Source organism: Aythya fuligula, chromosome 2 (genome assembly GCF_009819795.1).
Source record: "Aythya fuligula isolate bAytFul2 chromosome 2, bAytFul2.pri, whole genome shotgun sequence".
Lineage (NCBI taxonomy): Eukaryota > Metazoa > Chordata > Aves > Anseriformes > Anatidae > Aythya > Aythya fuligula.
In genome coordinates, this window is record NC_045560.1 from 23,671,559 (window position 1) to 23,793,454 (window position 121,896).

At 37.9% G+C, this 121,896-nt stretch overlaps 3 protein-coding genes across 3 annotated transcripts; all 3 read left to right on the forward strand.

The window, feature by feature from the left end:
- Window positions 1-46,726: 46,726 nt before the first annotated feature.
- STEAP1 (STEAP family member 1) lies at window positions 46,727-53,754 on the forward strand. Its single transcript, XM_032182665.1, has 4 exons — window positions 46,727-46,819; window positions 49,058-49,570; window positions 51,638-51,802; window positions 53,497-53,754. Exons 1-4 carry the CDS (start codon window positions 46,727-46,729, stop codon window positions 53,752-53,754), a joined length of 1,029 nt encoding a protein of 342 aa, XP_032038556.1.
- Window positions 53,755-65,864: 12,110 nt separating this feature from the next.
- On the forward strand, window positions 65,865-79,816 carry STEAP2 (STEAP2 metalloreductase). The gene is made up of 5 exons (XM_032182882.1): window positions 65,865-65,983; window positions 70,178-70,702; window positions 72,409-72,936; window positions 73,963-74,127; window positions 78,899-79,816. Exons 2-5 carry the CDS (start codon window positions 70,211-70,213, stop codon window positions 79,181-79,183), a joined length of 1,470 nt encoding a protein of 489 aa, XP_032038773.1. The 5' UTR covers window positions 65,865-65,983; window positions 70,178-70,210; the 3' UTR covers window positions 79,184-79,816.
- Window positions 79,817-90,087: 10,271 nt separating this feature from the next.
- On the forward strand, window positions 90,088-118,835 carry CFAP69 (cilia and flagella associated protein 69). Its single transcript, XM_032182088.1, has 24 exons — window positions 90,088-90,228; window positions 90,416-90,472; window positions 91,835-91,900; window positions 92,937-93,046; window positions 94,978-95,054; window positions 96,398-96,496; window positions 99,381-99,530; window positions 99,655-99,832; window positions 100,848-100,971; window positions 102,937-102,985; window positions 103,106-103,227; window positions 103,708-103,924; window positions 104,799-104,963; window positions 106,166-106,284; window positions 106,786-106,904; window positions 108,004-108,085; window positions 109,036-109,228; window positions 109,825-109,962; window positions 111,028-111,067; window positions 112,252-112,336; window positions 113,379-113,573; window positions 114,214-114,300; window positions 115,208-115,312; window positions 117,377-118,835. The coding sequence occupies exons 1-24, from the start codon at window positions 90,088-90,090 to the stop codon at window positions 117,551-117,553; spliced, it is 2,895 nt and encodes a 964-aa protein (XP_032037979.1). The 3' UTR covers window positions 117,554-118,835.
- The last annotated feature ends 3,061 nt before the right edge of the window (window positions 118,836-121,896 follow it).

Genomic DNA, 121,896 nt, shown 5'->3' on the forward strand with positions numbered 1-121,896 from the left:
TCTTCAACCTAGCAAATCTGACAGAACAGAAATGTGAAAAGGAAATAGAAACTAATGAAGGAATATTTACTGCTTCCCCAGGAATTCACTTTTCCCAGATTCATTTTCCTTTTCACTTAAGCAAAATTTCCATTCCTACCATTGCCTCTTATTTCTGGAGAGGCTGAAGTACTCACAGATCTAATTTAACTTCATTCAGTCTGTAACCAGATTTTTTTCCACATATTAATGGGTGGCATTAAAGTATGTGATACCCACCAAAGGCACCTGTCCATAGCTGATAACTAGCTGAGGGTGCACTCGATCCCCTCATCCAGATCATCGATAAAGATATTAAAGAGGACCGGCCCCAGTACCAAGCCCTGGGGAACGCCACTAGTGACTGGTCTCCAACTGTATTTGACTCCATTCACCACGACTCTTTGGACCCGGCTATCCAGACAGTTTACAGATGTCTTCTGCATCATAGGAAATGTGAACTCAGGTCTGGGGATCTTTCTACCCCACATGCATGTCTATGCATAGTTCTTCAGTTCCATTTTGAGAGTTCAGCAATTACCTGGATTGACACACAAAAAACTCTCACCAGGTTTTCACATTTTTGACTGTCAAACTGCCTGTGATCATGCTGTCTGCAGAGGTTGTAAGACATTTCAGCACAAGACATGCATTTTATTTTCATGCATGACAAAATGACCTGTACTGGGGCAGCTGAAAAAATATGTGTAACACTTCTTGAGCTCCACTGAGTTCACAATAAACTATGAAATTTGTATGGAGGTAGCTGGAAAAAATATCTTTAACATCTCAGGTGAGGAGTGCGGATGGTCTTTCACACCTGTCCACATCAGTTACTCATTTTTGAAAAGCTAGTGCCATTTAAGACACTACAATAGGCAATGTGTATTAAGCAACCGTATCTAACGGGAAAACTACCCAAACAGTAGATAAATATCTCCTGCTGTTTCTATTTCAGCTTGGGAAGATTCCTTGTTTTCAACAACTTTTCTTTTTCTTCATTCCACATATACTAGCTAAAATTAACTGTGCTACTAGAGCAACATTTTCCATGGCAGATCTCAAGTGCCATGCCTTGACAGTGGCCATTAGATTTCATTGGTTGAGGTACTGTTCAGAGCCCACACACGCAATGCAAGGGCTGTAAAACCCAGCTGAAATCTATCCTGCAAACAGGAAAGGAGAGTTGGCATTTAAATGTCTCTGGACTTCAAGAGTAGTTTCTCCACTCAGTGGCTATTAAATCAACTTGAATAACAATGGAAGTAGAATTAAATATTTAAGATTATTACATTCACTATAGTTTATATCATTTCATATTTGCTTCTAAAATCATTGCTCTACAGTTTCCTTACTACCTGGTTGGCAAAAACAAAACACATGATTCAATTTAATAAAAACTGGATTTGCTTTAGAAAAAAAAAAAAAAAAAGAGAGAGAGAGAGAGAGAGAAAGGTACTAATCTTCTTAAGGGGCCAGAGTCTCCAGCATATTAAAATAAGCGGTGCATGTCTGCAAATTCAAGCAAGGTAAGGGCAAACATTTCTATTGCACATTTCTTTAAAAAAAAAAGAAGGAGCACTGAATCAATAAATCACTGAAAAGATTATTATTTTGTACAAGCTGAAGGTCAGTGCGGGTCATTCCCACTAAAGCAAACAGAGCTTGTTAATTTAATCCAGCAGATTTGGCAGGGAAACCAAACAGGAATTTAATCAGCAGCAGAAGGTGGTGAACATCTCTGAAAATTGAATAATCATTGTGCCAGACAGTAAACATCATTATGGAAGGAAAAAAAAAAAAAAAAAAAAAAAAAAAAAAAAAAAAAAAAAAGGGAAAAAAGGAAAGAACAAAAGTGTCCCCTTTTCATGCTGTTCATTAACTTCTTCAAACAGGTAATAAATGATTTAAACCAACTGCCTCTGGAAAACAAAAACAACACATATAAGAGCAGCCGGTCAATAGTTTAGCACTGCATTTATGATGATTTTAAACTCTTCCTTCTCCTGCATTGTAACTTTTTCTAAAAGCTGCCTCATGATACCTCATGAAGTAACACTGCTTTTGGTCTAGGAAAGGGATTCATTTATGTTTTCAGCTTTTTCCCATCCAAAGAAAGACAAAAATCAAGTGCTTTAAAATATGTTTTCCTGTATTTTGCAAGAATTGCCCAAAATGAGATACAGAGATCAGAAACTATTCAGCATAGCATATGCTATTATTTCATTTGTTTGGGATTTAGATTATATTTCCTTTAAGTACAATACTGTATTTGGAACTGTGCTATCAGCATTTTATTTCAAATATGAAGCTCTTCTACAACAAAATGTTGCTTTTTATTAGTCATTCTGTTTCTACCTATAACTAATTAAATATCTTTCTTCCCCATGTATTTATTATATAGTCATACTGTAAGAGGATAAATTCTGCCCTTTATAAGCAGAAATTCAGATAAGCTGATATAAAATAGTTCACGTCTTCCACTGACATAAGACTTAATCCCTGTGGTTTACAAAGAAAATTCATAAAAGTAAATCTATATTCTAAATTAAAATAAATCCTTTGTTGAAGTCTCTCATATGATCCTGCACCCAGCAGAATTATGTTAATCTGTAGAGACACAGTAGTTAAATTTCAGACTTCTGCAAATATAAAGAGAAAAAAAAATATATATATGAAAGGTTTTTGAGACAATCTTCTATTTATAATGGAAAATTCAGTAGTTCAGTATTCACAGCATTTATGTTAATACATTAATATCCATGGAAAAGAATTGTTTCTCCATTAAGTGACATTTCAGAATTTGCTTAATATTCACTATCTCCAAATTTTCAGCAATCTTTGATCAAAGTCTTAATCTTAGTGTTTCTGGGAAAGTGGATATTTTTTGATTCTAAAAACTAGAAAGTCTGCTTTCCATTACATTGTGAGATCAGCAACCTTTAGGGCCTTGTCCTTAAAAAAAAAAAAAAAAAATGTATCCACCAAACTTTTCCTGTATTGAGGAGAAACTTGACACTCAAAATATGCAGTTTTCCACCTCAGTTAAAATGAATGTGAGACTAGTAAAAGAAATAAGAGATTTGTATCAACTATTTTACATTTACATTGATAGGGTAGGGAAACATGAATTACAAATGGATTCTGCTGGCCTGCCTGATCTGACACTTCTTCCAACAAACACAGTTTAAAAGGAAGCCAGGCAAATCCAATTTGGAGGTTAAAAATTCCCAGCACTTCCTTAACTGAGTGCTTATTTTCATTTGAATAACAGAAATAGTTATGCTTCTAGTGACAAGAAATAAAACATGCTGAAATCATCTTTGATGATGCTCAAGGTATAAATCACTGTTTTCATCTGAAACAACTGAAAGCACTACAAGTATCTTTCTATTTCACAAAAGAAAAAAGATTTCTGTTCAACCCATTGGAAGAATACAACCAGCATGTAGTATACAATACTACTAACATATTGAAGAATGCAGAGACAAATTTCAAGGCATAATTTATAATTAATAAATTTCAAGGCAAGAAGTACCTCCATCTCTTTAATAAATTCACTTGTGGGAACCAAACCTAGCATATTGCTCTCTTTTTTTTCTTTGTCTAAGGGTGCTAAGAGAACAAACTGGGGGAATTCCAGCATTTCATAGAGGTAATGAATGTTTCTGAGGTGTTATATTGTAAATACATTGTTTGCTTATATTTTTTTCATGCTGTAGTCCACAAAGAGCCTGAAGCAGATCCACTGCTAGTGAAGTGCAGAGAGGACCATATCATAAGTAGGAAACATTTCAAAGATACCATCTGTCAGAGTGGATATATAAGTACATTTGAAGTGTACCTCCTCAATAGATCCACTTGCCACAATCTTGCTGTCACATCTGACGAAGGTTTTGGAGCATTTTGGGCTGTTAAAGTGGTCCAGTGTACAAGATCGAGCAAGGCAGTAGCAAAACCTGTAAACTGTGGATGGTGGGGATCGAGTGCACTCTCAGTAAGTTCGCAGATGACACCAAGTTAGGTGCGTGTGTCAATCTGCTCGAGGGTAGGAAGGCTCTGCAGGAGGATCTGGATAGGCTGGACTGATGGGCTGAGGTTAGCTGTATGAAGTTCAACAAGGCCAAGTGCCGGGTCCTGCACCTGGGGCGCAATAACCCCAAGCAGAGCTACAGGCTGGGAGATGAGTGGTTGGAAAGCTGCCTGGCGGAGAAGGACCTGGGAGTATTGGTGGATAGTCGGCTGAATATGAGCCAGCAGTGTGCTCAGGCGTCCAAGAAAGCCAACAGCATCCTGGCTTGCATAAGAAGCAGTGTGGCCAGCAGGGCTAGGGAAGTGATCGTCCCCCTGTACTCAGCTCTGGTGAGGCCGCACCTTGAGTAGTTGTAGTGGGTTTACGTGGCAAGGTTTTGGTAGCAGGGAGCCATAGGGGTGGTTTCTGTGAGAAAGATCTAGAAGCTGCCCCATGTTTCGGAAGGGCCCCGTTGTTTTCCAGATCCGAGCCAATAAGCGATGTTGTTTTGCGCCTCTGTGAGAGCATATTTAAGACAGGGAAAAAACGCTGCGCCACACAGCAGCCGGGAGAGTCAAGGGAGTGGGAGAACAGCCTTGCACCAAGGTCAGTGTAGAAGGAGGGGGAGAGGTGCTCCAGGCGCCGGAGCAGAAGTCCCCTGCGGCCTGTGGTGAGGACCATGGTGAAGCAGGATGTCCCCCTGCAGCCCATGGAGTACCACGGTGGAGCAGGGTTCCACGCTGCAGCCCGTGGAGGAGACCACGGTGGAGCAGGTGGCCCTGCACCGACGGAGGCTGCCGCCTGTGGAAGGCCCCTGCCGGAGCAGATTCCGGGCCGGACCTGTAGCCCGTGGAGAGGAGCCCACGCAGGAGCAGGTGATCTGGCAGGAGCTGCTGCCCGTAGGGGAGCCAGGTTGGAGCAGTTTTCTCCTGAGGGATGGACCCCGTGGTACGGACCCATATCTGGAGCAGTTCTGGAAGAGCTGCTGCCTGTGGGAAGCCCACGCCGGATCAGTTCATCAAGGACTGCATCCCGTGGGTGGGACCCCACAGCACAGGGGACGAGAGTGACCGAGAAGGAGCGGCAGAGAAGAAGTGCTGTAGACTGACCATAACCCCCATTCCCCGTTCCCCTGCGCCGCTCGGGGGGAGGAGGTGGAAAAGGGTGGATGGGGGGGGAAGGTGCTTTTGTTTTTTTTTTTCCCTTTGTTTTCTCACTTCTCTCGCTTGTTAGTTGTAGGCAATAAATCTTACTATCTCCTTATGCCGAGTCTGTTTTGCCCGTTACAATAATTATTGCATGATTTTCTCGTCCTTATCTCAATCCTTGAGCCCTTTTCACATATTTTCTCCTCATTCCTCTTTGAGGAGGGGGAGTGAGAGAGCGGCTGTGGTGGAGCTCGGCTGCCCACTCGAGCGGAACCACGACAGTAGTGTGTTCAGTTTTGGGCCCCTTGCTACAAGAAGGACATCGAGGTGCTCGAGCAAGTCCAGAGAAGGGCGATGAAGCTGGTGAGGGGTCTGGAGAACAAGTCCTATTAGGAGCGGCTGAGGGAGCTGGGTTTGTTCAGCCTGGAGAAAAGGAGGCTTAGGGGCTACCTTAACGCTCTTTATAAGTACATTAAAGGAAGCTGTAGCAAGATGGGTGTTGGTCTATTCTCCCATGTGCCTGATGACAGGACGAGGGGGAATGGGCTAAAGTTGTGCCAGGGGTGTTTTAGGTTGGATATTAGGAAGAACTTCTTTACTGAGAAGGTTGTGAGGCATTGGAATGGGCTGCCCAGGGAAGTGGTTGAGTCACCATCCCTGGAGGTCTTTAAAAGACGTATAGATGTTGAACTTAGCGATATGGTTTAGTGGAGGACTTGTTAGTGTTAGATCAGAGGTTGGACTCGATGATCTTGAGGTCTCTTCCAACCTAGACAATTCTGTGATTCTGTGATGTCAGGTCTTCAGCACCAACTGTATTGCCCTGCAGATTCATTCTTACTGTCACTAGACCTGTAGACAGAGATATAGCCAAACTGCCATGATCTCTCTGGAATGGACTTGGACAGTAATCAGTGTTTTCCTCTGTAGATTCTGAAATGAACTGGCAGTGGTTGTTTTGGGCAAAGAGCATTTCAATCACTGAGGATGGATATATTTTATTTACCATAGTTATTTCTCCAGTGTAAATATGATGTTAGAAAATTGTTATTTTCTAAAGAAAAAAAAAAAAAACATATATATATATATATATGTATCAGATTTCATTGGAAACTGTAATTTGATACAATGTTCTGTTCGCAGCTTCTCCTGAGCAGTGGTAATTGAGTTAGACCTTTCCATTACAAAATGCAAAGGCAACTGCAAACTTAGCTCCAAGAGTATCTCCTGTTAGTTATAACAGTTTAAGAACTATGGCATTGCAAAAAACAGTATCTGTCAGGGTGGATGGCATATCACTAGTCATTTTCAGCTCTCTCTCTATATAAATATTTGTCAATTCAGTCTTACACTTCACTCTATTTGCTGATAAAACCTTCAGGGTAAAAAAAGAATACTTCAAATTTTCAATAAAAGTTTTGACTTAGACTTACAAGACAGTGCATAAGGTTATTTCCTAATCATTCAGATGTAAAGCAGAACAGCAAGATGCAATGTTTGCAGAATTTATAAATGTTTTATGTTTCAACTGATTTTATTTTTTAAGATATGATTGTGCCCACATATCTTTGCCATAGGAAACTATTTTAGAAAGTTCAGTCCATTGGCTCAGTTTCACAAAACTCCAAAGCTAGATTTTGTTCCTGAAGTAAAATATTGAAAAAAAAAAATAAAAATAAAAATAAAAATAAAAATAAAAATAAAAATAAAAATAAAAATAAAAATAATAATAATAATAATAATAATAATAATGCTAACTTTTAAAACTATTTTAGAGATAAATGATTCATATCTGATGAGCTGTGAAAAACTGGAAAGTTACAAAGGAAAAAAGGGAGTGTAATAAATTTAACAGAAATGCCACATGCTTCTTTTTTAATGATGCAGATATTTTAATCCTAGAACAAGTGTCTGCAAGATTCCAAATGTTGGCTGAGAAACAAAAAACTGGTAATTATTTTGCTTTTAAAAGAACAAGTTTCATCCTTCAATAGATCTTTTTAAAAGAAAGCATCTGAATACCAATAGATTATAGATTTTTAAAAATACTCTGATCATAGAAACATTTCAGAGTTGGGGATCACAGCCCATGAAATGATCATTTCATTTTATTTTGTGGATTACAGTTCTTTTAGAACATTCTAAGCCTTTATGTATTCTATACCAATATATTTTGCTGAAAACTTCTAAGGCTTTGCACATAAAAATACATCGAACAGCATAGCAAAAGGTTAGCTCAGGTACAACATATAAGCATGGCTGTGTGAATTTCTACTTGCTTCATGACTTGGAAAGAATGCTTTCAGAGAATCCACCAGTTCTGAGCCTTTCCTATTTGTTTTCTGAAAAGATAATGATATACTGATTTTTGTACATACTACTTACAGCAGAGCGAAAAGAAAAATCTATGCAATTGATTATATTTCTATTTTGTGAAACCACGAAAAACTATAGAGGAAAAATGAATTGATTGCCCTTTATCCTTCTTTGATGAAATGGTAAGGGGTGGTGTGGTATCCTGCTTCAAATTCCTAGCAGATACAGAAGAGCAATATCCTTTCTCAGAACTGGGATCTTAGAGAGTGAAAAATCCAGACAGATTAATTTTGGCTTCATTAATTTAGAGCATTGAAAAGTTTGCCAGGATATCATACAGTGCAGAGAATTACAAGGAGAATGCCCCAGATTTCAGAAGGATTGCAAGTTGAATTTTCAGCCATCATTTTGAAGATTATGCATATTCTGATGAAGAACCTGTTTAAATACATTGAAAGAATTATGTTATCCAGGCGATGTGGTACATACAGCTTTTGAGAAAGGATTAGCCTGAGGAGAGGACCTGTCCTGACAGCTTTAATAATGTCAGCATAAACAGGGGCAAGTCAAGGAATATCTTTTCCATAGACCCTTAACTTTTTTTTTTTTTTTTCAGATTCTATTTGAATTTTTCCTAGAAGTCTAAGTACAAAGGCAGTAAAAGTTGATCAATATAGCATCTTGCTCCATAGATGGAAATTTAAAGGAGTTTTCAGTGTGGCCAGTTGCTGGGGTCTTTGGAGCACTGCGGTGTGCCCTCTTGCTATCTCTGAGGTCCTTTGTTCTTACTTTCTTCAATACTGAATATAAAAATTTACTAACAAAAAGAAATCAAGAACCTTGAAAAAGCAAAGTCAAGCGCACATGTGAAAATAAATAACAAGAAAAAGTCTCATGGAAGTGGACCCAAGAGAACAGAGAACAAATGTCTTGTTAATCTCTGGTAATACAACTAAACCTACTGAAGACAGGCAAGCACTTGCAAGGTACTTTTTTCAAGTTGCTATAATGAGTTATAATGAGTAGTTGTTTCCAAAGGTTTAGACAGACTCATCCTACTAAGGTGAGATAACACAACCTATGTGTCCTATCTAAACTACAGAGCAAGCTAGAGCAATGCCTACCTGCCCTGATCTCATATCTCAGTGGCTGATAAAGTCAAATCTGTTTCTATCCAAAGAACAACTATGAAGTACTGGCATCATCTGGCCTTTCATGAGGGATTGCTCATTCTCTAATTTTGTCTATAGGCTGAATCATGTGAATAAAAATGCAGCCTTACAATGGTTTGAAAAAGATTTTAGCTTCTCACCGAAGGTAGTGTTGAAGTACAGATAAGTGTTCTGCGTGGAAGTCCAATTAGAACAATACACTATTTTGATTTTGCATATATTTTTAGATGTTGTACACACTACTAAATTCTATTTAATCCCAAATGTGAAAAGCATTAATTAAATAAGAAATATATTAAATTAACACATATTTCTGATATTATTTCTTAGTCTTTTATGGTAGAATGAGCATTTTGCTGAATTAATATACTTTGTTAATAGCAGTATTTCAGAGATATATATGTAAAGATTTAATTATTTATTTGAAGTAGCTAGGTGAAAAGGGCAGTTATGGTAATAATATTATTAAAAGGGCTGTACTAATCTTGTGGATAGTGTTTCCTTTTTCCCTTTAGAAGTTAAACAAAATACAGGATTGTTTCAAGAGCTGGGCAAAATTATTTTCAAGTTGTGAAATACACTTCTCAATCTTACTTATTTTATCTCTTTGAATGAAACTTTGACCGAGAACCTGCTCGAGCAAACCCATGCCTATAAAAGGGAGGTCTTCCCACAACTACCTCCCAGTGCTACCAGCAGGATTCACAAATGGTACACAGGGATTTGTCAAGATTAGTGTGTGCCTCTGTATGAGCTTCTCCTTTCAATGCACAAGAAAGAAATTGGGATAGAAGGTACTATCTTACTCCTACACATGCCACATCCAGTGAAGCTGCAGTATCAATCTTTAATATAACTTGGCCATGTAGAAACTACTGCTGAAATGGCAGTATTGAGTGACAGAAATTTTACACTTGACAAACTTTGGCCCCATTTTACTGGAAGAAAAATGGCTATAAACTGCATAGAAGGGAACAAGAATGATAATATATATGTTGCAAATATATATATATATATATTCACTGGTCATGTTTAATCCAACTGACTCCTAGTCTCCTTGGGAGAAGTATTATGTACAGCTTTTATGTTTCAATACCTATGTTTTATTAGAAATATTTGCACTATAATGGAAATAAAATAGAAGAAAATAGCAACTGTGAACATATGAATGAGAAAAAACTGAGTCACCAAAGAATTGGAAATTATGAAGAAAGCCTGGAAAAAAATGGAAGGAGGTCACTGCTTATTGTACAGTGTAAGTGAAGATATTTATGAAAATAAGCATCCCTATGAAAAGCATTTACCTCCCAGTCGTTGTCCTGAGCTGTACCTATATGAAAAGCAAACATCTACTGAACACAATCTTTGGAGATTAATGTACATCCACTCTTGCCTGCTATACCTTTGGGCCCTGGATCCTCCAGGGTGCTTTACTCTGGTGTCCTTCATAACACAGCCAACAAAAAGGTTGCCTTTCTTGTCATAACTTTTCTTTAATTTTTAGTTGCTTTCCTGTGTTATTCCTTTGATTAATAATTTTAAATGACCAGTCACCATTTGCTAGGGTAGGCAACCAGCTCATTTAACCAACTGTTAACATGCTGATTCATCTTCTCATTTTCTACTCAGTTTACTGTCATATCCAATATTTAATGAAGCTCAGCATTTCCTGATAGATAGCTTTTCAATTTTCTTTCAACTTAACAAGCAGCACTTCAAAGCCTTCCTTTGAACCTGAAGAGGTGGCTACACCCAAACCTTTTTGCATATCTTAGAAGACACCTATAAAACGCTTTCATTGCAGAAGGTTTTCTTCTTTGCTTGTGCTGTGAACAAGCTTTCTCTCTGTCTATCGTCTGTTATATTAATTGTGCTCCCTATCTTTTTCTGAAGAGTTGTTTATTTCAGGCTTAATTTATCTACTTATTTAATTTACACCTGTGGCATATGCAATTATGACTATATTTGTGATCCTAGATCTTTTGGTGGCTATTTTTGTACTTGGTTCAGATACAGTGTGGACAGCTGGAAATGCTTATACATGACATCTCTTTCTGAAGTTTAGTTGCTTCATCCTTCTCATTTAAAGTAAGTTATCCCAATAGCAAGAAGCTATGACAGTCTATGGATATGGGTATGTGTTATGAAAATAACTTGAAATGTTCTGAATAGATCCAGGCTCCTATTTTATAGAAGAAGTCTACATGTAAGTGTAAAACACACATCCAGTGTGCTTTAAAGAAAAGAGTGATCCAGTTTTCTGTACCACCTGCACAGTTTAGATATGTCAGCACTGGAAGGAGTTTCTGTTTCTGAAGAACAATTTCACAGATATGCCTAACCAGGGAGATGATGTCAGATGGAGCACTCTCTCTAGTGTTTTCTACCAGCTGTCTTCAACAACTCCACATGTGCTGTTTTATAAATCCAATAATAAAAAATATCATCCATTTATAAATCATAAATCCTCATTTCATATGGAAGCAACATAAGCACTTTAAGAGGCTTTTGAATTCCGTTTCGGCATCCATACATCTGACTTTGGAGCTTGGAAACACTGGGTGTCACAACCCACATGTGTCTTCCTGTGGCTTTACTTATTGAGTGCTTATTGAATACTAAAGGAAGTAAACTGAAACTGAAAACTGAAGTGAAGTCAACATCCTGAATGACACTGAAATTATGTCCACTTAGCTACATGATTTTAGTAACAGATTAGCAGTAGATATACTTATCTCAATCCACTTGAATTATAAGTGGATTTCATTTAAGAAGACAGGAAAAAAATCCACAACACTAGTTTAGATCTTGCAAGGACATATTTTAATGCTATGTAATTTCTTTAAATTGTTTAATGAGTAACATAGAACCTAAACATTTTCTGGTCTAGTTCAAAATTCACATGTTCAGTTTAGCTTTCCCCCTAAGGCTTCTCACACATATCAGTACTGCCATGTACCACATCCAAAACAGCATAAGCAAAAGAAAACAATATCCCTGTAAAAGAATCAAGCTATTTCTTTTACAAATGAGGAAGGATTATTTGAAATAATGCAGAGTCTGAAGAAAAAAAGAAAATGTAGTGTGTTTTTCATATCTGGGAAGCAATCATTATTACTGGTATCTTAGATTAGGAAACACCTTTACTATGTGTTAATTTAGAACACAGCATCCATGTGCTTATACAGTTATCTCCTTGCTCATTATTTTAACATCGCTCACTGTTGTGTCTCTCTAAATGTCTCCTGGACTTTGAATAAAGTCAATTTCCTATGAAAGCATTTTCATTATGATATAACTGTGATAAGATCCTAGCATGCTGTAGATTATCATATACTGGGTTTCATAATTTCTTCTGCCATAACTTATCATATTTGTGAATATTCTCTTTCATTTCAATTTAAATTTTCTCATCCAATTCCAATGTAAAACATCCTTATTATTTCAAAAACCCTATTATATGTTTTCTAACACACAGTTCATGAATGACAACTGAAGGATAAAAATATGATATGATAATCTTATACTGTTATTCTCTATGATTTCATTGGGCCTACAACTTCTCTACAACTTTCTTTTTAATTATAGTCCATGCTTCTTGCAAATTGCTAAGTACATGATAATGCCAAATTTTCCTGATCTAAAGGAACCCTTTTGCATTTTTCTCTGCCCAACTAGATTCAAATCTATATATATCCCTGGGGCCTGATCACATTCTTCGTTCTTCAATGACACATTCCCTTTATGACCTCTCTTTTCTTTGATGTAACTCTTAGGAACAGCCTAGTTTCATGCAGCCATAATTAAAATCTCAGATCCTCTTTTAAGATGTCCTTTGGCAAACTACTTACAATTGCCTACTTTTTCTTCACAAGATTTTTTCTTTTCTCACTTTCTTCCCTTAGTACTTCCCTCATTCCTTTCTCCCTCTTCAACATTTGCCAATGCTGGTCTAATCACTTCTTCTTGTTAGAAGTATACTCATCATTTGATTTTAGAACTTTGCCCAAGATTCAATCTGATCTGTCAGTCCCCATCTCTCATAAGAAAATTGAAAGCCTTTTCATATGCATGAAGTTTATTAATTGATATACCTTTTTATATTAAAAATTAGATTAGATTAAAAGTTTGATTCTTGTTTAACTAGAGGCATTTAAAAGTTTTGTTATCAAAAAGTTACAAGGTATATGACAATACTGTGAAGCTGAGGCAAGATTTCTAAGAGCTGAGATCTTGAATGTTTTTGTTCTTGATTTTTAAAGGCTGCAGGACTTAGATGGCCATCACACAATCCTATTCAAAAACTGATAATCTTGCTGTGGCAGACAGAATTCTTTAATTACTCATCTGTGTGGAGACCTTCAAACATGTAAAATTGAACACAGAAACTAACTAAAGATCTGGAAGGCAAATGCAAAAGACAGCCCAGATTTAGTGTTCAGCGATTACTATAGTGATACCTTTGCACTTCACAAGTGTTGAAACAGTACAAGCACAAATATTGCCTTCTGTCAGAACAGAAAACACATTTGATATATGAACATATCAAAGATAGGCTGTCAGGTGGAGCTATATTGCAGAAGAAAAAATAAAACATACAAACAAATAGATTTCAGCTGTGGGAAGAAGTCCACTTCTGTATCAGAGTTTCTGTGCTTTTGTCTGTCAGTTTTTACGCTACATTAATTTTCTGTTACTGTTCTACTATTATTGAATGAACTCCTCAGAGAAAAGCAAGGCAGAACCGTGAGAGTATAATGCTGTGGGCCTAATTTTGTTAAGTTAAAGCTCTCTAATATTACTAAGATAACCTGAAGCAGAAAGACTGATGAGTCCACAGGGCACCACATATATAAATGGCAGAAGCCCTCATTGCCCTTCAAAACAAGGTTTTATTCCCATTCCATTCCCAGCATCATACAAAGATGGCAAAAACATGCAGTTGATGGTTGTGGATAGGCACAGATGAAGTATATCCATAAAAGCCATGTTATCTGCTTTTCAGGCTTTAAATGCCCAGATTTCCCAGCTCCTTGCTCTCCTCCACAACACAGGGAATAGATATCTTTAAAACAGCCCCTTCCTGTGCTGTTGGAGTAAGTCCTTTCATACCTGCTGGGATGGTGTGCGCACACCTAGCAGGTTTCTTCTGTGAAAGAAACAACCTCTTTGATTCAGTATTCATGGCCATTGCTCTTATTTTTATCTGGATTTCACTAGAGTCTATTATAAGGGATAGAGGAAGACAAGAAAAAATGACCCAAAGGGATATGTAATTTTTAGAAAGGTGGAATAAAGGGCTTCTCCACCATGACTTGGGAAAAAGCTGAGGCATTTCTAAGTTCTGAAATACTGACCTTGTTGCTGTGGAAACTTCCTCAACAGTGCATATAATTATTTCACTACCTGGGCTGAAATTTAGGAACCTTTTATGAGTGAACTGTATAAGAAGAGACTACATAATAGGGGTAAAAAAAAAAAAAATGTATTTCTAGAGAAGATTATTTTCTTTTTGCTTAGCAGACCAATGACACATCAACAAAAAAGAGTGATGGTATGCATAGAAACTTGAGAGCATGTGAAAGAGCATGTAGCAGTAACTATAACATAGTGAATTAGAGCTGTTGGAGCTGTTCTTGGTTTTGAAGTGGGGAAGGAAGCTGAAAAGACTGAGAACTATAACCTGAAATGGCCTGGAAACTAAAGTTTTCAGAAGACAGCAGGTGGCATGAGAGAGACTGAAAGTAACTGGCTGACAATTTGGAAGGAGAAAACACAAAGCTGATTCAGTGTTAAATAGATTTTAAGTGTTTTGAATTGCCTAGATATGAAATGCGTAGATTATTTCAATTCATGATAAAGTTGTGCAATATAGATGAAAACCCTTTTCTTGTCCATTGTCATTGACTTACATCTATCTTCTTTGTGCAGGTTTGCCTAACTCTGCCCATTTTACCTCTTAGGCTGGAAAAACACACATGTGTGAAGACTGCCTTTGGTAGCCATCAGTGAAGGAGTAACTTGCATCTTGGATCTTGTTTGATCTCAGACCTGTTCTTCCCTCAGAGTTAAATCTACTGTTGATTAGATGATGTTTTTCTCTGCTTTTTGCCGTAGATGCTAACTTGCTGATAAATGCTATAATAAAGAATAAACTGTTCAAAACAAACAAGATTTATTTGTTTACAGGAAACCCACAAACAGAGACATTAAAACTATGGTCTAAACCATTTTGCCTTACTTGAATTTCATCTTTCTTTGTAGTTTGCAGCTGGTTGTGTGTGTGTCTGTCATTTGTACAGCTGTTGTGATTCTCTGGTCAGTTCAAATGGAATTTATTCAAATAGCAGTAAACACTGACTTTGAACTTCCTTTACATATTTTACATAATCCTGGGAAAACTATTGCATCCATATTATCTAATCATCACCAAATCTACAAAAAGGAACTTTGTCTCCACAAGGACAACAGGTTCATCTTAAGATCCAGAAAAGAAAAAATTACATTTGAAACTAAGATTTGCATAAAAATAGCTTCAAGAATACCAAGCTTAAAATTTTCTGACACTTACTTCAGGTTCCTCTAAATCTTAGACCCAGTTAGAACTCACCAGCATGTCCTCTACTTTCTTAGTGTTTCTGACTAAAAGACACTCCTGGGCTCTGCCAGGAATATTAGTTGAAAACATACTGGAATTAAGATTTCAATTTCTAACTCATTTACAAAATACTTTGTGGGCCTGCAGGCCAAAAAATTTCTTCAGCTTCCATTACGTGTTAACCAAAGCTACTTATGATGCGAGGAAATGGCCTCAAATTCCCCAGGGGACATTTAGACTGGAAATTAAGAAGAATTCCTTCACGGAAAGGGCAGTTAGGCATTGGAACAGGCTGCCCAGGGAAGTGGTAGAGTCGCCATTTCTGGAGGTATTTACAAGATGTGTGGATATGGTTCAGTGGTGTACATGTAGTGTTAAGCTGATGGTTGGGTTTGAAGATTTTATGGGTCTTCTCCAACCTAAATGATTTGATGATTCTATGAAAACATATTTTTTATCCTAATGGATAAAGTATTTGTGATATATTTCAAAAATAGTGGGTTCATATTCTACGTTAGTCACATTTTTATTAAATATACATGTATATGTGCCTGTATTTATTTTTCTCAGTGTCAAAAGCTTGTCAACATTTCCATTTATCATTTATTAAACATTTTCAGCCTTCCTCTGTTTTAATATTTTCTTTACATTAAAGCAAAAAAATTGTATTGATGCAATAAAAAAGTATTAAACAAGAGAACATATGAAAATATTCTCTGAGTGATTGGATGCCCATATATTAAACACATCATTCCCTACACAATACAAAATCATCATCAATACAAAACATGCTGAAACAGACCAAAAAAAAAAAAGGGGGGGGGGGGGGGGAATAAAGCCAGAAATTAAAGTTTGCAGACTGAAGAATTGGGAAAGAAAATAAAGAAAAGGACAAGAGGCATGTGGATTTAACTCCAGCTGTTTTCCTAAGTCTCCCACTATGAAATTTAACCATTTAACTGATTCAAAGAGACTAAGACTCCTTAGCAATTGTTATTAATTCATTATTGCTCTTTTTCACATCCCATAGCCACAAAAAGCTTAATAACTACCTGCTCAAAGCTGTATAGGGACACCATTCATTAAGGTCAACAAGCCGTATTATTATACCAGTATCTTTGAAAGATAGGGCACAAACAGAAACCTACATAATATTTCTTCCTCTACACTTCCAACATTATTCATCCGGTTAAGCTTTTATTTCATAAGGCCTCTGAAGTGGCCAATGAATTAAAAGATTATTTCTATTAAAACTAAATATGATATATATGACAGTCAAAGATTGTTCCTTTAGTCTCATACATTGCTCTTTTTCTTTCTGAGTGAATCAAATATGTTATCCCAATTCTCATTACATTTTTTAACTGTGTGTGTCTGTGTGTACACATGCATGTGTAGTAGCATAGTGATGTATGTCTATTATATAATCAGTGTGTGTATATATATACATATATAAATTTTTATAACATCTTTGAAATTTATATGTAAATAAGTTTATAATACTTTTATCTGTGAACTTCAGTTTTTCAGTGGAATCTAATACTATGCAGCTGGCAGTCTGTATACATAGTATCATTTTCAGTAAGGAGAGGATTTGGTTATTTCAATGGCATAAATATTTGGGGGCCTTATTCTGATGCGTTATATCTAAATATATCACCTTATTTCAGTACATGTTAGACTTCTTGTCAGCTCAAGATAGGTGGAATCCAGGCCTCAGTTACTAAATTAGATATTTCTGGAGGTGTATATATACCACATGTGTGGCAGTCAGTCTTTTCTCCATCTTTCTCTTCAATTTTTAACTTGACCTGGAACCTCCACATGAGATGAAGCTTAAACCAAAGCTGGTGTACTAATCTGGCCTTTACCTGACAGGCTGAGTGGTACTCTAACATTAAAAGTCCAGATCCACAGCACACATAACAAGACTCAAGCATATAGGCATTGCACTTGTGATAGAAAGCGAGCATTATATGGCGTGGCTTATTGTAAATACATGTATGTCATGATATTACTACAAACTTAGAACCCCTGTACTGTCAGGCAGGCAGATAAGGGTAAGAACGCTGAATCTCCCTGGGTACTCACAAACTCAGTAGAAACACTCTTTTCCATTCTTCTTTCCTCAAAGAATCTGAGAAGACAACCTTTCATTACCCAATCCTCAGTTAATGCTTGGTGTAGTAATGGCAGTTATTTAGCTATTTACATTTCTTAGCATAATCACCTCAGATATTTCATTGTCATTGGTTAAACCTAGAATTTGTATTTTTTCTAGCCCAAAACAAAGAATTTTCTGCAAGATTTACACAAATATTATGTACATGGTTTTCAATGAATTCTCATAATTTGGAAATAAGTCCTCATGGGTTTTAGAACTACCTCATCCTCTGCATACAACTTTTTGTTCATTTGTTTCATGTGTGATATAATTGATAGAATACAGCAGTTGCATTGCCCTGTGTTGGCGTTACTAGCACTGCTAGGGGTATATTGAAGAGCAACAAGGATTGTTCCTCTTTAATGAGAATGATTCTGAAATCTAAGTATTTATTATTTCCCTTAATGAGGAGTTAGTATAGTCCAATTAAATCTGATTCTTACAGTGGGCACTGAATCCCTTTCCTTCAAGGGTTGGAAAAAATTATCCCAAACAATCCTATCCTTTTTCAGTGTCTAGCAGCAACACTATAAACATCCCTTCAAGGACTATTACAATTATATTTATGAGTTGTCTGCCTCTTGCCAAGATTGAATAAATCTGCCCTGATTTACGTGTCTAATTAGAGTAATAAGAGGTTTGGGTTTCTACAGTTTACAAGCCAAAGGCTCTGGTGAGAACCTTTGTGTCACAATAGATCAAGTAAATTGAGCAGTAATTTGTGCCATTCGCAGGTACCTTCCAAACTTCTGTAATAAGGGTTCTTCAACTTTCTTAATTGTTCCAACTCTGTAGTAAATTCTGGTTTTGCTTACCAAACTCTCTTTGTCTTTGGAGGACTGGCATGCACAATTTTTAACTTTAGACAATGGGTTGATTGTTTGTATTAGCTCCCACTCAGCATTTGTATTTTTGCCAAAATCATTCTTCATTTAATTTATTTATCTTTTCTTTTCTAAAAATGCCATGCTTCAAGAAGAGGAGTTTCACAAAATCTGTGCCTATCTACAAAGTAAGGCTAAATGATTTGAATTTATGGAGACATCCATGAACAATTCAAAGACTGCACATATTTCGTAAGTTATGGTTGCAAAGAGACTGAATTAAAGGCTTTTCCTTAAGGGTGATAGGGCGGGAGGGGGGTTACAAAACAAAGGTTAAAAGTCACTGTCAAACTGAGCTGTGACTTAGGCATCATGACAAGACAAAACCCCAAACAGTTTTATTTGAGGATATGAGCAACATAGCTAATGTAGCTTGGCTCTACTCTAATCCAATTGATTTTAATGTCGAGTAGACCAATTGAAAAAGTCTTGAAGGAACTCTCTGCATTCTGTATATTTACTGGTGAGATAACTCCATGTCCTCCTGCCTTTAGGAGGGTTGTTCACTGGACCATCTTCTCTAATTAGTAGTCTGCACTTGTAGCCTACCAGAAAAGTACCCACGTATCTTAAAAACATGACTTTCTGTGCAGATTGTCCCAGGGCAGCTGTTTCACCTAGATTATTTTTACTTTCAAAGAGATTATAAAATTCTCTGTGTCACAAATTCTCTGTGTCACCCAGACTCCCCCTAATGGAAGTATTTTTTAAGGTTAAAACAGCATAAAAGTTAGTTTATGAAAGTAGAGGTCAAACAATTTACTATAAACTTGCAAACTGGGTTGCAAAGAGCAAATAAATTTAAAAATGTATCTCTACATTTTAATGGCAAAATGGTTTCTCCTAAGGTGATGTAGAAATAAGTCACCAAAAATTCCTGTTGCAAAAGCTAAGGGTGCAGAATTCATCAAATTACTCCATCTGCTGGGTAATTCCCTCCAATCCTGGATGATTTCTCTTAGGCTGTGTATTCCTGTTCCTTTTTAATGCAAATGAAACATTCAAAGCTTGATCAGTGTCCTTTCAAAGCAAATGAAATATTCAGGGTTTTCCTTTGATATTCAAAGTATTTCCTGGAATCATGACTCTTTCTTTTCTCTCTCCATTTCCAGTTTAAGACGACCTTTATATTGCAATTTTAACATATTCTTCCTTCCACAGAAGGCACAAGACAAATGTTTAACGCTTTCTTGACTTTGCTAGCTTTCCTATGTTGTACCTCATAAAAATTTAAATTATACAATAATTTGGCAAGCTTGTGATTTCTGGTGTGTTGTTGGTGTTCTCTGGAGACCATTCCTGACACATTAGAAATAAAGATTTCTTGTTCTCTAACAAAGTTCTCAGACTTTGTGGCTGCCTTCATACCCTACACACACCCTAACATATGTTAGGGTGCTTCATACATCCTAACCCTCCTACTAGTCTTTTGTGAATCCTACATTTGTCTGCTTTAAACAAGAAGCAGTAGCAACTCTAGCTTCTTCATTAGCATCTTCTTGTATCTTGTGTTCATACTCATACTTTCACTATTCATTTAAGGTTGGCCCATTAAAAAAAAAAAAAAAAAAAAAAAAAAAAAAAACAAACTTTTTTTCTGGATTTGTCTACAGGTAAAATATTTTCTGTACAGCCTCCTTTCCATCATGTTTTCCACATCTTTTTCTGAATATCACCACTGACTCCAAATGCATCCCTGTTCTTCCAGTTTTTAATTAACTCTTGGAGGTGGCATTTCATACCCAAATGTTCCTCTGAGGATCCTATATTAGGATAATTGTCATCCTGTGGAATATGCATCCACTCATCTTCATTGTCTGTTCTCTGCATTAAGTTGCCTTCAGTTGTATCCTGAGAAGTGTCATCATTCTTTCTGGCCCATGTATGCAAAGAAGTCAGCAATCCTTCCTCCAGAGTCCTCTCCAACTGGGCCACGCTCTCTCTGGTTATTGGGTTTATTGCTGGGAGCCTGTCTGTTAATCTTTTTCCATAGGCTAACCCTGATCCTCTTTTATCTTTCATAATTATCTATGTATCAGCAGGAGCTGAAAGTAGGAAATGTCTCACATCCTCAGCTACCAAATCACTTTCTCAGTCATGACACAGCTCCAAAATACAGACAGCAAACAAATCACACATACATGGATTCACTCTCTACTTAGGAACAAAAGATTTCTCTGCTTGCATCCAGAGCACTTTCCAGGGAAGCAAACTCTTTCTCTTTTTCTCATATTCCACTCTTTTCTGCACAATAAACCATGAGTAAACTCCCAGAAATATGAACACTGTCCTACTAATAAAGAATCTTTTGGAGATATACTCACCTTGTTTAACAGAAGTTACACTTCAGCACAGACTCAACACACTGTGAACTTACTGGCATTGAGACAATCCATTATGGCTCATCAGTATGTCTGCATTTAACCTGATTAAGCTTCTGTTTTATTCATGATTTTGAGTTAATGCATATATAAATAAACATATACTGTTAAAGAGTCGATTGAGAAACCTGGAAAGTAGAATTTTTCAAATTAAATAATCACGTGTTTTGTTTTGTGGGGTGGGGGATTGTTATTGTTTTGTTTTTTTTATTTTTATTAAAGTCATCCATTATTGAATCAATTCCCTATAGTAAAAACCTACTGGCATTGTATTAGCTTACATGTGAATTCCTTGGGATAAACTACACCTCTGGTACCTCAGTTATGTCAACTGAAGTACTGTCAAAGTGTCCTTCAACTGTTTTCCTACATGCACGTCTACTTCCTTTCAGAAGAAACCACAGCACTAAGAACTAGGAGCTGGAGGGTAAAAGGAGGGGTAGAACTCAAGAGACAAACAGTGACTATTCAGGTTTCGATCTATCATGAAACCCAGAAGCAGCCAGAATGCAATCAGAATCAGAATTTTTGCAGGTCTGTGCATGTTCTACTGGAAAAGTAAAATGCAATAAGAAAAATATTTGCAGTCTTGAATCAGAATTCAGCAAGGTAATGAGCAGAATTTTCATTCTGGAAGTTCTAACTGATCAAGAAAGACAACAACTGCTAACTGCAGGCACATAAGCAAACTGCTGACAGTTATCTGCTTCACTAATAAAATAGCAGAGCATTACATTAAATGCACTTGGCTTGAGACAGCATAAAGAATCATCTTGATGAACATGTAGGTTTTCTAGACATTAAATTACACAAACTACTTTAGAGTTTACTCTTAACTCCACCCTGACTTAACCAGTCAGCAGCGGTGGTCTGTTCAACCAAGCAAGATATCAGATGTGATATTTCTGTGCTGCTTTTGCATGCAGGCTTTGAAAAGGTTCCCTTTTCAAAGCATGCTTGCTGTGGCTTTACTAAAGATGTCCCCAACTAAGAATCACTGTACCTTTCTGTGGGTTTTGTCAGACAGACCAGGTTCAAAATGCCATAGAGACAAGTGATCCAGCACACTGGTAAGGTGTAGCCCTCAACTTCACAAGCATCCCTTATCAGTGTATGACATTATGGGGTTGAAGCCAACATACACGTATGCAAGATCTGGCTCAATGTTTCCCTGCAGAGACCCAAGCTGTGGATCACACCTTCAGGGAGGAAAAAAAGGAAGAGCATGGAGAAGAAACTGGATCAATGTCTCCCTGTCAGCCCACACAGAATGAGTTAAAACTGCTCTCACAGTTTGCAGGCCACAGAGAAGAGTGAGACTGTCATATACATTGCCTTGGAATGAATATCCTCAGCACACAGCTACAGTAGAACAACAAAATAGAATTTATATATGTTAGCACAAGCTTGAGTTAGTATAGCTCAAGGACTCAAGCAGATAAAAGTTCCTAATGGTTATGAGTGATGGGCAAGACTTTTCAGGAAAAGACATTCCAACATTTCCATGCACCAAAGAAGGGATTGAGGAAAATATTACAGGAAAGGAATGTGGGAAACTGAGAAGACAGAAGAAGCATAGGGGAGATCCAGTGATGGCAATTACATAGGAATTTGATGCATTGCCTTCCACACTCTAATCTGGATAGGTGGTAGCATTTACTTTTTCCATTACAACCAGTCTACTGCATTTCAGGCATATATCAACCACTTGCTGAATTCTTACTGTAAGACTCAATGTTCTGTGTAGTTCCTCATGCAAAATTCTGCAGAAATAATCTCTGCAAGAAAACAAACCAATAGACTGATACTAAATTCACATGATAATACCCTAGGATCCCTTTGGAACTCTAATGAGAAGTATGAAATAATACATAGAAAAGGGTTGTATATGAAGAACATGTTAAAAATAAAGACAATACCATATGAACTCTTCATTGCAATCACTATCATAATCATCTCTAATAAAAAGTCTGGCAGACCAGTTGAAGAAGATATTTAACTGAGGTACAAAATTCTCTTTTCAGTTTTTTAAATTTTTATTTTTATTTTGTGAATTTACAGAATTGACCAAATACACCATTAATAAGACAAAAGAAAATAATGCCTCTTTTTAGCCTAGAAGCAGATGAGTGTTTTCATTATTTACTTACTTTAGGCATAGCAAAAAGCTGCCATTGATACTTAATGCTTGCCATGCTTGGGAACCTGAAACTTAAAAGCTTCAAGTTTGCATGTGCACAAAAATGCCTGTACTTATGTATTACCCAAGTTTCTCATACATGTATATACATCCTCATACATTTCTGACCCAAAAAACTTTGCTCAGAAGAAAACCAAGTAGTTTCCATGTGAGTGAGACATTATGTATTCCTGGAAAAGTCAGCATCTTTGACCTTGTGATGTGATTGTCTTCCGAGTGCGCGACACTGCTATGTCTGTGCGTCACCAGTCCATCTGTCCATGACTAGAGGGGAGGATTCAAGCAGTTCAGCCTAAATGAGAGTCTTATTCCATCCGTGTGAACTCATCAGTTAACTCAGTCAAACAAAGCCAGACTCAGTAATGATAGTCATTGGGAAGAAGATCATTGGAGATCTTCAGACAGAAGGTAGCTATGGAGGGCCTACAAACTAAAAACTTTCTCGTCTCACACCTTCATCTGACACAGAAGCAGAGGCATCTCACATCAACCTGGAGGCAGGGCAACACAGTCTGAGTGGAAGGAGATTTGGTACTCAGCAGAAGAGGTGTGAAAGAATGCAAGTTCAGCTTGTTGTAGTTAGCACAAAGTGAGTGGAGCAGCCCAGTGGCCTTTCTGTCTTGTCTGAACTGGTTTGCCCGCTTGGGCCTACTTTGTGTTTTCCAAATACTGTCTTCCCATCAGCACAGTATCAATCATCATGCAATTACCAAATAGTGTAACTAATCTTCTGACAGCAAATTACCAGTTTCTGTAAAAAGCTGCTCTCCAGGTACCAAAGTTCACTGCAGAAGTAAAAGACCTTCAGAGCTACAGCGTGATAAAGGATGATAGTACTTGTATAATTTTCCAATTTCCTTTTAGGTAGAATCCTTTAACTACACCTTTCCCTAGTGCAGTCCTTTAATCTAAAATTGATTTCCTCACCAAAAAAGTGGCCTAATTGCATAAAAGGTTCCTTAGTGCAATGAACAATTAGTAGCATTCAGTGTAAGTGTTTCAGTCTCAAAACAGCAGATGTCAACAGTCTTGTGATTTCAAATATCTGTATCTATGACACCACCTGTGAACTAAAAAGAGCTTGGTTTATGTTAGTCTTAACAACTAACAAGAGCATGGTTTATATTTTGAGCCATATGCATTTGAAAAGAACACATTACTTCCCTCTTACAAGTTATGTTCTTTTTGCTTTATTCCTTACCATCACTTCCCACACAGTAAGAAGCAAAAAAGTTTTCAATAGGAAGAAAGGTAAAGCCTGCTTTAGGCTCTCAGCAGGAAGTCTTACACCAAACATATAAAAAAGGGACATAAGAAATTGGACAAAAGTGCTCAGTAACTGTTTAAAGCAGTGTTAAATGTTATTAAAATTGGAATGTTTTGGGGGAAGAAGAAAAAAAAAAAAAAAAAAAAACTCCTTTTGGCAAGGAGGAATCCAGCTAAGATAAGCTTTGTATGAAAATACCTTCTTATCATTAAATGTTTGTAATTGGCGGCTCTAAACTATACTTTCTTTATTCCCTCTTCCCCCCACACCCCACATGTTGTTTTCTTGGTTATGAAATTATTGGAAGCTAATTTTATTTTTGTCCTCTGATAATGTACAAGAATTACTGTGAAACTAATGTGAACATACTGTGAGTTTAATGTGCATCTCTCACTGTTATTAGACAGTGCTGCAGGGCAGGCCTGCTTTGGTATACTGGATGGGTATGTTTTATTATGTAACAAACACAGCTAACACTGATAACAGATTTAGATGAATATCTAATTTAAGAATAGGATAGACTTCAGTAAATATTTTTCTATCTGCAGGGGAAAGTAGAAAACATTTGCTATATACCATTAGAGGGAAATAAACAGAATGAGCTAAGGAGAATGACCTGAAAAGAGGTGTATTTGGTACAAAACTGGACAAGCTAAGGCATTAGTCCTTTGCATAACAGGAGAAATACACAGAGATAAAACATATTATCCAAAGATTTATTCAAATTAACCATTACCCAAAGATTCTCCATGCCCCACTTTGAAACTCTGACACTGATAGCATTACCATCCCCTATCTGGGCTCCAGCTATGTCATAAAAGCTACATTTAGTTTGCAGATTCTCTGTGCTTTCAAGCTCCCAGTCCCAGGCATAATTTACAATACAGCCAAACTCCTTATCAGGACTAGATGCAGGCATGCAGCTAGTCAACCCGCAGCACTGCAGTTTTCCCAGAGGAGAAATCCAGGCATGCTGGACGAATGGACTTTATCAGCTAAGCATAAAGGCAGACAGTGCTGGTTCTTGACATTACTGATGCTGATACCGTGTGTGTGGCAGTAAGGAAATTTTTGTCCTCAGACCAAGTTGTGACATATTCTAAGGAAGGATGTGTCTGAAATGCTAACAAAACTCTTAGCGTAAAGTGTAGTATTACTCTAATGCTAATGGGAGCTTCTAAATGTTTTGAGAATCAGGATACTCATATGGGATTTAAAGAACCATGCTTTAGATTACTAAGCTTGAAATATTTATACTGATATAAATGGAACTAAAAGGGCTGTGCTTCTTGAGTAAGATTAAGGCAATATGTAGCTGGATGCCCAGCTCCCAAAGACATTTATTAAAGTTTGGGCACCAGACTCCTTCTGTCATTTCAGGTTATATATATGAATCGCCCATAAAGTAGCACTAAAAATATCATGGATTGTTTTCATTTTCCCAAAACAGATTTTATGAATTTTCCTCATTTAACTTATTCTTTCCACTACAAGAAATTCCTTCCCTCTCCATTCAAATGTAAAATATTTATCAATTTTGTCCACACAGATCATTTTGTCCTTTTTGTTGTTGTTGTTAGTTCAGAGCACTCAACTTCAGTTTCCAGTGCTTACCAAAGCAGATCAAGCCTTACAAGGCAGAAAAGAAGGCAGAAGTCAAAATAGGACCCAGTCTCATGAGAGAGCTACAGCTATCTCACAGGTAGGCCCACCACCAGGTATTCCTGGAGCTGGATTCCTGGAATCCAGGATTTCTGTTCCAATGGGAACAAAGCTGTGCTGACTATGAACCAGCTGTGGGCTTCTTCCACAGCCACCTCAATCCACCTTAATTTACACCTCCCAGATAACTATTTACCTGGCACCTCTACTGTAACTGACTAACACCCCAAAAAAAAAAAAAAAAAAAAAAAAAAGGAGTTAAGTATAACAGTGATATCCAACTTCTTCTTCCATGGACAACCATTTACATCTTTGTAAAAAAAATGAAGATTCTTGTACAGGGTTCTCACGGTACCATGTCATGTCCAACCATATAAGAATCAGGCTAAATCTGGAGAATCCTTTTTTTTTTTTTTTTTTTTTTTTTTTACTTTTACTGACCACTACTTTATTTGCTCCTTCCTTGTTTGTATCCATGGTCACTGTAGCTGTTTCTTTACTAAACTTTTCTAAGACAAATTTTTGATGTCTTATAGATCAACAGTTATCCATGGATCACAAGCTGTGAAAAGCAGACATTGGGATAAACTAAGCTAACTTTCATGGCATATATTATCCCTAGTTTCTGCAATACATTCAGGAGAAAATGCAGTGAAAAATACAGAGACATTGAAAAAGTTTTATAGGAATTTGACCTTATCAAAGAGCTAGTGCCAGAAACACAGCCTGAGTGCTCCAGCAATGATATTTAAAGATATGTGTGTGCACACTTCAAATTTGTATTCCTCTGTGCAAATAAGGAACAATTTAAGAACAAAAAAATTACACTAAACCCTCCCTAACCTGAGGGAGAAGCTATCTTTTTAATTCATGTTTTTTATAGGGCATAACTAGAGTATTTAGCTACAGTCACAACTAATAAGAATAACACATGAACATACGTTTTAAAGTCAAAAATCCATTCCTGGGGAAGAAGAGTGCAATGTCATCTATGTTATGTAACTGGATAACCATTCAGCAGCCACAGCTGAAGAAAGGCCATAACTCATGTATCCACGGACCCATTAGTGAACCAAACATCCCTGCAGACCACAGGGAACAGAGCTCAGCGGATGAAGATTTCACAATGGTTTGTAGAATTCCAATGCTGTCTTACCCCTTTGTTTCACCAGTGACTCCCCAACAGAGCTAGAATAGGCAGAACAAGAGGAGGGCTGTTTAGACATGTAGAGTATGAACTGAATGATGGATGAGCAGTGCCTCGGGTGTTTCCACCCAGATAGGAAGAGCCATCCTAACCCTCTGTGATCTATTCTCTGAGCAGCAGGAGACTAGATCAAGGCAAAGCCATTCTTTTCCTGTCTTACACAAAGCTCACACACTAGTCAATAGCAGGCTTTTATCAAGCAATAAGTTACTACACTAAGTCAAATTCCTGTTGGAGTTTTTACATTAACATGCAGCCTAACTGGTAACTTTTTTAACAATAATGCTCTTAAACCTTAGGTGAATGCTATTTTTCTTTTTACATGTTTACTATTCAAATATAGGATGGTATATTTTATGTGTCTTCACTGCCACCTTTTGGCCAAATTTTTTTCCAATTGCTTTTCTTTTTTTATTATTATTTATTTTATTATTTTTTTTAAAGTAATGCATAAATAACAAAAAGAAACAAGCCAAAAGTGCATCCAGAGTAAGAGAATGTGCAAGAAGGTACAAACACAACTTTTCAGTATCAACACTTTCATAGCCTAAAAGAAGAAAAACAAACAAATTTGAAAAAGGTCAAATGAAAAAAATATATATATTTTATCCTAAATTCAGTTATAGAAATGTTCACTGCTGTTGATTCACAACCCTCCCAAGGTACTGTGGCTGAATACAGATTTATAAAGCCTTCTCAATATGCTGACTTCAGAGCAGAGTTTTTTTCTCTCCACAGATAATGCCTCCCACTAAATACCTGTTTTCTTTTGATAGCTAGCTGCTATTTCATCATTATTAGAATTCATGTTTGTTCTGTTAATGCACAGCAACATCCCGTTTCAGGATGATGAATGCTAGGTATTACTTAAATAAATGCAACTTTATAATAAATTATTGTTAGCTCTCTATTAATGTAAAGTTTATACAGCAACAGCACTTAAAACACAACTGAAGAAGACTTCAGTGTATGTGTACGTATAGTAAAGTAAGTATTCATGACCAAAATATTTACTGTTCCAAAGAAGAAGAATACTGTTCTTACATGTATTGATTCCTCAAGTAACCTGTATTAGTCTTCAGCATTGAGAAGACTCAGAGACACGGAGCTGGCAGTCAGCTTCTTCTCTCCTTGCCTCCTCTAGTCTTAGGAGGGGGAAAGGCTGAGAGAAGGAACGGCTGTCCCCATCTACTTTGGCATTTCCACCTAATGAATGGTTCTTGAGAGAGCAGCTCTGACTGGTATTTTTTAAATCATTTTCAGGCTGTTCTAACACATGTTGCATGGGACTGAGCATCAGAAACTACTAATCCCTAACAGACTTTTCTCACAGTCACCACCCAAGTCATCCTCTATCCCCAGAAGACATAACAGGAAATCTGCTTCCAAGTGAAGCTATTTTGCATTCTAATAGAACGGAAGGAAAGAAAAAAAAATGCAAGAGAGATGAACGTTATTTTAGTTTGTACCTCCATAAAAGATTTTTTTACAAGTGCCTATCCCATAGTCTCACAAATAGTATCGGGACCTAGAATGTGCCTGCTCATTTATTAAGGGCTTAACTCTTCATTTATTGAATAAAATATAAGACAGAGAGGAAGAAGCATCACTACTTTCTGGTTGCCACAGAGTGCTTGAACAAATTGAAATCAGTATAAGCCCAAAGCACCCAGGGCAGGGGTAATCCATCTCCACTAGACTGGGTAAGATGAAGGAACATGTGGCACAGAAGCATGTCAGTCTTTAGAAAGAATACATGCAAGTAACAGATGCATTTGTATTTTGGTGCTACAGAAAAAAAAAATACTTAATACAGAAAAAATAAAGTCTCAGGCTTAAAGGCTAGCACATCCTGAGGCTAGCAAGCAGAGCAATTCCTACCACCCTATTTGCAATTAATGATGTCCATTATTTTCACAGACATTGGGACCACCATCCTTATGGTAAAGAGGGATAAGCAGAGACACAGAGCATGACAACGCTTCTTAGAGTCACCCACTAGCTGTCAAAAGTGTCCAAGAAGGAAATCATCAGAGTCCTGCTCCAGAATGCTCTCCTCCAGTCCACCTTGGCTCTCGCACCAACCATCCAGTGGCTCCTCTGGGAATGCTCCCTCAGGACATGTCCCACCGTGTGCAGTGTACTGGCTTAGAGGACAGGCACACTGCTGAGTAAAATGATATTCTGAAGTAGTTTGGAAGTACTTTTGTGTTAGGTTCTGTGCTTGCACAGTATGCCTTCTCTGTATAAACAAGGAGAGCACCATGGCAGATATCACTCTGAAATCTTTCTTCAGCATTAGCAATGACTTTAAAAACTGCTCTGGGACTTGTCAAAAGTCCTGATGGGCAGAACATGCTGTCACCTGTCATTAACTGGCACCTGCCATAAATCAGCACTTTTCAGCCCCACAATAACTTGGTGGACCTCTGTTTGTTGTAGATGTATGAAGTAAACAGGCATTGTGAAAGCAATCAAAGAATAAAAAATTAAATTAAATATCCTCCATGAAAACATTGTTTCCTTTAGTGCTTATTTCACCTTGCTGCCTCCTTCATGGCAAGTGTGTCTCCATTATGGACTATTTAATTACACAGACTTCATTGCTTAATTCTCAGTGTTTATTACTTCAGAATGGCCTTTCATATAAGTGTCTAATACTGTTTCGTGTCACCCTATTAGTTTATAGGGAGATACATTTTTTCACTGTGTTTTTATTCTTGCTGGACATCACTTCACCCACTTCTGTAATTAAAACAGATTTACTCATTCTATAAAGACCATAACTGACACAACATTTTGATTCCAATTTGTTGTTAGGAGTAATAGTTGTGTTAATGCTCAGACGTAGAGTCTTGTTACAACTCTAGCTCAACAAGTTATCGAACAACAGCTGAGTTACGGTCATTTTACCTGTGCCTGTTCTTAGTGCACAGCAGATGCAATATATTGTAGCTTAACACAAACTGCAGACAAACAACATAAAGAGATGTTTCCTTGTCTCAGTATCTCAGTATTTGAGACCCTACAGCATAATTGTTCTGCCTAACTTAGATACCAGTAGTAAAAGGCTAGTTCCCCTGGCCTCCCCATATCACCTGCTGAGGGAAAAAAAAAAAAAAGGGAAAAAGGGCTTCTCCATGGAGCAAGTCAGGCACCCGGTATTATTCTCTGAAGGTGCCCTCAGTAGTGACTACATGGGGAGAAAAATAACTCCAGGCTTCCAGCTTGGGTGCCTCAGTGGGGCATCACCCAGGCAGTGTGCCTTTGGTAATCGCAGCTACATCCGTCCATAACACCCAGCCTCAGAGGAAAGCAAGCGTTAAGTCTGACTTTGACCTTTACTTTTGAAATTTTGGTGTAAGAGCTTCTCACAAAGGACCAGATACAAAGACTGTTGAAGTCAGTGGAAAAATATCTTCCCTTGACCTCAATGATGTTTTGATAGGGCTTTCACCCCCAAAGAAAACATGTGCTATTTCAGTGTAAAATGGATTGCTTAAATGGTAACACAACCCCTCGGTTCCTGTGAAACTTAATCATAAGAAGACCTTCTCAAGAAAAGGAACATGTTCCATCACAGTCCGCCTGTGTGAAGCAGGGACAGCTGACTTCTTAAATCACTTTCTTAATGAAAGCCTGGCTGCTGCATGCTTCAGGGTCTTAGATCCGTGTTGGAATGTGGGCACACCACTGGCATTGTGGCTAATTTAGTAATGATGCTAGGAGTGGAGAAAAAACAACTTGCCAGGGAACCAAAACTAAGTACATAGAACACTGGGTATTTGTTGTTTTTTGTTGTTGTTTTTTTTTCTCATCCAGAGCTTTCCTTTATCTTATGAGAGTTGGAATTCATGCATTGTTGTTTTTCATTTGTTTGTGTTTTTTTTTTCAGAATGAAAGAACCCACAGCTAAATTTCAGTTTCTCTCAGACAAAACAAAGCAGATGAATTAGAACAATGAAAACCATTTCTTCAGTTGATTTTTGTCTTAACAAAAAATTCCATCTTCTAATAAATTGATGATCTTCAGACCACATAAGATAGCCAAGAATAGGGAAATAAAAATAAAAAAATAGAAGAGTAAAAGATGTTATGCAGAAATAGAGTAATTTATGGTTTCCAAAGTATGCTCTTTGGGAGAGGGAAGGTTGTCACAGGGAAACAGCTGTCTACATGAAGAAAAGGCAACATATGGGAAAAGAAAGGAAAAGGGGAAAATACACAGGAAGCTGTTGTTTTTTTCATTGAATCACAATATAGCCTTATGAGTTTTAGACAGATAGACGGACTAGAGGAGAAGTGCTGTGTGTTGCTGCATTCATAAACACACCTACAAGCATACTCACACAGTTTCAGCTACTCAAGGGCAGCAACAGCCACTAAAATGTTCAGGATCTGAGAATGAAAACAGAGGTGGCCAGCATGACATTAAGGGAAGATTGCATTTCTCTGGAGAGTTTTGCCATTTGCCCATACTATCAAATCTTGAAAGCTTTTCTAGCAGAAAAAAAAAAAAAAAAAAAGGCTTGGTAGTATGCAGATTAATATCCCTCCTGTGGATTAAACTATAAAGTGCTGCTATTCAAGGGTGAAAGTAAGACTAAGGATATTTTTATACAAAATTTAAAGGAACACAGCAGTGAGCTCTTTCAGCATGGAATATTCCAGTACCTTATACACAAATGAAATTGTCTGAAGATATTTCCATCAAGAATACACTACAGAATGATGTTCTGCTGTGATGCTAAATAAGGAAAATTTTCAGCAAAAATAACACAACACTAGTGTCAAGCAGATATGATGCTGAATCAAGTCCACAAAGACAGAATTAGCCAGTCCTACAAATAATTTTCAAATTATTAAGTTAAATTTAAACAGAAGCCAAGTTATATCTCTGCCACAATGCAGTCTCATTTATTCTAAATTGCATGCACTACTGTATACCAAACAGCTTCAGAATTTCATTTCATATTTCTGCTTCTATAATATAACTCCATTTTAGAGCAGGAAGGAAGACTTGTATCAGGACATACTACTTATTTTTCTCTTATACAATTTCTACCCATTTTCCTCCTTAGAATTGTATGTATATTTAGTACTACAACAGTATTTGACTCATTTATGAAAATTCTTGCAATATCCTGATACTCTGTGTAAACTTGTATTTGAAATTAATGTATTACCAAGATAATTTCTTTCATCACCATTTTACTTTGCTCTACTGATCTGTGAAATGTGTTGCTGCACTTCTCTTCCTTCGAAAGGCATTATAAAAAAGACTGACCTGACATTTTTCCTAGAATTAAGAATAGCTATGTATGTTTTATACAAATTAACTCTGCACAAACATATAAAGGCACCATTTGTGTGGCTTTTCTTACCGCCAAGTACTAACTGTAGGGCAAATCTCCTTATGAATAAAACCAGCGTTGGGAAAAAAAAAATCTATTATTTTTTTTTATGATTTTGCCAGCACCTTTACTGAAATGTAAGCAATCCTTTCAACTATTTTTATACCAGAGACTTTTGGATAATATAGAAATGCATGTACTGAGTTATTTTTTAAATCAGATAGACAGGAGAAATGAAGAAAATCAAGATTTCCAATTTCTGACACCATAAAATAGTTTTTGTGAATCCAAGAAGTTAAGGAACACTCTAGGCCATAAAACACAAAGAATATTAAATTGCAGCTTTTGAAAGTACTTTGTTCTAACTCTCCCTTTTAAGTTGTGTTTTGCGAGTGTAGATAAGCACAGGTTGTCAGGATTTATGTTTCATTGAAAGCTCTAACTATATAACAGGTGGCAGTTGGTAGAACTGGGAACCATTTAGTCATAAGTCAACCAAAAAAGGGGCTTCTTACAGACAAAGATAAGAGGTTTATGGTTTTCCAGACTAATTTATTAAATTACATTCATTAAATACTTCTATAGCAGTGTTTTAGGCAAAGTCATCAAAGATGTTAAGGCATCCTTAAGCATACCAGCATAGTTAAATTTCTTAGTTATACAATGCACCACAGCATCTAAATAGATATATGCCCTGCAGAATGGGATTCACAAAGCTCCAGACAGTTGTTTTAGGCAATAAGAAGAAGCACTTGCAAGCCTATGTGATTTCTTAAGTGATACTGAAAGATTAATAATAACACTCAGCCCTTTGTAGATCACCTAATAACATTTAGGAGCACAGATTCATTCTTTGAAGTCTCTTTTTTCATGAACTGTTGACTAAGGAAGTCAGGGCAATATCGTCAGCTGACGCCAATTAGGAGTAAAAAAACATCACACATCATGGTTTATGCCAAAGCCAGGACTGCTACAGATCCATACTGACAATCAGGGAACTGTAATAATAAATCACTTTAAGAAAAGCTCGTTTCCTTAGCTTTGCTGCTCTTTAAGGATGTTCAGAACAAGTTTCTCTGCAATACTTCATCTTCAGATACTGTTCTGAAAAGAGATAGGAGAAGAGACAAAAGCAATCTCTCTACTATCTAAGTAGTTTAAACATCTGGCTCGACTGTCATTGCTTTGTGGATATATTTCCAAGCTTTCATTTTGTAGCCTGCAACAATTTAGTCCGTGTCAATGTCTGTCTTTGTTTTCACTGCACTCTCCCTGCCTCCAATTTCACTGATATCTCAAGTAGAATTGACAGAGGCTGAGTTCTCACAGGGACATTAATGGTTAGCCACCTTAGGTCAACAGCCCTAGTAAAACAAGCGTGCTAAAGAAAGTGACAAAACAGCAGGAAAGCAGACCTCTACTCTCAACTTCAAGTAAAGGCAATAAACAAACAAAAAATTACCTAAAAGTAGATCTCTGAGTACACTTACTACAGTATGGATTTAGAGTTCTCATCAAACCCTTGTGCACCTCATTCAACCTCTGTATTCAAGCTAGGGCACTTTTGAGTCCAATTGCTGAAACCATCCACAGTCATCAGGGTCACAAATCACTGTGGGGTTTTATTTCAGTCTTTTTACAATTGATGCACATTCTCAATCACTTTGGGCTGACTAAAAGCAAGTCAGAATAATTTTTCTTATGTTTGCCTGGAATTTCCTGGCAACAGTTTGTGCCTGTTGCCTCTCCCTGTTACTGAGAAAGGTCTAGCTCCTCTTTCTTTACTCCCTCCCATCAGGTTTTGTACATACAGATGATATATCCTCACGTTCTCTTCTCCACACTAAGCAGTCCATCTCCTATCCTTTAATCATCTTTGTCACCCTTTGCTGAACTCATTCAAGTATGTCAATGTTTCTCTTGTACTGGGGAGCCCAGAACAGTACACAGCATAGGTGTGGAGCGCCAAGGAAAGGGGTCACCTCCCTCAACTGGCCTGCAAAGCTCTGCTTACTGCAGCCCAGAAGACCATAGCTATTCTTTGTTGCCAGGGTGTTTGGTGACTCAGTGTTCCTTTGGTGTCCACCAGGACCCCAGGACCTTTTCTGCCAAGCTGCTTCCCAACTGGTTGGCCCTCCACCTGTCTTTCCTCTGCTGAACTTCATGAGACTCCTGTTGGCCCATTTCTCCAGCCTGCTGTGGTAGCACAACCATCTGCCACATCAACCACTCACCCCGTTTCATGCCACTTGCAAAACTCACTTCTCACTGGATGGTTCCTGGATGAAAGCTTATAGTTTTTCCCTTGAGCCTTTGAAAAGTTAGAGCTTGGTGTTCTTGCTGTGTCTGAGCTCCCTGTCACTGTTCCAGTTCTGCCTAGTTTGCTGCTCCATTTCTTCCCTGAATCCCTGCTCTGGGCCTGTTTCTACTTCCAGAGATGACCAGTGGCCCAAGAAGCAGCAAAAAGTCTGAACAAGGATCTAAACTCTTGGATTATTTCTTATTAATAATTTCTTATTATTTCAATGAACTTCAGCTATCCACTGTTATTTATAGTGTGCAGTTAGCCACAGCATATAACTGGTGCTTCTGGACAATGGGAACATCTTAATTTTGACTTTTTATAGTATTTTTGGACAGTTGTAATCTTAAGCTAGAATTCTAGTTTTGAACAAAAGATCTTTTTCTTCATAAGTAGTAAAGCTGTATGGATTTTAAAATATGCTTTCTCTAAGACCTTATAATTGGTATAAAATGTCAATATTAGCACTTATATTTTGAAAATAATTCCATCTCTGGCAAAATGTTCAACTAAACAAGCTCTAATTAGCACAATTATTTCCATATTGAAGTCATATGTCTAATTGTGTTGTCAGTCTTTGTATGCAAGCAACAGTCAACCATAGCAGTCAACCATAATGACTGTATTAATGTAATAGTCCCCCACAAAAAATAAAAATAAAATGCCCAAAATCTGAAGGCACATAGCTTTGGAGCATTTATGGCTTTATTCATATTAATTCTTTTCTTATTTAAAGTGACAATTAAATTATTTAAATAATTTAAAATGTGTTAGCAGATTCTATTACCAATTTATTTAGATTGTATCAAATTTATAACAACTGTCTGATAAATTTCAGTGCTTTTTTTTAAGTACCTCAGTACTCTTAGCTTAGTGCTTGAAGAATTTCTAGCATCTGCTCACTTCTCAAAGACATCTCAACAACCAAGAAATGCTTTATAAGTACTGACAAAATTAATTCTCATCCCTCAAATCTGTCTTTAATATTAGTAAGCTGTTGTTATTACAATGACATACAGCAGCTGAACTGTTATCAGCAAAATGGAGAGTTATCACCACAGCCTGACATCCTAATCATCATTGTCTCATTAACTTCCTAAAACTGACTTCAGCTCTGCTTCTTCCATATTTGCTTGCATCATTCCTCTCCTATTTTTTCAAATGGGAAACCTACATTGTACACTGCAGAGAAAGTGTTAGTATTTGTGGTTTGTGTTTGCATAGCATCTAAGACTCCAGACCATGCTAGGGTTCGTAGGCACTGTGGTAATAGGCAAAAAAAAAATGATGACTAAATGCAAGGTACAATGTCAAAAAACACCTTATGCACTGTAAGGATTTTAAATGATATGGGAAGCAGGAAGGCCTTCTGAGAAATTCCTGAGGCAGAAGGCCTGGGAAAGGACACAACTGTGGGAAGTGTTTTGACAGATCCTCCAGTGTTTTGACTATATATATAGTATATATATATATATATTCCTTTTTAACAATTAGAGGTATTAAATACCCATATATAGCACAGCAGAAAATCTACCACAGCTATTACATAATCAGGCTTAAACAAAATGGTTTCCTATAGAACAAACTAGGAACATAAACATAAAAGAACTCCTGAAGATGAAGAACTCCTAAAGACAAGTCAGAAGCCCACCTACATATCCAGTATTCTGTCTTTGCTCAGTAATCCTTCCCTCATGGGGCCCACTCCTCCTCCTCTATCCTTTACATTTTACATGCTTGAAGTTCTACAACTTCTTCGATAAACTATGTATAAATTACTGCTATTTTTATTATCACAAGTTTCATTCTTCTGAGCATTTTAAGGCAGTCAGCTCTATACTTCAGAGGCATGTGTGCAGTGAAATCATGAAATCATCAAACCACAATCAGAGGAGTATCATAACTGCTTCAAGGGATAACAGTACAATTCTGCATGTTATATAATTAAAAGTAACTAACAGTGAGAAAGGCAAGCATTACTTGAGAGTATAAGTCTAAACACAAAGGATGGCACTATGCCTGATTCAATCAAATTTTATTTTTAAATACCAAACAAATTCTCCTGCATTGCTTCCAAGAAATGATATACATTATCAGAAAGAAATTCTGACAGTGTTGCTTTGGCAAAGTAGGAATGGAAGTGCCTTTCATACTTGTCTGTAATTTATATACTTGAAAACCAGAATGGAATCTCTTTTACAGGGAATGGAAAAAGAAAAAAAAAAAAAAAAGAAAAAGAAAAAAAAAGAAAAAAAAGAAAAAAAAAACTGCTATTGTCCTCTACCTTGAGTTGTTTTTCAACTCATTTAATTGAACTTTAACTGAAAAAGTCATGTGGTCTTTACTTGTACTTTCAACAGTGTCTAAAAGTATCACTGTTAAAAATTATTTGGTCCATGTGGTTCTATTGATTTCTCATCATTTAAGACAAGTAGTACATGCTTTTGTTTATTCCACATGTTGGACTGGATTGAACAACCCTCTCAAACAATCTTGAGCCTCTAGGTTTTTTCACTGTATTTCTTTTCTTTAGCTTTCTGTAACTTGGCATTGATGACTTAAATACTCTAAGGGAATTCAAGTATTTCAAGTAGTTTGAGAGCCACTTCTTTGAAACAGAATTTGTGTAATAAATCCAGGCCAAGTAAGACATTTGTTTGATTTTAACAATGTTACTCACTAAGAACAGCTGGTCCTTCGCTTCACATTCATTCACCAGGGGATATAGCAGTTGCCTGCTTATCTGATCTCTTTCCACCATATTCCCCTGGATAAAGGAAATTATTAAATGACAATAAACCAAATCTGTTGTCTTATGTCCCTGTTCTCAGATGGCCTTATCCTACAAGGAACAAGCATTCTGGTGCAGATGAACACTGCCACGTGCAACTGCCAGTCAGAATATGAACAGAGGGCACTTACCACTTCTATTCCCAACTCAGCTCTATCCTATCTGGGACTCAATACTGCCATTTCTCATACTGGAATTTTCAAAATCAGATTAGATTAGAATGCATTTCAAAATTAATTTTCGAAGTATTTCAAAATTGTTGAAGTTCACACATGGTTCTTCGTACTGCATATTTTTTTAATTTCTCTTTCACAGATTGGTGGGCTTGGGAATTCTGAACAAGAGTCTTCTTGTTGGCATTTCACACGTCCTCCTTGCCAAAAAAATTAATGCAGTTTAGTTTTGTGTGAATCCCACTTAATTTCTTTTGGCTAGGGCAAATCCTTCTGGACTTTTACAAAACACAATTTCTCTGGAACTGCAAAAATATATGGAAAGAGGCACTCACGTGAGTATTTTTCTCACTGCTTCTAAATGGAGTCTTTATTTCTCTGTGTTATACAGACCACCCTATAGACCTTTTTTTTTTTTTTTTTTTTTTTTTTTGCTTTATATCACTTTATTTTTATTTTATATCAAGTAATTCCAGAACTCTCTAGGTTCTGGAATTTACATACGTTATATAATACAACTGAAAAAAAAAAAAGGGGGGGGGGGGCAAAAAATGGCGTACTTCACTTTTCCTCAGAGAACAGATCTCGACAGCATAACTACCCATCATTGCCTTCTCATCCCTCATTCACTTACTTGAAATCCAATGAGTCTTTTCAGACGCCTAACTTCTCACTTCATCCATTCTCTGTTAGATCATAGCAACTCTTACACTTGGACTTGTCAAGATGTACTTGACAACAAGAGCAGACTTGTGGAATATTAAAATGTGTAGACACAAATGTAAAAAACAAACAAAACAAACAAACAAAAAAAAACAAACAAAAAAAAAAACAAAAACAAAAAAAAAAAACAGAAGATGTGTAAAATTTAGAATAACTCATGCTCAAGCAAATGTATGTCTCTCATTGATACCAGTAATGCTGTTCCTTTTGACCTGAGCACTTACCCAGTGATCGGAGCCACAGAAATTGATTCCAATTAGGGGAAACAGTAATATTTATGTATTTCTTTGTTGTGTTTATTTAACAAGAAGTTAACCGCCCTGGAGACAACAGAAATTAAGCAGTAGGAACAATTTGCTCTCCAATACTAGCTCGTCTTCAGACAGGTCTCTGCCTTGAAGAATTGATCTTAGCTTCTCCTTTGGACTATGCTACAAGTGCAGCTTTAAATCTGGACTCCCAATTTAACTGCTCCCAGCCACCCACCACTTCTATTGGCAGTGCCTGTGACAGACAGAGCTAAACAGAATATGCATCCTCACCTTGGCAGCCTGGCTCATTAAAGTACACTGAAATCAGAGCTGTTTACAGTGCTCAACTACAATTTGTGGCAGCAACAGAGGAGATTTATGTTCCTGCTCAGCAGAATCTGAAGGTGGTGCCTTGCACAGAAGAGTGAGGCTGAGAAAAGCAAAGTTTCCAGCTGCACCCAGAGGATCTGTCTGCAACTACTGACTGCACTTCTTTGCTGCCTACTTGGATCCTTGGTGTTTTCCCCGCTACTCTTGTAACTTTCCTGACCCTGTGCTAGCTGGAAGGAAACCAGAACTATATGGCGTAGATGATAGTAGCAATACTTGTTTAGGACTCTTCACTCACCTAGTTTTGACCTTATTTCAGTTGTCAGCAAAGCAAGAGAGATTTGTGTTTCCTGGATGTGTGAAGATGAGAAGACAGCTTCGGTGATGTTATCAGATTGTGCAATGGTACAATACCCCCCATCACTTCTATCCATTGTCTCAAGAGTCCAGAAATGGTATAATCCTGAGAGTTGGGGGGGGGGGGGGGGGAAGAAAAAAAAAGTTTCAAAAAACAAATTATTTAAATGGAGTTTCTCCACATTACCAAAATCCAAACCACACTGTAACTTTTCTGCTTCATCTCAGTTTCTGTCTGATCACCTAAGAGGGCATTTCCCAGTGATTCTCCAAGGAATTACTGGTTTTGTAAAATCTCTTTATTAGGATATTGCTAACCAACCTGTGTAATAGGCAACTCCTTTTTCACTGTATCTAAACAGAAAATAAATAAAGAAAGAAATAAATATAAATACTAGGTGTTTCTTCCTTTGTCTTTCACAATACTTTAATTTAAATTCATTTTTTTTCCAGAGTGAGAAGCAGAAAAATAGACTGAATCTATTGAATCTTGGCTGCATCTACTTATGAAGTACTGGGATACAGTCTTCGGGAAAACTTAGGAATGGTGGTTGTAAAGGACTTCTGGAAGTCTATAGTCCCCTGTCCCACGCAAAGTAAGACCCCTGCCAACATCAGATCAAGCCCTGGGCTGCACTAGGAAGAACACTGCCAACTGGACAAGATAAGCAACCCTTCCTCTTTCCTTAGCACCTTTGAGACTCACCTGCAGTCCTGTCCTGGGCTCCCCACTAGAAGTGAGACATGGACATATTGGGTTGACTTCAGCCCTGGGCCATGAAGACAATTAAGGGACTGGAGCATCTGGCATATGCTCCAGGAGCATAGGGAGCTTAGGGAGCTGGGACTATTCAGACAGGAGAAAAGAAGGCTCTAGTGCACTTTTAACAATACATATAAGTATCTGAGGAGGGAGGGGATTGAAGATGATAGAGCCAGACTCTTCTCAGTTGTGCCCAAGCAAAGGACTAGAAGCAATGGGCACAAACTGAAATACAGGAAGTTCCATTTAAACATAAGAAAAGGCTTATTTACTCTGACAGTGATCAAATACTTGAGTAAGTTGCCCAGAAAGGTTGTGGAGCCTCAGTCTTTGGAGATATTCAAAAAACAACCAACAAGGCCCTGAGTGACATGCTCAGGTTAACACTGATTTGGGCTGGAGAGTGAAGGCAGTGGATGAGATGATCGCTGAGGTCCCCTCCAGCCGTAATGATTCAGTGGCTCTGTGAATCCAGCTATCACTCTGCATAGCAAGATTTTGAAAATTTCCACAATTCTACAATCCTTCTGGATTTTCACTATTCCTATGGTGAAGAATTTTTTCCTAATATTAATATTAACATCAATATTCAAGCTGCAATGTATGGTCCCGGACAGTTGTTATACTCCCTGGTGCTACCAACAAGAGTTGGGTTTCATCACCCTTACTCTCCTCCTCCTAAGTGTTTGAGGGCTCTTACTACACCTCCCCTTACCCCACCCCTCACTTGACTAAACACGTCAAGTTCCCCCGGGGTCTCTCCTCAAAGACCATGTGCCGTCAGTTCCTCACCACCTTAGTAACCCTCCCCAGTGCCATCCTGGAAACCCAGCCATTGTTTCAACGATTTAACCACTTGCACTTGGTTAAATTACAGGGAAAGGTTTTCACCCTTCTACACCATTTCCCCCTATGCGGCATCATTTCTGAGTCACCCAAGGGCACACTAGAGTCATCGTGCTGACAGTAATAGTTATACTTAGCTTAGTCAACAAGTTCAGAGCAAGACTTTTTCGTTAGTATGATTATACATAGGCCTGTGTGTTACTGGAAGCCGACACCACTTTTCCAACCATTTGGCAAGTTGTTCTGAGAGCTTCTAGTCTAAAGAGCAGTTGCATATGCAGAGGATTTGCCCTGACCACAGATTTCTCCCTGTATAAACCGTGTATAAACATAAAATGTCCTCCATATTAACCACTGCTAGACAATCATGCCAATGATGCAGTCATTGTTTTTCCTTCAGGAAATGCAATCTGCCATTCGCTCATGTCAACATCATCCACAGACCCTGTTCATAATGAAGAAAAATAAAACTAAACACTAAACACAGAGTGGCTAGTACAGAGCCACCAGAGTGTTTTTCACCTCCAGAAATACGCTCTCACACTTTAGCAACCACAGAAACGTCACTGTTTCTCACCCAGCTCATGCAAGTTAAGGAATACTGACGCTCCTTCTACATGTTTGGAGCTAGCCAAACCTGTACAGGTCTAATTGCCTTTCTGTCAGTAAAATCTCCCCTGTTCTGCATGTGCCAAGAAATAATAAATCATTTTGAATCAACTCCCAGTTCCCATAGGGTTTTCAACCTCACAACTCTTACACAACTCTTGCATACTATCTGCCCAAAGCTGTCAGCATGCAGAGGTATCGTTTGGATGTAACAGTCTGCCGTGCCGTTTGCTTTCTAGTAACCCCTCTAATACAGGTGGTACTTTGCATACCTGAAAGTAATGCCTTAGAGTAGGCATGAAAGCAAAGTTTTCCCTGGCATTTAATCTACTTCCACTTTGTCAGCACCCACATGAAATGAGTTTTCCATTTTTACTCACACACAGGCACCTTACCGAGCTCAGGATGCAGAGACTACAGTGGTTGCCTGGCCAGAGATACTGGGAGTGTCTGGGCAGAGCAGCTTACTAGGCACTTAGTTAATGGCATCGTTCATTTTGGCTGGCTTTTTGTCCCATCTTCTGAGACTGTTTATTCAGGAGCTTACCTTTTGCGCGTTTTATGAAAACACTTAGGATATCCAGATGCTAAAATATCTCTTGAGCTACCTTTTGGTTTATAAGTGTAATCCCCATAAAACTTACACCACTGACTTCTCACGAGAAGCCAGAGTCACTTGTTGAGTTCGCTGGGAACAAGACGAAGCTTTCAGCCCCCCAGCCCGTTTCTCCTGCACTCAGCTGCTGCCCGCGCCCGCCCCCGTGCTCCCACCGCTAGATGTCACCCTGCTGATGCTGTTCACTATGTTATGCTGGGAGCTAAAACTACCCAAAAACCGGCCGTGAAAAAAAAAAAAAAAAAAAAAAAAAAAAGGAGCCGAGAAGAAAATCAAACGGCGCTTTTAGAAAGTGAGAGCACACGAAAGCGAGCGATCGCGGAAAAAAAAAAAAAAAAAAAAAAAAAAAAAAAGTTTTGGGAAGCACGTGGAAAATAACCATCATACAAAGCACAAATACTCCACTGAAAGCAACTACAAAGACAAATCAAAAGTTAAGGTTTTGCTTTAACACAGGAGAGGCGATTATTCTGTCTCCTCTTTCCTGCCAGATGCAGCGTGCAGCTGAAGACTGTGTCCATTTAACACAGGAGCAGGAGAAACAAAAATACATTCCCGAGATAAAACAAGGAGTTGGAATTTGGCATCGCTGCTGCGAAGCCATCCTGAGCAAGAGGCAATGAGCTCTGCCTGAAGAAATGAAAACATTTCTGGGGCAGACTGGCCACGTTTTCTGCGACGTCAGAAAGCCACCAAGTGTTGAAATATCCTCGAGCACGGAGCTTTCGCGAGGCAATGAGCCCACGCTGCCCTGTGACAAAACCGCCTTGTCAGAGCCGGCAGCACAGGAAAAAAAAAGGTACGAGACGGTGGTACCTGAAGAATAAATGTATTTATTTTCTTTTTAAAGTGAGGCTTGCTCGCGTTAGCAGCAGGGTTCAATACAGCCCTTTGTCTGGCTGGGGAAGCAGCAGGGCAGGGAGAAGGGATGAGGAGAAGGTTCCCGCTCAGGGGTGTGAGGGGCGGCGAGCGGTGCCTTTGCTCCCTTCCCTCTCTCTCCTTCCTCCTCCCGGGCGGGGAGGGCGCAGGTGAAGGCGCCCTTTGTCCAGGCGAGGCCCCAGCGGGCTCCGCGGGCCGGGCCGGGCCAGGCGGGCAGCCCTGAGGCGAGCTCCGACCCTGAGGCGAGCCCTGGCGCTCAGGTGCCCGCCGGGCCGGGGGGAGCGCGATGGACGCGGAAGGCGGGGCCGGGCGGGGAGGGGAGGGGAGATGGAGCCGGCGGCCGGGCCCCCCCTTCCCCCGCCGCTCCCCTCAGCTCCTGCCGGCCGCTGCGGGGCTGACCCGAGGCCGCCCGCCCCGGCGCGGCCGCGCAGGGCTCTCCCCGTCCTAACCCAGCCGAGCCGAGCCGAGCCGGGGCTCCCGGGGAAGCCCCGCGCCGCCGCCCGGGCACAAGAAGGCGCCGCTGCCGGCGGGCTGAGGTGGGTGAGCCCCGGGGCGGCGGGCGGGCTGTGGCCGGGGTCTGGCGCCCTGCTCCGCTCCGCTTCGCCCCGGGACGGGACGGGACGGGACGGGACGGGACGGGACGAGCTCACCTGGGCCGGCCCCGGCAGCGCTGATGGCGGGGCCCCGAGCCGGGCTCGTCTGCCCCCCGCGCGGCTTGGCCGAGGAGGGCACGGAGCGGGGCTCGCCGGCCCCGGTCCCCGCAGGGGTCTCCGCAGAGCTCGGGCGGGCTCCCGACGAGCCGGGACAGCAGGGTGAGGGGTGGGCGGCCAGCTCGGCTCTCTCGGGTGCCTCCACAGCACCTTAAAATTGAGGCGATTGCCCCAAACGCTCTCACCCGGTCGTTCTTCGATGGTGCCAGAGGAGTGGGGATGCTGCCACCGTCCCGCGCCTGCTCCATCACCCCAGTGTTGTGATCTTAGCCTGTTTATTTTAGCCATTTTTTCTTTATTCAGTGAGCCAGCTCTGAAAACCCTTACTCAGGCAAGCCTCCCATTGACTTCGGAAGACGTTTTGGCAGAGTCAGGTCTGCCCGGTTTGGATCTCTGTCGGCTCAGCGCTGTAATGAGCCTGTTTGCTTCTCCCAAACTGCACTACACCCAGCGCTGGAAACTTGGCCTTCCGCAGCTGGAGATCCTCCATCCTCACTCGCAGCCAGCTGCGCTGCTGCCTTCTGGAGAGGGAGGCATGGGCGCGGAGGATGGATGGACGTGCCTGGGTTCTGTCTCTCACGGGACTTTCTTCAGACATATTGCAGACAGAGGCACGCTGTAAAGGACTCTGTTATGATAATTCGCAAGGCACTGTATAACAGAATTACAAGTGCCTTGTATGTAGGCTATTACTGCGCTTTGTTATCAGCTGTATCAAAGAAGTAACTTTTATCTCAGATATCAGAGTTATCTGGTTTGGCACCTACTCTTCCTTGCATGCAGTCGCAGGGCTGTAACCCATATTTCACTGTTAGAGTATATGCATTCATTCACACACAATTTCTTTTATTTATTTATTTTTTTTCCTGTCACATAAAGCATTAGGAGTGTATTAAACATTGTTTCCCCAAATCAGCTTTTAGGATCAGTAAGTGACATCCCAGCTCATGATTTTTTTCACGTCACTATACTATTTACTACAAAGTCATCAACCCAAGCCTCTAATTAGAAGCTATTACTGGACTCTTCATTTCTAAATTAAGACTGATATTAACATAAGGGTCAGGTGAGTTAAGCATTTCCACGCAGAGCTCCTCAATCAAAAATATGCTTTCGGACCTCCAAGATAGTGTGGCAGCCAGAGGAGGACAGTTCAGAAGAGGCAGGGATCACTGTGTAAGCTCCTGTAGGCTGGTGATGTTAACAGATGAAAGCTCAATTGAGGTAGGTAAAGAAAAAAATAAAATAGGAGCAAATATATGTGAGCCATCATCTGTTTTAATAATTTTAAAAAGTTGATCTCATCATCCAAAAAAAGTAAAAAGTCAGTCTAAGACTTCTTCACATCCTTTTTTTTTTTTTTTATTTCCACATGCACACTTCAAATTTTAAAAATCAGAGGGTAGGCCTCAAAAACTGTGTGATTGCCCTTGATATTCTGAGTTCTTTTAAAAATAGGTCTGGAAATCACTCTGTTCCTTTTTTTCCATGTAAGTACATTAGACCAAGGTCTGTTTGTAAACTATTCTTTGTCATTGTAGCAGCTAGAGATACAATATATCAAAACATAGAATTTGTAACTAATTCTGGGAGTGGCAGAGCTGAAGTTTTATGAGGATAGCATGAAACACCAGGTCTAGCCCTAGCGAAAAAAAAAAAATTGCCTTCAGCAGTAGGATATAAAAGCAGCTAATGGCATAGGAAAGGGTTAATAGCCTGACCTTCAGAGGGAAGCTCTTATTGACCCTACTCTGCAACACTTGGCCAAAAGGTTATGCCCAAAGGGAGAGCTTGTTAGCAGGAGGGGAAAAAAGTCAAAAGAGAAATACTTAGGAAAATACTTGGGCTTCAGGAGGCTGGTGGCTTGGCAAAAAGCAAATGTTTGTACCAGATAGCACAAGACAGTGTGGATTCATCCACTGAAGCACAACAAAAATAGGTACAACTGATACAATTTCACAAAAGTTTTACAGATATAAAAGAATCTCTATTTAGCAAAGTAGTTTCATGTCTAGTAATCCAGCTGCTCGGTAGGTTCCTGGAGGAGCTAACTAGTCACAGCCGTACAGGTGGTCACAGAGCTACGCTGCGGCAGGGCAGCCTGACCTTCCAGTGCCTTGGCGCTAGCACATCGCTTCGAGCAGTGTGTAACTGTACTGTGCCTATCAGAAGTCCACCTTGAAGGGTAACCCCCTGCAGTTATTTTACAGCCCTCTCAAGACTTCAGGGTTAGGATCCTGAGAAAGAAATATCCCTTCTCTTCATCTTTGTTTTCTGGCCTCTGATTTCTTCTAGTCCTTAACAGCTAAGAACCATTTTTGCTTCCTCTTGTATTGATAAATATAGACAGAGTACCTTGGAATAGAATGAGCAAAGCTCCAACTGGAGTTTCCTGACAATCTTGAGGGGAGAATACACCTCTAAAGCCACAGGATGACTGTCAGGTAGACCAAGCCTGAAAATCTGAATCGTAAAACCTAAAAAGTATTAGGAACTGCAGATTTGCATGGGTTTCTTATATCAGTAAGTCCAGTCTCTTGCTAGGATAGACACAGGATAGACACATTAAAGCTTTTTGTAAACCTAACAAAAATCCATCTTCATAACATTTTAACTGTTATTCCTATTCAAAAACTGTTTCAAACTCTGTTGTTCTATTTTTAAAACTTTCAGCCTGATTTAAGTCCTTCATTCCAGTAGCAACATGGGCATTTAGCTTAAATATTGCTTTTCATAGGTGATTTTGTTCTGTTGATTTATCTGCTCTCTTAGTCTCCACTTCACTTTAAATAACTATAAAAAAAAAAAAAAAAAAAGAGCTCTTCTGTTCTCAGAGGACAGACTTTCTTTTCCCTAGATTATCACAGCTTCTCTGGCAAACGGGTGGAGGAGGGGGAAGAAAACATTTTGAGGGAAAATAGGCCTCAAAGTTCCAGTAGGGCATTTCAAAACCTGTTTTACATCCTGTGTTTGTTTTGCAGGGAGTTTCTGCAATGGAGAAGAGGGAAGGCGATAGTCATACCATTGATCAGAATGCAGGTCAGAGCATCGTGCCGAGGAGAAATAGAGGAAACCTTAGCAACTTGGTAATGTTTCTGTAAAAGAGCAGCTCATACGTCACACAGAATATTGCAGACTTTATTTGATTTTGTCCAAACGTACTGTGTTTCCATAACACTGGCATATCATCAATGCTTCTGAAGTCTTCTCTCAATATTGACATGGAGAGATAAAAAGATAAGGAGCAACTCATTCAATTTAATCGCATTCCATGCTAAAAAAAAAAAAATACACAAGATTTGTTAAGAAAAAAACACATAGTAATAGTTATATGATGTTAATTGTTAGTTGCATTCTACCAGCTGAACAAAACTCTATAGAAATAATTTGTGATTTTTGAACAGGAATGTAAAGCTTATCCTGGGTAGAGTCTTTATTGTTGCCACTTTGCATTTAGTAAGTTTTGCACACCACACAAAAAAGGCCGGGAGAAATCCATTTCATCAGTATTTGCCTCTGCAACACCTGATGCACAGAAGTTCAAGCCACAACTTGCTGTTCAGTTGTGACCTCAGTCTGTGGAATACTGCATTAGGCTTTACAAACTGTCTCAAACAGGAATCTTTAGGTGAAACTGGGTTCAGAGGTGAATTTCAGTTTATGTAATTTATACTCATACCTGATTCTGCAATGCATAAAAACTACACTCTACTTCTCCTCACAGACTAGAGAACAGAAGTTACCTAGGCTATACCTTCACTGGTACATTGCAAAGATACATTTTTATTAATACATCAGCATGTATTAGCTATTCAACTATAAAATCACAATAAAGAGCATGCCCTTGAATTTTACTGTGAGGCACTGCAAGCAAGTCAGTCAGACATGTGGAAACAGGCTAGCTTTGTCTCCATTTAGGATTTTATGGCAAGATAGCAGTGTATGTTTGTTATTTCTCTGTTAAAAGAAAGCAAAGCACGCAAAACACCTGTGTATTACTGAAGCTAAATACAAGGCTTACACCTGCTTATGCTTGCATTATTTACAAGTATTTACAAGAATTGACCCCTTAACCAGCTTCAATATAATATTTGATTCTGAAGAATAAAGACAGATCATATTGCTGAAATAAGCAGATCTCCTGTATCCTAGCAGATTTGATCATCTTGAAGGTATTTTCCAACCCTGATGATTGTATGGTTCTGTGACTGCCAACTTACAGCTTTCTACTAGTACTTGTCTTCCTCAAGCCTCACAGTGCCATGTCACTTTCTGGAGACCTGGACACATGCAAGTTTAGCCATTCTAAAGCTGAGCCGTTGCTGCATTAGTTCAGATTTAATTTGCATTTCACTGGATTATTAAAGGGGTGGCACGTTAATTTCTGAATGTTTCAAATTCTTAGCTCCCCACCCCTAGACAGCTGTCTGCTGCATCAACTGCAATTTCCTGCTGTTGGTGCACATATTTTCATTTTGTACTTATGTTGATCATATACCTTGTCCCCAAACTGTAAGTTTGGGACAATCTTTTAATACATTATCTCAATGTAAAACAGTTTATAACATTATACTAAAATTTTGTCCTAGCTTAGCTTCTTCTTAAGTCTGTGATAATTCTGCCAAGGTCTTCTGTGAGACTAGAATCAAACCATGACTATTTGGCAGTAAAAATTCAGCTTTTTAAACTGAAGTGCCTCAATTTCACAAGTTTTTATAAAAGTTAAGAGGATGCTATTACATTTAGGGAGGATGGGAATAAAAGCATTGGAATTTGAGATGGAGTTGACAGATGCACAGCTGGTCTAATATGCTGGATCCCAAATATTTCTATTTACATCCTTATTCCCCCAGTTAAGTGTCATGAAAATAGCAGTGACTGAATGAAATACTGTAGTGTCATGTCTCTGGATTCTGTTGTTGTGCATATTATTTGGGTTACATTATTAAGTCTCTAGCTGAAATTGGAAATCTTGAAATCTGGAGTGCCTACCATAAAAAGTTGTAATGATGCTTTGCAAAATGTAATCTTCCCTTGTGGTGTAGTTAACTTCCTGGAATGAAAATCTATTTTGAAATCACCATGGATGATGAATGAAGAATGAGAAATCTACAGTAAAATTGCCTTGCTCAACTACTAACTATGCTGTTTGAAATATTGTATTTTCAATCTACCTTGTCTTTAATAGTATGCATGTGTTTTGTTTTTTTGTTTTGTTTTGTTTGTATATGGTTTCAGTGCTGCACAATATAAAAGCCATGATGGCAAATAGTGTGAATACTGGGGTTTGATCTCACTTTACATTTCCTTTCTGTCTTTTCCAGAATGTGGATATGCAAGTTACCAATCCACCAGAAGTAGCTGCACTTTTTAATTTACATCAAGCACACCATTTTGGTGAGTTTGAACACTCTTCAGAACAGCACTGCAAGCAGGAGCTGTTCCCCAAGTGGCACTTACCAATGAAGATAGCATCTGCAATCTCATTATTAACATTTATTTACACTTCTCTAAGAGATGTCATATATCCTTTTGTAACAAGAAATGAAAATGTTTTCTATAAAATTCCAATCCTTGTCATAAACAAAGTTTTACCAGTGGTTTCAATTACACTTTTAGCACTGGTATATTTACCAGGAATACTAGCGGCTGGTTTCCAGCTGTACTTTGGCACCAAGTACAAAAGGTTTCCCCAGTGGCTGGATAGATGGATGTTGTCAAGAAAACAATTTGGACTTCTCAGTTTCTTCTTCGCTACAATGCACGCCTGCTATAGCCTGTGCTATCCAATGAGAAGATCATACAGATACAAGCTGCTCAACTGGGCATTCCAGCAGGTATGATGGGCTCACAAATACCAACATTTCAGTGTTGAGAGAATCCTTGTGTTGTACATCCAGACAAATCTGGTTAGGGAGGAAGGTGTTTTTATTGCCTTTGCTTTTGAAACAGCTCCTCACTGCTAAGCGATAGAGCAGGGCCTACTTGTTAAAGCGTTTTATAGGGAGTCAAGAGTCAACACAGCTGTGCCAGTGTGTATTCAGTAAGCCACTTTCTTCATCTGGGAATTCTTAGCTCTGTGTAAAATACCCATAATTATAATTGCTTCACAGGTACGTTTAAGTCTTTGGAACACTTAGTTTAATGTGGATTGATTTATTTGCATCAGTGGAATCTAACTGTCTCCAGAAACTGCTGCACACATCTTTTTAAGACATCATCTGTGTAAAGCGAATTGCCAGCAATGAAGGAGAACTGAACTAAATTACAATAATTTATATATGCCACAGACTAAACTTGTGAACACTGATGGCTACACAGTTTGGCTGGTGCACACTAACTTGTTAAAACAATTCGGTTTATTTCAGTTTATATTGCTCATGCTTCCAAATCATGAGCAATAATTGGTTTGCAAAGCTGTCTAAGGTCTTCTGTGACTAGAGAGTTTCTAGCACATGTGTATCACCTTGGGTAGTATTCCAGCATAAGGAATATTCCAATATAAGGTGTAGAGTGCAAAGGTACAATTTTAATATCCTTAAAGTCTAATATAAGGTTTTATTGCAAGCAGAGTAGGGTGTTACTGGCTTCTTAAGAATTCTGTCATCAGTCAAACTACCTGATGAAAACTTTGAAGATCAGCCTTACTGGTAATCTGACTTAAGTGGTTTACCAGAAATTTCTGTGAGATTCCAGTTCTTAAGTGAAGGTGAAGAAATTATCATATCTGGAGCATATTACACTATGGTGATCCCTAACAGCATCAAGGAACTATTGCAAGTAGTCATAAACAGGACAAGCTTTGACATCAGTTTTTTTATTTTCATCCATATCAACCATTGTATTCAGTGCAGCTGAATGCACCGAGTCATTAAAAAAAAAAAAAAAAAAAAAAAAAAAGGCTATTCTGGCAGGATAACATGGCTAAGAATGCCTGCTAATCTGGATCCCTAAAATAGTGCTGTAAATATATTTCCTTGTGTTATAATCTCCTACATACAGTATTTTGCCATGAATGGAGGATTGTTTTTTTGTCTGTTTGTATTTGTCAGAGTAAGGTTTCTCCTGCTGTGAGGGCAGGCTAATAGGTCTCAGAACTAGTCGGTTCTGGGCCAAGACACTGATGCAATCTGTAAATTCTTCTCACGTAAAGCCTACCTTAGCTCTACAGATACTAGTAGAGACTTTTTCATCACAATTAAACAGCAGTTACACTTAGAGACATTCAAACAAACAAAAATACTATGTTTCTTATCTTATTTCTCAATTATTATTGTGAAAATAACTGTTTCACGTAAATGGCTGTGTGCCAGAAAGCCAGCTGTAGCCTGGGCTGCATGAAAAGAAGGATGACCAGCAGGGCAAGGGAGGTACTTCTCCCTCTCTGCTCCCTTGAGACCCACCTGGAGTACTGCATCCAGTTTTGGGGTCCCCAGTACAAGAATGATGTGGACTTCTTAGAGCAGAAAATAATCAGAGGGCTGGAGCCCTTCTCCTGTACAGAAAGGTTGAGAAAGTTGGAGTTTTTCAGCCTGGAGAAGAGAAGGCTCCAGGCAGACTTTATTGTGGCCTTTCCATATATAAAGGGAGCTTACAAGAAAGATGGAGGAAGACTTTTTTACCAGAGTCTCTACTGACAGAACAAGGGCAATGGTTTTAAACTGAAAGGAGGTAGATTTTGATTGAATATAAGGAAGACTTTTTTTTTTTACAGTGGGGTTGGTGAAACACTAGAACAAGTTGTCCATAGAAGTCGTGGATGCCTCTTCATTGGAAGTGTTCAAGGCCAGGTTGAATGGGGCTTTCAGCAACCTGATCTAGTGAAAGACATCACTACCCATGGCTGGGGATTTGGACTAGATGGTCTTTAAAGGTCCCTTCCAACCCTATGATTCTTCTGGCAGGTCAAACAAAAAAAAGAAAATGCTTGGATTGAACACGATGTTTGGAGAATGGAGATTTATGTGTCCCTAGGAATTCTGGGACTTGCTTTGCTGGCTTTATTGGCAATAACCTCAATCCCATCTGTCAATCATTCTTTGACCTGGAGAGAGTTCCACTACATTCAGGTACACATAAACATCATCACTGCATGTCATTATTCATTTTTAGGACTGTATGTTATCAGCTAACATCATTCCTAGTTAAAAATACTAAATATAGAGTCATTAATGAAACCAATGTAAAAGTTTATTCAGCACCCTTTGTTAACTGTTCTGCAAAAAATATTCATTTCATTTGTTATTTTGGGAGAAGAAAAGGTTGTCATGTTCAGGGAATAAAGTGGAAAGAAAGATAGCTCCAAAATGACCAGCAGCAGTTGTTCCTTCAGAAACTATTCTGAGGTCTAAGACCTCTGGCTCTGAAAGCATTTCAGTTACCTTCTGGGCTTTTTATGTTCCAGGAAAGCCTTGTGTCCTGCTGAACTGGGAGTAGGTGGTACTGAACCAGATGAGAGTGTTGGCATACAACATGGATTTCCATTACAAAATGATCATTGCCTGTTGCTCCCTTGGAGCCATTTTGGCTATTCTGTACTGCCTGAGCAATACCAAGTGGCTGGCAGGTCCAGAAGCCTCCTGCCTTCTGGAATGCAGAGGTTTTCCATATGCAGTGTCACTAGCCTCACAGCCCACTCCAAAAAGCTGTATTCTGAGAAGGGGATGTCTTAGAACAGACACATAATCAAATCCAGCCAGTCATGAGTTCTGCTATAAATGTGCTTGTTTGTTCACCTAGTACCTGTTTTGCTCTTAGCGTCCTGTATCATGCACAGTAATAATCAGGGGTGGTTCTGCTGGCATCAGTATGATCACACTGTGTTAAGCAAGTGTTGAGCTGGGTCTCTGAACACCAAAATCTGAAAATTCAATGACCTACTGAGCACCTGTCATTTGAGAACTTGTTATGAATTTGAAAAGTAGGTATGAAACATGTATTTCTTGACAATTAGTGATTTGGGAATCTGTTCATTCTATGAAGTACATCAGTTGTAAGAAAAGTTTGTCAGCTCTACAGAGACTGTATGAACAGGTGTAGGAGGGAGTCTGCTAGTGCTTTTGCTCATAATTACTTTCATATTAAGCTATCATGGTGGAGAAATCCAGAAGAGTAATGCTAACATATTGGATTAGTTTTATAAAAAAATAGCTTTTATACTAATTATATCCTGTAGATTTACCACTTAGAAAGGCACTTTACACTGATGAGTAATTCCATTTTTGTAATAAAAGCAATATTTTTATGTACACAGGAAACAAAATTTGTAGTAACTCTTGCATAACTTTTCATTTTCTCCTTAATCTCAAATCCTAAACCAGATTTATCATAGTACTAGATTTACTAGAGTTACTGACTTTAACTGACCTTAAAAATTCCCTTTGCAAACAGTTGATTAAACCATTTATAAGTCTGCTTTTGAACTCATAATAATTTATCACAGAAGATATGGTAATTTAGGATACAGGTGACATCTACAAACTGAGATATTGAGAACTGACACAGTTTGGGGAATCTGTGATCTGTTAGTCCACTATCGTATCAATAGGAGAAAAATGTGCCTTATCTTTTCTGGTGACATAGAAAGGTAGAGCTGGATTCTTGAATTACAAGTTTTTAATTTTAATTCAAAGCTAATGTTTTCTTTTCTTTCACTTACATGCGTTGTTTGAGGCCTTTTCTTATTTCCATTTTTCCTTAAAAGAGTAATCTTTTTACCAAGGTTTAAAAAATAAATAACTTACTGTTATCTTTCTCTTTTCAGAGCAAGATGGGATATGTAGCTCTGCTGCTATGCACAGTTCACGCACTGGTGTTTGCTTGGAATAAGTGGGTTGATGTTAACCAATTTATCTGGTACACACCTCCTTCATTTATGGTAGCAGTTTTTCTTCCTATTGTAGTCCTGCTCTGTAAATGCATACTGCTCCTCCCATGTTTCAGGAAGAGGATAAAAAAGATCAGATGTGGTTGGGAAGCCAACACACAAACCAATCAAACCAGCATGACTTCCAGGCTGTAGATCACATATGGACATTTCCTGTCTGCTGTATGTAAATATGCTCAAGTCCACAAAATGTTCACTTGTGAGTTCTGTTTTCATGTTTTTCTTAGATGTTACTTGTTTACTTTTCATTTCAGCTGCAAAGGTATGGGATGCTTGATGCAACTGGGACCTTTGCTGAGACAGAAATTGAAAACATTCATTTTACACTTTAATCTATTTGGTGTTCTGATATTTGATCGTTTCTTTCTTCTGACTCATTGCTCTTAAAACACCAGTACTTCATCACCTCAATCGTAATTCTTTCTTTGGCAAAAGCAATCATAAATCATCGGTCCAGATGACCACAGAAAGTAAATAAATCATTACACCACAGAATCCAGGAATGCTTTCTGCATCCCACAGACATGTTTGTTCCCTGGTTAAATCTCAGTGTTATGAAGGGAGAACAACTTGAATATTTATTATCCTGTCCCCCCTTATCCCCTGCATCCTACATTTCACTCTGCGGAATGGGGACCTTAGCACAGAAGTCACACAAAAAGTGTGTTGCGTTCCCACCACATATTGAATTCAGACAATCAAGCAAGCAGAATTCCAGGGAACTTTGCAAGGCAAATCTCTCCTGAGGCTTAGGCACAGTCTAAAATAAGAGATTTTAGACTCAGATCTACATTTTATACAGGACTAGGTGTGTCTGTTTATTTAGAACCATAAAACATTTTCCTTTTTTTTTTCCATGAACACATTCTTTTGTTTCTGATGCTGGAAATTTTCCATGCTTTTGACCCAAGCCTGCTGCCGCTGACATGTGCTAATCTTTATTAACACAAATTATTCCAGTGGGATAGCTCACACGTCAGGTAAATGTGTTTTACTGTTTACCCCAGGGCCAGTACAATTGTGTGACTAGAAGAAAAACATTAAAAATAGGCATTTGAACCTTGGCATTGATTTGGTGAGATTTTCATGTAAAATCACTTCTGAATATATTTGCTTTTACTAAAATTTTAGTATAAGCTGATGAAGCTTCACTTTCTTTGTGTTACATAGGTCTGTCTGAAAGTCTTAAATGAATAATTCATTTATTAGCATCTATTTTTAAATATGTTATGCAGTAGTTAATATATTCACCCAGCAGCAGAAACATTTCTGCCAGTTTCCCTGTGTGAGCTGACTAGGACATGGACTGATGGTGCCAGCTATTGCTGGGATCACCCAAATGAGAATTGTAACTGGTAATGGCTCTGGTATTAAACAAACAGGAAAACAATGGTTACATAAAAATATACGTAACACATGGTGCTAATGATTCTGCAGCTAATAATCCTGTTGTACATTTGAGGGCTTGGAGCACTGAGCATAATTAACAAATTAAATAGCTACAGAGATGCTACATTTTGTATTTTTCTGGTTATAACTCCAATTATTGCAACTTAAAAGTTGTCTTTGTGTTTTGCACTTGATGTAGTACTGTGAATATAAGTGGGGACACGGTGGCCTGCGTAATATAGACTGAAGAGACGTGAGTGACATTGTGTATCAAATCAGTAATGCGTGACAGACGTAAGCACTAAAACACAGAAAGCCAGTCTGGAAAGTGAACTTAAGAATTTTCTAAAATAACAGAAAACATGTGGTTGTCAATACATGAGCATTTATATTTCTGTAGAGGAAATAGATAAAATTAATTAGAAGTCATGTTAGGGATTGTCCTGGTTTTAACTCTGGCCCAGCTGAAACCAGAGCAGATAGGACTTACCAAAAGCTTACCTGGAATATTAACTGCACTTTGTTGTCAGGAGTCATAAAAACTTTAATAAAGTATTTTTTTTTCTAGTGGAACTGGTTAAGAAAAGTCTTATGATAAAGAAATCAAATTGTCCATTAGCTACTCAAAACGTATGCTCAAATATACTACTTAGGACAAAGATGAGATTTAAAATACTCCAAGCAAGCCCAGCATGCATCCATTGAAGAGATTAATATTTGGTTTTATCAAAACATGTTAAATTTTGCTCTTCAGAATCAGCTCTGCTGCTCCCTTACTAAGAAAATCTGGAGAACTGAATTCAATCTCCAGTTTTGCTAAATTCTGGTCACATAGTTGAATTCATCATTTACAACTGGTCATAGAAGCCAGCCCTTTGCCACAGGGAAATATAAACAGCTTCAAGGTTAACAAGGTTTGTGACACAGAGAACAGAACCCTTGATAACTGAAAACTGAAAAGAGGTGAATGAAGACACTCCTTGGAATAAGCCATTCAAAGCTAGTCCTACGGCATGTGTAAAATAAAATCTCAAGTAGGAGCAAGGTTTTCTGTGCAACAGCCAGCCTTTTCTTTATAAAGCACTGTTGAATGCTTAGAGCCAGAATTTGAGACCTCATATCAAGTCTCTTCCCTGCTTTGTAAGTCTTTAGTAAACTACTTCACCTTTAAGTAACTCACTTCCCAATCTGTAGTACTGGAGTAGTATTCCTCTGCAAGACATTGCAACAGCATGTTCAAGCTTTTAAGGCATTCAGATGCAATAGTGAGGGAGGAGGGTCAGGTAAGGGGTGTAAAGAGCTGCAGAAGAATATGCTATTAACAGTAGTTTATTTCTCCCTTTGTCATAGGTATGATTTAGTTCAACACTAATTACAATGAATGCATATGTACCTTTTAATTTATGTTTATACAGCTATTTCAAAATTCAGTGTATTAATATGTCTGTATACTACTATAATATAGAAAAAAATGTGTCTGCCAATTTTAGGCACTTATTTGTATAACACTGATTATTTTTATAAAATTATGTATCACTAAATGCTTAATTGTATATATACTGTGTCTGCCATTGTGTAATATCCATCCAGACCTGTATAAGGGTAAAAAGGCATGACAAAACCTAGAAGAGCTGCTGACATGAACATTTAAACAGCTTTAGTCAAGGGGGACCTTTCTCCCCATGCTAGCTGAAAATCCTGGATTTTCCAAAGGAGAGAAGACATAGATGTGAAAAACAAAATGGACATTTTCATAGAGAGATGTAATGAAAAGAAATTTGGATAGATCTTTTAACTGACAGGCCATGTATTCTAGCATTTGGAGGAGATTCTTGAGAAGGAACAGAAAGCTGAATTAGTTGTGGAATGCTTTGGAAAGAGACCTGTGATCCCTGAAAATGCTGATTAAAGATCAGGAAAAGATCAAGAATGGTGAAGACATAGAGGAGAGGAAAGTAATGTAGCCATATTCTTTGGTAAGAATCCATCACTCTAGTGTAAGGGATTTTGCAATGCCTTTACAAAGGTTACAATGTACTTCCTTAATTAAGTCAGAGATACAGAATTGAAACTGGAGAGAGAACTCTCGAACTGTTGAAGGGACTTCACGAATTTCATGACCTACCTGAGATAGCGAGATCCCAGAATACTATTCTCAAGAAGTGGTACCAATGATGAATGCCCAGGAAGCCAGAATCAGGCTGTGCTGGCTATGGTTTAATGTCAATTCCTGTTGACAGCAGCCTTTACTGTAAGCTGTAAAGGCCATACTTCTCAATTATCTCAGTTCTTCTAACAAAAGTGTGTAAAGCTGTACACAAAAGTGTGTAAGTCCAGGGAGTTTGATCCAGTTAAAAAGTAATGATTCATCCAGAGCCATGTACTGCTCTGATTGACCTGACAGGTGTGTGCATATGCCAGCATGAAGGACAGGAAGAGAGATCACAGAATCACAGAATATCCTGGATTGGAAGGGACCCACAAGGATCATGGAGTCCAACCTCTGCCTCCACACAGGACCATCCAAAAAACAGACAATATGTCTGAGAACATTGTCCAAACATTTCTTGAATTCCATCAGGCTTATTGCCATGACCACTGCCCTGGGGAGTCTGTCCCAGTGCCCAACCACTCCCTGGGTGAAGATTTTAGTTCAAAGTCGTTTAAACTGCACAGTAGTAAGTGCTTCTAAAATTCAAAGCTTAAATCCCATTCTCCTAGCAAGACTGTTTCATCACTTCGCCTGTTTGTCAGGTTCTTAGTTTTCCATGAATCAGTAGGCAAAAATGTGTTCTAGAAATTATCACCAAAACCCCAAACAGACTACATGACTGTCAACTGTGTGGCTTCATCTGTGAAATGATGATCTCATGTCTTCCTCTCTTTTCTGCTACATCCACAGTTTCTACTATTGTCCCCTGATTCCAGGAAATTTTGTGTTAACCATTTCTGAAATTCAGTCTAACTACTTTTAAACCGATTTTCTTAAAATGAGATAAAAAGAATTGTTTAAAAGAACACAACAAAGACCGATTTTTGAAAACATGCTGAATCCACCCTTGGAGAATGTAGCCTGCTGTAATCACTTTGTCTGTCAGCAACTGATCATTGTCACCGACTTTTTTTCAGTAATGCCAGGATTTCTTGATCCTATCAGCACCTTCTGTTGCCGATGGTAAAATAATTTATTTTGGTGAGAACCTCCTTAATGATATCTCATTGAATTCAGATCAAATTTTGCATCATTGCTTGAAATTTGCAACAGATTGAAAATAATATTTAAGTGGGTGTGGTTGAGATAATTTACTAAGTATGCCTAATAAGTTTTCAGAGATTCTCAAATGAAAATATAAAACCAGTCAGTGAACCAAATTATCAATTTACAAAACAGACTACAGCTACTTCCAATAAAGATGATGCAACAGAAGATAGCATTGTTTGTCTTTTTTTTTTTGTTTCTTTCTTTCTTTTTACATGGTTTCATCTTTGTAGCAAGAAAGTGTATTAGTGAGGTAAATATGCTATGTCCTTGACTTGGTTAAAGATGTGTGGTGCCTCTATGGCTGGTAGAATATTACTACTGCTACTACTGATGGAGATATTTGGTCCTTAAATTTTATCTGTGGGACTCACTATTAAAAAAAAAAAAAAGAAGTGTGGCAATTGTGGGGTCTTTTGAACTGGACAGACAATCGTAGTCATGTAGCTTTTCTATACACGCATACACTGTTTCATTGGATATACTCTACTGGAAAAGAATTTTCCATCTGAATACCTCGTTATTTGAAAATCAGTAAAAAAGTTGATTTCTGGACTTGAAGAATGGCCACATAATATTTCTCCAATTTGTCCTCTGCCTTTTTGTCCAGTCCTGTCACTCATATATTGGATAGCATTTCTCTCTTGTCTGTCCACTTGTGTTTGTGCATGTATCAGGATAACTTCTGACCAGCTTATCTCATTCATTCAAAAGTATTCTAGGTGTTCTAACAGGAAATCTATATCTGGGGGGCAAGGGAAGGAGAAAAAAAAAAAAAAAAAAAAAAAAAGGAAAAAGAAAAAAAATAAAAAAAAAAAAAGAAAAAAAAAAGAAACCTGAGTGGAAAGAAAACGAGCCCCTTGCAAGGCACCTCAGGCATCCCTGTAACAGATCAGAGGTCTAGCAATTCTTTGACAAGACCCATAATTAAAATAGCAACAGCTTCCTCTTGTACCTGCCTAATTTCCAATGGAGTTAGCACATTCATGATATAAACATCCTAAATTATTTATTCCCAAATAATTAATGACAGAGAAAAGGGTATTCAGGGGCAGAGGAAAGCTGGGACTATGGAACTATGCTAGGTGTTAACATGAGATGGGACAGGACAACTGGAGATCCCATTATGAAATTAAAAGGACGCCAAGGAAAAGAGACATTGCAAGCTCGCAGATTTTCTTATGAAAGGAAAGAGTGAAGGAGCCCAATGGATGTTAAAGGGAAAAAACAGGTCGATGGGGGAATTCAATGAACGCAGCAACATCAATATAGTAGGGAATTGAAATCCCTAGTACAGGAGATGGGTAAAATAAGGGACAAAACAAAGACAGACAGCACAGCATCTGAAGAGCCTGAAGGGAATCCATGAAACAGAGGGGATGAGAGGTTTACCCACATGAAGCTGAAGAGTGGAATATGTGGTATGTAGCATAACACTTAACAATACCTCTTAACACCCTTTTCCCTCTGTTCTCTTAATCTTGTTCCTCCCTGATTCACCTTGATCCCTCCCTTACTCCACCTTTGTTCCTTTTCTAAAGCATCCCATAAGAAGTCTTGCACATTCTCACAATCCCCTTAAAACAGCCCATAATAAGTTTCATACGATTCTTTTCCCTTTGCATCTCAGGTGATCAAGGTGTGGAGCAGCTGCTTTACAGGATGAGACTAAAAAGGCAGAGGCATTTCAAATGGGATGGGAGATTGCAGAAGATCAAGGTTTGCAAACTAACGAAGAGAGTGGATAAGATAAAGAGAGAACTGTTTTTCACCAAGCCCTGGACTAGGGAGGATTCAGTGAAACCAGTAGGATATTAGTTTACAACTGCCTAAGACCACGCATCTTTGTACAGCAGGTAGAGAACCCCTGCAGCCTGCTACCACAGGGGGCTGTGGAGGCAAACAGCATCAACAGGTTCAAAAGGGACTTAAACTCAGAGACAACAGCCCCTAAAAAGACACTAAAAGGACTTTGCAGGCATGTACCCTATGGCATCACTAATACAAATGAGGATTTGGGGGAAGAGCATGAGACAGAGTGGTGAGGCTTGCACGCCCACCTTAAATAGCATTCTCTTTTGCCACACTTGTACATGTACTCATGGGTTAGATAGGCCATCAGTCTAACCAAGTAGTGTGTCTTATGTTCCTTTACTTCAAGAGGAAATCTCTCAGACTGATACACTGCTCTAATTTGGTATGATTGGAAAACAAGTATGTTGGGAATGAGAACTTAAGTCTTGACTGAAAAGCTGTTGCTTTGATCTTGCAAAGAACTGCTTAACTTTCAGGCTCTGCGGCAACTCACTGACCACGGTTCATTTCTGTGGAATTAACTACATAAATTTTCACAGGACTGGGAACAGAATTAGTATTTCATTGTTCTGTAAAGATACAGGTTTTCTCCCCACAGTGCTGAGCTGCAATTGAATTATCATGGTTTGAGTTTCATTTTTCCAAGGAATATTTTACACCGATGGCATGGTTCCATTCAGGGAAAAAACATATTCAAAATAAAATAACTGAACACCTAGCCTAGGACAATGTACATAATGTAATGTAATAAAGTAATGAAGATGTTAATAAACATAAACATTTAACATGTTAAATGTTATATTTCTACTTTTTCACATCTATTATGCTACATACTATGCAGTGATCTTAATTCTTTTTAATTTTTCTTCCAATCCCATGCAAAACCTGTGGTCTGCAGCGTTATGAAGGAAATTTGACCTCAAATAGCTGCAATCCCAAACTGTTTGTAACACAAACACTAGTCTTAAACTGTCAGACAGTGGTCAAGCCACAATGTAACTTGTGCTTCCCTCAGCTGGTTTGATATTCAGGCAAAGATATAATGTTTTTTTAAATGAGTTTTTCAATTTTTTCAATATCTATATCTTCATTAAGAAGAACACACCTCTATTCTTGGTTATCTAGTCAACTTACAGAAAATTTTGCTCAGGATTTAATTGTTTACATTCTAAAAATAATCTGTTTTACCCCTGGCTTTGGGTCCAACAATTAATTGCAGACAGAAGATCACATTTTTAGAACCTACTGTCCCACTTTGAAGTAGCTTTTTAAGATGAATAGCCATGAACCAAGAAGATAGATTTTGATCTTCTATAACTTGCACCACAAAGCAAAGGTGTTTCAAAAGTTATAGGGAGATGTGGAAAGGTCATACAAGACCTTGTGCTCATACAAAGCCAAAGAACAAAGCTAAAGCCAAAGAAGCCAAAGGTCCTGAAACTCCTTAGCTGTGCCTCAACAATGGCTATGGAAAACCATAGTCAGAGAAAGCTAGGAGAGGTTTCCTTCCTTCAGCTTCTTTCTGGTGCATACTATTTATCTGCCAGGTCATAAAAACAATATCAGAAACAATACTCTCTGTTACTTGGATTGCCACAGAAATGAAACTATAGGTCTGAATCTTCTCTGTTTTGGGGTAGTGGTGGGGTGTTGAGTATCTGTCCTCTGTTTTGAACAAATCACCTTTAACTTGTGCTTCCTATTGGGAAGAAGGAGACACTCTGTCTTGATTCACATGACATGCTAAGGATTCTCAATTTTGGCATATTAAATGTGTTTTCTCAATTTTGGCTTATTAAATGTGTTTTATAAGGGGTTTCTTTCTTTCTTTTTTTTTCTTCTTTCTTTCCATCTTTCTCTCTCTCTTTTTTTTTTTTGTCTTTTCTTTTTTCTTTCATTTTTTTTCTTTTAATTCTTTTTCTCCTCCTTTTGTCTCCTCTCGAGTTGTCTCATCTCCTCGTCTCCTCTCCTCTCCATCAAAAGAATATCTAAATGGTTTTTTTTTATTTATTTGACTATGTCTTTCTGTCCTTGCCTTTGACTACTGAAGCTCAGATCCTATATAGTCTGAAAGAAGCACCGATACCTGCAGAGTTAGTGAAAAGGGGACATCACAAGTGAAATCCAAAGAGTGAAGGCAAGAGATTTCAGTAGAGGTACTTACCATTATTTTTTCTTATTTGTTTAGCTAGTGGTTAATTTTTTTTAAAGAGTATCTTTATTAAATACTAATAATACTACTACTAATTAATAATAATAATAATATTTCAAGTACATTTCAAGACATTCAAAAATCAGAAAAATGCAAAGAACAAAACAATATTTCTACCAAAAAAAATTAATAATAAGCTACAATTTTCTAAATTTCTCAGATCCATGTTGTATTTACAAAGAATGGTTAAGAGGTACAAGTTTTATTTTTAAAATAATTGTAGGCTGCCATAAGAAAAAAAAATAGTTGGCCTGAATGTTCCTGGCTGGGAAATACTGTATTTTTCTGCTCAGGTACAAAATTAGCTGTGTTAAGGGTAGTATGCCAGAAATGATTGTATTTGGGTTTGTTGCCCCGATAGGAAGCAAATTTCTGTGTGTTTGTTTTCACTCATTTTCCACAGGAAAATCCCTGGGGCTTTGCTTTCCCTTTGCCAAGAGGAAGAACCAGAATATCTGTTTCCATTTGCAAACTGGAAACTCCTTTGTTTTTTATGTTCCATCCCTTAAAGGAAGAAATAATAATGCTTCCCTGGACTTCCCTAAAGAAAGTAAAGCACCTGCTAAAAGAAAATAGTCTCTTTTTTTTTTTTTTTTCAATTGATTGTTTAAGACAGGCCTTCAACAAGGCACCTAAGAATTACATTGTCTCTAGAGCTTTGTATATAATTTGAGAGAAAGTTATTCAACTCAATTTCATAATCTCACTGAAGATACACATTCCATCTTTGCAGTGAGTTTTACGTGTATAAAAGGCCTGTATATACCTGGCCCTCATACTAAACTCAGTGTGAAATGGGGACTTCTTTTTGCTTCTCCTGTTTGAATGGATCAATTACACAGCGACAGAATGGAGATGGGAGTTGTTTTGCTATCAATTTAAACAAGGATATTCAAACTGTAAAACCTTTAAAACGTGCAAAGAAAACATAGGATCAAGTGAAGCCATCCAAACTGACTTAATTTTTAACTTACTGCAAGTTTTAGGCATTGGAATTATGTTTAGATGATTTAGATGGTTTAGATGTTGAACTTAGTGATATGGTTTAGTGGAGGACTTGTTAGTGTTAGGTCAGAGGTTGGACTCGATGATCTTGAGCTCTCTTCCAACCTCGACAATTCTGTGATTCTGTGATTCTGTGATTCTGTGATAATGTAATAGGTATCAAGTTAGTGGTATCTGTTTAGTAGGCTGGTAAATGAACAAAACTCAAAAGTTTCCTCCTTTTCCGCTATGCACAGAAGCTAAAGCTAGACAGGCTGGCACACAGTGGAAAGATCACATAAAAAAAAAAAAAAAAAAAAAAAAAGGAAAACAAAATAAAGATTTGTGGATTAACTATGCAAAAGTGAAAGGTACAGTGGCCCAAGGACATTAGGCCCACTCTTAGTTTTCCTTGTCATAGAATCATAATATCTTCTGAGTTGGAAGAGATACATGAGGATCATCCAGCCCAACTCCTGACTCCACACAAGACAACCTATGTGTTAAACCATGTATCTGAGAGCATTGCCCATACACCTACAAGTGTCATCCAAACGTTTCTTGAACACCAACAGGTTTGGGGCCATGACCACTTCTCTGGGAAGCCTACTCCTTCCTCTCAGAGAAGATCTTTTTCCTAATATTCAATCTGAACCTCCCCTAATGCAGCTTCAAGTCATTCCCTTTCATCCTATATGATTCTGTAAAGAACCATTACTCATTACAAGAAAAAGGAAGTGGATATGCATATCAACATTAACAAACAAAACAAAACAATGTACTTCACAATTTTATGACTAACACTGATTTTGAATAAAGTTCACTCATTCTAGTAACATGTAGAAACAACTACAGAGTATTGGTGGGAAATGTCACTGAATGACATCACTGGGAACAGTGGTGTGTTAGGCATGAAGGATTAGAGTCTGAACTGGCACACTGTGTACACGAGCTGGTCAAGACAACCACATGGAAAACATACCTAGTGAGCAATCACAAGCCAAACAGTTGCATGAGAAACAGGTAAGAGAATTCAGGGATCATTTCAAGGTGCATGAATTCATCTCATGACTGAATACACCTTTTTTAATGTAGATATTTTTATGACTGTGTTACATAAAGCAGCATATAAGCAGCCACAAGTAATGCAGAAAGCAATATTCCATTTTGTTGTTGTTGTTTTCTCTGATACATTTGTTGTTTGAACTAAAATTTTTAAATCTAAACTCCTGAAGTTGTTATTGGCTACAGAAGAACAAGCCTAAGATGACAACTTCTGAATCAATAACAAAGAAAAGGGTATTCTTAGAACAAGAAAGTGAAGGGCTGAAATGCCAGCTCTCACCGTGGAAAGGACCAGTTCATTTCTGAACAGTTTGTCAATGGGTTCACCTTTCCAGTGATTACTGGAGTATGGGACCAGTCCTCACAGCCCGGGAGCCAAAATGCAGTTTGGAAAATCATAGAATAGAATTTCGGAGCATCTATTTACAAATATATATATATATATGTTATACACACATATATATACGTTATATATGTATACATATATACACATTACGCATTACATATATGTACATTATATATATGCTTTATATTTGCGGGAGAAATGGCTTCTGAATTACAATTAAAAAGTTTCTTAGCTCTTTTCAAATTCTGCAGCATGTTTGTTTGAATTTATTTATTGAAACAACAGTTTGAATGGATTACATGGTTCATTATGATTAAGCCCTCAGCTAACGCACTAGAAAAACAAATTAGCAGGACGACAGTAGGTATGTTCAGTGTTTCATTCATGATTTCATCTCTACACGTTACCTTTCTGCCTAAACATGAGCGACGTTCATTATAGCTGTTTATTTTAAATGTGTTTAAATGGGTTAAGGGTGACACGTCGCCATACACACAGCACAGCTTAACGGGAGGCATAATATTTAGGCGAGTCAGAAAACGTTAAAATCAGGAGCTGCACTTCTCCGGAATAAAGCCGCGTTTGTGTTCAGCTGGAAATTTCCTCGGCCGGGCCACAGAGGATTCGGGCCCTGTGGTTTAGCTGGCGTTGGGTCCCCTCACCATGGCGCTAACCCCATCACCAACCCCACCACCAACCCAAATAAACACCCACCCCACCACACCAGCCACACACGGGCAGCGCGGGCACCCGCCACCAACTCCCCCCACCCCGCCGCCATCCCCGGCTGAGGCCGGCGGTGCCCGGGAGCGGCCGCAGGGGGCGGGCAGCAGCGGCGGGGTGGCGCCGCCTCCCCGCCCGCCCGGCGCTGCGGGGCCGAGGCTGAGGAGCCGGAGCGGCGGCGCTGCCCCTGCGGGCGGGCGGGAGGAGGTGAGCGGGGCTGGAGGGGGGCTCCCGGCGGGGCCGCGGCCCCCTCGGGCCGCCCGTGAGCGCCGTTTCTTTCCCCGCGGGGGCTCCCCGCTCGCTCCCGGCCTGGCTGTGGCGCGGAGCCGGGCCCGGCCGCTCTGGTCCGGGGCGGGCATTTTGTGTCTAGGGGGCTGAGGGGAGAGGTCGGGGCGGCCGCTCCCCTCACGGGCGGCGTTGTCGGTGTGTCCTTACAGCCATACAGACGGGCGCCCCGCGCTGCTATGAGCTCGTCCCAGGTGGGTACCCGCCGCCCCGGCTCCGGCAGTGCCTCAGTGTCCGCCACCACCGCCACCAGCAGCAGCCGCCGCCGCTCCGGAGCTGCCACACCGTAAGTTGTCGCCGGAGCGGGGCCCCGCGGGCAGCACCGAGCCCCTTCCTCACGGCAGCACCTGACAGAGCCACGGCCGGGCTAAGCCTGCTCGCTGTCCTCCAGGGATCGTGCTGCCCGGGGCAGTTTGTCACAGCCGGGTCCCCGTCTGGCTGATGTAGCTCTGCTGTGTTTTCCTAGGTTTATCTAAGGACAGTTGTCAAATTTGTATCATTCCTGCTGTCAAATTTCTCTCATCCCTTTTATTTTTTTTTTGTATCTGCAAAGGCAGTTATTTTGTACAAGGTGTTTTTTATCTTGCAGTGTGCTCCTGAACAACCCTTGTTAGCTACTTATCAGCTTTTCATCTGACTGTTTACAAGCTGATTGCTCAATAATTTGCTGTAAAATCTTTCCAAAGACTCAAGTTAGGTTAACAAGTCTTTACCTCCCTTGGTCCTCCTCCTCCCCCCTCTTGGAGGTATGTGCTAGTCTCCCTCTCCTGTCCTCTCTGACTTCTAAAGGCATTGCTTGGGTCAGCTCTTCAAGCATCAAGGGGGGGATTTCATAAGTGTCCGCTGACCCGAAAATCTTTATCTTATCTTGGTCTTTTAACCTACCTCCTTCCACTTTGACCTCACCTTCTGTCTCCCTGCAAGATGAATTTCATTAAATATTTAGTCACAGTTAACCTTTCTGCTGGGGTCTGGCATAAGACATTTCACACTTCCATCCTGTTTTGCATCACCTATGATTTGTTCCTTTTGCTCTTAAGTAAAGAACCTTGCCTTCCTTTTTTTTTCCTTGTATTGTCTTCATAGAAGCTTTGCTTGCTACCCTTTATGTCCTTTATTAGTAGTAACTCATTTCTGTACCATGGCTGCTCTGATTTTATCACTACATGCTAGCATTGGCTCTTAATAATGATTCTTAGCCATGTACCCCCACTTTTTTCTTTTTTCTTTTTTTTATATCTTTTGTGTGACTTTTTCAGATCATTAAAGTACTCCTGATGCAGTTAAGACAGTCTTTACACACTTTTGCCTTTGAACTGCTTTTGTGCACTGAGTCCCTTTTGTGCACTGAGTCCCTTTCAGTAACTGCCAGCTCTCTGCTTTCTTCCATCTCTTAGATTATTTGCCCAAGACTCATGCTTGTCTATTCCCTGAGGTTGTTTTTATGAAGTCTGTTAGTTTTATTCCATTCCTCGCATTCTACTTTCCTTAGAACAGTGAGAATCTGTGTACAGTAGACCAAATTCAGCTCAGGAGAGCAATTTGTCATGTCCTATGATGTCCCCTCTTGACGATTCTTTGGACAAAAACTGGAAGTAGGCTGCAGTATGGCTAAACAGTACCAGTAGCCCACTGTCTCTTGGCAGTTCCATTTCCAGTCCTGTAAGTTTTGCAGTACTTTCATATCCCATGGCATGAACTGGAATGAGGCTCTCTAATCACATGGTGAATGCATGCATATTCTGTGACGTCTACTTGATGTACATCTCTTGTCTGATCAGAATACAACTATTCTCATTGTGTTCCTGGATGTGAACCCACTGTGGTACGGGAAATGCTGGCATTTTGGTCATGTGTTAGCTGCATTTTGGGTCATATGGCACAAAAGAAGTCAATGTTTGTTTCAGTGCATGCATAAAACACTGTGTGCTCTACCTCTACCAGAATGCATCATTGTTGGAATCTTTTATTAGAACACTGATTTTGTGGTCACTTTCACATACTATTTTCCATCTTTAGAATCTCAGTCCAATTTCAGTGATTTCCTCCCTTTAGTCAAAAACTGAAATGAAAAGTACCCAGCGAAGTACATTTTTCGAACAGCTTCCTCCAAGCTTCTGGAGCACAAAGCTACTCTTGATTGTAGGAGATTGTTCTACACACGTAGTGTGTTCCCATCTAATGACTGGGTAAAGTTCCCCACTGGTTACTGTTATATCAGCCCTTAGATGATTGCTCAGAAAGAGTTTCATTCACCTTTCTGTGTGGTTTGCTGCTGATAGCTCCCAAGACAGCAGCAACCTGGTGTTTTCCCTTTACTCCTCCTTAATCTGCCTTTCCTTATTGCTTCATTGATTTTCAGAGCTCATTCCTATTCTACAGTGCGGAACCGCCTGTGTCAGAACTGTGGTTTCATGCAAAGGCTTCCTTCCTGGGGATTGTTTTGTGTTTTTGGTTTTTATGTCTGTCTTTTTGTGTTTGTTACAACTTTACTGACCTCTTCTCTCCAAAGCTATAGCAGTATTTCTTTTAATTTTCTGAGAGACTTTGATTGCTCACGGCCTCCCTTACTGCAGTGGTGAATTTGAGTCTTAAAAGTCTCTAATCCTTTTTTTTTTTTTTTTTGATTGTGTGAAATCTGTCACACACTATCTGTCAGTGAGTCAGTACTGTGCTTGAATAGTACAAGAAAAACTTTTCCTTGTTCCCCGTGAAAGTAACTTTTTGACAAGTTTGTATGGTTGAACTGGACATACACAGAATATATTTTTCTTATGAGAAGGATGTACATGTATTGTCTCCTTAAAACTGTAGCAGCCAGGAATAAAAAGGCTTTGAAAGGTCCCTAGACCTAATTATTGTATTGAATGGGCATAGGAGAAACAAGCTTTGTTTTTGAATAGGAGGGGAATCTTAATAAGAAACATTTTGTTTTCATTGTTATTTCTAAGTTACTGGATCAATGTCAGAGGAAAGTTAAGGGTGTATTTTTGTTGTATTAATTTTTCTTGTGGTCATATAATGCTCAAAACTAAACAATCAGTCTGTAATGTGACAATGAAATAATAGAGATTGTCTGCTGAATGGTGTTGTGATGTAACTCAGAGGCGTCCAGTACTGAATCCAGTTGTCAGTCTTGAAAAATGCAACTTTCCACTCCCTGAGAGTTCTATTTTTTAATTCAGACTGAAATCATAAAAGTACTGGTCCATGTATATCATTTATACCACAACAGTACTTAGAGTTGGAATGCATCTGCCAAGGTTGCTCCATGCTTACCTTTGAAATCCACCATGAATGGAGAATGAATACGTAGATACTGCAGTCTTCAAAGATTTGAAATTTAAGTACTAAAACTTGCCTAGATTAAACTCTAGCTTTTATATTAGTGAGTCTTAATTTCCTTTATGAATATAGACATGCTGTCATACAAAGATCTGTTTTAAATATAAAGAGGAGTTTCTGTGTGCTGACAGAATTATTCTTTTCACGGAGACGCAATTATTTCACCCTTTTGTCTTTCATATAGCCTTTGTTGAATTCCCTGAAAAAAGTTGATACTTTTTTTTGGAAAAACATTGTGAGATTCATCATGACAAACAAACATAATCACAGTAATAATACATATTATATGTATGCAGTTTTTATATGTGTAGCTCTTATCACAGTCCTCTTAAAACTGTAAATGAACCTCACTGCCCTATTTTTATCCCCTTTCCAAATAGCACTGCACTCTAAGTAATTGACTTCTGTCAAAATTGATTGTGTTTGCTGTAATGTAGGTGATCAGAATACATGGCTCTCATCACAATCCTTTTTTAAAACTGTAAATCAGCTATCTCAGTTTTATAGACAGGATACCTGAGCAGTATGGCTAAGATCAGGATTTCCATACCTAAGTCCTTCTACATCAGATAGTTACCACTGGACAGTTTGGTACCTGCATGTAATGAATGTGTTATGTAGAATTAGTCAAGAGTTACTTACTGATCACACTTTATACTGAAGAAATCTAACTTCTTTCCCTCCTTTTCATCTTTGTTCATTAATCACTGACCTTGCTGCCGTCTTCCTCCAAACGTGTGAATTCTCTAAACCCTTCTACATTATGCATTTTTTTAAACCAGGATCAGCAGTCATGCATCTTTATGCCTCATTGATTTGCTGATTTTAATTAAAGTGGTTTTAAAAATATAGGTACTATCTTTCCTATACTTTTTTTTATTTCCTTTTCAGTTTTTCACTACATTCTTATTTACTTCTTTATTATTAAAGTGCTTGAAATTCTTGTGCTTGTCCTTGTATTAGTGACACATATGCGCTAATCAATTTTGTCTTGCTCCTTTATGAAGGAGAAAATAGAACATGAAAATTGGATCCACAGAATTTGTATCCAGAGGTGTGCATGGATTTTGACAGCTCATTAAAATGTATGACACTGCTTTTTTCCTTCTGTTATTTTCTCTTCTTTTTTTTCCAGAAAACAGCATTGTAGGTTTGGTGGCTTAGAAGTATGGAATCAATCTCTATGATGGGAAGTCCTAAGAACCTCAATGAAACTTTTCTACCAAATGTTGCCAATGGCATCAAGGATGCCAGTAAGATCACAATAGGCATCATTGGAAGTGGAGACTTTGCAAAGTCACTGACGATTAGGCTTATCAGATGTGGGTATCACGTGGTTGTAGGAAGCAGAAACCCTAAACTTGCTGCAGAGTTCTTTCCCCATGTGGTTGATGTCACTCACCATGAAGATGCAGTAGCCAAAGCAAACATCATTTTTGTAGCCATTCACAGAGAACATTATGCCTCTTTGTGGGACCTCAAGCATCTACTCATTGGTAAAATTCTGGTTGATGTCAGCAACAATACAAGAGTAGACCAATATCCAGACTCCAATGCAGAGTATTTGGCATCACTTTTCCCAGATTCCCTGGTTGTCAAAGGATTCAACGTTGTTTCAGCTTGGTCTCTACAGTTAGGACCAAAGGATGCCAGCAGACAGGTAAATTTTGTGTTTGTATTCATTTGATTTGTTTGTGAAATAAAAAAGACAGGAACTGGCTGTAGGCAGACAGAACTCATGGGATTCACCTTGCCTGACTTAGTGTGTCTAAAGTGTTGGGTGTTTAATTTGAGTTGGAATAGCCAATAAAACTTTTGGAGTCCAGTTTATCCCCTGTTTATGTATAGAATAAATGGTTCAAGTTGTCCTCAGGGATGCCTGCGTCTCTTTAAAGATTGCAGAGGAAATGTAGGTACTAGCTTAGACTGAACAGCTGACCTTTAGATGACTACAGTAAGAAGAAAAGAATGGGGTTCTAATGTCTTCTGGAGGAAATACATTAATTTGTATTCTTGTGCTCTGTGCAAGGATGAAGGGAGCCTTTCCCAGTATATTTTAGTTTAAGTATTGGTTGGCATGGGGTGAGCTTTGAAAAAGATGCACAGAAATCTGAGATCCTGATCCCAGGGCTCAGGAGTCAGTTCTTGTAAAGTGTTTGCATTCAGTGTAATGGCAAAGTGAATATAGCCCAGTATTGAGCTTTCAGAATATCCCGAGATCATAAATCAGAGGAAACAGAAGGAGGCACATATGTTTCTAAGTGATCATTCTTTTGATCCAGGACTGCTTGTGAACACCATGTTCCAATTCCTTCCCAGTATATTCCCCAAATCCATCCTGCATATAGAAAAGGCAGGTTTATGTTTTTCTGGCTTCCCTAAAGCGTTACACAGACATGCAAGAACCCCGTCCTTCACAGCTTTGTGGACTCAGACATACACGAGAGCTGACTGGTGTAACGTAACTCCTGGAGACTGCTGAGTTTTCTGGCACTTCAGGCAGATAATAATGGAATGCAATCAATACAGAATTAGCATAATTTTAAAAAATAACCTCTTTCTATCCCCGTTTAGAGTAGCACTCCACTATAAGAAATTGATTTCTGTCAAAACTTATCATGTTAGCTGTAATGCAGATTATAAGAAACCAGTTGTGGGCAAACTACCCCACTGTCAATTTTAAAGGGACTTTAAAGTACTTTCGAGTAGTGCTTTTCTTTTGCTATGGAGGAAATAAAAATGGTCTTTAGGAGGAGTTATTTGGCTGCTGTTTGTTTTTGTGTGTTTGTTTTTTTTTTTCCATAAAACATTCATTTTTTGTGGAAATCTGGATCATGAAGTGAAGCTTAAATTATTATATATGGATTAGGCTGTTTTCTGCTTTGCATTCTGTTTGTGCTACAGCTGTTTTGGGGTCATCATTTAAGATGCCTGAATATTTGAGAGAGAAGAATTTCTGAAATTATTTTAATCATTGTTTGAGGTTCAATCCAATCCTATAGACATTTCAATATGGGGAATGAGACATTTTAATGTGTGGATTACCCTGACATCCCACAATCATCTTGTTGTTAACTTCAAGAAAATGCCAATTTTGTTTTCATTACTTTGTTCCTAAGTCAGTGTGCATATTTTCATCTTGGCTGGATTTGTGTATGGTTCCATTTTTAATTTCTATTTCTTATCTTGGTGCTATAATCTGGGATAGCGATGTACAATTTATAGCAGCAGTGCTGTGGTTTTGTCCTTGAGGCTGCTGGGGAGTTATTTTTTGTTTGTTTGTTCTGTTTCTGTTTTGTTTTGTTTGCTTTTTTTTAACCTTCAAGTCTTTTTCTGTGACTGCAATTCACCTGACTTTTCCAACAGGTCTATATATGCAGTAACAATGTTCAGGCTCGCCATCAAGTTACTGAGCTTGCCCGTCAGCTCGGTTTTATTCCTATTGATCTGGGGGCATTGTCATCTTCAAGGGAGATTGAAAACTTACCACTGCGACTGTTCACACTGTGGAAGGGGCCTGTGGTGTTGGCCATTAGCCTGGCAACATTTTTCTTCATCTATTCCTTCATCAGAGATGTAATCCATCCATACGTCAGAAATCAACAGAGTGACTTTTACAAGATCCCCATTGAGATTGTGAACAAGACTCTGCCAATTGTTGCCATCACTTTGCTCTCCCTAGTGTATTTGTCAGGACTTATTGCAGCTGCTTATCAGCTTTACTACGGTACCAAGTATAGGCGGTTTCCACCGTGGCTGGACAACTGGCTGCAGTGCCGAAAGCAGCTTGGGCTACTCAGTTTTTTCTTTGCCACAGTGCATGTGGCATACAGCCTCTGCTTACCCATGAGGAGATCAGAGCGGTATTTGTTCCTCAATATGGCATATCAACAGGTAAGGCAATGGTTAGCTAAGTAAGCCAAAAATGGTTTGGTTGTACATGTGACCCATGAACACAAAAACTCATGTTTTCTGAATATGTTCCCCTGTTTTCAGTGGAAAATATTTATGGCTATCATATGCAGAGGTAGTGCTTAGTAAGAAGGGAGAGTAAAAGAAATATCTGCGCATTGTTCTCATCTCGGTCAGGCTGCATTCAAGTTTGTGTAGTAGGTGGAATCAAGGATGTGTTCTGCTTAAATCCCTGGCAGTAACATACACAAGGAGAATGTAGATTAGACAGGATAAGAGCAACACCACAGGAAACTTCTGAGTTTCTCAGGTAAGTTCTTCACTGAGTATTTTTAATACAAGGCAGATGTATGTATATCATAAGAGCATTTACAAGTGTGAAGAAGTACTAAGGGCAGATGCTGTAATAATATTCACAGATACATTTATGTTCGTAAGATAAAAATCCTGTTACTTTGTAACTTTTTGGACCAATGGTACAAATACTTTATTTGTTAGAAATTCTGTGAACGGTATCTATTACGAGCAATAGAGATTGACTGAATGTTCCCAGGAACAATTGGTCTTGCATAATCATGAAATAATCTCTAACAAATCTCTCATCCTTTAGAATCCACAGTGTTTAAATTTGTTACATTGTTTAGAAATAGTTGTGGATTCACCCAGTTTATGTTACAGGATATAGGTTTCCAACATCTGAAGAATATAATTCCTTTTCTACACTTTAGTAGAATGTTCAGATTTATCTCTTTTTATAAGATAATTGTTATTAATAGTATATAATGTTACATTTTCTTTTACCAACTCATCTGTTTTCCTGCTTAACATATTTTTAATCTAACAGAACCCAATACTAGCAGTAAGAAAATAGTTTGTTGGTTTGTTTGTTTGTTTTTCCTCCAACACAGGACAAAACCTCTGAAATATTTGACCCCATTTTATAGAGACTTCTGTTGATACTTCTACTGTTCTGGAGAATAAAGTGTTTCCTTTCTACTCCTTCATCAGGTTCATGCAAATGTTGAAAATTCTTGGAATGAGGAAGAAGTGTGGCGAATTGAAATGTATATCTCCTTTGGAATAATGAGTCTTGGATTGCTTTCTTTGCTGGCAGTAACTTCCATCCCTTCAGTAAACAGTGCCTTAAACTGGAGGGAGTTCAGTTTTATTCAGGTGTGTTACCTTCTAAATAAGAGTTTTTTTGTTGTTAGTTGTTGTAACTAACTCCTTTTAATGATTATTATTATTATGAAAAGCACTTTGCGACGTAATAGTGTGTTGTTTTTCCTATCAGCTAAGTTAATAAAAACAATATAAAAGCTGAGTTTAGACTTAGCAAATTATTAACGTACACAACATAAGCTATTTTCTAGCATTGTTCCAGTAGAACAAGCTCCTGAGTAGCATTGCCCCTACGTACAGTGATTCAAACAGACCTCTACCCCAGTGTTTCTAATACTGTAGACAATCATCAGTTGTGAATGTTGTTGCCCAGAAATCATGTCTGTCTCTGATTTTCCCAATTGTTTTGGAGATGCCTCCATCTTACCTAGCCTGATTTCACAATGCAGGTGGCAGAAGTTCCAAAAATTCCAGCCTCCTTGATCAAGGGAAAAAGACTTCAAGAGGAGAAGTAGTGCAGGCTCAGAGTATGAATTCCTTCAGAGTATGAATTTTGAAGAAGTGGGAGATATGAAGGTTGAGCAGTGATGCAGAAGGAAGGAACTGTATTTGCCCTACCAGGACCTAAGCTAGACAAAACAAATATTTGATTACCTCTTCATGATTCAGAGAGAAAACACTCATAAAATCCAGACAGAAGAGCCACAGAATCAGGCAGTGATAAAGAGTGTGCTCAGTAGGAGACCCTAGGTGATGGAAACTTAGTATGAAATTCTGCAGGTATCTTAGCATGACCTTAGCACTACATGAGTAGGTGCTAACTGAAGAAAGAAGCTGTGGCAACTAAACTAATGCATTCGTTTTCTTAACTCCTCTTCAGCACTCATCTTTTTCTCCTCTAAATATATTTGGATAGCAAACAAAGATACATGTGGGTAAGAAATAAAAGAGAATTCATATTTTATCAGAGCAGACAGAATAGCTTGGCTAAATCAATATATTGCAAACAGAAAAGGACATTTTTTGAAACCAATCTTGAAGTGTTCATATAAAATACATGGAAATGGAAAATGTCAGCAAGCAGTGCTGCACCTGGTCCTTCAGTTTTCAGGGAGTTTTTTCAGTTAAATTAGCATTATGTAACATAGGCATAAATAACCACTGCTTTTGTTTTCCAGTCCAGGAGTTCACACCAAAAGCAAACCACTCAAAGTGGCAATGGACAGAACAGATCGGCTTTGAAAGCTTACCTTTCTTAGTAAAAATGAGCACAAGTCAACCATTTAGGATGGTTGGAAGTAGGAAGCTTATTTTTTTGTAGACGTTCCTTTTGTTTGCTAGCACAACTCTATAAAATTTTCTGGGGCGATTATTACTAAAACCTTTCTTGCCCAAACACTTCAAGGAAGAGCTGCTCTGCCTTGTTTTCCCCACTAGAACAGAATACTTTCCCCCAGAATAAAGTATGAGGTGTAGATATTTAGCAAGTTTATGAGTAAGATTCCAGTCAGAATTGCTACAGGCAGTTAATAAGTTTAGCAATATCCTCTTCTTGGGAGAATTTGAGGTACACCTCACATAAACACAGGCTTTGGAAAATGCCTGTTCTATGTATGCATTGTTAGAAGTTACTCAACCATTGTGAAGGTAAAAACCCCTGAAGCAGATTTGTTTCACAGCACATTTCTGTCTCTGTATATGTACATCTTCTTGGTAATATTTTACAGATTTTTCGCCTACATCTTTTCTACTCCTTTAGCACTTTGTTTTCTGTGTTGTTTTTTCCCCCCAATAATGCCAGTTTGTCCAATTTATCAGTAGCCTTGGCTGTGAATCCTGTACATTAGCTAAAAAAAATAACTTTGATCAGGAAGGAAAAGAAACAAAATAGAGACGACTGACAAAAAAGACAAAAGAATTGGCAAGTCCATTGGAAACATGCTAATCTATTACTCAGCTTCCAGGAAACACAATTCAGTGGAAGATTAGGAAGCAAAGCAACCAATGTTCTTCCCTTCTTCTCAGCAGACTTTCTAGAGCCTTGCCAGAGGGGTTCTCAGCATTTACAACTAATATTGCTACATACTCACTCACCAATATGAAGTTACCAGTCACCAAAAAGTATTCCTTCTTGCTGCTTTCAAGCAGTCCTCTGCTCTTATAACATCAGCATGCTGTGCCTCTCCTGGTCTCTCTTTGGTAACATCAGTGTAATTGATCTTTGAGCTCTTGTAGCCATTTTCATCCCTTTCTTTTTACATCTTAAGAAGTAAGGAAAAGATGACAGAATTCCAGTATGTATTCCTTCCAAGGCACAACTACGTTTGAGGAGATCTGTTGTCTTTAATCCCTGCATTCCCTCCTCCATGTTGTCCAGTCATAAACCTCTGCAGAAGGAAGTAGCCTTGTAAACCTGAGTGACAGCTGCTCTCCCTTTCACCTTCTGAGAATTAAACAGATTGCTTTCTAGCAGTTAATAGCTTCCACAGCGCAGTCATCGTTTATTGCTCAGTTGAAACATCTTTTCTGTTAGCATCTATACGGATGGGCAGCTTTGGCTTTTTGAGGCTACCACTGGTCAATATTTGTCCTATGATCCAGTCCTGCCACCCAGTTTTATTTTACTGTTCCGCTACCCATCAGTGCCTTTTTCTGCACTGGTTGCTGTCTTTTTGTCCAAGCCTGCTTCAATCAGTTCCCATGAGTTTCCTCATTTCATAACTGCTCATTGCTGTAATGCTGCAGTTGCAGGCACTGCTCTAGTCTTTGAGCAGATACAGGCAAAATCAAGTGCATCGTCCTTATAACAAACACAAGTGTTGTACTGACACAGCCTCTTACAGTAAGTTTTTACTTAAGTAGCCAAGGCAGCCAGTCTTGCCTGTTCTTCTGGAAAAGTCATTGTCAGTAACTGCAAGCTGGGAAAGATGACATTTCTTAATGGGAATTTCTAGTGCAGATCCGCCCTAAATAAACAAACAAATGAACAGAAACCCTGCAGAACACTAAGTTGTGTGGAGAATGTCCTCTTTCTCGCTAAGCAATGTTGTTACTGTCAAAAGTACAGCACTGAAATACAACAACAGAGGCAATTAAGAGCCTAGTGGAAGAAAACACTGCCAGTAGCTGACAAACTCCTCTAGGACTGTCTTTGGAGCCATATTATTACATCCATATTATTACATGAGTCGTTGAAATAGACCAGTACATACTACTAGCAGGTGCCCTGCCAACACTTCAAAGAAGCATACAACAACTTTACACAGGGAAAAAAAGAACTGAAGAGAGTCTCTATGCATCACATTTTTTTCTCATCCTTATACTGTTAGTTCTTAATGTTTGTATCAGTACTTGCTAGCTTCCATTTTGACCATTATATACAAAAACATACATAGATGTGTCAAAACTAGTTTGTAAATGGAGTTTAAAAAAGCATTAAAATGATTTTGAAAATTCTGGGAAGAGGTTGTACAGCATTTCCCTCCTGATTCTTTTTCAAGAATTGTTGCAGTTCTCATCAGAAAACCCGATGAAGAAATGGGGGATATGATTCATTCGTGCCTTTTTCTCTGCTGGCAGTGATATAAAAGCAATGACTGCAGGACAGCCACACCACCAAAAATCTGCAATAATTTATCAGACATCAGGGTTGATAGTATTGTTTACAGCCTGAATTTCTTACCAGAATTTCTGTTCAGATGCTGCATTTGCCATTTTAGTATCCATGAATGATCATCTTGGATTGTTTCATTTCTTACAGAATTGTTCTTCTTAAAGAAACTTAAATGCTACAGCATATCTAAAACCTAAGTGGCTCTGATACGTCTCCACATTGGCAAAAATAATGGATAAATATTGGCAAGTTAAAAAACATGGTAGCGATCTGCAGAAATTAATGAAAGTACTTCTCCTTTTATACCAGTTAATCCTTGCAAATGGTATTGGCTCAGACATTCTCCTGTCCCTAGAAACTGGTTAATCTTGATGCAGAAAAAATTCTTTTGCTATTGTAGACCCTAATAGTCCTTTTACCATGGTTTGGAAAAGTCAATATATTAACTCAACTCTGCAGATCAGTGGCATTTAAAAGGGCAGATTCACAGAAACTGTGAATGACCCCCCCAGAAGAAAGACTTAGGTTAAGTGATAAGAGGTCCTCTGCAGGGTGCTGTGCAAACCTTCTACTTGCCATTTAATCCAGTACTACCCATTTAAGAACTGCACGGTTGCCTTGTGCCATTCTGCCCAAATCCCATAGTCCTGATATTCCCATTAACTAGTGGGTAGGAAAAGGTAAGGGATGGTTTATGCAAAGTTCAAACTTGTGGATATAGGTCATAGTGAGGAAGAAGCAAATGGCTCTTCTTGAAGCAATAAAACTTTGGATCAATAAACCCGGATCTCTTCCAACAGAGTTGCACTGTTCCATAATAAGCATGAATCTTGTTGCCATCTAACCTCATAGGTGAGAAACAGGAAAATTGCAAATCCAGCTGAGTTTGTTCTGGTAATTTCGCTGAGATTATTCCTTATTTATCTACATGTCTTGTAATTGACTTTCATTACTTACAATTTGGACAAAGATTATTTTCATTCAATTTTTACTGCAGCCTATAGATTCTAGTGTTTTAAATCAGTGCTCGATTCAGTTCTTAGTTGGACACGTAAACTTAAAACCAAATAGTGCTAATTTAAAATAGCGCATTGTGCATTAACACAATGTCTAATAGAAATATTAAAATCATGGGTTAGAAGTGTCTGATGAAGGACCAAGTGCTGTTATCTCATCTTTTTTTCCCCATTTTCTCTTTTTTTTTCAAAGTCTACACTCGGATATGTTGCTCTGATCATAAGTACTTTCCACGTACTGATTTATGGATGGAAGAGAGCTTTTGAAGAAGAGTATTACAGATTTTATACACCACCAAATTTTGTTCTTGCCCTTGTTCTGCCCTCCATTGTAATTCTAGGTAAGATCATTTTACTTTTGCCATGTGTAAGTAGGAAACTAAGGAGAATTAGAAGAGGATGGGAGAAAAGCCATGTTATAGAAGAAGCAAGTGGGTCTGCTCCACATCTCTCCCCAGAAAGGATAACTGTGATGTGATGGTAGACTATTATTTGTTACTACTGTTGCAGATGGTCTTTTTTGTTTGTTTGTTGTTCTTTTGTCATAAACTTATATTTTCAGGAGTTTATGTATTGTCTGAGTAAAGTCACTGTGGACTTGCTTGGCATACAGTACAAGCTCTCAAAAAAACTATAAGACATTTATAATTAGGAAACTGCTCCTTCAGATAACTACAAATACTTTATTTTGAATTACAGAGGGAAGATAATTATGAAATCAGAACATTTTAATGCGTCTTTGCACAGTTGTATCATGGCAGTATTTCATTATAACCATACTTTTGAGATATTTCTTTGACTCAGAGCATGTGTCAGAGTGTTATTTATTAATACCACATTTTTCTGGGCAGTGTTTCTTTTATTTAAACCACACTTCCGTGTTAGGGAGTTCAACATATGGGCTAATAGAGTTAGTAATTTAGGAAATAATCAGGTTTTGAAGCAACTGAAATTAATTTGTAATGAAGTATTGCACATATTTATTTGTGTGTGGTTTTACAACTTTCCATGATTTGAATATGCAAAACCAATTTCAGTTATGGTTTAATTATACATCTTGTAAGCAAATAGTATTGTACTAACATGGGTTTTTTTAAAAAGAATCACATAGAATTTTACTTCTTTATTTCTTTTATTCTTTATTTCTTTATTTCTGTGTGTCATACAATGAAAATTCAAAACATTCTTGTGTAAAAAAAACATGCAAGTACACGTGCAAGCAACTAGTTTTTGATTTAAGAATGATTTTGAAATATCGGAAATAATACTGAGAGGTCTGCAAAAATAAAAGTCTGTTTTCACTTTGAAGCTCCAGTATGTTGCTACAACATGGAAGCATCGCATTACTCATGCTGTGTGTTTCTACACTGGAGTTTCAGTAGTTACACATGAATTTCCCAGAATCTGTCTTAAAATCTTACTATTTTTTTTGTGCAAATACAATCTTCTATTTTTATAAGAAAGTCTTACTTTTACACCAGATGTTTCTGGGATGTGCATCAATTTTTAAGAAACAAAATTATTCTTAGACCTAAAAATGAAATTTTACCTCTGAAACTTGGCATTTTCATTTCCTGTGAGATTCAGAAGAACATTCAAAATTGTTTATTACCACTGCTTGTCTGGTTTTATTCTTAACAAAATAGCCAAACCCAACTCATGTACCTTCAGGCTACCCCTACTTATTTAGGAAAAATATTTATTTTAATGAATGAGAATAGGTCCAAATATTCCTTAGATATATGGAATTATATTTTTCATATCTATTTTTGCACTATTTAGGATCTCTGACTTTCTTAGCTGAAACTTCACTTACTATTTCCAGGAAATTGTCATTAGTATATGATGTCTGTCAGAAATACACAGTACTTAAGTTGAATATATCCTTAAACGTTATTAGTCCTGTAAATCTGAGTACCTCTGTAATGAAACCAACAGCTCCACAGAACAAATAAAATCTAGAATCAAATTCTGCTCCCAGTTACACCAGCCTAAATCTGAAGAGTTTTTGTTAGTTGTTCATAATTCCAATTCAGACTCAAAAATCTACTACAATTTTATTTTAATTAAAGGTCCCGGTATAATAATATAATGTAATAATATAAGGTCCCGGTAGACTGGAAGCTGGCAAATGTTGTGCCGATTTTCAAGAAGGGTCAGAAAGAAGACCCTAGCAATTACAGGCCTGTCAGTCTCACTCACGTCAGTGCCTGGTAAAATCATGGAGAAGATGGTTCTCGAACTTACTGAGGCACACCTGGGGGACAAAGCAGTCATTGGTCCCAGCCAGCATGGGTTTGTGAAGGGTAGGTCCTGCCTAACTAACCTGATTTCCTTTTATGATAAGATCACCCGTATGATGGGCCAAGGGAAACCAGCTGATGTGATTTTTTTGGACTTCAGCAAGGCTTTTGACACGGTTTCCCACAGGATCCTACTGGACAAAATGTCCACCATACAGCTAAATAAAAACATCATACGATGGGTGAGCAATTGGCTAACGGGCAGGGCCCAAAGGGTTATGGTAAATGGGGCTGCATCAGGCTGGCGGGCGGTCACCAGTGGGGTCCCTCAAGGCTCCATTTTAGGGCTGGTACTTTTCAATATTTTTATAAACGATCTGGATGTAGGAATAGAAGGTATTTTGAGCAAGTTTGCTGATGACACCAAACTTGGAGGAGTTGTGGACTCCAATGAGGGTGGAAAGGCCTTGCAGAGGGATCTGGATAGGTTGGAGAGCTGGGCGATCACCAACCGCATGAAGTTCAATAAGAGCAAGTGCCGGGTCCTGCACCTGGGACGGGGAAACCCTGGCTGCACGTACAGACTGGGCGACGAGACGCTGGAGAGCAGCCTAGAAGAGAGGGATCTGGGGGTCGTGGTAGACAGCAAATTGAATATGAGCCAGCAGTGTGCCCTGGCAGCCAGGAGGGCCAACCGTGTCCTGGGGTGCATCAAGCACGGCATCGCTAGTAGGTCAAGGGAGGTGATTGTCCCGCTCTACTCTGCGCTGGTGCGGCCTCATCTCGAGGACTGTGTGCAGTTCTGGGCACCACAGTATAAAAAGGACATGAAACTGTTGGAAAGTGTCCAGAGGAGGGCTACGAAGATGGTGAAAGGCCTGGAGGGGAAGACGTACGAGGAACGGCTGAGGTCACTGGGCCTGTTCAGCCTGGAGAAGAGGAGGCTGAGGGGAGACCTCATCACAGTCTACAACTTCCTTGTAAGGGGGTGTCGAGAGGCAGGAGACCTTTTCTCCATTAACACCAGTGACAGGACCCGCGGGGACGGGGTTAAGCTGAGGCAGGGGAAATTTAGGCTGGACGTCAGGAGGGGGTTCTTCACAGAGAGGGTGGTTGCACACTGGAACAGGCTCCCCAGGGAAGTGGTCACTGCACCGAGCCTGTCTGAATTTAAGAAGAGATTGGACTGTGCACTTAAGCACATGGTCTGAACTTTTGGGTAGACCTGTGCGGTGTCAAGAGTTGGACTTGATGATCCTTAAGGGTCCCTTCCAACTCAGGATATTCTATGATTCTATGATTCTATTTGTATTCGCCAAACGTCAAGCCAATGTTATATTTTGGGTTTGTTGCAAATCAAAAAGCAGCTAGATTTTTGTTTTCCAATTTCAAGTACATTCAATTCCAACGCTGCAATGAAATTTTCACACCAAATATATTTGCATGCATTTTTTTTCCAGAATTAAAGCATTTATGTCTTTAAACATTCTTTGTATGTAACATGTTGTCAGTAAATCTTTTTTCTCTTTGAAAATGGAGGTTTCTGAAAACATGTTTTGGAAAAAATAGAATTCAACCATATTTCATAGAATAGAACCATATTTCAATTGTATTTCATAGAATCATAGAATATTTTGGGTTGGAAGGGACCTTAAAGATCACCCCTTTCCATCCCCCCCTGCCATGGGCAGGGACACCTCCCACCAGACCAGGTTGCCCAAAGCCCCATCCAGCCTGGCCTTCAACACCCCCAGGGATGGGGCATCCACAGCTTCTCTGGGCAGCCTGTGCCAGGGCCTCACCACCCTCTGAGGGAAGAATTTCTTTCTTAATATCTAATCTAAATCTTCTGTTTTAGTTTCGAACTATTACTCCTTGTAATCACTGCACTCCCTGATAAAGAGACCATCTCCTGCTTCCTTGTAGGGCCCCTAGTGATTGTAGTGATTTTCATGTTTGTCAGCAGAAACATGAGAATTGCAGGGGATCAGGAGCAGAATGAGAAATCTATTTTTTTTTCACCTAGTTTTGAAAAGTAAGCTATTGGTTAGACAAGGGTCCATTGAGACTTTTCTCCAGTAGCAGACTAGTGGCAGATTCTTCCAAAAAGAGCATCTGTCCAGTGATTTATCCTCAAACATAACCCCTCAGCACCTTGGAAGTCAATGATTTAGGGCTTCTTTGGGACAGATACTGCCTCTGGACTATTGTATTGTACTTCCTCCAAAAGTTAGAAATTAGAAACTTTGAAACTTTCCCATTTTTTTTCTGGAAGGAAAAGATGGAAGAGAAAAAGAAATACATTAAAAAAAAAAAAAAGTTTAATAAACCTATCAATAAGCCCATCAAATTAATTAAAAAAAAAATGTGTATTCTTTCTCTGTTCTTAAAAAAATGAGCAGATAATTTCAAAGCAATAACCTTATTTTCCCTTTCCCAATATGCAGCTATTTCAGTGATAAATGTGGTGATGCACAAACCCAATACTACTTTATCAAACAGTCTGGATACTAAACAAAATATCTGTTATTGTTGCATATAGACAGGAGCCTAAGCTAGTAGATATCCAATAAAATGAAGCACAAGTGACGGTTGCAACTGCTAATTTTGCCTCTGCGTAAATACACTCCAATACAGAAAGTTGTATATTTTCAAAAGGCTTGCAAAAGTTCATGTAACTGAATTTCCTAGCTTCTTATTCCATTATTTCTGACAGAAACTACACAAAGCTTAGGCATTTGTGCTCCAGTTCTTTAAATAAAATTAATTAAAGAATTAGCATAAATAGTTCCACTGATACAGCTTTTCTCGTGGTTATACTAAGTCACACACATAGGTGTTTGCAGGAATATTTGCTTGTGAGCTGTCTGGAAAGGATTTAATCTTCACACCCGTGGTATTGTTTGTGTAAAACTATTTCAAGTCCTTGATATTAATTTCATGCTAGAGAAAACAGCGTGTGAATAATATTAAAATACACAAAGTCTTGGAGTATTTTAATGAGATAAATTCCGTGCTGCGTTCTGCCCCAGAATGGTGCCTGTACATGAAACCTCATTAAAACTACGGGAATTGGACAGTGTAACTGAAAGCAGAATTTCATACCTATGAACAAATTTAGGGTGGAAACCATTGCTGTTGACAAGCTGATTACATTTCATCATTATGTATGCTGCTATTATTTTTATATTAATTCAACTTATGTAATTAACATTCATCTTGCCTATAATTACCTAATTCTTGTTTGATGCAACAGCGATAGTGTTGCAGAAGAAAGATGCTGTACTATTTGAGCATTACTTTCTAAGTCCATGCATTGTAATGTATCATGCAGCCACTCGTGGTGTATACAGAAATGTATTTGCCCTCTTCCTATGCAAAGTTATTTCATCATTAAACTTCTTCAAGAATGTTAAACTGTTAAATTTTGAACTGCCAAAGGTGTCCGGCGGGAATAGTGGTGTGTTGTTTATTCCTCAGACTGCGTGTATTGAAAGTCAAAAATGTGGTTTAATTTTATAAGTTACTTGAAAAGTTGAAATACTGAAGTATTAATAAATATATGATATTTTTAGATAAAATATATGAATACATTTTGTGAAATATTTGTGCTATTAAATAATGTATGGTTTCCAGTTAGGCCATGTATTTACTTCTAACTGGAATGATAAGATGACTTGTTTAATCTCATGTAGTGTGCTTTATTTTAAGGACCAATTCACTCTAACAAGACACTGTAAGTCTGAAAATAAAATGACACTCATGCATTTATTACACATTCTGTATCATACCATGTATATGTTTAGTCACATAAGGAATCTTTATTCATGTGATCAAACCCATTGGTTTCTATAGGAGAACCTGAATAAGGACTTTTCATGGGAGTGAGACCTGAGGCTAAAAGTTTGGTTTCAATTGCCTAAATATATGAAAATACATTAATTTAGATTTTTTAGTTATTTAGGAGAATAAATATGTATTTTGAGGAATAGCTTGCTATGTATATTTTTTGGTAAAGTTATATAAAGTGTTTACTGATTGTGGGGATGTCCTGCCTAATGTGAAAACAACCTTCACTTCTCTCTATTACTGTTACATAAAAGCAAAATAGTGCTTGATATATAGTGCAGAACTTTACACATATTAGAAATTAGAAACCTCTGTGTATTTAGCAACAAGTTATTTGTTTTCCGTGGATGTGAAGTTATTTCTTCTTAACACTGTTTGAAATACAGTTCCATTCCAGATTCCGTATTTGTCTTTAATTTTATTTTACAATTCTATTAATGGTGGCAACTATGTACAAGTTAATTAGGTCCTCATGTTCTTGAATTATTCAGAGATTAATTATTTTGAAATTCCATTTTGCAAGTCCTTTGCTTATCTAGCTTGCGGTAATGGTTATTGTGAATTGGTGCCACATTTAACGTTTTGTTCTAACATTGTGCATAATATGATGTGCCAACACGAGAAGGGACATTTGCATTTTTACTTAGCATTAATTGGCTATAAAATATTGTGTGTCTATGTATGTAATTAGCTATACATGCTGCCCAACTTGCACTAAGAAAAATTACTGTTTAATATAAGGCAATGAGTTCCCAAGTGGATATAAATTTCACATACGACTATAGCTAGGAAACAGCTTTCCTCTGAATGTGATAAAATCAAAGTTATATATAAATGCATAAAGATTAGATAGATTGAGTTTGAAGTATATTTTCAATGGTAGCAATATGCAGTGGTAGTAGTTACATATGCATAGTTCCTTTCAGATATACGTCTCCTAATGCACACATTTTTGATTTCTTGGATGTTCATCCTGTAGTATTTTCTATAAATGTAATAAGTAAAGTTGCAGTACTGATACTGTATCGTTATATGATACTGCTTGAATTAACTAGATTGCAGTCTTTAAAACAAGTAACACATTGAACTGACTTGAACAACTTGTCATTGTATATTGTTTTTCATGCCTTGCTGGCAGTGTCTTGCAGTGAACATAGTTTGTCTTCCATATATGCAGTCTTTTCCTGGTATTCTGTTTGTAGTCATTTGTCAATTTGTTTGTGCTGTCTCTCTGAACAGGGCTATTATAAATTATTAGTAATGCTTTTACCTATTTTTCCATAGACTCTGTTTTTCACAAAAAATCAATAAAAAGTCAATGTCAGGTATGTGGCTTTTTCTTCTGTGCTTATGCATAATAGACTTCACTTTGCTTTTCTTTATAACACATGTACTCTGATTAACATTTTCCCTGAGATGCAGAACTTCAATGCGAGTTCATAAAAAAAAATAATCAGAAGAGCAGATTCACAGAAATAAACTGGAGAATTGTTTCCCGTATTTCATTGTAATGTACTCTCCGTGTTTTCAGAACCCAAAGTAGATACTGCAGTACTACTACCAGTAAGTATTAATCCACTAGTCATTCAAGAAACATCTGTGGCAAAAGGGAGACTGCTGGGCACAAGTAAGGTGGAGCCATTCTTCCTGTTTGGTTATGCCTTACTGTTTGTGAAAGCTTTACTGCTAAAATGAGAAAAACAGGTGAAGCACTTTGCAGTCCTTCACTTTGAAAGTATATGCCTTTTTTTTTTTTTTTCCAAAAAGGCTTATGCCAACACAAGAGGAAAGAGGAAAAGGATACACACAAGGTGAAACTCTGCTTAACATAAACAGCAACATAAACCATTCTGAATTCAGTTGAGATGCAGAAGTCAGTGAAGAGTGCAGAAGCAGAATTCACATTTACATGTATTTCGTATTAAGTTACATAGCTTTCCCAGATCCCTGGACAAAGACACTCCCTAGAAGCAATGGAATTTAGATATGTTTTAAATTAAAAATATTTTATATTTTTGCTATGCATGTCATAACAATAACTTTTTGGTCCTTGAAATCTGTCTTTTCTTAGATTCTTTAAATCTTTGCCTTGTTTCTGTACATCACAGTGCTTGTTTTACCGTGTTGATAACTATATTAGCAACTGGGAACCCCAGCTTACTTTTGTCCAACTGGTACTGTAGAAAAAAAATAAGTGCTGTCTGCTGTGACTTACTGTGCTTCCTTTTAACAACAAAAATCAGCATGAAAGTCCCTGTCAAATCCCTAGCACACAGTGACCTAAGCACTGCATTGTCATGGTATAAGCAGGTAAATCCAGTTGTTGAAAGTTCTGTTGATTTCACAGGTTTAAGGTTGAGTGCTGCCAATTGATTTTCAGCTTTTTTTTTTTTTTCTCTGATGGTTATCAAACACAGGAGATCAGGAAGTACAGTACCACATTTTCCCATTCCTGTGTGCCCCCTTCTTTTTCCCCATCCTACTGACCAAAACAAGAAATAAGACTGAAAAAGAAGTCAAGTAGTCAGCAGACTGATTTCTGTACTGTAAGGAGCTTAGTGTCGTACTTGATACAGTATAGATGGCTTTGAAAAATGTACACATTCAGTACAGCCAAGCAAAGGTTTGGCTAGGGCAGAAGACCCACACAGCAAACCCACACCTAATTTGTAAAACAGCAAATGAAGAGTAGGAGAAGAACACTCAGCAAAGTCAGCAGGAGATTAATGGCAGACCTAGATACTGAACCTTGATCTTCCAATGCACGGCTGTGCCCTACGTGTTTGACTACACAGTCCTGTAGTTTTATGTAATTCAACATTACCTCAAGAATTAAAATTTACCGAAAGGTGTCTTCACAACAAAAGAATCTGTCTTCAGTTAAAACGGAAATCTCTACATCAAGTCTACTTTTAAAATATATTTGTTAGCATTTGTAGGGCTTAGCAGCTAATATTTGTGAAATAATATTCTCAGAGGTAAGGTAATACAGCCTTCATGTCTTAAATATTATTTGTTCCCGGTGGAAGAGGTAGGTGTGATAAGAAACAATATAAACCAGTTGTTTGGGGCAGAAAACTTAAGTAAATATTTTCACAGTTGACTGCAGCTTTTTGGGGATGGACGTTTGCCAGTTTGCCAAGGGCAGCAGAATCCCTGTAGTCAAACTTGCACAGTGTAGCTGCCACACAAATTTCTAAAAGCTTCATTTATGAAGAAGGTGCACAGTGAGCAAATGAACCGTTGCAGTATGATCTTTGGAACACTCAGGCTGTGTTTGGAACACAATGGGATGTGACCTAAGCTTATAATTTACAGACTATGTTGCCCAATTTAGATGTTCAGATACATTCTCTATACAAGTTTTGAATGACATTTGTCAATCAAAACACAAGCAACAGCTTAAAATTACTTGAGCCACAATAAATGTAAATTTTATGAGCTTAAAATTCATGAGCTTGAAAACTGGTTTAATGTATACAACATCAGCAAGTATCTGGGCATGAAGCAAAAAAAAAGTAAATCAGTTTGTTCAGCACTAACTGCTTGCAAACCTCTAAGCATTATCATTATGATTATTCTCAAATAATAAACAAACCTCTACAAACACAGTGTCTGAAAATATACTCAAACAAGTATTTAAAAAGAACATGGAAGGCAGATAGTAAAATGGATAAAGGAATAAAGATACATGTACATGGATGAATGAAAAACATCAGCCGGTAGCTCCAGGACTGGTTGTCACATTAGGTGAATGCACTATAGTGTACTACAGGTCCTGCCTTTGTATCACCTGTGTTTCTATGAATGCGACTCAGAAGGTTAAGGATGCCAACACCAAAGTGGTCAGAGCATTTTTCAAATTCAGGTACCATTCTGTCACTCAGAAGATCACCCAGTTCCAACCCCCTGCCATGGGCAGGGACACCTCCCACCAGACCAGGTTGCCCAAAGCCCCATCCAGCCTGGCCTTGAACACCTCCAGGGATGGGGCAGCCACAGCTTCTCTGGGCAGCCTGTGCCAGGGCCTCACCACCCTCTGAGTGAAGAATTTCTTCCTAATATCTAATCTAAATCTAACATCTTTTACCTTAAAGCCATAATCCCTTGTTCTGTCACCACACCCCCTGACAAAGAGTCCCTCCCCAGCTTTCCTGTAGGTCCCCATTTAGGTACTGGCAGGCCGCTGTAAGGTCTCCCCGGAGCCTTCTCTTCTCCAGGCTGAACAACCCCAGCACCCTTGGCCTGTATTCATAGGAGGTGCTCCAGCCCTCTGATCATCTTCATGGCCCTCCTCTGTACTCACTCAAACAGGTCCACATCCTTCTTATATTAATTAATAAAAATTCACATTAATTAATATGAAATTCTCCAAAGAAATGCCCAAATCCTACCAAGAGCAGCTGAACTGGGAATCTACCAGAACACCTGTGAGGACACCCAGTACGAGGCCGTTGCCTTTTGCTGTTACTATCTGGGGATACACAGCTCTCCTCCTCCAGGTGTATCAGCCCAGTGTGAAGGACGGGGCAATCCCAGACAGGTTGGAGTTGGTGGGCTCTGCCATGCTCCCATTTGGGAGAGAGCATCTCAGAGCACTAACACATGCCTGTTTCATGGGGTACACACACACACCTGTTTCATGGGGTACGCATATCCCATGGAAGCTATGAGCAAGTTGAAAATATTATGTTTAATATACATTATGTTTATGCTTCTGTCCACTTATGCTTCTGTCCCTTCTTTTATTACTTTCCAGGCATTAGTCACCCATGTTTTGTACCGGTCTATGCAGATAAAAAGAGTCTTTTCCCCCTTTTCTCTACAGTGTGGCTTCCCCAGAGCCACAGTTTATCTACAGAGGTGTCTCATCGTGAAATGTGTCATGACCAAAAACTGGGGATCTGCCAGCCGCTTCCCTCCAGCTGCCCAGCAAGAGTCTCTGCATTGTGTATGGACGGGGAAATGGTTTTCTCGCGGTCTAGAGCAGGCTCAGGAATGGCACTAGCGGTGGGGTAGTAGCACCACTGGTGCCAGCACCGGAGGAGTGGCAGCACCGGCGGGTGCACCACAGGGCACTCAGCAGCCGGGCTGTCCCCACAGCGGGTCCCGCTTCCCGCTGCAGGCTGCCGGAGCCCCGAGGTGCTCCAGCCCCAGCCCCAGCCCGGCGTGGATCGCCCACCGGCCGGGCCCCCACGGGCCTGGGCTCGGGCAGGCGGTGCCGCCCCGCTCCCATGGCAACAGCGCCGATGCCGCGGGCGGGCGGCGGCAGCCGGGCTCCGCGTCCTCCATGTCCTCCCTGGCCGAGCCCCCCGCCTCACGGGCGCTGTCCCGCTCCCCGGCCCGCTCCCCAGCGCTGTCGCCGGCCCTCGGCCCCTCTCGCTGCGGCGGGGAGCGGCGCCAGGGAGCCCCGGACGGCGGAGCCAGCCAGGTGAGCCCCCGGGCGCGCTGCCCTCATGGCGGCCCGGGCTGGGAGCGGGGCTGGGCGCTGCAGGCAGACGGGCTCTGCCCGGCCTTGGGGCGTTCCCTGTTGCATCAGCGTGGCACTCGCAGGTTTTAAGGTTTAAGCACTTTTTAAGGTGAGTCTAACGATGTTAAAAAGCGTGGCTGTTTTCTAGGAGACGCGGTCAGCGGATCTGAATCATGCCATCAGGCTACTTGGAGATTCTGACTCCGTAAGTGAGACCTCGTTATTTTTGTTTCACCAGCTGTAATGGGCTCAAAACAAACAAACACAATTGCAGTTGTATCTATCCCAAATAAAACCAGCTGCCACTGGTGGCTGCAGCTCCAAAGCACAAAGCTGAAGTATTTGTACTAGTCTTTGAACGCTTTTTAAAAAAGATGCCCTCTTTAATAGGAAATGACGTCTATGAATTGAGTTTTGTGGGTGTTTTTGTTTGTTTTGTTAAATATCCCCGTATGTCCTCACATGGGTACTTTTCCAAGACAAGACAAAAGTGTGTGCATTTATAAACTAGATGTGCAATCTTGCTAATCTGGGAGTTTTATGGTGCTGAAACCCACAGCTGAAAAATGGAAATACATACAGACTAATTCAAAGTATGACAGGAATTTATCAAATTGCCCAAGTTAACTGCTAACACTTCTCCAGGGAGATGATTTTAAAGGAAGGATAACTATACAATGTTCAGCATTCAAGAACAAATACGACTTCCTAGCCACACAGGAGAGCAGTATCTCATGGGCTTCCACAGACTGGTGTTTGTCTCCACAAGAAGATTTGGCAGACTAAATTCACTAAGCCATTAGTCACTTTTGATCTAGAAACTTAATAATTTATATTCTTAGGAATTGTTTAAACATACCACCTTCTAGTATTTTGTCCTGCAGAGAAATAGAGAACTAGTTCATGTCTTTTTTCTTTTTTTATTCCTTCTGAATAAGGAACACTCAGAATAAGTTTACAGACTGAAGAAAAATACTCTGCATGATATTGTTTATTGCTCCTCTAGACAGCATAGGGTATCTGATGAAATGCCCTCAGGATTCTGGGCTTGTAGATTCCTGAAACAACTTTCTGGCCTGCCTCAATTTGCAGTGCTCTTGCCCAGTGTGGAGGTGCTTGGGAGAGCTGGAATGAACACAGATACCCTTGGCACACCCTGCCATATCCTTATGTCAGTTGTTTTGCAGACTCTTTCCTAGTGGTTGTAGAGCTTCACTCTAATAACCTCAGATCTACATTTTTACACATTTATGTCATGTGTAACATAGGTTTGATTTTCTTAGCAAGTTCTCATGGAAACCCAAAGAATTTAGTAGAAAGAGCTCACACATTTGAACAAAAGATGCAGTTTTCAAAAGTCTCTTTAGTTACATTTCTAAGTACTGCACTCTTGTGGCTTGATCAAGGGGCTAATCCTCCTGCAAAGCACTTTCAGAATTTCATTTGTGTCTTGTGACTTTTTAATCTGATTTCTACTTTCATTAAAACTTAAAAGGGGACTAATATAATCATTTCATGTTCTAAAGCAAACTGCAATTAAAATCTGCTTTCTGTTTTCGTATTTAAGAGCAATTTGGAAGAAAAACAGTTGAAAGTTCTCAAGAAGGTAGTCAAACGTTTTGAAAATGGGCTTGTATCCTTTTTGACACGGTAGAATTCTAAAGTTGTGGTGTGTTATTGTTATGAATGATAATATTTTGACTTTTCAGCAAACCACTTTTAGGTCTGCTATGCTTCCACATGGAGAGCAGTGATAGTCCACGTGTTCTCATTATTGACCTTCTTATGCACTCATAGCTGAGGTTGGTAGGTTAGCGAGATTCTTGGCTTCCAGATTGATTTGCTACAAAATTAAATAGAGGGATCTCACCTGTACTGTGGTTGGAGGTGTTCAAAACATAATTAGTGTACTTTCAACTCAGAACAGACATGCATAATAATTTTAATTTCTTAAGAAGTAGAAAATGAAATAGCATTGACTTCCAGTGAGTAGATGTTCTAAAGAAAAACAAAGGGTATTTTACCTGAAACATTTTTGTATTTACAGTAAAATTGAAAGAAGTAATGAGAAGTACTAGGGAAAACGTAGGCATGTGGAAAGAGTGATTAATTTCATACATTTCAATTAATTGTCATAGTGATTTAAGCTATCACATTTCTTCTCAGTTGAGCTGTGGCTAAGCTCTTAAAGACAGTTTCCTTGAGTAAGTGCATTGGTAGTAACTTGGAAGTCTCAGTGACCAGTTAGTTTCAATCTTGTGCCTCTAAATTAGATTATATGTGTTCAGATCCAAACTTTCAATCTTTAGTACCCCAATTTAGCCACTTAGGATTTAAATGCCTCAGGGCTGTTTCAGATAGAATTTAGAAAGGTAAATCTGTCACTGTGATATAAAAGCTTTCCATCCCTTATTTTTTTGGTACTCAGTGCTGAACCACCAGTGAGTTCAGCTGATGAGAAAGCTAAATAAGAGCTGCAAGAGTTCTGCTTCCTTAAAAGTAAGTTTGCTTCTGAAGGCCTAAGTATAGATTCGTACGCTTCATTTTAGTCATCTGACTTTGACAGCATTGGCCTTGGTTGTATCTTTGGAGAATGATAACTACAGTTTTCAAGGTTTTCTTCTAATTTATAGCAATGCAATCTGATTTCCTTAACTTTAAATTAAAAGCCCCTTAAGGATTTAGCACAAATAATTGACATTCTTAACCTGTGTGCAGAAAAAGTAAATGAACAAGAAGCTTTCATCGAGCCTGTATGTGAACTTATTAAACTATGTGGGTAAGTATTTAAGCCCTTCTTTTAGAGATCTCAAACACTATTAATTAACATGTTCGTACATTTTCTAAGGCAACTCACTGTATGGCACCTATATAGAAGGCATCTTTATCTGCAAGGCATCAGTTGTGTCATCCTTCCTTATTATGAACTGTTACCTTGAGTCCAATTTCTGTTGGCATGAAGGATCCAATTTAGGAATTGAGTATCCGTGCAGCCATGTATTACATCATGAAAAACTGTATTATAATTGGCTCCAGTGTGCTGGAAGCAAGATTCCCCAAGGTGTCTCATTGCCTAGAGTAACTTGTTCAGGGACTGCTGGCCCCAAGAGATTCAGCTGTTAAGTCTTGCTGAGGTGCGTTGCTGTTTCAAACAAGCTTTCTAAGTGAGTTTAAAATATTGACACTTCACCTGAAGGTAAACTTTATGAAATGACAAGCCATATTGGAGAAGAAAAAGAATCATAATAGTTGGAGGATTTGGGATTTATAATTGCTTTACAAATGTATTGCATTTTTTTTTTTGCTTTTTTTTTTTTTTTTTTTTGCATTGACATACTGTACTTTAAATTATTTGTAGAATAGAATTCAAGTGTTACACGTACTTGCCCATGGTTTTCTTCTTCTGAAGAGCTTAATAAAGCCACTTACGGGATTTTTGTAGCTACGGTTACTTGTGTATTTAATTATAATTGGTGAGAACAAGGAAGAGAAAAATTATGCCAGACAGTAAATTTCTAAGCCGAGTATTCAAATAGGATTTTACATTGCTTCATTTCAGCAGTTGGTTTTAATAAACATACAACTTCTGAGCTGAATATTTTACTTTCTAGAGCAGTTATACTGCTTTCCTTTGCTGCCACACAGTGGAGAATGAGAAAGTACCTTATGAAGTTTGATTTTCTTCTGTGTGGCAGAAACATGACAAAACTGAGAATGGGGATATAAAGTCAATAAAAGTAGTACTTGCATAGTGGTTCAGCAATTTTGGTTTATGCAATAAATATATTTTGGAAGTTTGTGCCCTTGGGTTTAGCTTTAATTTTTATATTATGGAAATTCTCCTACCATTCACTACTATTTCATATGACAAAGAGAAGCCTGTAACTAGAAGGAAGGGCTGTTATTTAAAAATTCCTTTCAGATACTAGAAGTCACATAGTAGAATTTTCCACTCTTTCGTAACTACTGCTGTTTGCTGTCTTCTTCCCACTTTTTTTCAGTGTCTGTTTCTTTTTTTGTTTTCCCTTTTTATTCCATTATTTGATCTCTCCTTTCTTTTTCTCTGGCTGTGTTTACAGAGGTAAACCAACCGGAAAGCTGTTTCTGCACTATGAGCAGCAGAGACCTTAGCATAACATGGCAATGTTTACTGTTAGAGAATTTTTAGTACTTACATGTTTATGCCGTATCTGAATGTTTTGCAAATGTTATTGGATATTTCTTAATATCCTGTTTTTAAAAATGCATGCGTAATTGGACTATTTGGAGTCTGTTCATTGGTTTTATTTTCATCCATTTCTAGAGATCTTGTTCAGGGATTTGATCCTTTTTTCCATCTCTGCACATGTCTATTCACAGTGAGACTCTGGAATAACATGATAGTGCCTCGGTTCTAGGAGTCCATCCTCCACACTGAAATGACATTTGCTTGTTCAGAGTTTTTCTTATTGTACAGAACATGAATTATAGTACATACTCACAGACAACTTCTCTATTTGCCAAAATGTAACTGCCAGATTATGGAACTGAACTTTCAATGTTGTAGAATCAACATTGCAAAGATGTATTTTCCCTGGGAAAAGTCTTTATTTGCAAATATATATATATATGTAAAGGCAGAACAGAAAATCTGTTGAGCTTTTCTGGTGCATTATTGGAGAGAGTATTCTTCTGTAGTGTTTCAAGTATTATTTTAATGTTTTTTTGTAGGTTACCATTTCAAAAAAAGAAATTATCAGATGAAGTAAGCTATTCTGTGACAGTTTCAAAATCCATTGCACAACTTGGTGAGTGTATACCGAGATGCCACAATGCCATCAATGTGATAAAATTAACTGTATCTTTATCACAATTTTAATTGTTTGTTATTTCCCTAGTAAGTGCAAGTAATTTCTTTCAATTACTTGGTACTTTTTAGCATTTAGAACCTGTTCTTATTTTGCTGTGCAGCTCACCCAGAGCTTAGCTAACAAAGTTACCTGTTTGCCAGTGTCAGTAGCTATGAGAGATAGTTTTAACAGTACAGCTGAAGAACTAAACCTGTGTGTATCCTGTTTGATTTCATTTCACTCTGAGAAATGTGTGTATTGCTATAAACACTGGGACAAGGGGAATATACTTCCTTCATGCTTCTTTGAATCCAAATGGAAGAAACAAGTGAGAAAATTATAACTCTTGACTCCAAGCTTCAACATCTAAAAGCCTGAGATTTATCACTTACAAAGGCAAAATACAGCAAGTCAGCGTAGTGCCATGCCTTTCTAGGAGCATCTTGCATCTGAGCCATCGTCTTCTGTTACTCAGGAATCCATTTTAAGAGAGCTTTTGAGCAAACGGTGTCCCAGTGTCACTGGATGTTGTAGTAGCAAAATATCTTATGACTTTGAATGTGGTATTATTAATTTTCAAAGAAAATGCTGCAAGTGCTATAGGTCAAGAAGGATAGAGAATGGAGTACCAGTGATCTGTTAGCTAACTTGTTGGAAAGATTTAAATAGAGACGTAACGCAATCAGCCTGTCACAAGTGGAAAAATACTATCCCTGAAATGGGTGAGAAAAAAGTAATTCTTAAAAGTCTTTATTTTCACAGGCACGGGTGGCAGAATGGCTTCTCAGTTTCTGCTAGTTCCAGATTCTCTGTAGCCTGTCCAAAAAGACATTACAGTCAGAAAGATCATTTATATTATCCGTGCTAGGCCCTGGTAGGTCTCAAAGGCTCTCTTCTTATCTTGTGGAAAAGGAATTCTTTCCGTGCTCCCATTTTGTCATATCATGTCTGCTAGAAGAAGAGTGCCTGACATCGTTATGATGACAGCAGCCTCGTGTAGTAGCTTAGTGCTGAGAGTACCTTCTGGAATAACATCCAGTCTCCTATAAGAATCTGTAGACATAAAGCAGAGGAGGTCACTTTTTGATAAACTGTTTGCTACTCCTCCGAGACCACTTTGTCCTATTGATTGTTATAGTCCTTGTCCCTGGAGTGTTTTATAATCAAACTTCTCATGATGTGGAAAGATTTGTAAGGGGGTATGACCAAAGGAGACACTAAGTACTGTAATACAAGTGTTAAGATGAATTTCTAAAACAATTGTAAACTTTGTAAATTATTTTTTTTTCTGTTTCTGATAGGTTATCTGATGAGGGTGCCAAGCTCTCAAGTTAGAATACAAATCTGTAAGTGTATAATTAGCTTTTATAAGGCGGAGCTACCGAGAAAACTACTCTCAGGTAAAGCACAGTATTTATAAGTGTCAGAAGAAATCTGTTTAATAATCCTGACTAGTTTGAAATGGCTTTTTAAATTGGATGATTTTTTCTGTATAACTATAGTTACTGTATCTCAAATATTAAACACATTGGTAGGTGTACAATTCATATTTTTATACACATAAGCACTCAAAATCTGAAATTATTTATCAAAATGCAATGAATTAATTGTACTTATGGGACTAGGATTAAATAGTATCCAGAAAACGTGAAGCAGTCACAGGTTCTCTGAAACATGGCTAATGGAGGAAGAAAGAGTAATTAGGATCAGAGTTAAAAGAAAGGAAATATAATTTTCAATCGTGTGTGTGTAGCCTGGAGAGTAACAGCTCTGGTTTCACTCATGTTGCCTTTGAGGTGATCTGCACCCATCTAAATTTGATCATATTCATGTTATATGGAAACATTTGAGCATAGGCTCTGAATAAATTATGGGACGTATCTTTGGAGAAAGAAACTGATGATGTGGGCAGATGAGCTCAAGCACGATCCTGTGATACTATGGAAAGGCGTGCAAACTCTCATCAGAATCCACTAGTATTTATTCCTCTTAGAGGGGCACAAAATCACATGCTGCAAGACAATACTAGGCTTATAGACAGCCAAGCTACAGTTGAGCTTTGGCACAGTGTGGATTCAGAGCGCAGCTGAGGTAGCATGCTGGACTTTAATATGCTCCCTTGCTGTGTTCCTACAGTGTGGCATTAGCTCCTGTGCCCTCTTGCTAGTTTTTATTTATTTTGGGAATCCTAAAGAAGCTGCTTCTACAACAGCCCTCACAAGATTCTGGAAATACAAAAACATATAGACTTGGTTTTCCCTTACAAGAGGGACTCCAAGTTCTACGAGCACTTACGTGTGCATTTAGTTGTATATATCTGTAAATCATTCCAACAATGTAATTGAATATTAAATACTGAGAGATGTTATTCTGCAGATTTAGAAAACAGGACGTGCTATCTCAAAAATAATAATCAAATATGTGTATATATCTCAGTCTGATTTTTTTTATTTTTTTATTTTTTATGAAATTCTTCATCTCTAAGTATATTTGAAATCATGCCAAAGTTTGGTCCTGTAAGATGCTGAGCGTTTGGGTCTGATGCAGCCAAATCCAAATCACCTTCTTAACTTCAAGCATCTGGGAAGCCTACAACTCAAATAGTTATTACTTTCCTTGGTATTTTGCACCTCTGAGGGCTGATTTCGCAGTCATTCACAGGGTCTGAGTTATTACAGGCAGTTTCACCATTACAAGAGCTCACCATGGGACCCAGGATTGCTTGGAATAAAGGAGTCACGTAAGGTGTTTAAAAATAGTAACCACAGAAGAATTCTAATAAATCATATAAAGTTGTTGTTTTGCTGGAAACCATGAGTGTAGAATAGGAACATAAGAATGACCATGTGAAGGTAAATAAATGTAGGATATGACAGAGCAGGTGATCAGAATATAAGAAGAATGTAAGCAAACACACCATGATATTTTCTCACAGTATATTGTCCCATTTTCAAAGCCTCTGTTTTAGAGGATTCCTAAATTAGGATTTCTTTTATTTTTTCTTTTATTCTTAACCTTGATGGGTTTTATTCTTAACACACCTTGATCTCACCTCTTCTGTGAGATTTTCTAACTGTTTTCATATCTATTTACATTTCCACTATTCATACAGTTGTGAAAAAGTTGTTTTAGCAATTGGAAAATACTTTCTTTCTATTTGTCTTAAATCTGTTGATTTTGAACGATATTATCTGCTATTCATCTTGTAAGCAACAGGAAAAAATATTCTTTATTAATCTTCTTTGTGCCATTTTTCATTTTATGTCTCTCCTATCCTCTCTTAATCACCTCTTTTCCAGGTCTAGAAGCCAGATCAGTTTGAACTCGTTAGCTTTTCTTGTAAGCTTTTCAAAGCTTCTAATAGTACTTGTAGCAAAAACTTGCTACCTGTAGTTGTTTTTTTTTAAAGGTCTGCTCTGTCTTTTGAGATGTGGGAGGCTGGAATTGCTACTAGATACTGGCATGCCAGGCACTGTCTCAGTGCTATTCTGTTTTATTTGCTGTACTCTTTAACAATTCTTAATATTTCCTTTGATCTTTTTACCATTCCCCAGAAACTGAGATGATGATTTCCTAGAGCAGTCCATAAAGTATTATTACCTGTAAAATTATACCAATTTAGAACCCATGAGAGTTTATGCTTAATTAAAACTGCCTTTCATCACGTGCATTATTTGCATTTATCAGTTCTACATTTCTTATCATCTGTTATTTATATAAGCTATTTAAGATAAACTTTACATTCAGAAGTTAGCATATATAAATTTATTTTCTTGATGCTTTGCCTTCCTCTGTAATTTAGTAATGAAATATGGATTTGCATTTGCATGGACAAAATGTCAAAACAGGGATGCATCAGAAATTCAGGCTTTTAAATCAAAGGTTGGATCCATGTATTTTAAGTAACATCATAGTAGAAAGCATTAATTCTCTAGTGAATAGGCTATGGGAAATAACTAGGTCCTGCACATTGCATGACCTGAATAAGGAATTTCACCTAGTGAAGTATGCCTACTTCACTTTCACTTTGCTAATTCTAGAAAGCAATCTATGTGTTTGTATAGCATTTTAGTCTTCCAGAGGGGTAAGTCTATTGGATACGGCTTAGGCACTATTAATACTCCTATATAAGAAAAGTAGCTCCTGTTTATTAGATTTTTTTTTCCATTGGTTTTAAATTTAAGGAAATATGGTACCCCCATCTTAATCTTTTTTGATAACAAATTTATGAGTAACCAAAATTCAGAATTTACTGCATTATAACTAAAGCTCTTCTATGTGCAGGTTACCAGCCAACAAGCGCAAACTATAAGATTGAGATGGCTGAATTAGGAGGATTAGCAGAAACTTTTGTTTTATCTCTAGCAATAGTTGAAAATGAACTTACTGAGAAGTTGTGGGTACTCAAAGCTCTCCAGCATCTCTCCAGCTCTGGTTAGTACAAACAGTTCTTTCAACAATCTCACTACCTCTGATCTTAAATCATTTGTTCTCTGAACATACCTAAAACAATTGGTAACCTACATAGAATTAATTATTCAGATTTTCATGATTTCAGGAGTAAATTGCAGACACATGTTGAAGGCCCAAGCAGCCAGCAGACTCTGCTTGTATCTAAATGACGTTGATCCCTCAGGACAGCTGGTGTTCCGCTCATCAGAAATCCTATGGAACCTGTTAGAAAACACCTCAAAAGAAGAAGTCGTTAATCAGCTCAGTAGCTTGGAATGTGTACAGTAAGTACATTGAAGCATTTTATGAATTAGTATTTTGTTTTTGGAGACAACCAAATCATTTCTGTTGTGTTGTATTTTGTTTTAAATAAATTGAGAGAAAATACAAAAGGGGAGTGAAGGTCTGCCATTAAGTCCTCATTAAGTTTTCAGTGTTGCACATCTGCTTCTCCAAAATTAAAGTACTGCAGAATCAGTCATTATAGCCGAGCAGCACATGATTTAGACCCCTCAAGCATCTGTTTCTGTTTCACTAAGTTAGATAACACTGTTGCCTATGAAACGCCAGGAAATTATATATGATAGGAGAAGTGCCTGCTGGGTAGCTTACAAACTTTGTGGTCAGAGTCCTTTTGAAAGCCCATCCAGTAAACTCTGAAAGTATTTCATTGTCAAACCTGACTTTATTCCATAAACCACTGTGATCTACCACCAGTTGTTTCTGTTACAGGGCAAGAGGGAGGTCAAGAGACCTGTGCTGTGGTGCATATGTGCAAGAGATATAGGCCAAACTTCTGCTTGATGAAAAAATAATGGCACCATTTTCAAGCTCATGTGTTAGGCCCAGTAGGTCAATATTACTGCACCATTGAAATGCATATAGTATAAAATTAGTAGGAAAGTGTGTGTTATGAAATACAAGGCTTAGTTCTTGATCATCTGCTGGGGTTGGTAGTGGGTTCTCCCTTAGTGAGTGTTTCCACTACTTGGTACTAGGCCACCTCTTCTCAATAATCACTCAACAGCAGCCAGTTCCTTGTTTGAGAAAATATTAATTTACTTTCAATTAATTCATTATAACACATACACTAGAAGCTGTGGCTGGTAATACATGCACCTTGCATGTATCCTTAAGTTGAATTTCTAGTAGTACACATAAGAATCCATGTCATAATATTTTTTTTGCTGTTGAACCCTAAGGCTGTGAAAAGTAAGATGCTGAATGAGGATCCATAGAACTCGAGCTGTCTAAAATAAGAATATGAAGAGAGTAAAATACCTTTCACTTTCTTTTAAGTGCATTGAAGGAAGTATTCGTAGACTTGCTCTTACATGGTTTCCGCCATTATGATCGTCAGCTAAGAAACGACCTCCTGGTGATTGCCACATTAGTGGCTGAAAATCCTGCAGCACCTATGATTGTAAGTATTCATAGTTATATTTTTAAGGCTACTAAGATTTCCTTTAATATTATGTGCTTAATATTTTTCCTTGTTAAGAAAGAGCTAAGCACAAATGGAACCTTAGGTCTGCTGAGCAGGAAACCACTTTCTACAATTCTACCTCAGAGAGATTTCAAATCCATGTCATTAGCTTGGAGCACTAGCATCAACCAACCTTATTTGGTACCTAGGAAATTAAGCTTACACCGTTCAAGTGCAAAAGCAACATTAGCTCTTGCGTTCCTATACAGATTCTCAGATATGCCATTCTGTTACAGTGAGTTTTGCACTAAATCTAATTTGTTGTTTGGAGACATAAGAGTACAAGCTGTATTCAAATAGCACAAATTCATCTGAAGTACCTTTACCTTTACCTTTTGAAGGGTCCTTCAAAAATAAGCTCAGAAGCTCTAAGATGCTGAGAAGAGAATGAATTAGATCCACTTAATGAGGCACACGAATTCCTTCTAAGACTAGGTCACCTAATGTAGTCCGTAATGCATTATCATGACTTGCCTAAAAAGTAGATGACTCATTCTTTTGTTATAGAGTGTTTGCATTCCAGAATTTTCATGAGGAATCTACATACATGTAGAAGTTGACTTTTTATAACTGTTGATATTCTTTTACTGTCTTGTTTTACAGTTGAGGTTTAGAACTTTAAATGAAGTTGTGACGTACGTATTGAATAATTAAGTAATCAAATTCCTGTTTATGTAGATCTATTGGTTGTTCAGGAATGGATTACTTTCAGGGAACTCATATATAAGCTTCAGTAGAAGTTTCCCAGTTGGCTGTATTACCAAATAGATTTAATAGTCTGTAATTAAGATTACAGATTCTTCATTCATTTTTTCCATTTTATCACTAACCATTATGAAATGTCTGTTATACTATTGCAGCAACATATCTGATATCTAAACATTCAAATTGTCTGGCTGCAGAAACAGGGTGTTTTTTCCTACAAGAAAAATAACCAGTGCACAGTATTTTAATTCCTTGTACTACAACGATGAAAAATTGTTTCAATGTAAGCAAAAACTTCCAGAGCTAGGTTGAATGTATTCAAGCCCAGCTTGTCCAGGATGCATTTAAGAAGCTGCTGCACAATAAGAACAGCTTAATTCTGCATGGATGTCTGTACTGTGTTCTGTTAGCTCTCCTCATGCTGGGAGCTGGTGGAAGGCTCTGTGGTGGCTCTACCAGAGTGCAGAGTCCAAGCTAATGTATTTTGTTGCTCAAGAAGAGCAGCATCCTGTTAACCATGTTTGTATGGCTTATAATCACCTCAGAAATAAAGCTCTTTTGCCTCTAGTGTGCTGTGTAGACAAGCCCTCTCCTTGGTCCTATTCATAATTTTATTAGACGTAACTGTCTTCCTAGCTGTCTAGGAGCTGTGAATTACAGGATTTTATTTTCTGAAATGCATCTTAGCAGCATTTTAGTATATAATATTTGTAATGCAAGTTGCTCATACGTGCTGTTTTCATATGCTTACTTGTAATGCACTGAAGTTGAATATAATAGTGTGCATAACTGAAGGCACCAGATTGTATGCACTGGTCACCCTGATGGACAAACTTGCATGTGCACAAAGGCATTTAAAAAAAAAAAAAAAAAAACAGCACGACTCTTACAGTACTGAGAATGCTGTTTTCTTGTGTGGTAGGTTACAATAGTGAATGCATGTGTTTGGGACTTCCCCATACAAGTTCAGACTTGTACTGAATGAGACATGGATTTAATTAATTGTACCCCTAACACTGTATTTAGTATTGTACAGTGTCCAAATCGTTGATCTCCTCTTTGATAAAATTCTGTTTAGTCTGCCGTAGGATACATTGTACTCTGTTCTGAAGAAAAAGTAAAACTAAAATTAAATTATCAGTTTTAATTTCACTATAATTTATTTTAATTAATGTATTTATTTTGAATTCCTATTAGGAAAGTGGATTTACAACACTGTTAATAGTACTTGCAACATATACTGAAGGTAAGAGGTAATAATGCATAATTATTATGAAATTATAATACTTCTAGTGAATTTACTTCTATGAATTATAATACTTTTAGTGGAGATTTTGTTGTAACATATGTACTGTTTCCTTCGCAGTTAAAATTCCCAATCCCTTGTTAAAAGGTCTTAAACTTACTTTCTCTTATGAAGACTTTGAGATGAAGAAGTTGTTGTTTAATATTATAGGAATCTTATCTAAAGACCCGCGTGCTGTACAGGTGAGTTCTAACACAGTGGAAGATACAGTAAGCCAAAAAAAGAAAAAAAGTCAAAAGATTCACTATTTAGCTGTCCATCTAACAGTCCCGAAGATTTTAAATTAGTTCTTCTCTAAATCAAGAATTCAGAACCAGATACTACACGTACCAAACCGAGTTTTGCTGTTTGAAAGCAACGTACAGTTTCTGCTTTTGAAAAGTCACAAACCTAAACCATGCTAAGAAAGCTAGCTGATGAGTGACTGCAAAGCATTACTGAAATACAGGTGTAGAACATAACAAAGTTTTACAAACCACAGACTTTGTGAATGCTGCAGAATATAAACAGAGCTTGTCTGTACCTGTACTGTTCCTGACATCTTTTCCCAATAAAAAATAATTTCTTAGTGTAGGACAGATAAAGTAGACTCATCGCTTTAGATTTTCCTTACTCACACGTGAAGCCTTTAAGCTGTATCTCTTTGTCTTTTGAATCTGCAGCTTCTCAGTGAAAATGATGTGATGCCAGCTTTGCTTTATTATGTAAAACCACATCAAAAGCCTGGATTTCATGACTGGTCTGCTTCCCAATATGAAGAATTACAGCTTCATGCAATTGCTATTCTGGCTTCAGTGGCTCCCTTTTTAGTTGATAAATATTTGTCCTGCCAAGCGAATACACTTCTCCTTGTGTTTCTAGAATGGTGTATGGGTCAAGGTCAGTAGATGCTTATGGCTTTCATACACAGTAACCTCAAAACACAGCTCACCTGGACTTAGCTTCTTTGGCAGGAAGGACAAATGTAAAACTTGTGAAGTCCAGATGATTCCTTTTTACATACATCACTTAGGAAACTAACCTTTAGAAAAATTACTGTAATATTTTTCTTCTGTTGAAGTGTAAGCTGGTATATTTTCTGTGTACCACTATATTGCTCTTCCTGCAGTTGTGCAGGCAGCCACACATCTCTACAGCATGTGCATTAAGCTAATCAGGTATGCTTATTGTCACACCAAATCCAAACAGTAATTCCTGCCGCAGGGAAGTATGTGTTAACTCAAACTCAGAGCTGCACACAGTCAGACAGCTTCTGCACTAAAACTTCCTTGTAGCCATCAGCTGCAAGTGTGAGCTAAACAAATAGATAACTAACTGCACTCAGGCTTCATGGGTTGGTTTTCTGGGGATGGGTAATTTTCATCAGCAGGTAGGCGATCTTTTGCCATAGAGAAATTTTAATTTGTGTGTGATGGAGATAAGAAGATTGATATTATTTATAATGCTGGAGAAGGTATTTTAAGTTTTGGAGACTGCTCATTGACCTAGTAAAGTCAGGAAAAAAATAAAAATTAATGTAATAATTTTTAACATTAATCAAAATCAGACCTTTCTTAATGAATATTGTATGGCTTTACATAGAATGGCTTCTTACTAGATTATTTTAAAGAAGAAGCCTTTCTAACGTGAAGATATTTGTTTGCTTGTTTTAGCTAACTTGCACTGGCAAGCCAGTACTTTTTTCCCTGAGAACATTATTGTTATGAACATACACTGTCTGCCAAAGAAAATTCTTGTTGTTATTGCTCCACAGATCCTTTCTTTGGTCAAGGTAATAGTTTCCATGGAACAGGTGGTCGTGGCAACAAACTTGCACAAATGCGCTACAGTCTGAGAGTGCTGAGATCTGTTGTGTCCCTTTATGATGATGCTGTGAACCTTAATTTGTGTGACCAGGGAGCAATTAGCCAGCTACTGGGTAAAGCATGGTTTCTATTGCTGTACTTAAAATTATGTATTTCCGTTGACACTAAGAACATTTTTGTTTTTTCTTACACTGTATTTTTAGTGTGTTACTCCTTTGGTGAAAAAAGTAATATGATTTTTAATTGAGTGAAAGCTGCCCCTAATCTCTTCCTTTATTATACTGCATTTGTTACATCATAGTTTCATTGTGGTAGCCCCAAGGAAATCCAGTCATGAGTCTTGTTCTACTTAAGTCTGTTATTATGTCACTTTACCCAACTATTGTTTAGAAAAACAGAAAATCAAAGCCAGTGCATTGATATATATATATATGTGTATATATATATAAATTTATGTGTATATAAAACATTATAAAGATTAAAATCAGAATAAAACTCCAAAACAATTGTTCCTGCAATTTAGACAATTGCAGAAATACATGCCTACTGTTATATATAAGTTTTAGGTTCTGATACTGTTTTAAGTTGTTATCTTACAATAATACATTTTCCTGTAGTCTGAACTATACTGAAAGGAACAAATTGTTAAGATCTTTTGGAATTTGGAGTATGTTCTAATAGAAAGCCTAGAAATAATAGATTTTGTATTCTCAGCTGACAGTTGAATTCTTGTGAAAACTTACAAATATTAGTGAGAGCAAAAATAACAATATACCTTGCATAGCAGATTCAGACAACTTTTCTTACTTTGAGGGAGATCTGTGTCTGAATGTCCTTCTTTATGGAGTGGTTCCAGGACTAATTTTCTCAGCAGTCGTGGCATTTTATGTCTCTGTGTTTCCACTGACAGTACCAACATTTATGAGGCTGCACAGTAGAGCAGATCGAGAAGCTCTTTTCATTTTCCTGAGTTGCTTAGTTCAAATCAGTTACCTGAATCTATTGCACTGGCACAATACAAGGAGCATCATAGAGACAGGAACAAGGGGCTGAAAGTACTAGGAAAAAGGCAGTGCAAGCTGCTGTCATTAACTGTCATAAAGAGTAAAGTGCAAAAACTATAGCATCAGAGTGCTGAACCTTCTATAAGGTATTATAAAACATAGGAGATAAAACTTAATAGCATAAGTAGATTTCTGTTAGTGTCTCCTGGTATAAATTTGATTTTTAATTTTTTTTTTTAGATCAGCATCTATAATAGAATTCTGACTTGCATAATAGAACATTCACACGTATAAAATGTATTAATTTACAGATATCCTAAAGTATGCAGCAAACAAATCTAAAGAAAGAGATGATGCCATTCTACTGGAAATCCAAGCTGATACATTATTTATTTTGTCTGCTCTCTGTGAAAATGATGCCCACAGAAAGGTTTGTATCCTTCTACCTCATACTGTGCAGAAAATATCAAAACATGGTACATTTTCATTCAAACAGTACTGTGTTTTTATTTATTTATTTATTTAATTCAAACACAGATGGCACTTGTAATTCCTTGCTAGCAAGTCAGGGCTGTTAACTGGTTTCTGTGATAGTGACAGTTAAAATGCAAAATCACTCAGAAATCCATTAGTGAATACCTCACCTATTTAATTGCTATTTTATGTAATTTTTAAAATGAAAATATGAAAACATGTTGAAGAATGGGGTTATCGGTGAGGAAGAACTAAAAATTTCTTTCTGTTATCTATATCATAAGGAATATATCCTGCTATAACAAGTGGGCCAAATTTATTACAATATAAATAATTTAAATTTAGATTTTAAATTAGATTTTCTTATATGTACATGTAGCTATTTAATACATATAGTTTAATGAAAATGTTGTTTTAATATGATATTTTTAACAATAATAATAATAATTTTCACCAGGAGCTCTTCAGCTATGAAGGAGTGGATATACTTATCCCATTCATTCAGATGGATCCAAAGAAGTTATATAGTGGATTAGGCCACAATCGTCTCCTTTTCAATGCACTCGACTGCTTGTGGTTAGTGAACTATTTTAGCAGCAGTTACTCTTAAAAATGGTAGCTTACATATTTTAGGCCTACAGTACTACAGCCTTTCTCTGCACATATAGGCCTTATATTTAGAAACTGTAAAAATCATAGTTTGACTAATTAAAAAATAGTACAGAATAAATGGAATATTTTGCATACATTCCCTATACAGGGGCTTAGTATGACAACCTAATTCCCTACACAGCAGTAGAACTCCCTGCGCAGGATGTGACCTCCTGACACCTCAATGCAGTTTCCTAAAAGAGAGGTGTATTTTTAGAGTCTGTAAATACTTTCAGAGGAGTAAAAGCAAGATGAGAATAGACCAATATTAGCTTAAAAATGTGCAGTCATAAAAAGTGTTCCTAAACAGGCAACTTTGGTCTAGAATTTTTTTAAAAGATTGGTATCAGAGAAATTATAGTTTAGTACTCAAATAGGATAAACAAAAATTAATTTGTTTTAAGGCAGGTTGATAAATATATAGAAAACTAAATAATTGCTGTCTGGGAGAAAAGACTGGGCTTAGTGATGCAGGTAAACCCTCTTGTTTCTACATTGATGATCATGAAATGAGGAAATAAGGAAGCAATAGCATCATTAGTGCTGGTTTTGTGATCATTTTAAGGTGGGAGAAGCAAACTTTTGAGAAAAGAAATTCTTACTTGTCCCACCCCCTTGATTCTGCTGGCAGAAATATTCACGCAGCCCTGCAATGAGCCAGACCAGCAATATGATCTAGCTAAATGTCAGCATCTTTTATGGAATGAGTTTTAGTTCAGATTGGTATTCTAATCCATGTTGTACTTAACCTGCCAAATTTCTTGGGGTGCTACAAAGAAGGTGTACCACTACAAGAGGAGAAAGTGTGGCCAAGTAGGTTATACTTAGTGATACAGTGCAAATGAAAATGGAATTTGTAAATGCACAAGTGCAGGCATATGAAAATCATTTTTCTGCTCCCTGAAGGCATGAAGTTTATTGCATACTAAATATTTTTATGCAATTCAGTAAAATAAATGAGATGTTTTAAGAATGTTCTAAAACATAAAAGTGTTTCCACACGTTGAAATTGTTTCTATTTAAGGTCCTGTGTCGTTGGCTGTTACATTGGAGAAGATTATTTTCTTGAACAACAGGGCATTTTTATTCTTCTGGATTTGCTGGCAGTAGGTATTTTTATTGTTGCAACAAAATAAGTGTACTAAAACAACTTGGAAAATTGAATTTTTAATGGTATGTACAAAGACTATTATAATACTAACAAGAAGTACAGTGTATGAGAAAGGAACATAATCCACATGCCATATCTGCACGGAAATGATTGGAGAGATCTTCCATGTATCTTTTTTGAAAATAAGCAGTTGGCAGAAAGTCTTAAATTTACTCTTTTTTACAAGGAGACTGACATGTCTGTTTAGAAAAGCACCTCGGTTCTTCATATCAAAGTTAGTAAGAGCAGAGTTAGTATACACTTTAAGGTTTTAAAAGTTTTGATATTTAAAGTCACTTTGTACATGCAGGTTATGTATAGCTATTTCTGTGGGATTTAGGTATACGTATGGCCCAAGCATTTCACCTCAAGAATTTCATGAGATGAGCATGTGCATTGCTGGTTTCATTCCCTCCTCATTCTTGCCAGCCTCCAATGCCCTTGCAATTCAAAGCTACAGACCCTTTCCTACTCTCATTTGCTGCTGAAAGATCTGACCACAGAATAGAACAGATGCTCTGTGCCACTGCCTTCTAAATCTGTTTCTTATAAAAATAAATATTGTTAGCAGTACCTTGTCCTGAAGCTTTAATTCTCCTTCCTATGAGCCTGGAGGCGCTTATTAAGTAGTTCTACACACAGATACATGGTTCTTACATGATCCTACACACATTCCCCTCATGTTCTTTAATTTATGGAACTTTGTATGGCAAGATTCCAGAAACTTGAAAGATTTAAAATGTATATATCTTTATTTATTTATTTATTTATTTTGGGAAACATCTGTAATGAAAAGCTTCTAATTACTTTATCACATATAGGATTTCTCTGTATTTTTTTTATTGGAAGGTAGACTAATACCGTGCTGTGAACAGGTTAAAATGTTTTTCTTTTCTCTTCACCGAGTTAAAGCAAAAAAACCTGTGCAATATAATTCTTGGAATCCTAGTTGAATTTTGCGACAATCCCAGAACCACTTTTCACATCAGTACCTGGCGAGGGGAGAAAGATCAAACAGCAGCTAACCTTCTAATACAGTTATGGAGACAGGAGGAGTTGGACCTGGGAGTCAAACGTGATCGGTACGGAAGGATTGCTGGTAAGTTTTATGATACATATAAAACTATGAGCAGTTTCACTGAATACAGTAAATTAAATATACTTATTTTTGTAACCAGAATCCTAATGAAAGAAAATTACAGTATTTATAGGTTTATGCTGCAGTTCTCACCAAAGCCAAAATACTTTCTATGTATTTTGTTGGAGTCTGGCCACTAGATGGCATTTTCTCTATTAGCTGGGGAAACTAAACCATTACTAGTAACCTGAACTGCTTTTCTAATGCTGGACAACTAAGCTATTTAATTTGTTTCACAAATTACATTGTTTTGTTATATACTGTAAAAATAAACAAGGAAGGTGCTGTGATATCACAGGTCTTTAGTCATTATAAGTAATATTTCCTAGCCCAAATTACGTTCAAACTCCTGGCCAAACTATTGAAATGGTTTCCATAGTGTCCATAAAGTAAGATGGAACTGCTCTCTTTTGAAGGAGGCATCACAGAAAAGAACATGTCAATAGCTGCATGCCGAAGGTTCATTACAAAGATAGCATTTCCTGTAAGTTTAATAGCTTTGGGAACATGCTGCCTCTTTGCTCTTCTGCTTTTGTTTTGTGTTTTGAAATTATTAGATGTGAAGAGACCTATTGTTGGCAGCTTCCAGAAACAGCAAGAGGTCATCCCCATGCCTGCCAACTCTCCCACCTTTGCCATTGTGGAAATTTCAGAAAACATACGGGCAAAACTTTATTTATTATTGTGCAAGCTAGGTAAGACAAATGAATTGCCTTGTCAGTGTCATATTTGTCATTAAACTGAATGTATTCATTGGCAGTCAGTCAAGTCTCTATCTAAAACATACACAAATAAAGATGAAAGGAACTTTGAGGTACATCATCAATGCTCTGTTATTAATAGATGCTTGCTCATCCTGGTCTTAAAAGCCTCTCTTGGTGGGGTTTTCAAGACTTCACCAATGCCCATTGGGGAGAGTTTTCCTAGAATCAAATCTAAAATGTTGAAACTTTCTGTAATTTGTTTTCCAATGCATAGACTTCGCATATTTTAACATGTTATGTTTCTTTTCTTTTCCCTAGATTTAGAAATACTGCTTTCTGCAGCCTTTACTCAGAGCGCTCATTTCCTAGAATAGTCTCTGATTATTCTCATTGTTTTTTTCTTGAATTTTTTTCAATTGTTTCACATTCTTCTTGATCTGTTGTGTCCCAGAACTGAACACAGTACTTCAGCAGAAGCCTCACAGCCAAATAGAACTGTATTACTGTACTTGTTTTGTAAATTACCATTCAGACATTAATAAAACAATTGCTCTTGTCACAATGGCATTTGTTCATTTGATTTGTGATCTTGCACAGCCTCCAGTCATCTACCATCCTGGATTTGTACAGATGACTTCCTACATTTAGAAATTTATGTTTGTCCTTAATGAACTACATTCTATGTTTTCAAGTAATTTTTCAAATTGGCAAGATTAATTTGCATTCTAATCTTTGCTTATGATATGCTGCAGTCCTTCCTAATTGTATGTTGTTTGTACACAGAATGTGAATACTCATTACACCCTTGCCTAAAAACCTAAACTGAAGTTAAGATAAGATATGTTTTTCCACATCCATGAGACTTCTCACTTGGCTGTAGAGAACTAGGCTGAATGACATGGTTTGTTTTTACTACTTCATGTTGTATAGCAATGTTTTCATTGTTACCATTTAGCTACATAAATATTATCTTTTTAAGTATTTGTCTCAGTCATTTTTCAGGAACTGAATTTGCCCACTATTCTCTGGCTTCCCCTTTTCTCTTTTTAAAAATAGGTGTTATGTTTGTTGTTTTCAAGCCTGTCCTCCATGGGTAGATAATATATAATATAAAATTGGTAATAGTTCAGAGAGTTCTTTAGCCAGTTGTCTGGCTATCCTAGAGAACCAATGAATCTGAAAACATCTTCAGCCTAATAAACTATAGCCCATTGTTTCTCCATTTTAACCTAGGTTCTTATTTTTTATTTTTTTTATTAGCATTATTTATGTTAATCCTGGATCACAGCTGAATTCTTTATTAAAGCTAAAAGGCATGAGATTTTGTTCCAGCTTTCTTCTATACTCATACATACTTCTTGTGATTTATATACATTGTAATGTCTCCTCTAAAGTAGGGAAATGACATGGAAGTGAATAATAAAAATGGGAAGATTTTTATGGTCTTTTCCCACTACCTTTGTCTTGGTGTATTTATACTTCATAACAGCCTGTAATGCTGTGATCAGAAATCCAGTGTTAATTGGTCTTTATTTATGGCATTTCTTACCTTCAAAACATGATGTAATTGTACTCCAGTAAATAGGTGCTGCATTCCCTGTTACCACACAGATGGTATGATGAAATTTAGAAATAAGTTTGATAGACTATATAGAAATAGTTGGTTTTTTTTTTGTTTTTTGTTTTTTTTTTTTTAAATGTATAATTAACATTCAGTATGCAAAAAAAATGAGGCATAGTCCTAGCAACCATACTTCTCTTCCATATTCTTTTACATGTATTGTAAAAATATTTTTTAAAGAGGGACTCATTATGCTCAAGGGTTAAGTCTATGAGATGGAGATTATGTTCATTATCCAGTTTAGAAACAAAGTATTGGAGATTTTGTAATACAATTCTTCTGTTGGCTACTTCACAGCTAAAGCAAACTCTGTGACAAAATGTTTCTTTAGAAACTGTGACCTGTAGACTCAACTGTCTGCTTTAATGGAAGATCAAACCCTCACCACAAAACTATAGCAAATGCAGTACTATCCTGGCTTTACAAACAACTGGGAGATCACTGAAGCCATTTAAAAGTAAAGAGTTAGTGTAGAGTGAATTTATTATGGAGATTTTTTTTTTTTAATTGCTTAAAGCCTGATCAGGATTGGAAGAGTGACTGATGTACATATGATGCAGATTTTGTATATGCTCATGTGATAAATAAGATGGTGTCTTTTTTTAGACTGATATTTTAAGATAGATTGATCATGCTGTTAACACCGAGATGATTAATACTCCTTTAGGTTTTGAAGATTTGCCTGGCTTATCTGCTAAGGATTTTGTCACGCTTGCTATCATACGACGGTATGTTGACTTTAAAGTAAGTATTGTGGAAGAAAATATTGCTACTCTATCTGTGTTTGCAAGAATGGCAAATTAACTTACAGGATACAACAAAAAAATAACTCTTCAGTAACTATCACTTTCCTAGAAAGTGTAAGCCTGTATTTAGCATCAAAGGAAACTATCCTACCTGCATCATTCCAGCACTCCCCAGACTCTTATTTTGTACTTCTACAGATGATTGTAAACCAGACCAGAAACCAATGCCAGTTAAAAATAACTCAGGAAAAAATAGTTTTAACTGCCAGCTCCAGAAAAAGGAATGGGCCAGGATAGGTGTAAGGAAGTGAGGAAGGGCTGGAGAGCGAGACTGCCTCTTTGTGCATCAGAGACAGATTATGTATGGGTTGGGTGTTTTTCTGCTATTAAAGATGACATTAAATACACATTCTGATAAAAGGTAGTTTTGTGTTTTGTTTTTTTTTTCTTTTTCTGTGCTTTTCCATCCTTGTGCCCACACTCAATATTCATCCATGTTGTCAAAACTTAAATTGTTACAATGTTGTGCCTATAGGAAACAAGAACAGGATACAAAGTTTTGTAGTGAACATCCTGCTCAAAAGATGCTTCAGTTTATGCCAGTTTTTGGCTTAGGAATGCAGTCTGTGAAAGCTTGAAGTGTTCAGGATCTAGTAAGAGTCGACCTTTAATTGGTAATTCCAGGTTCCTTTTGTCTCATTTTATAGTTTGTTCTGATAATTCACGCAATTTGAGTGAAAAGACAGTAAGGCACAACTTTTCACTCTTGTAATGTGATGTCTTGTATTTGTATTTCCTCAGTTTCTGCAGTTAGCAGCAGTCCTGTTACTCTTCTGTGGAGAGAAACTTGGGTGTGGGAAGAGTTTAGGGTAGATTGTCATGAATGAATTTGGCATAGCATTACTGAAGTCTAATTTGCATAACAATTCTGGGAAGTGAAACAACAATAAACAGAAAAAAATATTACTTGTTACATTTTGAGTGAATGGAACTGAAAGAAGACATAAATATCAGTGTGTGTGTATTTGTGTTTCATGCAGGTTGGAGAAGTCTGGAGTGAAGTGTGTACAGAGCTAAAAGAAGAATTCAGGCCTGTTGCTTCAGATGAGGAAGCCTTGAAAATTATTTCAGAGGTGTCAGAAAATATTGGAAGATCGGTTGCTGCTCTCCAGACTGAAGTGCTTGAAAGTCAACATCGCCAAGAAATCCGAGAGGAGGAAAAAACGTATACAAAGGTATGTTTGTGCAAGTGAAGTCAGTGGAAAGTTTTTGTCAAGTTACATGAAGATTTTCTTATCGTATAATGTTCAAAATCCAAAACGGGTACGTTGTTTAAGATGTTTTAAAATTAATTTTGGTTAACCTCAGTTCTCTTAGTTTGTATAATTTTGTTGCTATTTAGAAAGTAATATGAAAAAATGAAGTAGTGTTATCAGTGATGCATCAGCTATGGTATAATATGAAATGATAATTATGTTACTATAGGAGTTGCACCTGTATAATCTGTAGCAGGTAACAATTTGAAGTACCTATTGTAAATATATCCACTTCTTAAACTGAAGTGTAAGCCTCTGTTATAAACTCCCTTGGCTGAATATTCACAAAGCTTCATTACTTCGGAAAGCAGGGCTTTGTGCTTCCCAGCATGCTAAAAGTAAGCAGGTATAAACATTGTCCAGCTTTGATTATAAGGCAAGCATTAGAGATTTTGGCTGTCTCATCCTCTCCTACCTTCTGAGAAGTAAAGGTAGTCAGTCTAGTTTTCTAAAAGCTCATGCTAGTGTTTTGTAGGGATTGTCTTGCATTATTGTACATGTACTTTTGTCACCAGTACCAATTCCATCTTGCATTTTGTTAATCTCATTTATATCACAGATCCAAGCTGTCCATAAGCAGAAAGAAATGGTAAACAAATCTTGGGAAAATTTCTTGACTCGGACATCAAACTATGAGGCATTGAAGGTAAAAAAATAAATAAATAAATAATAATAATTAAAAAATCTGAGTGGAGGAGCAAAATTTTCATTCACAATGTAGTTATAATAACTGGGAAATTCCAAACACATTTCTTAGTGAATTATGAGGTTATTCAAGTAGAAGCTATAGTAAATTTTATGTTCACACAAATACAGAAGAAAGAACCACAAGCCTTATGGGCAAAGCTATGCAAACTGTGATACTTCTGCTTTTCTGATTATGGTCACAAATTGGGGTTCAACGTGGCTTATGCATTTGTGATTAGGTAAATATGTATATATAGGGCAGTGAAGCTATGAAATTTTCAATAATGACTTGGATATTGGATAAGTGTGTATCCTCATCATGTCCATACATGACACCAAGCTGGAGGGAACAATCCATATGCTGGGAGGTAGGGTCTCCATTCAGAAAGACTTTGACAAGTCCTACGGGTGGGCTGATCAAAACCTCAGGGCATTCAGGAAAAGAAAATGTGATATCTTTCATCTGGAAAATACTAAGGCTTTCATGGATCCTGGGGTACAGCCTGGGGACTGGCTAGCTGTGTAAATACATACTGACTATGGGGATCCTGGGAGATGACAAACTGAACACGAGGCAACAGTGTGCTCTTGTGGTAATGAAGGCTGACAGCATATTGGGCTGCATTAGAAAGAATATAGCCCACAAGTTTTAGGATTACTCCCTTCTGGCACTTGTGAAACCACGTCCCTTCATTCTGCTTTCAGGTCCCCAGTACAAGAGAGTGACAAACCAGAGAGTACTTCTAATTAAGGGACAATAGAATTGTTACTTCATTTATTTTGTCATTTGTATATTTTCTAACAGTTGCAAATGATACTCTTCATTCCGATTAAAACAATTTTACCTTTTTTCTAACAACCTTTAGAAAGCAAAAAGGCTACAGGAAAAGTCAATAGAGGCTTCCAGATCTAAATTGAAGACTCAGAATGGAGCAGTTCATTCTACTGATATTAAAGGCCTCAGCACAACAGTAAGTTAATAACAATAACTTAACAATAGTTAATAACACTGTTTTATTTTCATTAATGTGCAAGTGGCTTGGGGTCTATTCTGTTTGTATTTGTGCTGCTGCTTATTTTTTCTTCAGTAACATTTATGTTGATAAGCTCCAGGCATGTCCTGCAAACCACCACCTCCCCCTCTGACACATCTTCAGACAGGTCAGAATGAGATTCAGATCTGAAAATGTCTCAGAAAAACTGTGGGCAAGATGGTCCCTATGTTACTTGATGTGGACTTCTAATGGGACAGCCTTCTATGAAAACTTTGAGGTCAAAATCTTTTTCCTTTTTTGTTAGGTAAATTCGTGCAATCCCTAGTATGTCAGTAAAGGTTTCTCTGACTCTGCAGATAATTCACCTGTTATATCTTCAGAAAATTTTTTTTTTTTTGCATCCCTATCAGTTAACTGAAATGTGAGATGACACAAGCCATTGTTAAGATCTTACAAAGGTATATCCGCATGTCTGGATGTCGAGTTCTGACAAGCTGGGGTAAGACATGGCAGAATCTCCGTTCTAGTCAGGAACTGCGTTTGAGCTAGCTGAGTAAGCTGGCTGTGTAAGTAGCACAGCTAAGGGAGAGGGGTTGCTTCTTGATTGCTTACAGGGAGTTACACTTGTAAGGAGAAGCAAGGAGGAAAAAACATGAGCTGCTGTTTTCAAACAAAGGAAAGAGACTATTATCCTGGGCTTTATTGCATGGATAAGTAAGGATGGGTAAGGTGGCTGCATCCTGTAAAAGCAAAGAGGCACTTCGTGCGTGATGTGATGAAGCCAGGATAAGCTTACCACTAAGCAAAGGGATGGTCTTTGAGTACAGAACTAGGATTTCATCCTCCCCTACACTTTTGAAAGATACAGAGGGGCATATGTGTGAATGCAAGATGAAGTGGTCTGGAAAAATTTTCTAGTTACATGCATATAGCAAAATGACTGTTAACCAGCAATATTTTGCTGAAAATATCTGAAAATTCTAGATATAAACATGAATACCCAAAATTTTTAACAGAGAGTAATAAATTGTTAGATTTTATTTTAAAGACTTGAGCCTCAAGACACAATTATTCACTTCTTTGGAGGAAGAGGATTTACCAGAAAATATCTTCACAATTCTATAATATAATTCAGTATTTCAACGACTGTAGATAAAAACAAGGAAGAGGTTAGTCCATTTTGACAGAGGAGAGTTTTAGGAAAATGAATGCACCAACAACATCAGATAAAATTCCTTGACTGCATTGCTTAGAAGTATTGCAAATGCCAGATATTGCTAGCTTTTTTTTTTTTTTTTTTTTTAATGGAACAATCTTCTTTACTTCTCTCTGCCAAACATCTTAAATAGTGGGAGATGAAAATGAAGCTAAGATGCTTGTTGAAAACCGGTCAAGGTTAAGTAATCGAAATGTGAGCCCCATGCACTCAGAGAGTGGCATTGTTTGTTTCAGTAGGTCATGGTTAGAAGATAGAGCTGTCACTCAAGAATTTTTATTCAAAGACCTGAACCTATTCAGTATAAAGAGTAGTAACAAAACTGGAAAATATATCTCTTTCAGTCTTGGAGTTTTCATGGAGCAGTAGTTACAGGCAATTGCATTCAGAGAGAAACAGATTCTGTTCTCTTTTTTTTCTTTTTCTTTCTTTCTTTGCCTTTTTTTTTTTTTTTTAAAGTATTAGCATATAGCAAAAATCTGAGGACAAAAACTGTGGCTGATATTATGTATAAATCCAAATAACACTGCACAGCAAACTTCTATTGTAATAAAGGCTCGATTTTCTTTTCCTCTATTCATAAGTCAGACATGAAAGCAGAAAAGCAGAGTACAGAAAGGTACAAAAAAACACTCTTTTTCTTTGTATTGATGGGAACAATTTGTGAATTTAGTATAAAGGATAGTTTGAGTGGACCTAGGAAACCTTAGCATGCATCTCCACCAACTGAATAATATTTTCAAAAGACCAGTTCGTGGTTTAAGTCTTATCTCTTTTTAAATACTAACATGAATGTCAAACAATGCATCTATTTTGTTTTTCAGATCGGATCTGGTCGCTTAGTAACTGTAGAAAGTACACCTTCTCAATTAATTGGAGGGCCACTGTCTGGTACAGACCTTGCTCTTGGAAAGCCATCTGTTTGTGAAGGAGCCTTAAAAAAGATCAAAAGAGTTAAAACATTGGACTCCATCAAGAAAGATTTGGGACCTGTGGAATAAATAATGTTCTGAGCAGTGCTTTTAATATTTTAGTTAACTGCATGTATACTGTAGATACAAGATAAAATATATCTGTAATGTTTTCATGAATTGCACAGAACATCTCGATAATGAAATTATATTTTGTATTTTTTGTAACTAATATAAACATGTGGGTGATTTACTAAAAAAAAAAAAATACTCCATATAGTACAAAGGCACACAGTTTTGTGTGCTAGTGTCAGGTTACCGTGATGCACTATCAGTAGGTCTAGTATTTGGATTTCCATCTTCTGTTGACACACTCCACACATTGTAGTTTAAGTATCAATTTGAGCAGGGTGATGAACTTTCACATAAATACACTCAGCTCTTCATTGTCCCAGACAAGGTACCCTCATGGTGTTTGTTCAAGTCCATTTTGTTCCTTGAACTGCCACCTTTAGCATCAGGACTTCAGCTAACGGCTCACAAAGACACAAGTCTGTGCCAACAGTTTCTCTGAGTCTGTTTGGCAGACAAGCTCTTCATAGACTTCTCACAGCTGATCATACAGTTCTAATTATTCCATGGGTTACCTCCAGTAGGAACTCTGTCTGTTCACCCTAGCATCTGTACGTAAGCCAGCACTTCTCATACAGCAGACTTTTTTGTAGACGACTAAATTCTTAAACTATTGTTTCCTTTCCCAACTTGGGCAAAGCCACAGTTTGCTATATTATATTAGAACAAGATCTCCTGAGGCTGTTACTTCATTTTAGATTGAGTTTCACAGCATTATGGCATAAACTCCTGTGACACTGCAAGAGCTTTTGTAACATACACACATTGTCAAGTAGTCTGTTATTTTTGTCTGTGAGCAGTCTTTTGAGAAAAGCACAGTCTTTCACTTTGTTAAATGCACACTTAGAAAGTAGAAATAAATTTGAGCTAACTATGTAAAACTTAGTTTCCAACTCCCTTTTTTTTACCTCCTGAAAGATGTAATTGGCTATGTGTGTGTATAAGGATTTCTTAAAAATTTGTTCCTGTAACAAGACATAGAGGTGGTGGCTTTAAAACTGAAATAAGAGGATTTTTGTTTTAACATTGCCTACTTAAATTCTATAAAAATAATGAAAAATGGCAAAGTAGTGATATGAAATGGTACTCAAACTTTGAAGATATCTCTACATGTTTAGTTTCCAAAGATTTGAAGAGTTTTCTCATGGGCAGATCTGTTAAACATTACATTGTGAAGTAACAGTCATCTACTACTTACAGCTAGAGAAATTAAATTGAACTATGTTAATTTAATTTTTATGTTGGCACCTTGCTAATTGATATTTTTTAAATGTAATTAGTTTCATTGTGACTTTTTTTCCAAAATAATCTGCATGAACCGTAAGCATGTTGTATTAAACAAGCCACTTTGTTTTCTCTGGCTGCAAGAAAGATAAGGTATATAGAAATTATCTAACTATAGGTCCATGTGTCAAGTGAAGTTAGCTTAGTTATTTATATTTCTCTGCCACAACCAGTTATGCTGCTTTATTACTATTTTAGAGGATATGAAAATATTTCACACACTGGAGCCACAAAAAGTATGCTCTGTTTTCTGTTAAAAAATAAAAGCAAACAATAAATACTTGAGTGGGACAACACGGTTTCTGTGGCATTTATTCTTTTATTATTTTCTTACATATATGTGAATGCGTGGATGACTCCTTACTACTCTACTGGCAGCTAGGCACTGGCCCATTTTTTCCAAAACAAAACAAACCCTTCACCATACAGGATTCATTAAGTCCTTCTCTTTTCTGAGTAAAAGCTACAGCAGTACAATATAGCCAAGGTATGGATGTGAAAGAGCTTTTAATTGGAAATCAGTTTCAATTTATGCTTATGCAAAAGCTTTAAATTAGGCACAAAGTGTGCAGCATTTCTCCCACAAGTGCATTGTGCTTTCATTACAGGCTCTCTGATGTTGCAGGCAAGCAGCTTCAGACACTTGTTAAGTGGAGAAACTGGAGAAGGAAGAGGACAGAATTTCCCTAAATGCTTACCCTTATATCTCAGAACTGAAAGCTAACATGAGGCTTTGCAGCAGCATAGACAATGTTTGATTTTAGCAGCCAGTCATGTGCTATGGTCTGGCTGTTGGGGAGGAACCTAAAAAAGTTGGGCTTGCTGTTCCTACTGCAGCTGAGAGATGGAAAGAAAGGGAGTGCTGACTGCTGATGAAGGAAAATATCATCCCTTTCTTAGTTTCTCTTGTATAGAGCCCAGGAGAAGCAGATTACTTCTGGTGGCTGTAGACAATGCAAGTATATCCACCTGCAAATTATTTCTTTGCTTCTTATTTTGCTGTATTTCTGTTCACCCACAGGATGACTGTGTTCAGTGCTTTAACAGCCCTGCATAGCTGACACAGTCACAGGGATATCCTAAAGAGATGCGAGGCAGTGGGAAAGTACCCAGAGGATAATAGATCTAAAAATAGATCTATAAGAAAAAAAGTGAAAAACAAAGATTTGAGTCAGGTGAGAAGATATGATGAAGGTTTCCACATATGTAAAAGACAGTATGAAACAGGAGATGATCTTACATAGGGAAGAGAGGAACCCATCCTTGCTGACACTCTACTACCCTTGGTAAAATCCTTCTTTTGTTCCCCTCTTGTGTGAAGTGCAAAGGGCATACGTGCCAGCAGGAAGCCAGCACCCAGCACACCAGGACAAGAAGCAGACTGTAAGTGGACAGGTGTGTACTTCAGATATTGTTGGCATCAGGACTTACACTGATATTAAGAGACATTTCTCACTACTTTGTACTCCTGGAAGGGTGAGAGAAATTTTACAAGATTCAGTTCAATATTGTATATACCTAGATGAACATTTACAAACCTATGAGAATTTTTGGATGTTTTACACACTATATAGGAACTAAGCATAATGTGTGATGTATTTCTTGTTACTTACAATGTTTCTGTGCTGTTACCATGCAAGTACTGTTCCCTGTAATACTGAAACCTAGTTGGGAACTCCTAAAAGGCTAGAACACAACAGAAAATGAACAAGCTGCGTTGCCCAAAGAGTAGGGAACAGTCAGCATCTCTGAGTCCTCCCATTTGTTCTCAGGCCACTCTGTGCTCAGGAAAAGTGGATTAACTAGGCGGTTACATCTTTGCCATGATGGATGGTGTCTTACATTGTGAGCTGTACTCAAGCCGGTCTCTCACTCTTTCAAACCATTTCATTCTCAGGTCTTTTCTCAGCTGTGATGTTCCCTGCCATGACAGGGATGGCTGGCTTCTATCCCCTTACCTGTATGAACATGTGAATTAAGAGCAGTCTTGTGCCAACTTCTCTTGTTAATGTAATGCAATAGCATTTGCAAATAATATGTTAATAAGAAAATAACTATTATACAGACCTTGCTGCATAGAAAAATATTTTAATTAATCCATAGACTAGACTAAGCAGTGATAAAATACAAAGTTTAGACTGCACAGGACATACAATAAGAATAAACCTTCCCTTTAGCTTGATGCCACACTATTTTTGCAATTCTTAAAAGTAAAGAGGACTGTATATGCAAGACAGTTTATAAAATATGCATGTTGACACTTTCTCCATTGCTTAATGTATAAAAATATAGTGGGTTTCCATCAAAATTAACTATTAAAAAAGAGAGTTATTGGAAAAGATGTGCCTCTACAAAAATACCACACTGCTTCAGACTTACAAGCTTACCTGAGAGAAAAAAGGTGTTGACTCAAAACAAAAGTATTCTCATGTGGTGGGAAAAATGCAACTTTGTAGGCTGGAAGAAAGGAAGCAAAGGTGATCTTGTGGGAACTGATATGAGTTTAGCAATGATTAAACACTTTATACAGAAAAAGAAAAAAGTTGACCCACACTAACGGATTTGTCTAAGCATCTACAATATATGCTGTGCTTTTGTGCTCCTTCATTTTGATGTTGCCTTGCTGAGGTATCTTCATTTTCTCCCCTTTTGGGCTAAAATGGGTTGGTGAAAGCAGACCCTGTAAGATTATGAAAGAAAGGCTGTTATTTTCCATGCAATACATCTAGGAATTAATGATTAAATGATGTCCATGTTCAGTCTACAAACCTAAAACATTTGACTGGGTAATCAGGAAAAAAAAAAAATCTATTGAAGAGGAGTAAGAAAACCAATAGATCTAGGGCTGGTTAATAAGACATTAGGCCAATCACCTATATGATCTCAGTTTAGACTCATCTGGGACCAGGATGACCAGAATCTATCACTTTGTTGATTCACAGTGCCCATGAACTCACATTACACGTCAGCAGTTTCAATGGGAAGAACAGGGATCAAGTGGTCAGAGGTTTGCATTT

Bases quoted from the DNA above. Each gene is read 5' to 3' on its own strand.
- STEAP1 (XM_032182665.1), top strand. From the start codon at position 46,727: ATGGAGAAGAGGGAAGGCGATAGTCATACCATTGATCAGAATGCAGGT. The intron at 46,820-49,057 runs GTAATGTTTCTG...TGTCTTTTCCAG, and splicing joins GAGGAAACCTTAGCAACTTG to AATGTGGATATGCAAGTTAC. The intron at 49,571-51,637 runs GTATGATGGGCT...TTCTTCTGGCAG, and splicing joins TCAACTGGGCATTCCAGCAG to GTCAAACAAAAAAAAGAAAA.
- STEAP2 (XM_032182882.1), top strand. From the start codon at position 70,211: ATGGAATCAATCTCTATGATGGGAAGTCCTAAGAACCTCAATGAAACT. The intron at 70,703-72,408 runs GTAAATTTTGTG...CTTTTCCAACAG, and splicing joins CAAAGGATGCCAGCAGACAG to GTCTATATATGCAGTAACAA. The intron at 74,128-78,898 runs GTGTGTTACCTT...TTTTTTTCAAAG, and splicing joins GGGAGTTCAGTTTTATTCAG to TCTACACTCGGATATGTTGC.
- CFAP69 (XM_032182088.1), top strand. From the start codon at position 90,088: ATGTCCTCCCTGGCCGAGCCCCCCGCCTCACGGGCGCTGTCCCGCTCC. The intron at 96,497-99,380 runs GTAAAGCACAGT...TTCTATGTGCAG, and splicing joins ACCGAGAAAACTACTCTCAG to GTTACCAGCCAACAAGCGCA. The intron at 100,972-102,936 runs GTAAGTATTCAT...AATTCCTATTAG, and splicing joins ATCCTGCAGCACCTATGATT to GAAAGTGGATTTACAACACT.